At 40.0% G+C, this 144,179-nt stretch overlaps 3 protein-coding genes and 1 long non-coding RNA gene across 7 annotated transcripts; all 4 read left to right on the forward strand.

Moving 5' to 3' along the window:
* The first annotated feature begins 557 nt into the window (after positions 1-557).
* Positions 558-21,545, forward strand: LOC117465778 (coiled-coil domain-containing protein 106-like). 3 transcript variants are annotated; one of them, XM_034108793.1, is made up of 5 exons: positions 558-714; positions 17,832-18,049; positions 19,411-19,623; positions 19,706-19,912; positions 20,644-21,545. In XM_034108793.1, exons 2-5 carry the CDS (start codon positions 17,842-17,844, stop codon positions 21,021-21,023), a joined length of 1,008 nt encoding a protein of 335 aa, XP_033964684.1. In that variant the 5' UTR covers positions 558-714; positions 17,832-17,841; the 3' UTR covers positions 21,024-21,545. The 3 variants fall into 3 exon arrangements, with proteins under 3 accessions (XP_033964684.1, XP_033964685.1, XP_033964683.1); XM_034108794.2 differs by lacking the exon at positions 558-714 and adding an exon at positions 12,203-12,491; XM_034108792.2 differs by lacking the exon at positions 558-714 and adding an exon at positions 12,502-12,708.
* On the forward strand, positions 6,333-10,663 carry LOC139435902 (uncharacterized). The gene is made up of 3 exons (XR_011645113.1): positions 6,333-6,679; positions 10,286-10,346; positions 10,429-10,663. It is a non-coding gene; the product is annotated as an uncharacterized lncRNA (long non-coding RNA).
* A 23,097-nt stretch (positions 21,546-44,642) lies between the features above and the next one.
* myo3a (myosin IIIA) lies at positions 44,643-113,003 on the forward strand. Of its 2 annotated transcripts, XM_034108270.2 has the most exons (35): positions 44,643-44,728; positions 48,459-48,642; positions 52,652-52,786; positions 63,774-63,878; positions 64,023-64,122; positions 69,130-69,206; positions 72,128-72,273; positions 75,088-75,153; positions 75,274-75,429; positions 76,641-76,734; positions 77,649-77,765; positions 78,396-78,500; positions 78,794-78,877; positions 79,317-79,519; positions 82,638-82,736; positions 82,854-82,968; positions 83,766-83,892; positions 84,307-84,517; positions 85,112-85,259; positions 87,518-87,671; positions 89,053-89,141; positions 89,241-89,370; positions 89,904-89,986; positions 93,630-93,710; positions 93,857-94,062; positions 94,157-94,268; positions 96,454-96,616; positions 96,711-96,797; positions 96,883-97,006; positions 97,096-98,350; positions 98,429-98,573; positions 105,255-105,346; positions 106,799-106,839; positions 111,204-111,464; positions 112,401-113,003. In XM_034108270.2, exons 1-35 carry the CDS (start codon positions 44,718-44,720, stop codon positions 112,513-112,515), a joined length of 5,421 nt encoding a protein of 1,806 aa, XP_033964161.1. In that variant the 5' UTR covers positions 44,643-44,717; the 3' UTR covers positions 112,516-113,003. The 2 variants fall into 2 exon arrangements, with proteins under 2 accessions (XP_033964161.1, XP_033964162.1); XM_034108271.2 differs by lacking the exons at positions 44,643-44,728; positions 48,459-48,642; positions 52,652-52,786; ... (1 more) ...; positions 64,023-64,122; positions 69,130-69,206 and adding an exon at positions 71,949-72,026 and having other exon boundaries at positions 76,635-76,734.
* Positions 113,004-114,814: 1,811 nt separating this feature from the next.
* gad2 (glutamate decarboxylase 2) lies at positions 114,815-132,289 on the forward strand. Its single transcript, XM_034108837.1, has 16 exons — positions 114,815-115,576; positions 115,873-115,935; positions 116,073-116,216; positions 116,904-117,137; positions 118,311-118,401; positions 119,115-119,227; positions 119,651-119,766; positions 120,057-120,136; positions 120,642-120,696; positions 120,841-120,957; positions 122,166-122,230; positions 122,341-122,419; positions 122,512-122,661; positions 123,361-123,468; positions 124,991-125,080; positions 128,291-132,289. Exons 1-16 carry the CDS (start codon positions 115,501-115,503, stop codon positions 128,462-128,464), a joined length of 1,755 nt encoding a protein of 584 aa, XP_033964728.1. The 5' UTR covers positions 114,815-115,500; the 3' UTR covers positions 128,465-132,289.
* Positions 132,290-144,179: the final 11,890 nt, after the last annotated feature.

Consider the following 144,179-nt stretch of genomic DNA (forward strand, 5'->3'; position numbering starts at 1 on the left):
GTGAATGTGCCACTCAAATTACCCAGCTGGTAATCTCTCCCACCTCCATGTGTTATGAATTACAGTTCACACTAAATCACACAGGTTGCAATTTTTTTCCTTCTAAGTAGCTGTAAAATAGTCTAAACAGTCCTAATCTAAGAACTCTGTCTTTATAATTTCTTCAAATGTATACATTTGAGGGAATTATTATGATTCTCAATTAAGAACATCTGGTGTCAGTTCTAGACTAATTGGGGGCCGTGAGGGGGGGGCAATAATTTAATGAGGGGCACATGTAATGCATAAAGAAGGAGTTACTTTGTTACTTTGGCCAAAGATAAAGGACATTAAAAGAAGTTTGGGGTAACATTATTTATGCAGTAACTTCCTTATTAAATTACATTACTTAAACGTCCAGGACCGCCCATGCTGGTAACATTACATTCTTAATTTGCAGTATTGCAACCGGTTCTTTTTACGCCACTCACATACAGTAAAATGGTACAACTTTTTGTAGAGTCCCTGAGTGCAGCGTTGCATGCTATGGTTACGTCAGTGCTCTCTCTGGCCCCGCCCCTTTCTCAGAAATGCATGTTGTATTGTTGGCTGGATTTTTCTCGTCTGTTTATATTTTTGAAAAACGGTGCACTTAATACAAAGTGAGACGTCAGCGTACAGCAGCACAAACATAGACACACATCGAACACCGTTTTTAACCGCTGGACCTTGAAGGTACGTTCTCCTCTTCTCACCGGCTTTGTTGCTCCCTTTTACCCCTATTGCTTGTTATTACAGTCAAGCATCCATCTTGGTAAAAGCTCATTAAATCCCCCTACTAATCCTGCTGACTTTCCGCTGCATTATCGAATTGAATTAGTATTTGTGCCCCATGTGCAAAAATGTGAAAGTCCAATATATATGTGATCATTCCAAGAGTAATTTAATGCATTGTGTCAGGTGTTGAGACCAGATGAATCACTGCAGCGTGGTGTGTTCAGGTGCTGCAGCTTGCACATGTAGTCCATCATCATCTCCATGGAGACGTTAAGTACAAACAGTCATGTCCACTTCCTGCAACAAAAATAAGTACTGCTCTTCATTAATCTGTTCTACCATTGAATATATTGTATCGGTATCAAGCAACTGAATGCACCAACCCTTATATTTGTGGATATTGTGCATCCAGTGACTATATAAGGCAACAACTTATAATACGGTTACAAACATCAAATAATGTGATTTATGACATTATCAGGAATTCCTCTTGCTCACCATTAAGAAGTCACTATGCAATAATATGATAATTGGCACTTGAGATTCGAATAACTATGAAAAAGCCTTCCAATTGTTTTAGTTTTTTTAATAAATCAATCTTATTTATATAGCCCAATATCACAAATGTTACATTTGTCTCAGTGGTCTTCACAGTTTGTACAGAATATCAGTATGACAATACGACACCCTCTGTCCTTAGACCCTCACATCGTACAAGGAAAAACTTCCGAAGAAAACCCAGTTTAAAGGGGAAAATGGGAGAAACCTCAGGGAGAGCAACAGAGGAGGGATCCCTCTCCCAGGACAGACAGACGTGCAATAGATGCCGTGTGTAAATTGAAAAGATAATACATTTGCAACATAGGTAGTCCAAATGTTTGGAAATAAAACGTATTTCTGTATTACATGGCCTTCATATAATCATTTCAAACTTAAATAATCACTGCTATAGTACGTTTAACCCACAGCCTTGATTTCTTCTTTTTGATTGTAAAATCTTATAATTACAAGGTCCTTATTTCATAAAATATCTAATAATTACGAGATCCTTATCTTGATATAAGATTAAGATCTCATAATTGCAGGATTTGTATCTTGTTGCTATAGAAACAGCTTTAGTTCAAGTTGAATGTGTGCTAACTATTGACACAAACATTGCTCCTGCTCTAGCCTGTGTTAATGCTTCTCTCTGCAAGTGTGATGTGAGCTGTACTGCCAGGCAGGCAATGATTTCATACTTCATCATTAAAACATCGGGATTTTTATATATATAAAACTATATTCAAAAAACGTTCAAATGAAGGAAATATGCAATTAAAAATAGGACCATTATCCCCTCTGTGATGCCCCTGGGGTTCATCTTGAGAAGGTGTGGCTAGTGGCTGTGCTGCATCCAGCCGCCTTAACTCAGGGCCTCTGAGTTAAGGCGGCTGGATGCAGCACAGCCACTAGCCACACCTTCTCTGTCCTCCCTCTGCTTTGGCCGCAAGGTGAACCTCGAAAAGTCCTCGAGAAAAGAAATCCCGCTCTACAGAAGTGGAACTACACAATCTTTAGTTCATAAAAAAGAACGAGTCATGCTTATCCACCCAAAAAAATGCGTCGCTAAAATTCCTGCCAATTCTTCTAGGCACGTAATTATTGGCTGAACTAGTCCCTTCAAAGCGTAATAATATCTTGGTCCAAAGTAGTGCCACGGTTCGTCACGTGATCGTGCTCCACCAATTGGGTAGCTGCATATTGTCAACAGAAGTGAAAGATGGCCGCCTACATGGTTGCGCTAAACCAGACCAAATGGATTCTAAACAGTGTTTTATGTCATGTTTTGTCATATGTCTTAATACATCACTAAGTCCGAGGTATTTGCGTTATATACGCGGTATTTGTGAGAGGTTTTACTATCTGGGAACAGAGTTGACCATCGAATCAACATTGACTAGCAGCGTTTATCAGCCAACTCCAGCTACAAACAATTTCCCCACGGGAATTAATAAAGTATATCAAACTCAAATGTATCAAACTATCATTCCTGGACTACCATGTTCGCATCGCTAGATTCATTGGCTGAGCTCGTGGATTATTCCATTAGACTGAGGACTTTTTGTCTGTCTGTTGTTACCCTGTACACGTTAAATGCACTCTTAAAATGACTTGATTTCATACATAGCTGCGTCCAAGAAGAAGGTTAACTTGTTACGTTAAGTAATTTAGATCAATAAAATGCAGTACTTCCAGGCTGAAGACTTTTCTTTTTGTCGCTGCTTTTAATTGAACTATTCATATCTTAGACTGCACTGTATTTTTTCTTTTAATGTTTATTTTATTAGCTTTTCTTTTTAATGACTGATTTTAAATGCCATTTTCTTAATGTCTTTCATTTTTTGTAAAGCACTTTGAATTGCCTTGTGTTGAAAAGTGCTATATAAATAAACTTGCCTTGCCTTGCTTTTACCAATGTCCATTGATTCATTTATTTACTCATTCATCCCTCCACAAATGAAAACAACACTGATGAACCATAAAAACGAGATGTATTACAAATATAAAAAGGTATGACGTAGAAAACAGTAGAAAACAGAATAAGGACATGTAATGGAGTATAATTGATTGGTGTCAAGTGAACGTGATCCGCAGCCACGGCTGGGCGGAGCGGCTGAGTGGTGCTGTGATGGCCTCAGCTGGTTAAAAGAGTCCTGCTGATTATACTCTGTGTTCTGGTTTGGTTGTGAAGCCACACGGTGTTTTGACCGCTGCATTGCACTGCAGAGAAGAGACTATTTGTTTATTTAAAGGATGAACACTGTTTCAACCTCGTCTGGTAAGATACGATAACTTGGAAATAAATGTACCAAAAACAAACGTATCTCTGAGTGATGTGTGAGCGCGTCGGCCAGGCGCTAAAACCAAAAGAACAGAAAAGAGCTTAAGAAAGGTGGAAAGAAGGCTCTTTTATTCCTATTCCTCACTGTCAGTGTCAGGGCAGTCATCGTTCTCTTCCTGTTTCTTTTTTATTTGCACAATTTGAGCAACGACATAAGTCTGTGCAACAGAGTCCTGCAGAGAAGCATGAACACCTGCCTTTCTCACAGGCAGACTCTTTACAGCTGCAGTGTATCACATGCAACACACTGTCAGGGGCAGGATTTCTTGTCATCCAGGTGACGTGTAAGTTCCCATCCTCTATTTCCCAACCATATCCAGCAGGTGATGGAGCATTAATTTCTCTTTTGAGACCTCATTATTGCCCTTTTGCAGTGCTGATGGAGGGCATCAGGAGTAGGGGGAATGCTTAATTCTGGCAAGGCCGATGATGCCATACAGAAAGCCTTGTACCTAGCATCATTTACATCGTCGGCTGCTGGCTGATCATATAGGTGACATACATACCGGCAAAGAAGTGCAAATGTTGATTGCTCCAAGTCAAAGTTAGTACCTACATTTCTAAAAGCCTTAAGGTAGTCATCTTTCTCACATGCAATAGCAAATGACTTTCTTTTACCTTTGCCATAGAAAGCGCTTGTGGGGTCACACCCAGAGAACGTGTGAATTCCAATCAAGGCTGTGCAGCATGTTGGGCATGTAAAAACACCCGTGTGTCACATTCCTCATGATCACACTGCAGGTCTTCAACAACATCAACAGTGGTTGTTAAACTTGTGGTTTTCAGCCACCACGTTCCGAGAGTCTCCCTTCAAGCCGAGCCACCGTTGTAAGCTTGTCCTGTACGTATTCCATCTTGTATTGGCAAAATAATCAACCTGTTTGTGCTTCACAGACGTAATATGCCTGTAACAATGTTTGTGTGTGGATAATTTTTGACTTTTTGTGACTTTCTGGTGCGTCTGGAGCCTTCTTTCCAGCTTTCTTAAGCTCTTTTCTGTTCTTTTGGTTTTAGCGCCTGGCCGACGCGCTCACACATCACTCAGAGATACGTTTGTTTTTGGCACATTTATTTCCAATTATCGTATCTTACCAGACGAGGTTGAAACAGTGTTCGTCCTTTAAATAAACAAATAGTCTCTTCTCTGCAGTGCAATGCAGCGGTCAAAAAACCGTGTGGCTTCACAACCAAACTAGAACACAGAGTATAACCAGCTGAGGCCATCACAGCACCAATCAGCCGCTCCGCCCAGCCGTGGCTGCGGATCACGATCACCTGACACCAATCAATTATACTCCATTACATGTCCTTATTCTGTTTTGTACTGTTTTCTACGTCATACCTTTTTATATTTATAATAAATCTCGTTTTTATGGTTCATCAGTGTTGTTTTCATTTGTGGAGGGATGAATGAGTAAATAAATGAATCAATGGACATTGGTAAAAGCAAGGCAAGGCAAGTTTATTTATATAGCACTTTTCAACACAAGGCAATTCAAAGTGCTTTACAAAAAATGAAAGACATTAAGAAAATGGCATTTAAAATCAGTCATTAAAAAGAAAAGCTAATAAAATAAACATTAAAAGAAAAAATACATGGATAAAAGTTACAGTGCAGTCTAAGATATGAATAGTTCAATTAAAAGCAGCGACAAAAAGAAAAGTCTTCAGCCTGGAAGTACTGCATTTTATTGATCTAAATTACTTAACGTAACAAGTTAACCTTCTTCTTGGACGCAGCTATGTATGAAATCAAGTCATTTTAAGAGTGCATTTAACGTGTACAGGGTAACAACAGACAGACAAAAAGTCCTCAGTCTAATGGAATAATCCACGAGCTCAGCCAATGAACCTAGCGATGCGAACATGGTAGTCCAGGAATGATAGTTTGATAAATTTGAGTTTGATATACTTTATTAATTCCCGTGGGGAAATTGTTTGTAGCTGGAGTTGGCTGATAAACGCTGCTAGTCAATGTTGATTCGATGGTCAACTCTGTTCCCAGATAGTAAAACCTCTCAAAAATACCGCGTATATAACGCAAATACCTCGGTCTTAGTGATGTATTAAGACATATGACAAAACATGACATAAAACAAGCATACAGCACTGTTTAGAATCCATTTGGTCTGGTTTAGCGCAACCATGTAGGCGGCCATCTTTCACTTCTGTTGACAATATGCAGCTACCCAATTGGTGTAGCACGATCACGTGACGAACCGTGGCACTACTTTGGACCAAGATATTATTACGCTTTGAAGGGACTAGTTTAGCCAATAATTACGTGCCTAGAAGAATTGGCAGGAATTTTAGCGACGAACTTTTTTTTGGTGGATAAACATGACTCGTTCTTTTTTATGAATTGAAGATTATGTAGTTCCACTTCTGTGGAGCGGGTTGAAACGATAACAGGGTTCACTTTATGGCCTATACAGGCAACTGGTTTTGGTTGAGTATGTTATGAGTTTTCTCAGTTGCTTCACTTTGTGCACTTCATAGACCCTCCAGAAAAACGCAATTATGCGATCGCATAATTTACCGCATAATCAGCAAAACGGCGCAGATTTTTAAAATGGCGCATATTTATTAAAAGGGCGCATAATCCCTGCATTTTTTCACACAAAATTGAGGGGGGAAAAAGTTAACTCCTCTTGACGTGAAGTAGTGATGATGATGCGACGTCATCAGTTCGCGCATCACAGAAGGTAAACAACACCGTAGAGTGAACGTGTGGAAGTGGAACTCACACGAGAGAGAAAACACCAAAATGAAAAAATCTAATCCATCTCATTTACCGACGAACATTTCTGCTAAAGACCGGGCAAAGCAGTTCCCCGATGTCTTGCACGAAAGTGGGGGGAAACTATTCTGCACCCCGTGCAACTGTGTGTTGGAGCATTTGAGAAAATCGACGGTGATGACCCACTTTGATTCATTCAAACATTCGAAAATGCTTTCTGCTGCTGCGGACAAGAAAGCCGAACAACTCACGTTCACCGAGCCATCAACCTCCAAAACACTTTCGAGGGTACAAGAAACGAGGTGAGTAGCCTACAAGATTGAAGCTGGTCTGATAACGAACGAGTAAATGAAAACAGAATAAGGCGGATAAGTGTGTGTGTGTGAGAGTGTGATTAAAATAGCCCAATTGCTTTTACAATAAATAAACATTGAATGTGTTTAATTGAACAGTAAATGGGTTTAACGTTAGTGGCAGGTTGTGTGTGAGAGAGAATAAATAAGACAGCCCAATATTTAAAAAAAAAACTATTATTTACGCATATTTAGCATATTTCGCAACTTCCCGCAATTTCACCGCATACTATCACATACAAGCCCTGCATGTTTAATCGTATAATCAAGGATATTAGCCCGCATAATCAAGGATTTTTGCCCGCGTTTTTCTGGAGGGTCTACACATGTCCATGCAATCCTCACCCTGCATTTACATTTATACCACTGACATCCACACCTCATGCTTCATTTGTTTTGCACTTAATTCATTTGGCTAATTTGCTTTAATAAGTATCTTTTGTTTAACCGTTGATATGGTGTGTCTCCTCTTTGTTGTGGCCTTTTGAGCCAGGTCATAACACCTCTTAAAATTACAAAAAGTCTGATGAGTCCTCCTAATTTTGAGAAAACACCTCCATATGTTTTTGATTTTGTGAATAAAATGCCTTTTACAAATTATTTGGCTATAACATGGTTTTGCTTACTTTCTGAATTTCTTACAAAGTAAGATTAATTTTAGTTAGAGCTTTTTTAAATCTCCTGATAAATGTCTACCACAACAAAGTGTTGGCATAGGACAAACCTATATGTTACAGATACAAGATTCTTACATGCGAAGTAACCCAAAACATATTAATAATGTTGTAATCAGTCTGTCCATCATCCTCAGTTTATACAAGTTCTGTGTATGATGAGAATACTCAGAATATGCAGGGACCAAAGTTTTAAGCGTTGCCAATATGGCCATTAGGCGCGTTCACACCGCAGTACTTTTCCCACTTTAGTTCATCAGAACTTAGTTGATCAGAACTCTTTAGTTCTCATGAACTAAGTACAGATCGCGTAAGTACAGATCGCACCGGAATAAAACCCTGGGGGAGAATTAGGCAAATGAAGCCGCTGACGTCACTTCTTCTTCTTCTGCTTTGGGTTTACTGGCAGGCCACAAAGAACTTAACGGCGTATACTGCCGCCCAAAGTCCCCGGCCGGAAGCAGTGTTGGGACTGTAACGCCGTTATTTTTGGCAGTAGCTAGTACTCTAACGCATTATTTTTTTAACTCAGTTACCGTTACTACATTGTTTGTTACTCCGTTATTTTGTTTTATATAGTCTCAGGCCGTTTCTCAATCGCGAGTACACATGCTGCAGAGCAACTATTTCAAGTATACTACGTCATCGAGTGGCGCCGAATGACTGTTTAAATGCCCAGCATTCTGCGCCTCTCTATGACGTAGTATACTTGAAATAGTTGCTCTGCAGAATGTGTACTTGCGATTGAGAAACGGCCACGGCCTCGGCTCCCAGACGTTGGTGAGCGGCGCCAACAGCGAGGCGAACAGAGATGAGAACTGTACTTAAGTACAGTACTTAGATAGTAGGCTTGTTTGAGACGCGTTGCGGATCGCCTCGAAAGTAGACGAGAATAGCCGATCGCAGCCGGGGGAGGTCTCAAAAAGCTCGCCTGAAGTCGGACAGCTCGGATTCTTCTTCTTCTTCTTCTTCTTCTTCTTCTTCTTCTTCTTCTTCTTCTTCTTCTTCTTCTTCTTCTTCTTCTTCTTCTTCTTCTTCTTCTTCTTCTTCTTCTTCTTCTTCTTCTTCTTCTTCTTCTTCTTCTTCTTCTTCTCTCGGTTTTTTGGCGGATTGCAACTTTAAGGTGCATACCGCCACCTCCAGAGTCGGCTTGACTCGGTTTGCATTTATAAAGAATGCACAAATGTGTTTCATCGTTAATGTCAGATATGTACTAAGTAATACATTTGTTCCTGCTCAAGATTAGATTCAACTTTATTGTTATTGCACATATTACAGGTACTGAGACAACGAAATGCAGTTTAGCTTCTAACCAGGTGCAACAAGCAGTGAAGTGAAAAGTTGTACACAATAGACAGAATAAAATATAGAATGAATTGAATGATGAATAAACAGTGAGGGGTATGAATACACTAGATATACACAGCAACCTGTGAGCAGTATGAACAGTGTGTATGAATATGCTAAGATATATAAACTATGAAACGGTAAGCAGTGCAAGTATAGTATAAAATATATAGATATTAATTTCATGATGATAAACATTGTGGAACAATGATGAAAAATGGGAATGGATGTGGCGACGTAAAACTGACACAAAACAACAACAAACTTTTGTCGAGCCAATTGGAGAGTTTCATCAGCAGCTGCAGCACGGGGTAAAATCCACCAATGAGCACTCGGCTCGAGATACCAGCGAGACGTTTCCCATCAAGCATTTAGCTTCCGCAGCCCGTGGAGTATGGCGTTATATTTGTGCCTCTATCCTGAGCATGCAATGAAACATGTTGAGCATAGAAAATGCTATTGAGCGCGCACTTGAACATTTTTGAGCACAGAGAAATATATTTTCTCTCATAAAACTCCTGCTCCGTGCGCAAGCAGACCGCTGCACGCGCTCTCTCTCCCTCGCTCGCTCGACATCTCCAACCTGTGCGCGCTCAGCTTTGCCTGCGCTCGCTCAAGTTGTCACAGCGTTACAAATGTGCCACAAAACCAACCAATCGGAGAACTCGAGAAGGTCAATTCTGATTGGCTGGTCGTCTCCAATCATATCTTCTATCTGAGATGAGAGAGGGATTTTCGGTTGCCATCAGGCTGTTGACATTCTTATTACACATCCATCGTTGACATTTACAGGACATGACAGACTCGAATGAAGAGAATAGCACGCCACAGTGTCAGGTGAGTTATACATTTCTAGTTTTCTGATATCACGTTATTGTTTGCAATGCCTGAGTTTGCTAGCCGGCAACATAGCTATAGGGGTAGTTTAAGCAAACCGCTTACAAACCGTAGCCTACATGTACATGAACCCTTCTGAGGTATTGATTACTTGCTGTAAGCATTAGAGGTGGCAGAATGACAAAACATGTTTCTCTCTCTATCACAATTTTGGGTTGACCAGAACCTGGACCAACTTCTGTTTCCTCTTCTACAATGGGCATAGAACTTGCGTTAATTTTCAACCGGACAGATGAGGCTAGGATACCAGATAAAGTTAACAACACACGTTAACCATGAACAGCCTATTAATCCGTTCTCTTAATGTTATTTCTTCCAACGTGCTTTTATCCGAGGTGGAGGGAGTTACATATTAGTTAAATATAACATTGGGGCGTGTGATTGTAGTGGGTGGAGGTGGTGAAATGAGGATATCCATTTTGGAGTTCAAGCTAGTATAATATAGTTAACGAACGTTACACAATAATAAGGAAGAGAGCTATTTGTGTGATACATCGCTATTGATATGGATTTAGAGTGCATATTTGAGACTTCCAAACAGTAAACAAAAACGTAACTTATGGGTGAGTGTTTTTAGCAGAGTCATATAATGTCCTTGTGATTCTGTTGATTATTACCTGTCTGTATTATGTTGCAGCTGAGCTGATTTTGGATTGATGGCAAAGGGAGAGCGACTTAAGTGAGAGTGAAAACACAAGGTAAGTTTAAAATAGGTCAGCAATTTCCCATCCTATAGGTTGCTAGATGTATCTAACCCTTTCTCCTGTCTCCCTCTTTCAGCACAAGAACCCCAGGGGGATTCAACGGAGCCTGAAGACCTGCAATGAGACCCTCACCCTGCACCTGAGTCTCAACTCCCAGAGTTTAGCAAGCCTCTCCCTGTTCTTTATTTTTGATTAAACAGATGTTAAGCTTCGCAATGGTGTGGTCTTCGTTTTGTGAAAAATATGATTACCTCACATATTTAGTTGCTGTTTTTGTCTTTTGTGATGGTTAAATTGCTCCTGCTGACTTGAGCCAGACATTCTTTCCTCCTCTCTGTGTCAGTGGGGAAACTTTACATGTGTACTCCTTTCTCTGAGCGCTTGGAGCATCCCCCGGCAGCACAGCAAACCATGGGGGAGACTATATGCCAGGACAACACAGAGGAAAAGGCACAGACAAACGGCATGATATGCTATTCAATGTTTATTGAATTCCATTTATTTACAATGGATCTTCCTAAAACAACACATTTAACATCATCATCATGCTGCTGCTGCTAGTGCTTTGACTCATTGTGCTGTCAGTTGACAATCATTGATAGGCACCTGTGGGTCTCCTGTCCTTTCTGAAAGTCATAAAGATTACATTAGTACTTTAGATTACTTGTGTCCTCAATTACCATGGGATTACTGAAACCACCATGAATTAAAGAAATGGTAGAAATGTATCTAATCAGAATTTTGAAACCTTCCTTCCCTCCCGCTAAATATATCAATAAACATTAGGATGTGACGCTCCTGACTACCATACAGGTTTAAGAAGATAATATTTGTTTTAAAGAATTCAAAGCAATAAACAACAGCAACAGGCTCTAACCAAGGCAACGTTAGCCTAACATGTATATGTTAACAGGTAAAATAGCTGTTCACACTATGTATATTTTCTACTTTCTCTAACCCTATTTAAGATGTTTACATTTTCGATTGTTTAATTCTAGTCTTTTAACTGTCTAATGTACAATGCCTCCTTGTCTTTTGCTGCTGCAGCGTAAACATTTCCCCAATTGGTATAAATAAAGTACTTCTTATTTTATCTTAATCCTCAAATATTAACACATTTAACTTAAAAAACACATTGATGTAACTACATACACATATCGATATGTTGTATACATATTGCAAATCAAAACCTTTATTGACCACTAATTACCAACAATTTCATTTCTATCCTGTTATTAATGCATTCAAATTGTGATTCAAATGGCCCGCCACGAACTTCCGGGAACTTTCTGAACCACGTGATGATCAAGCATTTTGGACTTCCGCTGTCGCAACTCTTCTCCGCTCGACCAGCCAATCAGAATGGGCCTTATCGAGTTCTCCGATTGGTTGGTTTTCTGGCACATTTGTAACGCTGTGACAACTTGAGCGAGCGCAGGCAAAGCTGAACGCGCGCACAGGCTGGAGAGGTCGAGGGAGAGAGAGCGCGTGCAGCGGTCTGCTTGCGCACGGAGCAGGAGTTTTATGAGAGAAAATATATTTCTCTGTGCTCAAAAATGTTCAAGTGCGCGCTCAATCGCATTTTCTATGCTCAACATGTTTCATCGCGTGCTCAGGATAGAGGCACAAATATAACGCCATAGTGGAGAGGAACTGCGCCGCCTCGCCGCGCCTCGCTCTGTCTGCGGGCGTCTTTGTCCCGCGAGATTTCAACGTCTCATGTAGGCGAGCCTCCAGAGCAAGTCGGACAAAATGACTAACCATCATGCACCTGTGTCACATGCGGAGACGCGCTGTGGGCGTGTTTGTGATTACTAACAAGACTATCATGGCGGCGGCGGAGCTCAAATCGAGTTTCTCCGCCTGGAGATATTCTCACCATTTCACTTTTGTCGAGCACAAAAAAAAGAACGTTTTAGTTAAATGTAAGTTGTGTCTTGGCGGGACAAAGAGCCTATCTACTGCCCAAAACAGCAATTCAAATCTGTTGAAACATCTGCAGAAACAACATGCTGGGACGAAGCTAGTAGCTAAGACCACAGACCCAGACTCATCCGACGCCACTCCACCTAAGCAACAGCGGCTGGATTTTAACCGAGGGACTGCTAGCCAGGGAAAAGTTGATAAAGCCATTGCACGGTATGTTGTAGAATACATGCAGGATATTTCTGCAGTGGAGTCACCCGCTTTCAGGGAGCTAATACGCATGATATCATGTACGGGCGGCACACGGCATATGGAACGGATTGTGTTTGTATAGACCACATTGCTTAGCAGAGTTCAGTGATGCCTGATTAGTAATGTCCTCTTTGGAGAACTCGGGGGGTATGTTCCTGATGAACAGGGAGGTGGTGAGGTGCATGTCAAGTTGATCAACAGATTGTATTATTCTCCAATGCAATAACAGTACTGAAATGAAGGCTATAAGGGCATTAATGGTAGCCCTTTTTTTAAGTAACTAAAAAGTTACTGTTCACAGTAACGCATTACTTTTTGGTGTAAGTAATCAGTAAAGTAATGGAGTTACTTTTTAAATGAAGTAATTAGTAATGGTAACTAGTTACTAGTTTTCAGTAACTAGCACGGTACTGGACCGTGGTAAATGTGGTTTTATATTGGACATTGGATATTCGACACATTCGAAAAATCTATTTAACACTGGCTTCGATGGACGCATTTTTGTCAAACCAACTTCGATGTGTTAATACAATGCCTGCCTATATAACACAAAGCTTCTTTTGTCAAAAAACCCACCTTTTGATTTTATACAATTTTTTTAATGTTAAAAAATGCTATAAATCTATTATGCGGCTTGACCTTTTCACCTACCCATGTAAAAAAAATGCCTTACGCTCATCAATGGGCTTTGCTCGGAATGTACATTTGCGTAGTGGAGATGGCTTTTCATGTATCGGACACATTTTATCAATGTCCTCAGATCTTGTTGGGGGCTCACCGGTTTCAGTAACGACTCCGGGGAAGATCTCTGTTTTGTGGACAGAGACCTCCCGATATTTGTTTGGTTTCCAACCTGTCTTATCATTCTGTTTAGCTGTGTCTGTGTGGGAGGCGAAGTTGAAGCTTGGATCATTCCTCATGATTAGGGTTGGGTATCGTTTGAATTTCCACGATTCCGGTTCTTTGAGGGGCAGGGTAAAAAAAATGATACATGCTTCTTCAACCAAAGAAATTACATTTATTCGAGAAACTTTTACACAGGTTAGTTTACAGTAATATTCACATGAATCAGTCTGTTTATATTCACTGCTATGTAACTGTAACCTGAGAACCACTGAAGGTACAACAGTGCAACAGTCCAACTTTTAAAGAACAGTTCTTTTTGAGAAAGGCATACAGGGAAGAAAGGTTTGAACATTTTGAAGTAAAATGCTTCAATCTGGTGCACTTTAAGCAGAATTACTAGAGACTAGATCTAACGTATTTTATTTTTGTTGTTCATTCATATTTTATTTATGCATATTTTTTGTATCTCTCCAGTTTAAAACGATATGTCTGGTTTACTGTCCTATAGTATACATTGGAATGATTTCAAACCTGTTTTATCCCAATAATTATAAAGGAGAGCCTTGGAAATATGTGTTTACATCAATTGTGATCAAACCGTTTGAGACCCACTGAGATAACTTAGACTAAAGTGAACGATCTAAACACTCGGAGTCCTTTACCTCACTGAGCTGTAGCTATCAGCCTCAGTCTGACAGGAGAGGACTCTCCTCCACATCATTGGAGAAACATCTTCTTCTTCCGTTAGAGCAGCTAGCACCAGATGCTAATAACAACAGCGCCCTCCCTCGCTCACTCGCACGTTGGCTGTGAGCTGTGGGTGCCAGATAAGCCAACATCCCCCATTTTCATCACTTACAGCGCCCATCGTACAGGGCGAATGAAAATTATAACCGGGATGAAAAGGGTGTTGCATTTACTTAATTATGAATGTTGTTACATCAAGGCCAAAAATTAGGATGAGCACCAATGGTCAAAACAAATTGTTTTCCTCCCAGAGCTCCCAGCGCAGCGCCTCCACAGATCTGGCGCCCGAGGCGAACATCTATAACGCCAGTGCAACGGGCCGGCCCTGGTCTCAGGTTACACTGTAGGAAGTGTAGGTACAACGCTACATTTCCTGCCCCGCTGCAGTCATGCAGTAGGCTACGGAGAGCGGCGAGAAACATTTCCTCAGGCATCGAAAAGCGGAACCGAAATTCACATTTCTAAATGATGCCGTTGGAATCAAAATGTTGGAACCGGTTCCGAACCGGAACCGGTTCTCGGTACCCAACCCTACTCATGATAGCCTCCTGGCTGACAAAGTTCACGAAGAAGTCAAAGGGTGGATAGTGGACAAGATTTTGCCGCTTGTAGGATGCACCGACTGATGCCCTCTTTTCCTGCAGACCGAATAGAAGCTTCTGAACTATTGGGTTGACGCCTCTGGCTGTGTCGAGGAAGGAGAGACCAGGCAAGTCTCCTTCTGCTTTGGCAGATTGAAGTTCCATTAATACATCACTTAACTTTGTCAGTTTGGAATAATCTTGATTTGTTATTTTAGGAAAGGTGTCATGACCGTTTCCATGCTCTGTAATTCTGAGGTTTTTCATTGAATTGAAGCAAACCTGTAGCAACCAGCGCGTGCCGTGCAAAATATCTCACAAAGTCATTCAGGTTTGAGTCGTCATGACTGTAATTTGGAGACATGGGATGGGGTGATGAGGAAGGATTACCAGGTTTTGAGGCCTGTAATACTGTCCAGGAGTACAACGGTTGTTCTCAAACTTTACATTGCGTGAACCACGAGCACACTCGTCTCCGTTGATGCCAGGCTGCTGTGAGGTAATATGAGGTGATTGGGATCCAGGATTGGTTTGATGGAGAATGAAAGGTTTGGCTTCTGGTTTGAGCTGTGAATGTGAAATGCTGTCGCCAGGACTTGGCTATGTATTTGCTGGTACATAAAGATCACTTAGTTGAGGTTTAGCCTCCGTTATTTTGGCTTGGTCAGCAACATATTTCTGTGTGCGTAATGCTGCTTCCAATGATACAGAGCTTAACAATTTTTTACTCCTTTCTTTCTCAATGTCTAAATCCTCAGCAGCTTCAAATACTTCTGCTTCAGCTATAGCCGCAGCTGTTTCTTTCTGTATGTTGAGCATTTCCATAGATGCTTCCAACTTAGCTTTTCCCAGCCTTAGATTAATTTCCTCTTCGGCGTAGGAAAGACGTTCTTTAGCTGCTTCTGCTCTCGCTCGTGCCCTGACTGCAGCGGACCCAGTTGATGATGCTTTTGATCGTAGTCGGGAGCCTGAAACACGGGAGCGTGTGTTTAGCGAAGAAGCCTTTTCTGTCATGGCACCGTCTGATAGTGTACCTCTCTTTAGACACTGTTTTGACGGTCATCCAGTGGCTGTATGTGAAGATGCTGTCATTGTCTGCCAGCTTACACTGCGTTGTCCTGCCTGCTAAAATGCCGTATTTTCACTGTGCTGTCCCCGGTATATGTAGTGTATATATCTTAACAGCCAGATAAACTCCCTCCGTACACTAAGACTCTGTTAGCTGAGTTCATCAGATGTGTTTTGACATGGGTAGGTGAAAAGGTCAAGCCGCATAATAGATTTATAGCATTTTTTAACATTAAAAAAAATAGTATAAAATCAAAAGGTGGGTTTTTTGACAAAAGAAGCTTTGTGTTATATAGGTAGACCCTCCAGAAAAACGCGATTCTGCGATCGCAGAAATTACCGCAAAATGGCGCATATTTTTAAAAAGCCGCATATTTATCAAAAGGCCGCATAATCCCCGCATTTTTCCACACAAAGTTTTAAAAAAAAAAGTTAGCTCGTCTTGACGTGAAGTAGTGATGATGCGCGACGTCATCAGCTCGCGCATCACAGAAGGTAAACAACACCGTAGAGTGAACGTGTGGAGCTCACACGAGTTTCTCTTCACCAAGATGAACAAATCTAATCCATCTTATTTACCGACGAACATTTCTGCTGAAGACCGGGCAAAGCAGTACCCCGATGTCTGGGGGGAAACTATTCTGCACCCCGTGCAACTGTGTTGGAGCATAAGAGAACATCGACGGTGACGACCCACTTTGATTCATTCAAACATTCGAAAATGCTTTCTGCTGCTGCGGACAAGAAAGCCAGTCCCTAACTTCCGAGTAAACCGCCAGAACGCCGACACCTCCTCATCTCCACCGCTCCCATGTTTTATTTTGTGTTGCCATAAGTTAGTCTCTCTGCGTTTCTGCGCTGGGCTAATGCTAATGCGAGGATAATAAAATGGCGGCTTCACACAACTTTTTGGGAGTTTTACGTGGCGTGGTTTGTATTCCGCCCAGCCAATCAGACATAGGAACCCTTTTCTCCCACGAAAGTACCGTAGTACCCCTCAATGCAGTGTGCAATGCCTCATTGTGCTCAACGTTGGCGGGAGCTCAACCTTTGCACGTGACGTCCCGACTCCCATGTTGTGTACTTACGGTACTTACCTATGGTACTTACCCAGTCACAAAAGTAACATATTATATCTTATATTATTAATATATATATAATTCTGATGTCTGTGGTTATTTAAACATTCCATCACGTGTCATTTCACCTTCAATTCACGGTTTTCAAAATGTTAGCCACATGCTAATGCTAACCGGAAATTAAGCATTTTCAGAATAAAAGTGTTAAGTTAATAGTTAGTGTGAACTTCAGGTTTTTTCAGAATAAAACTGCTTTAAATTAAAACCCTGTATTTAATTTACATCATATCAACATTGATTTTAATTTCTTACAGTAGGAGAGGTTTTGGGAGGAGGAGGAAGATTAGGATTAGGTAAAAAGGTAGGGAGTGGTTAGGGTTAGGATGGGGGGAAGGGAAGGGTTAGATTTAAGGGAGGGAAGAGAACTGCTACCCGGGAAACAGGATGCAACGCGTCATCTGTGAAGCTCCGCCCACGTTGAGCTCCTGCCCACATCGAGCTCATTGAGGCACTGCGCCCTGCAGTGAGGGGCTTCTCAAGATAACTGCTACCCGGGAAACAGGATGCAACGCGTCATCTGTGAAGCTCCGCCCATGTTGAGCTCCTGCCCACATCGAGCTCATTGAGGCACTGCGCCCTGCAGTGAGGGGCTTCTCAAGATAACTGCTACCCGGGAAACAGGATGCAACGCGTCATCTGTGAAGCTCCGCTCACATCGAGCTCATTGAGGGTATCTCAAAGTACCTGCTCTCTAGCAGGGACGGAAAAGGGGGTAAAAAAGGTTCTGATGAACTCATTTTAGTTCCGACTCTATTTGGTGTGAATGCGACATTTCTGAACTATATCGGAACTAAAGTGGGAAAAGTACTGTGATTGTGAACGCGGCTAATAATGTTTTAAGATGTTGAACATTTTACCAAATTACGCCAAAAGGCGGTGCTAGATAACAGGATCCATTACTCCCTCTGGTGCTTCCCCAGGTCTGTAGAGATGTCGTCTGTGTGGCAGCAGGAGCCGTCGGGGTACTCCCCCTGCGTGGAGATCGACTCCAGCTCTGTGAGGGTCAAAAACACACACACCTCTCCGGCCTGGCTGAAGAAGGAACAAGACGACCTCTGCATCATCAAGTGGGAGAACTTCCAAACTGCTGCCTCAGCTGATTCTGTTCAGGACAACACACCCAGCAGCGCCATGTCAGGTAACTGCACTTCTCTGAAAATATGTCAATGTTGGTATATACGCTTTAAAGGTCACCTATTATGCAAAATCCACATTTTCATGTATTTTATACATAAACAGGTGTCCCCTCCGTGTAAAGAGACTCATAAAAAAAGATTTGCTCACTTTTTGTCCTGAACCATTTATATAAAAACCTGTCTAAAAATGAGCTGATCAGATTTTGGCCACTTTATGATGTCATAACGATTTTTTGGATTAGCCAATAACCAACCAAGGTAAGCCCCCCCCCTCATCACCTGAATCTCCTAGAGCACCATTGTGTTCTTTTTAACCAAATATCTCTCAGAGGGGCTTGGGGAGTGGCTCCTTATTTTCATCTAAAGCAGTGTTTCTCAAACTTTTTCATACCAAGGATCACACCAATAAAAAAACACATCGTTTTTTACAAATCGCCTGAAAATGTGTGATGAAGGTATTTATCTGGGCTATATCATGCAATCAAAAGTGAAACTTAAGCTTGCACCATTGCGGAGATATTCCCGCGAGAGTGCGGACAACTTTAATTAATTAATTAATTTCAAATGTGAAATTTTACCAATTTACTCACGGCCCACTAGGGGGCGCTCACGGACCACACTTTGAGAAGCACTGATCTAAAGTAACAGACCCAGAATCAGCACTTTTGAAACAGGGCTGAAACAGAGGGGTTTATGGGAAGCCACAATGCATGATCTGTTTGGTATTTCGAGCCAAACACTTCAGAGACATGTTTTGTATATATCTGAGACCTATAATATATTTATGAAAAACAGTATAATAGGGGACCTTTAATAACCTGGTGCAATCAAATGAGAACCACCAGTTGCAATTGTGAACTTGAACAAAGAAATCTGAAAAAAAACATTTGTATTTGAGTTGTATGATGTACCCTTTGAATCTGGCTTTGTTTGTGATTTTTTTTATTTACGTGTCAGATTATGAAGACTTATGATGTTTTAATTCTTTATACAGTTCATTTTTGTTACCCACGCTCAACAGGTTACAAAATAAGTGGTGTGAAAGCAACAATTCAAGGCTTTATTGTCATTTGCACATTAGCTGCAGTGTAGATATGGCAATGAAAAACTTAAGTCACAGGCTCCTCCAACAGTGCAACATGAATATATGTAGGAGATAGAACAAATAAAACAGATCAAATAGTGCAAGAGAATGTTTTCAGATGTGTAAGTATGCACAAATAACATAGAAATAGTGATACAACCACATGAACAGAAAAACACATTTTATGCCAGTGAAACAATGTTGGTAAAATAACAAAAATACTGTGGAATGGAACGCTGTGTTTTTTTTTCATGCTTCTTCTTTCTTGTCTCCCTCCAGCTGGCTCACAAGCAGAGAGCCTGCCCCCCCGGGTGCTGCTGACCATGACCAAGCTGCAGTGCATGCTGGAGAACAAACAGGAGCGTATCGCTGCACTGGAGAAACAGGTGGAGGACCTGATGCAGGACCGCAAGTTCCTCAGGAGCCAGATTGAAAACCTCACCAGTAACCGCTCCATGTCCACCTTTGCATCTCCCAGTCCACTCACTGAAGGTCAGTGTCCGTAGTGACCATATGTCTGATTTACACTGGTTGGATACTGTTGTAAATGTCGTTTTTTGTTGATCATACGCAGCTCCTAGACACAGCAAAGTGCAGCACTCGGAAAGCAAATCTCGGAAGAGAGAAAGAGTTTCCTCGTGTTCCCCTGACAGCAGCGACTGCGCCTCCGAAGCGTCGGGATCATCAGAATTTTCAGCGGCCTCAAGTGAACACAGAAGGAAAAAACACCACAAAGACAAGAAAAGATCGAAGAGAGGGAAGGACTACAGCAGGAAAAGGGGTAAGATAATGTCTTGTCTTTATAAAGATGGTTATATATAATATAGATAACATTTAAAATGTGTTTATTTGTTTATTGTGCTAGTGTGCTTCCCTGACCATTCAAGTCTATCATTAACAAATCCTACTGTTGTAAGGGCAAAGATAATAGTTATGTGATGTCAAATGGATGTAGATTTCCTCCCTTTTCACATCGGTAAGAAATACTGATAACTAGAATGAAAACCCACAGACCTCCAAAAGGGAAACAAATATTACATTCTTCCAACACCACACAAATGCAGCTCTAATTTTCTATCCTTCAGTGTTAATGAAAATCAAACAACATTTGTGTACCAACCATTTATTGTTATTATTATTATTATTATTATTTTGAATGGGGTTACTTGCTTGGGCCATGCTAGCCCTTTCTACCAAATCCTAAAAATATGTAGTTTTTCTGTTATTAGACAAACAATCTGACCAATAAAGTGAACCAAAATTTAATTTAAATTAGAGCATGTCAAATTAGAATTGATATGAAATAGAAATCTATAAAACAGACTATTTCAAATACAATTGCGAAGGAAAACTTAGTATTTTCTATTGTAGTGGGACTGACGGACAGTATTTTATTTTATGTTCAAAGTCACTTCTGCATGTGCTTATCAAGAGTCTGTGTCTGTAATGACTAAATATTCTTCATCACCTCTGTAGTAACAATGTAAAAACATGCCTTGTTCATTCCTCCAGCCACCGGAGTCCAGTACGTCATCCACCGCTACAAACAAGTCCTGTCATCCTTCATCAAGAAGAAAAGCATGAGTGAAGCCTTCCGTCACCTCGGAATCGACCGGAACACCATCGCCAACACAGCATGTATTGCCGAGCTCCACCTGGCCGGCAAAGACATGGTCCCCCTGGTGGGGGTGTTCCGCCAAGGAGAAGAGACCCTGGTCAGCTACGCCCAAAGGTGCACCTTGGTGATTGACAGTGACGCTGACCTGTCCCGGAGGATAGACATTATGAAAGCTAATGGAGAGCTTCTGCCCATCTCAGGGAAAAGGCCCAGAGGGTTGAATTCTCACCTGCAGCAGCTAGGGGGCACTGTAGAGAGCATTTTAATAGGTTGATGATTATTTCATTTGGATGGAGAAGTGAGACATTATGCCTTCAGAGATGAAATTCTTTTGATGATTTTCCACTTATCAGAAAGACTGGATTTAAATGTCTGATGTAGCATTTTTTTTGTGTATTCACATCTCAAAGAGAACAATAATGTACATTATTTTCAATATATTTAGAATCTCATTCACACATGTAATGTTTATTTTTTACATAAAATACATACAACTGATTTACAGCTGCTATCACCTATAGATTTTCCTTTTTTAAATGTAAGAAGTGTGTGTAGTGTTAGAAAAAGCCACAAGATGGCAGTGCTCACATATCAGAGAAATCATTCCTACTGTCATTTACTTCCAAAATGGTGGATAGTCAATTTCCATTTCCCAGCACTTTGTTTTTTTTTGGAGGTGCTCATAGACTTTGTTTTCCCTTTGATTCATATGCTGTCGTTGAACCAAATTATTTGAAAACGACATTTGTTACAAAGTGTGTCCATGTTCCTGAACTGCCAAGAAATGAAAAAACACTGTCCATATGAAAATGTTGTCTTTGTTTTTTATCCTAGGGTATATTTTCAGTGTCCTGTATCGAGACACTATCACATGATAATACTTTACATGTCATTTAGTAGAATACAGAACTGTTCAGAAGCCACCTGATCTCAAGGGATGGGGAAGGAGCCCTAACATCAATCACATGATCAAACCGTACTTCTGTCTTCTGCAAGCTGAAATGCGATTCACAACGAACGAAATGCAGAAAGAGTAGTTGTGGTGTTACATTTGCTGTCGGAGGCGTATTTGTTTTGAGTCTCTTGACCACAGCAGTTGTGTCAACAGATGGAAAAGCTTGGCGAGACATCCTTGGGCGATGGAGAGTGTCAGTGCAAAGTGCCTTGCCTGCTGTTTGCTTTTCACATGGAGTGACAAATAACTTGCGCAGAGCCATTAAGAGGCTGCACTCGGGCTGTTTATCGTTGCATGGGACTGTGTCACTGTCGCTCCCATTCACACGCCCGCTATCTGCTTATCTTTCACTCTCCCAATGTCCGTCCCCTAACCCCTGTTCCCCCTCTACTGTTTTGAACTCATTCAGTCATTTCTTATTACTTCTCATCGCTTCATCCTTTTTTTCCCATCTGTTTACCAAAAACAAAAGAGTTTTAAATGGTGTACAACAATTTCACCCCAGCAGAGGGCACCTTATGTTTCTGTTTCTCAGCCAGAGGGGACACATGCATTCTGGTCTGTTGAGGTAGAGATGGGTAGATGTCTCTGCCAACACATATCCTCCAACTTCCTGAGGCATGCAATCGTCACTTCTGCTCTCCTTGTCACCAGCAAGTCACAGCAAATCCTCAAATTAAAAAGGACGCCGAGTGAAGATGTTATTGAGGTATATGACCATTTCAGTGTTGCATTCCCCCCAAAAATGGTCAGCCTGTTCCAAAAGAAAGCAGCAAAATGCAGCTTCCACCTGCTCCATAATACTCCAGAGTGGCAGCTGTGATTTTGGTGTTAATGACTCGGGTGATGGAGCTCAGAGCTGGAGATGGAGATAGGATGTCGGCCTAATCGAGCCTGAAGCATGCTCTCCTCCTCCTCCTCTTCCCCCGGCAGTTTGACTCACACTGGTAGCTGGGACTCCATTTTGTGTCTTTCCTGGTTGCAGGTGCCATGTCATTGCGGAGTGCCTCCTCCCTATCCAGCTTTGATCCTGACCTTGACAGAATGAGCATCTGGACAATTCTCACGGAGAGAAGCGTGTAATGACCACCAATCATTTCACCAGTTCAAGCACGTAAAATGTGTTTGAACTGGTGAAATGGCCCGGGTTATGTTTTGTTGTCATACTGCCAGTGTGTGCCAGAATTGCTGCGTAATAAATGCCTTGTATACAAGGATTACAAGGCCTGGAATAGAGCAAAAGAGGTCAGACTTGAGCAATTGATTTTGTGCTCTGGGGAAAATAGTTCTTGGCTTAAAAAACACTAATACTGAGATCATTTTAAGATATTGAGTAGATTGTGTTGGCCTCTCCATGGGTTTATTGTTTCCTGCTGATTTGGTGGATGCCATTACATTTATCATTTCAATAGAAATAATTGCTTGGATTGTTGTGTTTTATGAAAACCTTTTTCACAAATTTAGCAGCATTTCAAAAAGCATCCTTTGTTTCCCTGTCGTATTGAAGGCTGTATGAAGTAGGGATTTTCGTATTTTACATATTTCGACGACCATATTTTTTTTGCATGGATCAAATTTGTTGAAATTGTTTTGGGGATGGAATACTGCTTCTCGCTTTTTCATATCCATATTGAATTCTAACTTTCAGCAAGAAAGCTAATAACTGTATTTGTTTTAAACTACTGAAATCTTTGGAAGAAATCTTTATTTTCTATTTGGACCAAATTATCTTTGAAATTGTCCTATTTTGACAGCAAATTAAATACAATCTGTTTGAAAGTTTGGTAGCTCTGCCTACAAAGTACAAGTTATTCTTGCATTTTAAATTGTTTCATATCTTTAGTATCTACAGGGTGAGTGGTGTTTTTTAACAGTAGTGACATGATCCGGCTTTCCACTCAATGATACATTCCCCGGAGCAAAGATGACAGCTTCATTACAAGAGGACTAAACAACATACCAGTAGTAATTAGAGTTACTCACATTTTCACCTTGCATTTGGAAAGGATTCCAAATGTGTGGTCAGGCTGAAGAGAAGCAGGAGAGGCATGCTCACACAGATTTGAATTCCTGAATGTGAACGGACAGTTGATGTGACGGTGTGTGAGAGCCTCTTCACCTTTCGTTCCCCCTTGTTCCTGCTGCTAATGAAATCTCAAAATAACCTACTGGCTGTGGAGAAAGTGGGTCAGAGCACCAAATGTGACACAGGCATGTTTTTATTCTCAGAGCTATTGTCTCATTCACTGCATGACAACCCACCGCCCCCCCCCCCAGTTGTCATGTTCTATTGTTTATGGCCAGACTCAGGATGGTGCACAATTTTCTTTCTGTAGCTGATCAGATTTGGTGTGTTGGGTAATGCAATTCCACTATATGTTGTACTGTTATCTTACTGCAATCTTTAAAGGGGACCTATCATGCAAAATGCACTTTTGTATGTCTTTTATACATAAATATGTGTCCCCAGTGTGTCAGGGAAGTCTCAAAGTGTCAGAAAACAAAACCCTCTCTCTTTTCCTCCGTACCCAAATCTCTAAAAACGGAGGTACAACGGAGCTGATCCAGATTTGCATCCGATATGGCGTAATATATTAAAAAAAGACCCACGGCCCTATCAGAAACGTTGCTATCAGAAACAATGCCCGACTGTTTTGGACTTAACCTGGTCTTTGTTTACATTAGCAAGCATCGCTAACCTGTAGGCCTACTGGAGAGAGTAGGCTATGTGTAAAAAAGCAAGAAATAATAAAAGGAACTCACCCTGTGGTAAACCCGCAAGAGAAAAAGCATTTGAGCTCCATACTGTTTCAGAAATAATCATTGATGTGGTTTGGAACATGATATATGGCGTTTAATCACGGCAGCATTTAGCTTTATCTCCGGAGAATTCTGAGCAGGCATTAGCTCCCCCTCCTCTTTTTTTTTTTCAAGCTAAGGACCCCAAATCAGCACTTCTCTAACAGGCCTGAAATGGAGGGATATAAGGGATGTCTAAAATCCATGATCTGTTTGGTATTTTGAGCAAAACACATCATAGACATGTTTTTAATATATTTTTATATATCTGAGACCAATAATATATGCCTAAAAATAGCATAATAGGAGACCTTTTTAAATATGGATATTGAGCCAAAGATAGGTAAATGTGCTTGGACGAACGTAATTGGACAAACTTCCCCCTTGCCATGTCAATTTATGAAATCCATACCACTGTCAAAACAGCCAAGAAATAATAATCATTAATGACTTGAATTAAAAAGAGCAAACAAAGCGAAGATGTTTATCTGGAGCTTTCTACAATGACAGCCTTTTCGCCTCGATCAACAAGTCTTGATGTATCGTTGGTGTGCTGTCCGTCTGGTTGTCACTGATAAGAACTTACTGGGGGGTGCTGGATAATGGTATCGCCAGCTTAAAAAAACGGAGGAGGGGGGCAGTAATGTATTCGTGGGGGAATTGTGCAAACAGGCGCCCATAACCCAAACCTCATCTCCGCCCTCTGAGCACATTTGGGCAAAGACAGCCCCTATGATAGAGCGAGTGAGGGGGGAGGCGGGCGGCGACATCATGCTGCCATAGTCATTAATTGCCTTGAGCGTGATTTTATTCCTGAAGAGACAAGATGGAGAAACTCAGCCACAATATGCGCTTCGTCCAATGAGAGCACAGAGATCAGCAGTTATACAGGTTATGTTTTGTTGAGATTCTACACTGTAGTGATCTATTTCTCTGTTTGTACAGCACCTGCATGGTTTTGCCTCTTTGCACTGAAGAAAATATGTAAAGCCGGTATGACCTCTATTTTCAGGGTCAGAGGCACTAACTATTGTCTGGTTTGTAACCCCCGGGTGTCCTCAGACTGACAGTGATGCCTCAAGGGAGAAATGGATGAAAAAAAAGGATAATTGGTTGCATGCTGTAAGCGTTGTTTCTAAAAAAATCAAATATGTATCGTGGTAGTTCGGTCATGTTATGGATATATTTTCAAAGCTACAAGTTAAAAAAAGATCTGATTTATTTTTCTCCTCCCCAGGCATGTGACAGCTACGTCCAGAGATATATCATTTGGACACGTTGGAGATGATGGTATGTGACGTAAAAGAATACGCAGGATGACAGCATAAAGGAACCCCCCGCCTCAAAACCCCACCATCAAATCCTGTTGGTTATTCGTCCAGTGACGCAGGACGAATCAGACATATTTGGCACAAAAAAGAAAAATAATTTGAAGGGGAGTGGAGGACACACAAGTCCGGATGCAAAAACCCCACAATATGTTTCAGAGTATCTGACTATACAGTACATAAGTGGCAGGGATAATTTGGATTTTGTCCATCATGTTTAGTGGGTCTCATCTCAGTGGGGGTGTCTAATCTTGATGTGTGTCGGCATGAGATGGTTGTTCGATTCTGATTATTAAATCATAGCAGTGTGGGTAGTCTCTTAGTTAATGACAGGAAGAAAGTGAAAATAAGTAAAAAAGGGAACGTGGAAGAGAGCAGATAAAGCCACTGGCCATTAACCCCCAATCAGAGCTGTCATATTATCTGGAAACACAGACAGATGGGGGGTTTGGCCTTGGGGCTTTTACTGTCTGCCTTAATAATATATTGCATTGCCATCGAGAAGTTGAAGCTTGATGAAAAGGATAGTGATTGCATGTCAGACACTTATTATTATCGAAGGTCTAGCCCGGTTGTATTTATTTTCATTTTGGGAAGAAGGGATTACGTCAGAATAAGGGAAGCTCGGCTTTTCTGTGTTTGCACTGCTACATGACCTCTATTATGATAACAGCTGTTAATTACACAGTGCTGGCTTTCCCAATGTAACGTCTGTTGTTTTCACACATTGCAGGTCCCCCCTGTGTGCCCCATCTCTTTCACAGACTCAAAGATGTATGCTCTTAGGATTTTGGGGGAAAATACATACACTTTTCGTGCATTCCGGTGTTATTTCAGATTTTGGTGAAAGCATGAGAGGTGGGTGTGTTTGCTCCCGCCTGTGAATCTCAGCTCAACCTGGCAGCACTGTGGTACATGGAAAATCATGTGTGAAGCCATATGGAGAAAAAGCTGATTCAGTTTTATCGTATTGTTCAATTTAATGTGTTCCATCAGGGAATTCAAGCACTACATAATAACCTGAGGAAAAGGAAGTGAAACTCAAAAGGATACACAAAAAGTCACAAATATAATAGTAGTGTTGATCCACATTCTTTTTGACTTGCATATCTAAAGTCCAACACCAAACTTCTAGGACTTCCAGGGATGAGAAAATTAAAACACAGAGACATATGTACTTATAAAAGAGAAATGAATGCTGAAGAGCAACATGGCGCATTTGTTATACAACTCCTCTTCACTGGGGAAGAGGACAAACTCCTGATGATGAGTCACTGTTGGGACTGCTCAGCATCCTGTCACGATCCCCGCTGATAGTACTTATGTGGGATGGCAGGGGAGTGGGAGGGAATAGGTCAACAGCAGTTTGTTGTTCACGCTGTAATTTAACTTAGCTACTGAAAAACCTAAAATAACTAGGATTTCGTTTACCAATAGTTGCATGGCTCTATTGTTATTAATGTTGCAATTGATTAATATCCAACATGAACAAAGACATACAACTTTACTACCAGCTGGATTTAATGTTTAGTGCTCAATAGCCTTTTTCTCTTATATGTATATTACACACTAAATGAAGATTGCAAACATTGTAAACAGAATGACAGCAAATGTTAGCGTTGTCATGATATAAGCATATTGATGTTAGCATTTAGCTCAGCACCACTGTCCCTATTAAGGCTAGTCTCTTAGTCCTGTTCATATATTATTTGAAAAAATAAAGAACATCAATTGTGTATTTAAAACAAATCCTTTAATATAAACACAGTATTTAGGGACTTTGATGGGGTCACACCAGCCGCAATGCTAAATTGGAGGCGTAAAAACCGGCCATACCTATTTTCAAACTGGACAATAATTTAGATCTCAACTGCTGTTGACTTGCAAGGTCGCAAGCTATCGCAAAAACAAAATCTATTCTCAGACATACATTTTTAGAACACAAATAGTTTATCACACATTGAATGTTACTGCCTACAGTATATGGAACAAGATAAATGATCATCTGTGAGCTGTAGGAGGTGCTATCAACAAATGTACCAAAGAAGCCCCGTTTTAAGATCTGCAATTATGGACTTCTAAATGAGAATTAATTTCCGTATATCAAAGGACAACCGGTAACATTCATTACCATCCGAGGCGTACCAAGGCTCATAAGCTATTCCTTCACTTCCACAGTTAGATTGGCTGTGTTCCTCACGGTTGTGTTACATTGACTTACTTTTTCTCCAATTTGACCACAAAGCATTTTTGTCTCCAAACACCTTAAAACAAGGTTAAATAATGCTTTAGCCTGCATTGTCCTCTGCACAAAATGTTCATATAAACATTGTAATGAGTAAGGTTGTCAGGTCAACTGAAAAAAAGGGTTGGAAATGGAGCTGCATGCATGTACATGGTTGTATTCTAATGATCCTTCTATCAACTGCACAATCCCAATACTCATTTAAGTGGCTCATGATGTGCTATATAACACAGCTGGGAAAGTCACAGCCCAGTGGGCTGCTACAATGGCAGCCAGTCATTGAGCACGGCCACATGTCTGTCAGGCATTCACACCACGTATACGGCCACAATAGCCTAATCAGTAGCCTTATTCAATCAGTCTTTACAGACGGGAGTCGACTCGGGTGATGCAGACCCAGCCAGCCGTCCACTGATCTGCATCACACAGGCATAAACAATCAGAGCGGCCCTCCTTAAATCTCCTTGAAGTGATCTCTGATTTCTTCTGATTGTGCCCGACACCATGCACTCTGCGCTCTGGAGTTTAACCATGTGATTAGCACAAGGGGAAGGTAGGGACAATCACATAGTGGTTTACTGTTTGTGTATGTATTGTTTTAGCAGCAGTTTACAAAAAAGGCGGAAAGAAAAGACGTTTGAGTCAATGGTTTTGAGTGGCAAATAGGCCTACATGGTAAATTAATGATATTTTAATGCATGTTTGCCTCTCTGTGAAATGGAAAAAGTGTGCTTGTTATAAGTTAAATGAAACAATTTCAACCTCAATAATCTAATTTAAGCTAGAATTAACTTAGTAATGCAAGCGCAGGACAGAGTAGGATCCCGTTGGTGCAGCGTTGACAATGTCAGAAGCGATTCCAGGCTGAGATCGATTCCCACGTGCACACACACACAAAGAGGGACTGTGTTAATCAATTCCCTTATCAATCAATCAATTAATCATCCATCCATCAACCTTCATAAACTGCTGCTTGTCCTTCAGCCCCAGTGTGTCACCACTGCAGCAAATCTGCTGTCAAAAGCATTTAGATTAACAAGTTCTGCGAATATTCATCTTTCCTTTTTTAAAGTGGCCTGACTCCGCCTGCAGGACTGCAGAAAGAGCTGCCCTGCTAATCCTTTTTTTATTTCAAGAACATTTATCTATCATTCTGTGCACTGTGTGAATGTGAAGTCAAAGTCAATTTCACCAAGACAATTGATTCTTGAGTTTGTCTTTGCAGCATTTTGTACAGGTATTAATCAAACTGCAAATGGCTCAGCACTGTTACACAATCATACAGTACAATTCAAGTTTAATAATGCTTTTATTTAGAATGATTATGACGTAAGGAAAATTGCTCAAGTTTTTGAGACAATGCAGATGCATTCATAATAACAATGCCGTCAGAGTGTGTGGGCTAGAAGAGACTGAATGACTTTCTGTACTGAATGTCATTCCAGTGCCATTTCATTTTCAACAACATAATTGTTTTTCACAAATGATTTGTCAACGGAGTAGGTCTGAAATAATGTCTGAAAAAAGCTACTTTCATTTCAGGTAAGACTAATTTCTCATGAAATCCTTCTTATGCTAAATGACAGTATATCTAAGTATCTGGCTTAGTTACTGTGTTTAACTCTTCAGAGTAGTTTTGGATGATCATCTGAGAAATTCTTGATAAAAAGCAATGCAGCTCCACTAGAGATGTTGACAAAAGGAAAGAAAATGTGTTTTTGTGTGTTTGAGAGACCAATTATCGGTTTGCCTGCTTGTTGAGGGTTTAAAAAATGTACATCATAATCATTGCAGAGTTTATTTTGTATTTCTATGGGCACAAATAGATAACATTTATTAGCCGCAGAGTTACGTGATCTTCATTTGTTTGATTTACATAAATGATTGTGCTTTTTTTTATATTGTCAATACATGTATGAAATGAGAAAACTAAATTAAGCACATCAAAGTAGAATGGCTTACAGTTCTGTACAGTATGTGAGGATTGTTTGATCATGCAGCCATGAAATATCTCACGGGTAGTGTCAGAGAGGATGATTCTTCATGGTGTTGAGACTAGCGGCTGATCAGTGGGTGAGAAGCTCGCACTGCAGCAGAGCAATATGTAGGTTACCTGTCAGGAAATTAAGCCTATTAACTGCTTATGTAACACATCACACATTAGGCACGTGGATTCTCTCCTAATGTTTTATTCTGTTTAAGGCAAAAAGAGACTTATGTAAAGACGGTGTACTCATTGGGATGTCTTGCTGCAAGCTGATATTAAACCTTTATTAGATTTTCCAGTGTTACTTTTGCATTCCATTTTAATTAGCCTATAATAAATATGCATTTTCCACTTCATGACACTTTACTTTTCTGTATACAGTGTTTATTTTTAGAAATAGGTGTAGAAGGCAATTTGTTTATTAGAAGCTGAATAGCTATGCTAGCAAAGAAGCTTCAAGCTAATTGTCAGTATTCTAACCTGATCATAATCTAACAAACTGATGTTTAGCAGTGCATATTTAAAGTGTATGTATCAGAGGCAGGTGATAACAATTCATCCTGTGGGCAACATACATTTCTGATATTCTGTTTAATTTTTTTAATAAATGAAGAAATAGTAAAGTAGTTTTAAAAGGCATAAAAAATGACACCTGATTAAACAATAGTTTGGAAAAGTGTCACTTAGTTTTACAGACATCTTCAATCTTGTGTGCTTTTCTACTCTCTGGTCAAATAGTGAGGTAGGGGGCAGGGAGGTGTGTCCAGTCTGCACACTGAACTGGACCTATGCCCACTTTAATCATACGGAATTATTATGGCCATCAGTACATCCCCATCCTTGGTCTTGGTCCAGCTTCCAGGAGCCATTTGAAAAGCAGCAGAGCAGGAAATGAGGTTGGTTTGCTGCTGTCACCCAAGCCTAGAGGACATGCTTGAGGGAACCACAATAAAGTCGGCACGAGTCCGCTGATCATGTGGAGTCCCAGACGGAAAGTGAGGGGTCATTGGTAGGAGGCTGAGGTGAAGACAGGACAGAGACATCACTAGCCCCTATATTTATCATTGGCTAATAATAGGGGCCCCAATGCTGACTGATTAATGAGGTTTTATGGCACGGTCAAAGAAATAGAACTATTGCAGGTTCACCTTTAAAACTGAAAAATGACTTCCCCTTTTAGCCATTTGAAAAAGGGGCTACTACTCCTTGTTCTTCTCTTTCTTCTTCTTTTTAGTACAAATAAACATTCAGTCTTTTATAACTATGACTCCTGTCTTTCTGACTTTTCTTGAAGTCTTTGCCATATGTGATCTTTTATGGTCTTGTTAGGATATCAGAAACAGCTTGGATTTGAGAGATTTTTCATATGGTCATACCATTGGCGGCGCTAGGGGGTGGCTACTTGGGCTCAAGCCCCGGATGTTTTCTGAAAAGCCCCGGATGTTTCAAAAATAAGATAAATAAATAAAAACATTTCTTTTTTTTGTAAACGTCTCGGGAGTAATGTGCAGTACCGGGATCTACCAGAGAGGCAGCCACTGTGGGACATTAGCCTGCATACTGCGTATCCTGCCCTGAAGAAGAAGTGATCCTTCCTAGTGCCTGACGAGTTTTAAGCTAATAGCCTATACAGTTATGGATATTAGAAAGTTATTGTCATCGAAGCAGGCGCCACAAGCTGCAGCAGCAGCAGTATCAGCAGCTGACAACAATGTCATCACCAGCAGTCAAGAAATGGATGATGTTTCAAGTTTGTTAATCTAATGGTGATATCTGCACTGAGTAAGAAGTGAAAAAGAGTGATGTAACGTTAATGTTATAGCTAGTAAACATGGAGTAACTACACTAAGTATACCCTTATATGTTAGTATGTATACAGAACATGACTACAAATTATCCTAAGCTGTAACGTTAACCCTTCATACCTCAAGCTACTTTTAAGACACTAAAATAATGTATTCCAATTTGTATTTTGTTTTCGCGTGTGGAATTATACCAGCTCTCGTTTCAGTACACATAACAACAGAACTGACAGGCAACCCTCTGAATCAGACTCCGATTGGCTGTGACTGCATCCACTCAGAGTGTCCGATTCAGAAACGTGACTCTTACACTCTTTACGTCACAAACAAAGATGGTGGATGAGAATAGATCTATAAAACGATAAGCAATGCGCCAGAATCAAGGTGAGACTATCCCCATCCTTTAAAACTCTACGCACATTCGTTTCACCTTAATAAGTAAACGACTATTTGAATGAGTCAAGGCATTAGTTTGCTTCATTAAAGGGTGTTAATGAGTGTTGTCCAATGCCTTTTGTCCGCTTTAAGGTGTTATTAAGGTAGGCTTAATGTTGCTCTCAAAGTGCACCAGATTGATGCTTTCAACTTCAATATTTAAAAAAAAATCTTCCCGGGGGATCATGCCCCCGGACCCCCCGAGAGGAGGCGACGACCCCCCTAAAGGATGTTTGGTCCACCCCCCACTTATAAAAAATAGCACTGTACCCCTGCACCCCCCCCCCCCCCAACCCAACAACTCCTGGGCTAAGCCCCGGATCTCCTACAATGTTCATAAATCTAATGAATTTGCTAAATAAATGGAGTTGAAAAATGAAAACTCACAAATAAACATATCTAGACAAAGGCCAAAAAAGCCCAACAGAAGCAACCATTTATTTGTTATTCAGAGCTATAGTGATTGGAGGCCTCAATAAGAGTTAAGCCATTGCATGCTTTCTTGCAAATTAGGGTAATGTTCCACTGTACAGTACACAGACCTGAAAGGTGACTTGAATAGACTGACCAACTGGACTGGAGAGGGATTGGTTTTCAGAGGAAGGCACTCGACTTTCTTGCTCCCTGCAATTTGGATGTTAAACTGGACCTGTAATGACAACCAGAACCTTAGAAAAAGAAAAAAATACTTTTGATTAGGCTTACTATTCTTAAGGATAACATCAAGTACCCTAAGCTTTTTTATTGATATGGCTAGTGACTATGTTTAATTCCAATTGTTGTTTGTGTTTGGTGCAATAACAATGAGTAGAACACACCAATTTGATAGCTTTTACTGCTTTGATAGATGACAATACATATTTCTCTCTCTGATGGAAACCTGTCTCTGAGTGTTTAGGAGAAAACAATCACTGTACCATCTGTCAGTATAACAAATGAACAGCTTCACTGCTTGAGCAATTCATTTCTGACAGTTTCAGCAGAATCAACTTTACAGGGGAAAGTTGATCTCAAAGTGTTGTTTGCGTTGACAAAAAAGTTAGCCTATTATGAATGCAACATTATTCCCACATGTTACAAATCTGATGAACACTTAAAATCTGACACAAAACATATATTTACTTTTATGATTTTTAACCAGGTAGGCCTAGCCCTATTGGGTACAGATCATCATGAACTGCCACTCTCTAGGTGCCACATGAAGTATAGACATGCAGCATAACGTATTTTCTGTAGGCTACATAGGGGAGAAGGGGGTAAATTGAGCCAGTGGGTAAATTGAACCACCCCTTGTAACCAGGCAACGCCTTATAGTTGTAATCAAGTGACCAGAAATTATGCAAGCTCCACCCATTTCGTATTGCCTGTGAAAGAAAGATACTCATTAGCCGCGTTCACACTGCGGTACTTTTCCCACAAAGGTTCATGCGAACTTAGTTCATGATCGCGTTCACACCAAAAAGAGCCGGTACTAAAAGTAGTTCATGCGAACCTTTTTACCCAATAGAGCAATAGAGTCTGTCTGCAGACCGCAGCAAGGAGGCGTTTCCTATAGGGGCGTTTCCTATAGGGGCGTTTCCTATAGTGAACGACGGGAGCCGGCTCTCGCCCGTGAACGAGACGTTTTTTGTTTTGTTTTTTGCGGAGGGATCTAGATCGGCATGAAGGCACATTATGCAATGTGCAATGTGGACATTATCCCGCTTATTACACATGGCCACATTCTCAACAAAGTAACGACATGACTCCCAATAATAATTGAAATGCTTTTATGGATTTAGAAAAAGATTTTATTGATTTAAAAAATAGTTTTTTGTATTGATTTAAATTGACATGCATCCGCTAAGAAAAGTAGTCCGTTGTTACTGTTTGAACTAACGTAACAACGGCAGGAACTGCTTCTATAGTGTTTTTGAGGAGCTTTTTGATTACAGATTTGAAAACATCGTTGCTTGCTTTAAAAGTAGCACAATTCATTATGTCAAACCTTGAAAGATATCCCTGCCCTAATGCCAAAAATAACTGGCAACTGAATATATGTCGCCGTAGCTATGATGTGTCTGGACCGCTGCGTAAAAAGGAGGGTTTCTGACCCATTACTTCTCTTCCTACTTTTTGTCCCCCTCTTCTCCCCGCTGCAGCCCAGCAGTTGATCTCAAAGCACGCTCCCCTCTCCTGCAGGGAGAAAAACTATATTTATATACTTTATATAGGTTGATACAGTAGCCCCTTTTTTTAAATAATTTTTATAGGTGTTGCCTATGTTTTGTGTAGCGTGGTTCTACAAGCAAGTCAATGCATTCATTGGGTGGTATCAGAGAGTTACACGGGTCTGTAAATGCAATGAAAACAATTTGCCACAGCAAATAATTTATATTAAACATGTAATTTTTACTTTTGAATACTTTAGTACAAAGGATGTCTTGAATAATTTAAGTGATATATGTGTACACATATAAATCATTAGTAAAAACAGCGCTACATTTGATTTAATTAAAAGGTATAATATGTGGTAAACTGAAGAGCCCTTTGGGAGCCGAAAGAGCCAGCTCTTCTTGGTGAGCCAAATGTATGGGCATAGATATGTCTCATAATTATTTGTGTGAACATAAAAATAATTTGTGTGTAAATATGTGATTTGTAAATGTAAAACAACATCCACAAATGCATTTAAAAGATTTGCAAACTCACAAATACATTTGCAAGTGTAAAACGGATCTGCAAATACGCTAAATATGTTCACAAATAAAAAAAAGATCTGTGAATATCTCTTTAACATTTACAACTTTCGATCAGGCATTTGTGAATCCATTTTGTATTTGTGGACCAAAAATGCGCTCGCGGATCTCAACTCTCTGTTCACGGATCTCAAATCTCTGTTCGCGGATCGTCTTTTTACACACACGGAATTTTGAGACATATTTTCCGCCGGTCTCGGCTAAAATCTACTCGTGTCACTCGGTTATTTTCGGAAACCACGTGATGGCCAGCTGATGACTACATTTCCGCATGATTTCAAAGTAAGAGCATGATGGTTTGTTTAATGCTCTGTTTTTGTATTATAATGAACAGCGGAACGTTAGATGCATTCTTCATCACCATCACCCTCATCATCATGTTATAGTGATACAGTTAGTTTGTGTTATTGGTTCAATACAGCATATCTCGAGCACTTTCGTTGATGTTGAAGTGCAGGCGATACGCCACTTCCGGGTCCCGGGGGAGCAGCTGGCAGCGAAGCAGCCCAGATAAAACTCTTTCTTCATTGTTTGTTGTGTATTCAGTCAAGCGGCGGGTCAAAGTTACAAAGCACTTCACATCTTATTAATCGGCCTAATTTTACTTGACCAGTGCAGTAATAAAGTAATCTGTAGAAAAGCACCGTATTTAGGTCAGCCTTCATAGTAAGGCTACATTACATGTTATAATATTCATCGTGTCCTTTCTACTGATATATTCCTGTCTATTGCTTTAATTTGTATTTAATGTTATTGTGTTTATACTTGTTTCCACACATTTCACAATTTGGGATGAATGAAGTATCTATCTATATATGATATCCATCTATCTATATCTGTCTGTCTATCTGTCTGCCTGTCTGTCTGTCTGCCTATACCTACCTACGTACCTACCTACCAACTAGTTGTTTTGTTTGGAAAGGTTTTGTCATTGTATTGCTCTTTACCAGCACCTGCAGAGTACAGGACTTTACATTGTAAATATTATATCAATCCATTGGTTTCTAGCATATATCATTTGCAAGTGTTTAAAACAAATGTGGGATACTGATTTCATAAAAAGAAAGACATTCATGATTGTCATATTTTATTATGTAGGATACAGGACTGGAATTATTCATACTTTTTACTCCACTTCATTTATGCAACAACTTTATTTAATTTTATGATTAGATTGTTTTGCTTGTATCATCCTTTGCAAATACATAGTCACAATGCTGGAAACAGGGCTGTTTCTCTGAGAGACGTAGATAATCACTTATGAGAATATAATGCATTTGTGTATATTAAACTAGCCAACAGTATACAAAGCACTACAAAAGTTTTGTCAATATTAACCATAAACATTTACATTAGTGAAATGACACATCAATCAATGTTTATTTTTATTTTATTTTTCACATACACAGCCTTCATAGTAAGGCTACATTAAATGTTATAATATTCATCGTGTCCTTTCCACTGATATATTCCTGTCTATTGCTTTCATTTGTATTTAATGTTATTGTGTTTATACTTGTTTCCATACATTTCACAATTTGGGATGAATGAAGTATCTATATAACCCCTTGCCCTTATTCCTCCGAGCTTAGCACTTTCTACTTTTGTTGTTATTTTGTTTTACTTGCTCGTAAGCGCTTTGAGCACCAGGAAAAGCGCTTTATAAATGTAATGTATCATTATTATTATTATTATTATTATTATTATTATTATTATTATTATTATTATTATTATTATTATTATATATGATATCCATCTATATATCCATATATCTATCTATCTATCTATCTATCCATATATCTATCTATCTATCGATCTATCTATCTGTACCTGCAGAGTACAGGACTTAAATATTGTACATATTATATCAATCCTATAATATTTGTTTCTAACATTTAAAGTGCTTAAAACAAATGTGGGATATTCATTTGATAAAAGTAATTGACAAAGAAATTAACGATTGTCATATTTTATTATGTAGGATACAGAACTGGACTGTAGTCAAGCAAACTTACTTAATAACACATTCCACATACTTGTTCTTTGCGTCAGTGTTTCAATGTTATATTTTATAACCATATAAATTATTAAAACAATTAAAATACATGCCCTACCGTTGATTGTGCACACTTTTGCCTGAAATTAATCTCCCACTGCCAGGCCCACGCACAGTCAATATAAGTAATTATATTAATGCATAGGAATGTAGTGATACTTCTTTATTCTTCTTTTGTATACAATTATAACGGTACATAACAGCGGAAGAAAAGTATACATATTTTTAAAAACGGTTTTGTTTTTTGTGACAGAGATTACAGATCCCTTACATTGACTGGGAGGCCAGTGGTCATCTGCGTGAGGAACACTCTGGAATAGTTGTTCCTGTCACCCGGAGTCCTCTGAGTGATCAACAGATGGAACACCTTAATGCAATATTGACCCAATGTTACCATCAGATTCATTTGGAAAGGACATCTACTTGAACACATTACAGTTGGTTCTCTTTACGACTGGAAATTAAGAGCAATGGATCCATGGACCAGTAGCAGACAAAGTATTCAGATACTTGACTGAAGTAAAAGTCTTGCCTTTATAGTCTTACTTAAGTAAAGGTATGTAAGTACTAGCCAAATGGACTTACATTTGAAGTACTCATTATGCTTTAAAAGGTTCTCTGTATGTGTTAAAACTTTTGATTATATAGCTGCATTAATGTGTATGTGATGTGAAAAATAAAATTACAATAAACATTGATTGATGTGTCATTTCACTAATGTAAATGTTTATGGTTAATATTGACAAACGTTTGTAGTGCTTTGTATACTGTTGGCTAGTTTAATATACACCAATGCATTATATTCTCATAAGTGATTATCTACGTTTCTCAGAGAAACAGCCCTGTTTCCAGCATTGTGACTATGTATTTGCAAAGGATGATACAAGCAAAACAATCTAATCATAAAATTAAATAAAGTTGTTGCATAAATGAAGTGGAGTAAAAAGTATGAATAATTCCAGTCCTGTATCCTACATAATAAAATATGACAATCATGAATGTCTTTCTTTTTATGAAATCAGTATCCCACATTTGTTTTAAACACTTGCAAATTATATATGCTAGAAACCAATGGATTGATATAATATTTACAATGTAAAGTCCTGTACTCTGCAGGTGCTGGTAAAGAGCAATACAATGACTAAACCTTTCCAACCAAAACAACTAGTTGGTAGGTAGGTACGTAGGTAGGTAGGCAGGCAGACAGATAGACAGACAGATATAGATAGATAGATGGATATCATATATAGATAGATACTTCATTCATCCCAAATTGTGAAATGTGTGGAAACAAGTATAAACACAATAACATTAAATACAAATGAAAGCAATAGACAGGAATATATCAGTAGAAAGGACACGATGAATATTATAACATGTAATGTAGCCTTACTATGAAGGCTGACCTAAATACGGTGCTTTTCTACAGATTACTTTATTACTGCACTGGTAAAGTAAAATTAGGGCGATTAATAAGATGTGAAGTGCTTTGTAACTTTGACCCGCTTGACTGAATACACAACAAACAATGAAGAAAGAGTTTTATCTGGGCTGCTTCGCTGCCAGCTGCTCCCCCCCGGGACCCGGAAGTGGCGTCTCGCCTGCACTTCAACATCAACGAAAGTGCTCGAGATATGCTATATTGAACCAATAACACAAACTAACTGTATCACTATAACATGATGATGAGGGTGATGGTGATGAAGAATGCATCTAACGTTCCGCTGTTCATTATAATACAAAAACAGAGCATTAAACAAACCATCATGCTCTTACTTTGAAATCATGCGGAAATGTAGTCATCAGCTGGCCATCACGTGGTTTCCGAAAATAACCGAGTGACACGAGTAGATTTTAGCCGAGACCGGCGGAAAATATGTCTCAAAATTCCGTGTGTGTAAAAAGACGATCCGCGAACAGAGATTTGAGATCCGTGAACAGAGAGTTGAGATCCGCGAGCGCATTTTTGGTCCACAAATACAAAATGGATTCACAAATGCCTGATCGAAAGTTGTAAATGTTAAAGAGATATTCACAGATCTTTTTTTTATTTGTGAACATATTTAGCGTATTTGCAGATCCGTTTTACACTTGCAAATGTATTTGTGAGTTTGCAAATCTTTTAAATGCATTTGTGGATGTTGTTTTACATTTACAAATCACATATTTACACACAAATTATTTTTATGTTCACACAAATAATTATGAGACATATCTATGCCCATACAAATGATCCAGCTCAGCAAGAAGAGCCGGAATTCCCATCACTAGAACAATGACTTCTTCTGGGAGGATTTATAAAAGCAGCTGGATAAAAAAAGTTAGGAAACGCCCCTATAGGAAACGCCCCTATAGGAAACGCCTCCTTGCTGCGGTCTGCAGACAGACCCGTCTCCTTTCGAGAGGCTCTTTTGTGAGAAAAGAGCTATATTCCTGATTGGCTGGGCGAATTGCAAACCACGCCCCGTAAAACTCCCAACAAGTTTTGTGAAGCCGCCATTTTATTATCCTCGCATTAGCATTATTAGCATTAGCATTAGCCCAGCGCAGAAATGCAGAGAGACTAACTTATGGCAACACAAAATAAAACATGGGAGCGGTGGAGATGAGGAGGTGTCGGCGTTCTGGCGATTTACTCGGAAGGCTTCAGTAGAAGCTGCTGGGACTCCCAGCAGCTTCTACTGAAGCCAGTCCCCAACTCCGGGGACTTCCGGCCGGGGACTTTGGGCGGCAGTATACGCCGTGAAGTGGGTTGCGGCCTGCCAGTAAACCCAAAGCAGAAGAAGAAGAAGTGACGTCAGCGGCTTCATTTGCCTAATCCACCCCCAGGGACTTTTTCTGGTGTGAACGCGATCTGTACTTAGTTCATGCGAACTAAAGAGTTCGCATGAACCTTTGTGGGAAAAGTACCGCAGTGTGAACTCGGCTATTGAGGTCTTTTTACAAAAAAACGTTTTTTGCTTGTCAAAGTACATTTTCTAGATGTCAGCTTCAGCTGTCATGTAAAAACAAAAGTATCCAGGTTTAAACACATATATTGTATATTGATGTGTTGGCAGCGTATTAAACCATGTGAATCATTAAGCTAAAGATGACTGAATTGTAATGCTAGGCTATTTTTTCTAAAATGGTGGCTATAGGGTAAAGTGAACCATGAGCCTTGGAGTAAGTTGAGCCAGTTTTTCAATGGAGAAATGAATGAAAGTAGGCCAAGTTGATAATAAGAGCTCATTGTAGGCTACATTTAAAGTTGAATTTACCCTGTGTTTCATTGGTAAGATGTATGAAATTGTATCACCATTTGTATGATTACTTTTTTTGTAGGCTATTTGGTTTGTTATTTATTGTTTAAAGTTACCTTTAAGATTTGTTGTAGGTATGCTCAGGTTTGAACAGGTAGGCTATGCCCAGGTTTGAACAGTGGTTCAATTTACCCCCTGACCTGGATCAACCTGGGGCAACACTGGGGCAAGTTGAGCCACAAGACTTTTTTTTAGAAGTAGGGAGAAGGGGGTAAATTGAGCCAGTGGGTAAGTTGAACCACCCCCTGTAACCAGGCAACGCCTTATAGTTGTAATCAAGTGACCAGAAATTATGCAAGCTCCTCCCATTTCTCATTGCCTGTGAAAGAGAGATACTCATTGTGTTCTGGTAAGTAAATATTTTTACAAAAAAACCTTTTTTGCTTGTCAAAGTACATTTTCTAGATGTCAGCTATATCGGCTGTCATGTCAAAAAAAAGTATCCTGGTTTAAACACATATATTGTATATGTTGATGTGTTGGCAGCGTATTCTTTCACACACACATATGGGTATTGGGCTGGGGGGGACACCGTACTTCCGGTATCCGCCGTTTTACGCGAGGTGCAAGCAGCCGTACACCGTCTAGGTGTTGCTAAGCTTCCTGGACTGAATATCATAGTCTATTGCCTTAATCAATATCTAGTCAACTCTAAAATACCACATATATGCAATGGCATGATAATATTATTGTGACAAGTGGGGTATTCACCTGGTGTTTCCAGAAATTAGACGTAGATGCAGCCAAAATCGACGAAGGCCACTGTCGTTTTTCCATACATCTGCAGGCAGTCTGTAAAGGCAATCCGACAACCCACACAGCTCTAGTTTACGCTGGTAACGACCTAAAGCACACCCCTCAAGTCCAGAGATGTAATCCGAAGACATGCAGCGATTTCTTCGGTCGTTAATAAAATAAAAAAACCTAGTGCGCTCTGCCTGGCTACGTTAGCTAGCTGTTTATATTTGCACTTCCAGGATATTTGCACCTCCAGGAAAATGGCGTATTTATATATATATATATATGTGGCGTGTTGCATTGTGGGTAGCTCGTGACATCACTGTGTCTGAAAGAATTACACCATGTGAATCATTAAGCTAAAGATGACTCTGAATTTTAATGCTAGGCTATTTTTTCTAAAATGGTGGCTGTGTGGTAAAGTGAACCATGGGCCTTGGGGTAAGTTGAACCAGTTTTTTCAATGGAGAAATTAATGAGAGTAGGCCAAGTTGATAATAAGAGCTCATTGTAGGCTACATTTAAAGTTGAATTTACCCTGTGTTTGATTGGTAAGATGTATGACATTGTATCACCATTTGTATGATTACTTTTCCTTTTAACATGTTAAAAAAAAATCAATCAATTCAATCGAAATTTATATTAAAAATATTTGAAAAACTAAGCTTGTATTTGGTTTGTTATTTATTGTTTATAGTTACCTTTAAGATGTGTTGTAGGTATGTCCAGGTTTGAACAGGTATGCCCAGGTTTGAACAGTGGCTACATTTACCCCCTGACCTGGATCAATTTACCCCTAACCCGGGGCAAGTTGAGCCACAAGACTTTTTTTTTTAAGAAGTAATATTTTCACTGCCCTTGATCAAATATTAATTATTATCATTGCCATTGATAGGAGACATCCTGAATTATAGGTGTGTGTTTTCATTTTTACTATGTGTCATTTCTCCTTGCTTAGAGGACAGCATAACTAAAAAATGGCTCAACTTACCCCACTCTCCCCAAATATTTTTCACTGCCCTTGATCAAATATTAATTATTATCATTGCCATTGATAGGAGACATCCTGAATTATAGGTGTGTGTTTTCATTTGTACTATGTGTCATTTATATGGTCATTTATCCTTGCTTAGAGGACAGCATAACTAAAAAATGGCTCAACTTACCCCACTCTCCCCTACACACCCATTCAATAGTTACAATGTTCTTCGCACTATTTGAATTGTTATTTTTTGTTTGCAGGACAGCAGAGAAAAAACATTTTTTCTTTATGATAATTGAAGGTAATGTAATTCTAATGTAATAAGCCTCCAAGTCTGCAACTTTACCTGTTAGTAGCTCATAAGGATAATGGATCTAACTTTCTGGGAGGCCAAATCAGCAAACGTGAGTAGGCTTTTTTAGAGATAGATAATTCTTTAATAAATATTTATAACAACACTCTATCACATAACTTATAGTAGGTTAAAAAAGCTAGCTACAAAGATGAACGGGTGTTAAAGCAGTTTAGTTGTGGAAATAATGCTAGTGGTTTAGCTAGTTTTAGCAAGCTAACAGCTCGTAGGTGGTCAAACAGGTGTGGAAACTGTATTGTATTAGTTGTAGCAACTACAGAGGTGGCTAAAAATAAAGTTAGTTGTTTATTGAGTCTGTTTATCAGTAAGCTAAACAAGTGTGGGAGTTAAGCTAGTAGTTTTAAGAAGTGTTGAGCCTGCTAACAGCTATTGTGACTAAGCTAAATCTGTATGTAAATCGCAGTTTAGCTTGTTTGTTAGCAAGATGACATATGTAGCACATAGGGGTGTAACGGTACACGTACCCGTACCGAAATTATTCGGTACGGGCCCTTCGGTTCGGTACACGTGTGTACCGAAGTGTACCGAAGTGTACCGAACGCATATAACGTTAAACGTAAAAAATTGAGAACGTGAACAACTTCTTGGAAGTAATCTCAGGTGCTGCGTCGCAGCATTCAGAGTAATTTGCACCCATTGTGATCCACGCGTCATAGAGCGAGCAAGTCATTTCATTAGACGAGCTGGTCAGAGGGATGCGTTCACATGTAGTCAGTAATTTGAGGAAATGGCGAACGCAGATAAAGTTGAGCTCGAAAATCCTCCAGCATCATTGAAGTCTCCGGTTTGGGAACATTTTGGTTTCGCAGTTACGTACAAGGATGACGGACAACGACAGGTGGACCAAACCAAAGCTGTTTGTCGGCATTGTTCAACTAAAATTGGTTACGCGGCTGGCAATACATCAAACTTGCACACTCATTTGAAAAGGCATCACCCGAACGTGAATATCACCGGTACCAAAAGACTGAAGTGCAAACCCAACTCCCGCTAGCATTTAAGCCTCCACCACTCGCAAAAACTTCAGACCGAGCCAAAGCTATTACAAACGGCAAATATCCTTATGTTGCCATGTTAGCAAAGCGCTACCTGGCTGTATCTGCTACCTCTGTCCCTAGCGAGGGTGTTCTCCACAGCAGGAGACATTGCTAGTGCCAGCAGATTTGCCCTTTCGGCAAGCAATGTGGACAAGTACATTTTTATTTAAAAAAACATGAAAATACAATGACAAGCACGTCATAATGTCAAACTGGCTGCTTAGGTACTAGTATAGTACAGTTCAAATACAGATTATTTCAGTTAATCGAAAAGCTGCACCTTAATGTTTATTTTATTATATTTTATATTTATTTGAGTGAATATTCATAGTTTAATAATAATTAAAAACCCAAAACTAATAGTTTATGTTTTGTGAGTACTAGTACAGTAAAGTTCAAATACAGATTATTTCAGTTCATCGAAATGCTGCACCTTAATGTTTATTTTATTATATTTTGTATTTATTTGAGTGAATACATTATTCACAGTTTAATAATAATTAAAAAAAAATATGTTATGTTTTGTGATAATTTTTTCTGCTGTACCGAAAACGTACCGAACCGAACCGTGACCTAAAGACCGAGGTACGTACCGAACCGAAATGTTTGTGAACCGTTACACCCCTCACATTGTATTTTCAGTTCTGTGTTGTGACCATGGATGTATAAGGTTGTGACCTGTGACGTAGGGAAGGACATTTCATCCAAAAATCAGATTAGCAGTTTCTTTACAAATAATTTATGATGCTCACAAACAGAATGTATTCGAGCCAAGCTTCAGATAGCATCAGACCCTGAACTGAACTCTCAGTCCAGCTCTGGCTCAGCCCCACAGCAGCTCTTTCCCCAGCAGCAGAGCCTGTAACGGGACACTGCTAACGATGCTGAGGGCACTCCATTGCAGTCATGGCCTGTTGCACCTGACTCGCTCCTCGCTGCACACGCTACACTTGCCTGTTGTTAGCTTGTCTTCCAGTCTAATTTATGACACTATCAGACTTATCGGCTGCTACTGCACGCCCTCATGCTAAAACTAAATACTTAAACTAATTACGTATTGAGCCTATATTACTTTGTAATATTGTGTTCCTTTATTGTTGATGTATAATACAGCAGAAGAGGTTGGGGCACACAGGAACACCTGCTGCTGCTTGCTAATGCTTCATCCTCAACTTATACTCAAGCATACAAATGAGCTCACAGTAAGTATGATGACTTTTTGGCTAGCATGAGAGTGTTTGGATGTGTTACTAGATCTTTAGACCCAAGCATGGCTCTTTCATTTGGATTCCTTATTTGCAAATGTTGGGAGTGGCTCAGCACATGTTTACTTGGCATGCAGTGTGTGTGTGTGTGTGTGTGTGTGTGTGTGTGTGTGTGTGTGTGTGTGTGTGTGTGTGTGTGTGTGTGTGTGTGTGTGTGTGTGTGTGTGTGTGTGTGTGTGTGTGTGTGTGTGTGTGTGTGTGTGTGTGTGTGTGTGTGTGTGTGTGTGTTTGTGTTTGTTTGCATGTTTGGTCTAAATCTATGCTTTACCCTTACCCTGCATGGGTTCTATTCTCACCATCATCCATCAAATGTAAGTTTATACGAATATTGAAATATTTATTATTCATTTGGTAGACGCGGTGTTGCTTATTTTTATTTTAAGCTATGTTACTATTTTTTACTGAGTAGTTATGAGACTCCTATTCAGGTTTTCCTATTAACATTTAACAGTTTATTAACAGTGTTTCTTACAGACCTTAGTCCTCAAAATATTGTTCTCTAATTGTGAATATAATTACTTTATTTACTTTAAAATTCAAGAACCAAACCATAGACATTATTTGTTCTGCTTTATGTAGCATTGTGATCCGAAACCCCATACTTGAATCTTAGCAGTATATCTTATATTTACTCAATTGCTGTACTTGAGTACAAATACGAGAACATTTTACTTTCCATTTCATGCTGCTTCATACTTCTACCCCACTACATCTCAGATGGAAATATTGTACTTTTTACTCCTATTTGTCTGAAAGCTGTGGTTACTTTACAGATAAGATTTTTCATTGCCTCTCTGTCCACTCTAAACCAATATCTCCAGATTTGGTGATATGTTTGTGATAAACTGAACAATATTATACATTTCAGAAATGTTACACCTTAAGCCTTAAGCCAAATATACAATTTGGATTCGCTGGCAAATGCATTGTCACAAAACTGAAGGGAAAGTGGAGTTTTTAGGGAAACATGGTTCTCCCTGAACAGCAATGCCACATTTATAATGGTATTGTACATTATGATGTATTTTATGTTGTTCTAACCAACAGTATTAGTTCATATAAGCACAACCTTAAACCACATATTATTGCAGCAGTAATAATAATCAACACCCATGATTGTGAAACACTGGAACATTTTTACTGCACAATATATTACTTTTGAGAACTTTAAGTACTTTTTTTTTAATAAAACCGACATACTTTTCCTTTCACTAAGTAATTGTGAAGTATTTTTACATTGTGGTATCAGTATTTAAAAAAAATAAATAAGAATCTGAATATTTCTTGAATCACTTTCACTACTGTCTCCAACCAGCTACATTATCTTTGACTTGTTCACTGGCAGTATTGTTGTGCCAAGGTTAAGCCGAAACTTTAACCCACTCATCAGCGTTGCGGATTAGTCCACGCCGGTACCAAATGCATCTTCAGTTTCTTTTAGGAGCTTCAAGTGACCAAAAGTCCACTTACACATCACTCAGATCAGAGAGTACATTTCCACTTAGGACTTTTAAGATGTAATTTGGTTTTCAATTAGATTTCGTTCAAATGTTATAACCTTCTTTCTTTCTATAAAAACACAGTAATACAGTAATGCTCAGTTAAACCTGTGCAGTCCATGATTTGTGCACTTCAAAGACTCTGGTTAATGCCAGTAAACATCTAACTAAAAGTGACAAGCAGCCAGTGTTTCAGGGCGAACAAGGTTGGATAACCTCCACGCACACACACACACACACACACACACACACACACACACACACACACACACACACACACACACACACACACACACACACACACACACACACACACACACACACACACACACACACACACACACACACACACACACACACACACACACACACACACACACACACACACACACACACACACACACACACACACACACACACACACACACACACACACACACACACACACACACACACACACACACACACACACACACACACACACAGTCTCCTGTAAGGGCTTATTTCCCTGCAGCTCCTATTGGAGGTGTCCAGTGTGAGTCCTAGAGTTTCACCCTCCTTTCTCATGTGTCAAAGCACGTTGTTACTTATAGAAGCACTTATGTTTTATTGAAGTTATCTGCAGGTTTGCACAGGAGTGCAATTACCTAAACATGCATTCACGTACAGGAATCTAATTGCTGTGCATAGGTGATGACTGATAATATCACTGCAAAATCATGACTTTGTACCAGTTTTACGTTTCCCTGGAGTGATTTATGATCATTTACTCATTTATTCATAATAATTATAATATTAGATTAGATAAAATTACTGTTGAGAGCTGAGTTAAGAGACCATTTCCCTTAACACAAATAAAGTGATCACTGATAATAATAGGAGTAGTTGCCCACTGCAGCACTGTTTGTGCTTAGGTCTTCTAACCAGCTTTGTGTATGAATGGGCGTCTATATGGGGAAAGGCTCACGCTGCTACAGTGGCTAATTCCTGCTAATCCCGCCGTATCTCATACCACTTAGAGATGGTTTCCAATGGCAGCCCTGGAGCGGGGGAATTGCTGGTGAGATTAGCTGGCGTTAGCTCACGTTAGCTCCTCCTCTGTGGTTTACACTCACCGCCAGGCCAGGCTGGCCCACCACCGCTCCAAGCTAACTTTTTGCACAGAAATGGATTAACTGTTTATTCAAAAATGTTTCAAGTCTTATTAAGAAAACAATGTAAGTTTGTTTGGATTTACTCTGCTGTCAGTATGTTTTTTAGTAGTAGTAGTTTAGTAGATTCAATGTTTAATGCACAATTGTGAGGGCAGCAAGAGGCACCCTTCTCTTGAAGGATTGTTAAGCAGTGTGTTTGTGGAGGATTTAGTGTTGCTTTATGAGTTTTTTGGCTCTGACTAACTTTCCTTTGGACATCTTCATGCAATCTACATTCTTGTTTTTTTTTCTCTCACTGCATTTAATAACCTTGATAATGTGTGTGTGTTTTTATCCTAGTTGGATATATGTTATTATAGTTTAAATGACACTTTCTAACTATGCAATACTGTAGTAATGATAGAGTAATATCAGTGGCTATCAGAAACTGAGGTCACTTACAAATCTTTAAAGTTGACATAATACTAAGCCACAAGGTCGCAAGGAGTAAAATGAAGTTGAATACATGTTTATTAAACTAATGCCCAGTTATGTCCAGATTTAACCTTGTTGCATCATGCAGCTAAATGGAAACCTCCAAGAATTAACCCTCAATCTGCCACTGGATTATCCTGTAGTGAAAAGGTCCTCCAGTTTAATTCCCAAACAAACCAGCATGACATCACTTTCAACAGTCAACAAAACACAAGTAAACAAGACACTTATCTGGTAACACTTTTGTACAAAATCATTTCACACAAAAAATGCATTGAGTATTCTATTTAATCTTAAGAAAGGTAATATGTCTGTTTTAAGAAAACACTCCTTACACTCCTCAGACAAATAACCGTTTCATGTGTGATAACCCAATATTTATCACACAACAACACACCAATGTGTGTTGTTCAAAATGTCTGTGGTACTCTATGTACTGACTATATGCATAATGGCCTTTAAATCTCCTTCAGTGGAACTCTTATAAAGAACAAAGCACATCTGCAGGTTTTATACAAGTTGTGTGTTTTTCTTTCATAGGAGAAATCTCCAGAAGATGTTTCCACAATCAGGGAAATCGATTGTGTTCGACAACTTTCCAGATCCTACTGATGCCTGGGACATCATCGAGACAATCGGGAAAGGGACTTATGGAAAAGTCTACAAGGTGCTCAACAAACTTGATGGAAGTAAAGCGGCTGTAAAGATACTGGATCCCATCCATGTAAGTTGACTTTGTTATCTGGTACAGGAGTGTATTTCAATTCAAATGGCATATGTTATACTTATTCTATTAGTGTTAACACTCCTTATACACTTGTATACCTGGAAAAACATTATATGCAGGGATAGATATTTTATTGTCACTGGCCCCACCAAAGAGCATTCGTCCAAAAGAATCGACTAATAATGAAGAAAATGTGTTGCAATAGTAATTTATGCACAAACTACATTACTACTTATACTACAACATTTGAATCATCAGTTCTTCCTCATTTCCCTCAATTGTTCATATTTGGTTTATTAAAGGTCCATGTCATGGCCATTTCTACTGATCATAATTCCATTGTTGAGGTCTACTAGAATAGATTTATATTGTGCAATTTTCCAAACTCACATTAGTTTCTCATACAGCATCTCTGTATAGTATGTGTATTCACTCTCTGTCCTAAACGGCTTATTGGAGCTCCTGCCCCCACACTCCCTGTGAGCCCACTGTGCTCTGATTGGTCAGCTCGCGTACTCTGTTCTGATGAGTCTACCACCGTTACAGCGGAACATCAGTGATTATGTGTTACAATAGCGTTAGCAACCAGAAAATGACACCAGTAAGGACAAACAGATGAGAATGCTGCGTGGGGTTACCGCTGGTATTAAAAAATGTTTGGCGAATGGTTAGATGGCGAGAAAGTAGACATTTGTTTTGCTCTGCAGCAAACAGCTGTTTGCTTTTCACCCAACATTAACAACCGCCTCACGAAACGCTATGTTGTAGCATTAATAAACGAAACAATTTAACAAAATTGCTTGTCAAAATACCAATACCACAGGACTATTTTTTTTTTAAAGCAATATTTTTAGTGGCCCGAGCGGGCAAGTGGAAAGTACATTATGCTGGCCCGGGGTGTCTAAATAGTGCTTCCGGGCCAGCGGGCCATGTCGAGCCCTGATATGTATTTGTATATACTGCACATTATATAAAGTATTTATGCTACACCATATACAAACATCACTCTTAAGGGATATGGATATGACAGTTCCAGAAGATATGATATGTTTTTTAAGTTTAATTTAATCTTTGTGAGTTCTCTTCCTTTTTTATTTCTTGGCTACAGTTCAAAACAAGACATGACAATAATATTTGCAAACCATTTCAAGAGTTACATTACATAGTAATTATATAATAGCAAAAGCAGTTAAGAACTGACCCATCCTTACAAAAATGATTTCAGAATGAGGAGTTTAATAGGAAGAATATGTGTATAAAGTTCTGGAAAGTATTTGGACAGATCTCTTGTAAATCTGACACAGTCACTGACTCATTAGCCCAATACTAGATTTAAGTCATGGTGCTCTGCTCTGTTCTCCGCAGAGGGCGTTAAGAAAAGGAGGTTTCTTCCATCTACAATCATTATCTCAGCAAATTGCCTCTGACTATTTCTTGGATTTATCATTGCAGGGCTCCTCTTGCTTGTGCAGAGTTTTTAGAACTGAGCCAAAACCCATTTGGCATCCATGCATAAGTGTGTGAAGCACATTTGGCCCAAAGCAAGAACATTTTGACACAGAGCAGATAAACACGATGTTGATTCTGACGTCCAAGAAGCAGAAAAGATTTACGAATTAGAACATTACTGCGCCAGAGGTACTACAATTAAGAAAGGTTACTATTTTTAGATAAACAAACATTAGTGTTGGCTTTCATACTTCATATTACTTGCTGTCATAGTGCGTAGCCATCATTTACCTCTGTTTATTTTGATGGTACAGTGAACTGTATGGCTGAAACTGCAGCTCTAATGAGCAGCCATTTTCTATTAATTCCTGCCTTCATGCTTATGAAAGTCCCATTAGTCTTTTGTACATGTGTTACTCTTTCTCATTATTGAGAAATGATTATCCTCAGACCACTAGACTGTGAGCACCATCATTACCATCGTTTTAATCACTACGTTGAGTATTAGACCTATTACTTGCATTACAAGTACAGTGGAAAGTCCCCTTATGTGCTACGGTATGCTGAGGTTCAGGTTATAGCATTTCAGGAGAATACTTGGGATTTGTTTCTTTTTGGTGCACAGAGGCACTATATAATCATTTTTGCTACAGCTACTCTGAGGAGTTAGGAGAGGGAATCAAAACCATATTTCTTTTACACAAAACCTTTTCTTGTATTCGTTTTTTCCTCTAACACTTTTTTCTCCTTGAAAAATACTGGATAGTTTTTATCTTTCTGGTGTCTTAAGAACAAACAATCTCTTTCATTTACCTTTGTATGACTCGCTGCTTTGTTTTGGGTGGATAGGAAAAACTGCAGTGGAGTATTAGTCATAAATAATATGTCATATATTTTGTATTTGATCCTGATTTCAACTTATATAAATCGCAAAAAACTGTATAATATTGTTATATTTTCACAATATACAATTATTGAATTATTACAACTGCACAGTCAAAGGTAACACCAAATGATTTGTGTTTATGGTTAACCTAGTTTTGAATACGTTTAATTAGAATTTCCACCAACAATATTTCCATGTACAATACCCCTGTCTCGTTAGAATTAATCACACTGACTGTATGGCTGCAAATTACAGTAAAAGAGTATCCCTTAATTTATATATTTATGAACTCCTGGATTTGCCCCTTTCACACACATTCAATTCAAGAGTCAGTGGTAGAGACTTCACAAGTTGTCCTAAAGAACAGCAATAGTTCTAAAGTGATTATTCACTTCTTTCCCCAGAGTTAGAAAACAAGATCAATAACTCTATCTAAGGTGATGAATAAAATACCTTCTCTTCTCTAAAAACGTTTTATGAAGCTAAATCCAGGTGACGCTTAGCTTAGCATCCAGACTGTAACCAGCGGAGAACCTTTAGTTTTTAAAACACAATATAACATAATGATTAGTGAGCTTTATAAGTGAAGTATCCTTTTACAATACCTTTGGTCAGTGCCATGTCTTCAGTCTTAATGATATGTAAAGTAGGGCTGCTCGATTATGGCAAAAATCATAATCTCAATTATTTGGGTCAATAATTGTAATTGCGATTATTCATTAACTTTGAAAACATCCATTTATTGTATTTTAAAACAAATAGAAATAATAATTTGAACTTTTTAACTGTTGAATTATACGTTCAGGGTAATCAACTGAAAAACCAATACAAAATAAAATAAATTATACATTCATATCTACATTTAAATAAATAATATCAAAAATAATAAATACCAATAAACAAGATCAACAGACATGTTGCAGTGCACTGTCACAACCTGACAACTCCTTAACATATAGCCAACATTTTGGTAAAACATATTCAACATATACTACTCAGTTAAACATTAAAGACTGGCCAGAAGCAACAGGAAATAAATGTTGAACTACAATTTAAGACCAAATAAAAATGTTTTGGCCACCATGGCAAATGCTGGTAGGGCTGCTCATGTCATCTCTTAAAGATTTTTTTCTAGAAACTAGGGCTGCTCGATTATGGCAAAAATCATAATTTCCGATTATTTGGGTCAATAATTTATATCACAATTATTAAAAACGATTATCCATTTACTTTGAAAACATCAATTTATTGGACATTTAAACAGTATGTTTTTAACAGTTGATTACCCTAAACTTTAAGTATAACTCAACTGAAAAACCAATAAAAAAACCAATAAAAAAATTAATAATAATAATAAAAAAATAATCGTTATATTTCGATTACGTTGTTTTCGTAATCGTTGCAAGCCATAATCGTAATTGCGATTAAAATACGATTAATTGAGCAGCCCTAATGTAAAGATAACCTTTCTCTTGGCTTAAGCTTAGTTTACAGTATAGGCATGGGAGTGGTTTCAATTTCTTTAATCTAGAATGCTAGTCACCATTACTAGATATTTTGCCATTTTTATCCTCATATCTATTTGAGTAAAAAGTGTTACAAAAAGGAAAAAGATGGTTGGTAAACATGAGAAATGTGTTATGTTAACTGATCTGTGACCCTGTTTTTCAGGATATTGATGAGGAAATCGAGGCAGAGTACAACATCCTCAAAGCTCTTTCTGACCACACCAATGTTGTCAAATTCTTCGGGATGTACTACAAGAAGGATGTGAAATGTGGAGACCAGTTGTGGCTAGTACTGGAGGTAGGAACACTTATTGGATTTAAATAGTAAAAACCACCATATGTTTGCAAACCATATTGACTGAATCCTTAGTGCTGGGGTGAGCAGTTTATTTTTGGTATTATAAAAACCATGATAACTATTGTTGCTTACTTTGCTGCCAACCCCCTTCAGCAGTGGCACAGGAGTTTGTCTTGAGTATTAAAGAGATATAGCAATTATTTACTGACAAATCAATTGTAAACTCACTACACTAAAACGGTCCCAGGTAAAACATTACCATACTCACTGCCCACTTAATATTGACACGTAATGCCAATAGCGCTGTTCCCTGACAGGGCGAGATGCTTCGTTTAAATGATTTCACCTAATGATATTGGATCCTTGCTGGCATCATATCATCTCTATCTTTTCTTTCTCGATGGGAGTTAAAAACTACAAAAATAATTGTGTAAATAAAAAATTGTTAAAATAAATAACTACTCGTACCAAAGGCAATGCTACGAAGCAGAGGCATCTTGTGGGTATTGATTTGATGTAAAGCACCTTCGAAAATTAGGAAAAGTGCTAAACATTACATTACATTGCATTTAGCTGACGCTTTTATCCAAAGCGACTTACAATAAGTGCGTTCGACCAACAAGATACAAACTTGAAGAAAACAGAATCATATAAGTACATCAGGTTTATACAAATCCCATGTATTATTATTATTATTATATTATTTTTAAATTTCACAATCAAATAAATAAATACAATCTATTATGAATCCATGATGAAGTTTAAATGATTCATATTTTTAATTATATAAGTACCAGTTTATATAGCTTATGCGTCTTAACCATAGCTCTTAACCCTGCATAACCGAATGCAACATCATATTTATGATATTCACGCCGTCAAGCTTGGCTTGCAATCGTCTGCTACACAAACAGAATCAGAGCAGCAGGAAAAACGTCCCGCTGACGACCAAGTTCAGTATTTGAGCCATGTTGAGAGGTCTTTGTGGATTTTTTTGTCCAATGACAGCAAAAATAACTCACTACCTACCTAGCCTCACGTGCTTTAAATACCATTCACCTGTATAATGTGGCTGCACCATGCAGACACAGTGCATACGTGAAGATTAAAGGTCTGGTTGTACATCTCAACCTACGTCTGGCCAGGTACATGTATATGCAGTGGTGACCAATCTGCCCAGGGATTATGTAACAGTATAAGCCACCCGGGTAGTCTAGGAGTTTATTTATAGGCCACCTCGGGGATTTGGATGTAGGCCAACAACATGGATATGTTGGGGGTGGAGGTGAGCTCCCTGCTGAGAGCAGCAGAGCAGGGATTTCTGTTTACAGGCGCTGTCACAGTGCATTACTCTATACACGCACTTCAGCAGATTGGAGCACAGGCCCATGTGTCCTGTGGCTGATTTCAGTTTTTAAGCATTTTAGGTAGAAAATGCGAAAATGGTAGAAAGTATTACACTTTTTTTTAAGTTGTTGGTGCCCTAACATGTAAACTGCCTTAGCTAAATTGGTAACTGTTGGGAAAATTCTGAATGTACTCTTCTAATATCAGAGTAGCACATGACATGATAACAAAGGCCCTACGTAGCTGTGCACGTAACAGGAAGTATGATTACCTATAGAACAGTGGTTCCCAACCTGTGGGGCGCCCCGCCCCCCCTTGGGGGGGCGCCAGGCCTCAGATTTTTTTTTACATATAATTGTAACGCAATACATGATTGTCACTAAAAGCCTTGTCTCTACATTACAATAAAATATAAAAAATAATTGATTAATTCATTTGAATACAAATTCAGTATCTATTAAAGGCATAAAAAGACAGAAATGTTTATTTTGCCCGTAAAGTGTCCAAACTAGTGTTGCACTGTGTACCGACACTTGAAAGGTACCGCGATACCCTGCCATTAAAAACTTTACGATTCCTCCGTTTCATTAGTATCGGTACTTTAAGAATGACGGGGGAAAGTACTCCGGTGAGAAAGCGTCGTTTTAATAAGAGCCGTGTGTATTCAGCGCTCTGCTTCCACTCCCTGCACAGCACTGCAGCCGTGCCTGCAGTCCCTCCCCTTTCAAGCACGCTCTAAAGCCCCTGTCACACTGTCCCGAAATTGACACCTGATGGACACACGATAAAGGAAATGTTCAAATTCGGCTGTGATCGTAGCAACATCGGGCCATTCGTGAGGGCATCTAAGCCATCGTATGACCGCCGGTGGAGTTTCTCAGGCTCCGGCAGCAACTTCGTGAGCGGCAACTTCGTAAGGCACTCGTGAGGGCATCTTGTCAAGTCGTGTCATCTTCGTGTTATCATCGGTGCATTCGCCCTCACTCTGATCGGGGCGAATGCCCGATGGCATCGATGATAACAAGATGCCCTAACGATGGCCTTACGAAGGGCAAAATTGACACACAAATTCAACACGAAAATTAACCTTCGCAAGGTCCTTCGGCTATTTTTTGGCATGCCAAAGATTTTGCCACCGCACGAAGTTGCTGCCGGAGCCTGAGAAACTCCACTGGCGGTCATACGAAGGCTTAAGATGCCCTCACGAATGGCCCGATGTTGCTACGATCAGAGCCGAATTTGAACATTTCCTTTATCGTGTGTCCATCTGGTTGTTTTATTGCACAACAAAATCATGTAAACATATTATGTAAATAACCCAATTTGTGTTCTGTGAAACTCAGAGCTCTAGAGATACTCTCTCTAGGGCTCTGGTGAAACTGAAAAGGATATAATATATTATTTTGAAGGCGAGTTGACAGGAAGTTGTTGTTGCTATGGAAACAACAACATGACGGAGAAAACGTAATATCTTCTACATATAAAGACGGAGAAAGTAAAGAACAAAGTCTGAAAATATCAGTACAGTATCATAGTACTTTAACATAATTGTTTGTGTTACTTTCGTTGCAGTTGTATGTCTTAAATGTAATGTAAATGTTGCCTTCGTGTGTGGTTCGGGGCCATCTTCGTGCGAAATTCACAATTCCATATTCGTGTGTCCATCGGGTGTCAACTTCGGGACAGTGTGACAGGGGCTTAAGTGCCTCCCCTCTCTCGTGCACGCGCTAGCTGCCAGAGCATGTGAGACAACGGGGAGCAAGTGGCTGCAAGTGGGAGTGCAACTGCCGCTGCGCCTCGGCTTGTTGACAAAAAAGACACCAGAAGTGAAATTTGGAAGTATTTTAGCTATATCTCTGACAGTGAGGGCAAGCCTACGGACACCACGAGGCCTGTCTGTAAGACATGTATTCATTTTATTTAATACGAATTCTTGTCATTTATTTTATTTATTGTTCTCATTGTTTAAAAGTTTGTGTTATGGTTATGGTTCTGGTGTGAAATAAAGCACAATAATTATAATTATATTTAAGACTGTTTCCCTTTTTCTAACTAAAGTATCGAAAAATAATCGGAATCGCAATTCTTGACTTGGTATCGGTATCGAAACCAAAATGTTGGTATCGTAACAACACTAGTCCAAACCAGGCTTTTCTGGATAAGCGCATTTTTAAAACATAGTCATTGTCCATGCCGGTTTCAGTTGGATTATTTGTCACAGTTGCTCCGATCAGATCGGTCTCCTCCATTTTGTAGATTATTTACGACTTTTGAATCCACATAAACACATCAGCAAAATCCGGTTTACTTTGAGCATGTGTTTTAAACAGTTTAATCCCTTTGTGAATTGTTTCCACTTGCGCCGTCCTTTAATTTCTTCATACAGCGAGAATCCAAATGAATGAATCCTGAGTCCAATAACCATCAAAGTCACTCCAATAGTGCTCCTTAATTACGCTTTCATCCTCCTTTAACAAAATACTTCACATTCATCCAGTTTGTGACAGTAGTTGTAGCATTTTGAGACTTTTAAACTTTAATTACCGCTGTTGCAGTGTGTGTGTGTGGGGGGGGGTGCGCAACTTCCAACAGGAGTCAGGCTCTTGGGAAAAAAGGTTGGGAACCCCTGACCTAGAAGAGCGCCAGGACACACTGTTTTAGACATATGATAGCTATGTGACAACGATTAACATGATGATTCAGCCTCTATGGAGATAGACATATGACTGTCATGTTTATTGCCTATTCAGGCCTTAGCTAATCTGAACTAAGCAAAGAATACTGCTTTGGACCCGTATTCTGCATCTTGTGACTGTGATACTCTTGTATTTAAGACATGTGAAGGACACTGTTCTGGGAACTATTTGTCCCATGCAACCTCTGTGTGTGATGACTACTTCCATTCTTGCAAGCATAATACATACATGTATCCTGATATTGAAGACCAAGCCGGTGACGAGTGATCTTTTTCTAACAGTAACTGATTACAGAAAAACCTGATTTTGAACAAAAACCTTACTGCATTTCTTGTACTTGCTGTTGTGCAGCAGTGGCTCGATGTAGGTATGCATTTGTGAAGGTTCAAGCGGACCTTCCTGATCTTTCTTTACATCTTAAAACCCCTGTAGCTCCCCAGTTCTGGGTCTTTCATATTTCATTGCCTGCTGTACAAACATGTAATGGAGGTCAACCTCAGAGAAGTGGTTGTGGGGTCTAACACTTTGGCGGATTCGGGTGTTTCGTTGAATTTCTGAGCATGTCATTTCTGTTCCTGCTTTGATAGAGAGCAGTACAAACCTTGATACATCTGATAAACATGTCAGCAAACTTGAGCGTTGATAATAATAACTAATGCTGCTGAAGTGTAGAAGTTAATGTATGTTGCGGTCTTTATAGTTGTGATTTTGAATGTGACATTGCATTTTTAGTAACGCTTTCTAATAAGTCCAATAGCCATGAGATATTTTACATATAATCATGATCCCCAGAGGATGAATCCCAATACCTTTTGTTACTTTTCTCTGCTATTTACAAGAATTATAATATGCGTCAAACTATGTTAAAATAATAAATACAACAAGTATTTGCAAACGTTTAAATGTTGCACATGGCATTATTGTGATGACAGCATTTAACTCAAAGCACAGCCATGCCTAAGTATTGAAGTTACATTTCCACCATTGCTTTGGATTTGGCTAACATTTAGTTGTTTTGAGAAGTAATAATAAAAAAGAAAAGAAAAATGTCTTTCCCAAACCTTATCCCTTTCTAGCAGAAACTCATTTGACAGAATACCAACACATGTAAAAAGCCCACAAAAGAGAGAAGTGATTTTTATTTTAGTCCATTTGCAGTTCCAGTATAACATTTAATTAAATGGCATTTAAGCTTTGGTGTATTGTTCGTTCAAGCAATCGTTTTCAACCAGGCACAGCTATGCTAGAACAGAGTGTTTATATTTCCAAGCGCAGTGGGCTTTGCATCTACAGTAGCAGTGCTCTGTAACCCAGTAGATAGTTTTCACCTCTGCAGCTTGTGTTTCTTCCCCCTTTCATCGCTGTCCTTCCTCATGACCTATGCAGAGGAGACTGCAATCACTTTGCTCGGATATCAAGTACAAGATGCTGAAGAATCAGACCACAAACTGCACGCAGAGTTCACTCGGCTTTGCTACTTTGTTTATTGTTTGTTCTTCCCGGTTTCCTCTTTGGTTTGCATGTCCATTTTCTACATTTCCCTTGCAAACATCTGCAGCCAGCACTCCAAATCTGTCTCATCCTGAGGTTTAGCAAGTGGCTGTGGGGCATGTGTGTGTGTGTGTGTGTGTGTGTGTGTGTGTGTGTGTGTGTGTGTGTGTGTGTGTGTGTGTGTGTGTGTGTGTGTGTGTGTGTGTGTGTGTGTGTGTGTGTGTGTGTGTGTGTGTGTGTGTGTGTGTGTGTGTGTGTGTGTGTGTGTGTGTGTGTGTGTGTGTGTGTGCTCTGAAGTAGATGCACATGGGGTTTTAGAAGTGGAAAGCAGGCAGTGAGGTGGACATTCACCATGGTTACTGTCATTTCCCATCCTTTAGCTCTGCTAAGAGGAGCCTTTCTCTGCCCCGCGCTGACAGGCAGGCCGCTCATTATGAACTGAATACATACAAATGGCGTCCTTCACTTTGTTAGCCGCTCATTGGGGTCTGCAAGCTTTTGGCTTCACCTGTGTTGTGCGCTCCTTTATGGCGGCGGATGTGGGCAGAGATGAGCGCGCTTTCATGTATGATGGCCTCATTTAGCTCCCAGAGAGCTCAGGCACACTTCAAAGATTGCGATGATGGAGCGACTTTTATTCTCTAATTGGAAATAAAAACCTGATTTAGATGTGCATGTCATTTGTGAGCACCCCTGTTTTACTGGAAGACCCTGTAATATAAAGTAAAAAAAAAAAAAAAAACTTTAAAAGCTTTCTTTAAGATGTACCAGGCAGAAATCGAATCACAATTTGAATTGAATCACAATTTGAATCACAATTCAAATGTAACTTTCAATTGTTGTAAAGAATGCTACTGTTTTACTAATGCTTTGTTGTCACTTACATTGGTTATAATGATATAAGTGGCAGTAGTTGGAGAGTAACTATTATATGGGAAAGCTAACTTTTACGTCTGGTTAAAAGCTGCTGATCTCTGATGTGAAACATTGCTTCTTTGATCTGAGCACACATCGGATCGTTTTCATTATGTTATCACACATCCAGCATCTTTTTCACCATTTTCATCAAATCCTGTGTATGTAAATCTCTGTTAAATATTTAAAAAAAAAACCTCGTTTACATGTTCATAAAGTCTCGGCGTAGCATAGACCCCTCATCTTTGCATCAAAGCTGTGGAGGGGGCACTTGGAGACCAACTTGGAACTGTGATGTGAACAGAAATGAAAGAGCTCCTATGCTAGCGAATTGAAATAAGCAGGCATGAAGGGCATTTATCAGAACCATTGGTCGAGTTCCTGCAGCCATGGAAAGTCTTGTCAAACATTAAACATGCCTTTATGGCCTGGTTGAAAGTGTGACAGCAAACCCACAGTTTATTAAATTACACTTAAAGAATAATGTAATAGTATAAGACGCATTGCGATCTTGGAGAATGACCAACATGGAGAAACGTGTGAAGAGGTTTCTTGGAAAGGAAACAAACATGCAAGCTTGTGTACAGATATAACTGTAGAGCGTGAGATGACCTGAAATGTGAAATTAAAGAAAAACTAAGTCGGCAAAGCAAAGAGTCAAACCAAAGACATCGAGAGTCATTTCCATGTGGTGCTCTTGAAAATTCAGAATAAAGTTACATTTTTACTGAATGTAAATCTTACCCCCCAAAAAAAGGAATATGGAGATCGGAATCATAGAAATATAATTGTATTTATCCTGTTGTTCGTCCTCTTATTGACTCCACATTGATATTCTGTCGGATCCCTTCTAAAAGTAATAATCCACTGGCCTGCATTTCCCCCATTAGTCTCTGTATTCACTCCAACCTCAGCCAAACCACCTCTGCACTCATGAATTGACAATGAGGTCTACAATGTTATTCCTTGCCTGGACTTTGCAATAAATGGTGGCAGAAAGTAGACACCAGCTTTTGTGTGTGTGTAAACGATAAGCCCACATCAGTAACAATAGAGGTGTTTTTCAGTGGAGAAGATCCAGCGTGTAACACTAACAGGAATTATTAAGTGCTGCAGGCATGACACAACTACAACAATCCAATCATTTACAGGAAATAGGAAATGCTAGTTATATTTGCTTGGATACGTACATCAAAGATAGTTGACCAAAAAGTCAGCAGCTGTGTGTTTTAGCGGCTGCTGTGGTTTTTTTCATTTCATTTCATCTTTATTTTTTGTTTCATCCATTTATTTAAAGGTCTTTGATCAACTCATTTAATTAACACGACTAAACACGCACCTGACCTTATTTGTAATGGAGAATATTCCACTCAGTGTTCAGTGTTTTAATTTGTCTTCTTTGATAATTGATGGTTCTTTGGAAACCCTCATGACTTAGTTTGCAGTCCTAGTGAAGTTGTAGGAAATAAATCAGATCTTAAATATGAATAGTTTTTATTCAGATTCTACGCAAATCTGTGTTGGACAAACCTCATTAAGAAAGTCTTAAGTAAGTAGCTCTTACACTTCTTTTTTTTTAGCAAAAACAACATATAAAATATTTCCCAATTGTTTGGAAATGGTAGTCAGTGGGATATGTGTTGACTTTAGTTTTAAAGTGTTATTTTCTTGATGTTTATGTCTTGTTGGCAGCTGTCGGTAATAATACATCTTGAGGGGAATCATTAGAAGTATGCTCTATAAAGAAGGTCCTAATTTTACATTTATGGCGGAATACAGTTACATTGTTAACCTGAAATGTATCAGATGTGTTTATAGCCACGTGAAATTACTAAAGCTATTTTCTATTCAGCTGTTTTCTTTATTCCTATCTATGTTTACAATCAATGAGCATCATAAATTAATGATGTTTTACAATTGAATGGGAATTTGTCTTTTGTTTCTTCATTGTTACATGAAGGAGTGAAACCCTCACTAGATGTGATTACATATCTGTACCCGAGGGTTAGGAAATCTGGTTTAATCTGTACAAGATTTACATCAAACCAGGTCTGAAGTTTCAAATATATCGTCTTCACCACATCTCAAATAATTAATGTTCATGCCCAGCATCACTTTCTGGAAGTGGGCTCAGGTGAGAGTACTAACGTTTAGCTCGGCTAAATCTAGGACACAAGACCTCTCATTAATATGGATCTCTCTGTCTGCCCGGTGTAATTTAATGATGACAGGTGATATGGCAGCAGTGATGTGGACTGACGTCAGGCGCGGCTCATTGTCAGAGAGCTGTGCTGTCTGTGAAATCCTCAGTGGTGTTCTCTGCTTAACTGCAGTCTGCACGTCTGATAGCAGAGAGAGGAAGTGATTAAGCTCCCCATGTGGCAGCTGAGATGCATGCCATCCATCCTGCAACAGCTCTCTGGACTCCTGATGGATAGGTAGATTGATAGGCAAACAGAAAACAGACACACGGCACAGCGTCGAAAACGTATGCCGTTGCTCAGTCAAGGTCAAAGACCTGCGTCACTCTCAGCATCTAGTGCATGGAAGGATTAGTGTCTACCAGCCCCAGGTGCTAATGGTGCCCCTGAGTCTCTGTCTGAAGTGACTGCTTACATTTATCGTTGGAAAGCCAATTAAATGAGTGAAAAAAGACACAATGAGAGGCAAAAACTACGACAAATAGGAACAGCATTACTACAAGACACTCCAAACAACAACAAAGAGAGGTTAAATGACCACAAAGACGGACGGAACGCCTGACGAGAGAAACAAAATGGCTACTAAGAGACGAAAGACAAAGAAAGAAAGACAAAGAAACATAAAATGACAGAATAATGACACGCTGTTTTTCAGGGTGTATTGCTGCTGTAGGAGGGGTGGGTGGGTTTTCACATGATCATGGCCTATTGTGGTGCTATGATCTATTGTTATACATGTTCTGATGTTCCAACATCCAAAGGACAATTCTTTCACTATTGATATCATTTTTTAAATCTTTTTTAACAAATAAAACCAAACTCATATTTGCGAAACAGTTTTTCCCAGGATGTAAGAATGTGCTGCTTTTATACCATTGTAAATGACATTCTTCATGTTTCACTGTTTGATAAAGAAAAGATCAATTCATAGGAAAATGAATCACTAGAATAAACAGTAATGACATTCATTTGTACTTGCATCACTCAAAGTAATGTAATGCAATGTTTTGTTCTCTTTAAAAATGGTTCACTGTTAGTTGTTGGTGGTAAAAGCATTTGATGGCTTCCTGCGGTTAGCTCAATTAACAACACTTGTGTGTGGATTGTGTGCAAAGGCAATCATGCATTGTGGGTAAAAGTATAATGAAATAACAAATATGAGCCTTTAGGAGATTCTAGCACACCCTGCATATATAATCTCTGTATTATGACCAATCAGCATTTTCATACTTAAGATTGCAGGGGACTATATTCATTGGATAATAATACATCATTTTCTATCTAGTGTCATTATGCAACATTCAATTTCAATGTCAATTTTAAAGAAATAACTATAACAATATATGCTCCACGCTGAGCACAAGGCACAACAACCATTGTTTTTAATGTAATGTATAAGTTCTTTATGAGTAACCTTTGCTGACATGTGCTGTACAATGTCTTTATCACTATCGCTGCAGGGGGCTGATTCAAATCCTAAATAATCACACTCCACTTCGTGCCTGATTAAGCCTTTAGTTTACTAAGTGTGGGAAATGAGTGTAATTATACAGGACAAATGCTCCATACATAGAAAGATATGATAGAAATGTCCCATCTGACAAAATGTTTTCATATGCAGTTAAGTATAAAGCTGGGGATATGTGTTTACAAATAGGATTCATATGCAGCATCTACAATTTCTTTTCACTAGCAACCCCCAACACTTTGATTGGCATCTTAGAGCTTTCTATGTACCCCCTGCATATCTCGAAGAAAAGTCCAAATTAAGGGTTATTATTGTTGCCAAGGCAACGTGCTGGGTACTTTTCTGTAATTTTCCAAGAACGATTGCCAGTGACGGTGGAGTCCATATCTAAACGCAGTACACTATAAAAAACACAGGAAATCAAACTAAAAAATCAATCTTCCATGTGGATTTTTATTCTTGTTACATTCTGTTTCCACACTAAATTGCTCTCCTAAAATATCCTTTATTCCTATTTTTAAATGTTTGAAAACACAAGAGGATGTACTTCAATTGTGCATGTTTAATATGTACCCTGCTTAGTCATCACAGCATGCTGTAGATTAAGCCCTGCACACATAATGTACATTCTCCTTGTGGGCACGATTTGCACCCCTCACTAAGCTGCCTCAGAAAGATAAGCTGCTAAAGATCTCTTTTCTCACTATGAAATCTTAGGATCAGAATTTTGTTCCTCCTCTGCTGTTTCTCTGTGTGAACATCTCAGGTGCCCCAGATTTCAGCATATTGAATAAGCTCATCTATAAGTGCTGACTCATGTTGAGTTGTAGCTCATTATTCCCCTCTCTTTGTGTGTTTTTCTGTTGCAGCTGTGCAATGGCGGCTCTGTGACAGATCTGGCTAAAGGCATGCTGAAGAGAGGAGACCGAATGGATGAAGCTATTATTGCATACATCTTGCATGAGGCCCTTATGGTAAGTCTGGCCTTTTCCACGTGCAAGAGGGGAGACAATAACAATTGAATACATTGCTTCGGGGAAAAAGCTTGAACAGGATCATTTGAAAGCAGGTGCTTGTCAGAAAAAACGGTTAATCTTCTTTTTTTATTTTTGTCACAGGGCCTCCAGCACCTGCACGTCCACAAAACGATTCACCGTGACGTCAAAGGCAACAACATCCTGTTGACGACGCATGGAGGTGTCAAACTCGTGGATTTTGGTACGCAAAGAAAACATGTCTTTTTCTGTTCTATCCTCCTCTAATCAGTTTCAATCAAGTTATGGCTCTACTTAACAGAAGAGGGTCAAATCCATTACCCTCAGATGCTTGCCAAATACAATTGTGCAGCTAATTAGTTCCCTTGAGAGGTTGAAATGTGTTTACAGAACCTGACAAGGTGGCAGACGATACACTTTTCCATTACAACCTATCTTTCACATTTTCAAGCAGACAGCAGCGGACATTGTTGCTGTTCACTCTGTGTTTGCACGGATTTGCTTTTGAGTTTTCTTAACCAAATGAGGCGCTCAGAGCAGCACGATCATATTTTTTCAATTGAAGGCTTACAATACGCAAAGTGAATCAGACTATTTCCAGGGGATGACTCACCGCTGTTTTCTCCAGCTGCCTGTTTTCATTACACATACAATCCCCTTTCAACATGGGTGTAGGTTTGCATTTAGTCTGCTAATTGTGGGGCTTCTCTTAAAAGCCTTTTTCTAACCACAAAGTGCACAGCTCTTAGAAAAGGAGGAGGGGGGTGCACTTTAATAAGAAGTAGCAAAGCAGGGCTTCTCGTTTAGCCTTAAGAGCAGCTCCTCCTCACAGATTCTCAACACCTGGTTTTTGCACCAGTTTTAAAGAAAGGAACTCTGAAGCCTTGAGGTTTTCAGCAATTGAAATGTAGTCATAAAAGGTCTCTTAATATCTATATCTGATGGGAAGCACTCTGTCTGGCTTTTTTACATTTTCCAATATTTGTTGTGTACTCATCACAGCAAACACCTACATTCTTTTAAATGGGCCTACTTTCGTCTGCACAATTGACATGTCTATATATAAGCCTTTTTTATTGCATTCTAGGTTTCACATATTTGCTTAAATTGGTTATATAAAATACAGCAATTCAAGGCCAACAGTAAACACTGTAAATATAATTGTGTGTCCCTGATTATTCAGCTGAGATTGATTTGCCATTCTTTCCCAAACATTGGGTTGTTCCTCTTTCTTTTTTGTGTGCCATGACCCTACGGCTAAATACTAAATTGGGCAATGAATATTATGAATTGATACAACCTTAGCGCTTATGACTGTATTATGACTAGAACTGATGCAACATACATGTCAAAGTAGAACATCTCATGGTCAATTCAAATGATTTGTATAACTACAGTAAAGAAAACAGGAATAAAAGATAAAGTAGCAACATATTAACGGAAACAAATTCCTAAATTGGGATCAATAAAGTATATCCTATCCTATCTTATCTTATGTATAGTTCAACTGTACAGTGACTTAAAGTTCACCTTGTAACAGTTTAACACTAGTTACAAAAATGTTTGATGTAAAATGTAATTTAAAAGTATTAGCTGGTTAGTTTTCGACTTTCACTACATTTTTACAATGGCATATCTACGCTGTAAAAAAAAAAAGCTTATATAACAAGAGCTTATAATAGATATAGATACTGGCCTTTTACAACAGAAAGCTGAGGGCATCATATGTTGTTACCTTTATATATACAGTCTATGGTTGTTACGTACGAGCTGTTAGTGGTTGTGTAAAACTGCCACATCACAGGATTGATATTCACAACAGCCCAGTGTGTCCATCTACAGCCACTTGAGCTGTCAAAAGTGTCCTTGAGACAGACTGGTAATGCATTAAGTCCCTCTTGACAAGAGTGGCAGTTACATATTTGCTGGTAAATGTCAACAGCCAAGTCTATCATCAGCCTTTATTAGTGTCAGATAATGTAGGTAAAGGGAAGCTATTGTCCCACATATTTAGCAAAATATATTTCATTTTTATTTGTTCCGTTCATGGTATGCACAACTTAATGTATAACAATTATTTACAAAACATGATGTCTCTATAAACACACCATACCCGAAAAGGAGCAGGGAGAAAATAATCTTATATTACCTGACCCTTTCTCAAAATAAATAAATAATAAAATAAATAATAATAAATAAAGTTGGAGCATTATGACCAATAAATCATTACGGCAATAACTTGACATTCTCTAATTGCTCTAAAGTACTATCACACGTTAAGTTCCATGTAAACATATTCACTGTTATCTGCTCTTATCCTTCTGCTGGCTATTCAAAACAAATGCATGTTGGCATACAGAAAGTACGAAATGTTATCTTTGTGAAACATTGGGGTTTGTAATGAAACATGATATAAGCTGTGGACAAAGCAAAGCACCATTACAGATAAGAAAGCAGAAGAATAGAGGTAAGAATTGGAGGTGATAATTTGGTGGGCAAAGCAGCAAGAGCATCATGTGACTGTAATATGATATTAAAAAAGATCCAGTTATGATATTCATGATCCCATAAGGATACTGGCTTAGCTATCTCCTTAACTCTCTTATTGTCACCACAAAGAGGTTTATAGTTTTTGGGGAGATTTTCTGACAATTACAATTTTATCCCAGCAACAAAACAAGTGTAGCCTACTACCTGGTGAACATCAGCTTTAAGCATCGTTATTGGGATACTGTTAGCATGCTATCATTAGCATTTAGTACATGCTCGAGGTAGAGCAATGCTGTAGACGTTTAGTCTTGATCAATTCTGATGTGATTTTGGCTAGGAAATTGAAACGTCAGGCATGCAACATATACATATGGGACTTCTGGAAGGATCTATCTGAGTGAGTACATGTCATGTGTTTCACTTACAATGGTGGCAGCGAAATCAGCCGATAAGACTCGGCCTCCTGTCCTGCTAACTCAATTTAAAGTCTAAAGTTGAATCTTTTCCAGCCAGAGCAGGCATAAAAAGCTATTTCACATCTTTTGTTTTAGCTTGTTTGCAAGTCTTTAACAATGCTGACAGTTCAAATTTTAAATCAGATATTGAAAATGACGACATCAGAGAAGAAAAAAAAGGAAGCAACCGTTTAGAGAAACCCTTTGTGTATAAAAACTTGCGCAGTGACGAAAACAGTTGAAAAAAAGAAGCCGACTCGTGCTCGCTTCGATGCTACTGCGTCACGCTGCGATTAACGGTTTTTCATGTGGAGGGGTGTACGCTACAATAAGCAGATGAAGAGATAAAGCCCCCACAGTGACTCATCAACAGCAGAGACACATAATGGCAAAGAGATGTACCCAAAAAGAAGAAAAAAGGGAAGAATTAGAGGCACTTTTCGTTCATGGGTCTCTCATGAATATTCTAATTGACAGCGTTATCTATGTGATGATTATTAAGTGTGGCCCACTAGGCTCCTCTCCGGGCTAATGTAGTGGAAAGAGGGGTTGTGAGAGCTTTAATAGGGGTTCTTTAGTTCTGAATCCTCACACACCTTTCCTTATGTATATTTAGTGTGTGTGTGTGTGTGTGTGTGTGTGTGTGTGTGTGTGTGTGTGTGTGTGTGTGTGTGTGTGTGTGTGTGTTTTTTTTTATTGGACATTCGGTTTCTTCTCACTAATGCCGGTTGAAGTGTTACTGTGTAGTGGTTTGCTATTTTGGTGACAGCATTAAGTGTTTCTGTGCGTGTGCGTTACGCATATATCCCCTCCTACACACGTTTCTAATCCCCTTTCGACGTTTGCCACATAATCGGTTTCCTCTGCTTTGCTCGACTCCGCTGCAGTCTATTTCTGTACCGTATAGCGAATGTAATGAAGTCGTCAAAAACAGAAACGTACATATTGAGCTTTTACAGGAAACAATCGCTCAGAAATACATTTATGTTCAATATCATGTCATGACACATTCCCACATCTGGGTACTATGTTGGTACATTTTTAGATAAAACCCCTTTGGATCCCTATGGCTTTGATTAAGCTGTAACAAGTTGTGCAGCAACATTGAGTCAGTTTTACACGTCACATGCATATACTATATTTTAAGAATGATAAACTACTTGGTTAGGATTAGGCAGCACGTTTGGTAAGGAGAAGATTACAGTTGGTCTGAGGGATAAGTCTGTTTTTTATGTGGAAATATATCACAGCAAAATGTTAGTTAAGTAAGTAGCATGTAATGCAAGTGTCCCCTGGGGGAACATCCTGTGCTTTTTAAATGTTAGGGTACTTTGCACTCCCTTACATCACCTCACTGCTACCTTTGTTCCCTGCATTATAACACAAACATATTTCATAATAGCTTAAAGCGTAGGGTCCCTGACCAATCTGCCATATTTGACATATTGTGAGTGACAATGGGCTGGACATGCTGTACAAGACAAAAACATTTTTCTGCAACAGCATGTCGTGCATCAGCCGATCACCTTTTGTTTGTTTGTAGCTGCTTTGGTCTCGAGGCTCTGCTTTTGTCCTAGTTGCTGCTTGAGCTGAGCCAGCCCTGGGATACATTACAGTGGCATGACACTGATTTGTCTGGACTGGAAGGAAGTCACGATTGTGGGTCAGCATGTTCCTTGTCAAGCATCGTACCGCACATCACCACACACATAAGGACACACAAGCATTCTCTACGATCCCTCTTTTGCTGAATTTAAACATATTGTCCTATTATTTACATTTAGATAAACCCGAAGCTTCTAAATAACTTGAATCCATAACATGTTGTTCTGAGAGACAGTGAAACGTTGTCTCCTGACAAAACCTGTTTACAGCTGAATTGTATTCAAATGTTGTTCTTGAAATGCCCCTCAAAATCACCTGCAGTCACATAGGAATGTGTAATGCAAAGCAATCTATCATTTGTAGGGGATACACATTGCAGTTTGTTGGCACTGTGTGTATATGAGTGTGTGTGTTTTGTTTCCCCTCCTTGTCACTATAGTGACGGCTCAATCAGTGGTACACGTGAAAGCTCTGAGATCCATTCAGCCACGTATCAGTTGAGCAGCACCCCACTGTGTACTGTTTCCCTCTTCACAGATCATCACTTTTACCAGACTGATGTTTGTGGGGAAAAAAACAAATGTCAAAGACGCTCCTGAGATAGTGGAATTGGTCTCCACTGAGTGCACGTTCTGAGAGCGAGGCTAAAGTGTCTACGGTGTGCGTTCTCTTCCCTGCAGGTGTTTCTGCCCAGCTGACAAATACCCGACTGAGGAGGAACACCTCTGTGGGAACTCCCTTCTGGATGGCTCCCGAGGTACAGTAAAACTCCCTTTCCACTACATTAGCCTGGAGCAGATCCCACTGGGCCACACTTAATAATCATCAAAGAGATAACACTGTCAAATACAATGTGCATGAAAAAAAGGGATTGCCGTCATTCATTTCCTGTCCAAGCATAGCTCAGTGCACCAGCAGGTTTCATACCCTCTTTGTAGAAATACTTCAAGAACTAGTTTTATGGTAGCTTATTTTCTCCTGTGTTGTGAAAGGGACAACAAAAAGCGAGGCGGTCTCTCAGCTGTAGGATCTTGTTATTGATTCATCTGCCTGGAGTTTACTTTGTAGCACTGGTTGATTCTGTTTGGTAATTTGTATCTTTCTCCCCTCCCAGCTGTTTCTGTGTTTTGTTTCATACCTTTGATGTTTTAAGTTGATGAGCACATCCACGTATCTCAAGGAAGTACACAGCTTAATATTCTGACAGACAGATTGACATATAATAACACGGTTTATTGCCAGAGCAGGAAGCAGTGTGCCCTCCAATCTTAATAGGCAAGTTCGAAAGTAAGATCGTTTGAGATGTTTTCTTCTCATGTTATACCAGAGATTAAAAGGGGAGTCAACCGAATAATACACATACATGTTTATTCATTCCTATGGGGAAACGACAGCATATTTGAAAACAGTTGCATTAAGTCTGAGAAATTGGGGGTTTGTAGAAAGCTGACCAGGCTTCTGGAGAAGAGCTTCCTTTATCTGGTAGTTGCCATTTCTTTTGACATGTTGAAAGCCTTTGAATCAGAATGTAATCTTTCTACTATTAAAACAAGGTATCTTAAGCTTACTCTGGTGATTATTTCTGCCTGTAACTAGCTGTCAAAGTGGCTAGTTGTCACTCTAGCCTTATTAATGATTTAATTTGAAGAAGGTTCAGTAACACCTGGTAACTTGGTATTTTACCGCATGCTAAGTGCTATCTTGAATGTTAGGACAGAGTGTTCGGCAAGACTAGAGCCATGCTTGGGGTTATCACACTGACGGCTTTCATTCATATTTAATTAACTGAACCCACGACACTTCAGGAAAACCTCAACACGTAATGGCATCCCATAACCAGCCGTCTGCACACCTGGACCTCAAGGCGATTCTCTGGAGGGATACCATGTGTAGTTTAAAGGAGTGGGGATGCTGCCCTCTTGATTTGCCCTTCATTAAGGCAACTTGCATGTTCAATTGTAAAATCGAAATGGACATTTTTACATGAGCTTTGCATGCCTTGCAAATTGTGCATCACAGTATACGTGACGTGTTTGGTGAAGATTTGAATGTGATTTGGGTAAAGTGTTAAGCAAAGTTGCTCAGATGCTCTCTCTCAACTTGAAAGTCTTCGATTGAAAGCTTTATTCATGACAGTAGGGAGATTTGTATCAAGGATGCTTGTATTACAAATACAACTATTTGTTTTGACTTTTTTTTAATTAAAGATATTATATAATATAGTATTGCATTTATAGGGACACATTCTTACCTACTTTCTCAAGAAGATCTTGTTTTTTGCAACTTTGATTTGTACGGGTAAGTTGCGTTTTTCTCCTTATTTTCTTTTTATCATTTTAAATGCCAAAATTGTCTTTATGAGAACTGCTTTAACTTTGATATTCTGTGTCTTCATTTTGTTTCTTATGAATAGAAATGGACAGGGACTTTATTTGTGTGTGTCCACATTTGTGTTTCAGGATGTTTTATTAGTGAGCTAATTATGATTTGTCCGCTTCTCTTGAGTTTGTACATAAAACAAACCGTTTTTATTGATTTTAAACATACTTGCAGTAAAGGTGAATGTGTGTTTTTACTGAGAAATGCATCATATTGTTGATGGGGTACCATGTTGCCCTAAGGACACTGAAGATTGTTGTTGTTGTGTTTGTTTGTGTGTGGGCACTCTAATGCCCACAGCAGATTATGATGAGACTGCAGCTTTGGCTGAGCTCTGTTACACTCTATAACAGGTTCCTTTGATACATTTTGCTCTTTTTAATGTTTGTTTCATGAATGTGCTTACTAAGGAAGTAGGGCCAAACGTGACCTCTTTACTCCAGAAGTATGTGCCGTTTAGCAGAATATTCAACCTGTTGGATGAGACTTTATTCTCCAAAACAAAAGTGTAATGTTATTTTGACATAATAAATGGTGAAGCTATGAAAGTCAAAGGCAATACAATGTTATACCTCTGTGAGGCTGACCGTTGAGCGGCCCAGACCAAGCAAGGAGGCAGAACGTCCACAAATATAACCCGACGTGGGCATTTATTAAAATCATGGGCACAGCTTCAATCCTGCTGTACTCCTTGCACACATCCTGCAGCCACAAGGATCTCACTCACTCACACACACACACACACACACTCTCACACACTCTCACACACTCACACACACACACACACACACACACACACACACACACACACACACACACACACACACACACACACACACACACACACACACACACACACACACACACACACACACACACACACACACACACACACACACACACACACACACACACACACACACACACACACCCATCCCTCTCAACAGACAGGGAAACAGAGCCCAAATACACACACTCCAATCAGCACAACAAGACACAGGTGAGGGGGGAGGAGACAACACAGGACACCAGGTGCACACAATCATCAGCCACAGACAACATACTCTGTGCAATCACGCTAATAAAGTGCCACACTATCCGGCCTGATGCCGTCAGTCCATAGTGACGAAGCCACCTTCGTCACAACCTCCCACGATAACTGTCTAAGATATCAATTGATGGCTGGCTGTTTGACAAAGTAATATATATAATGTACAGGGCTGTTTTTTATTTCTGTTTCAATATTTTATCCTTATATTTTTGTGTTTTTTTCTTTTCTTTGTCCTTCGTCTGCTGTAGGTAATAGCGTGTGAGCAGCAGTTGGACTCAACCTACGATGCTCGCTGTGATGTGTGGTCACTCGGCATCACCGCCATAGAGCTGGGAGATGGAGACCCTCCCCTCTCTGAACTCCACCCAATGAGAGCCCTCTTCAAAATACCCAGGTGAGCTTCCATGTCACAAATATTGAATTACATTTTATTTTTATTTGATAAGCACGATGCAATCTAACATAATTTAAAGCTTTTGCTACACAATACAATTTAGAGGTATTCTACTGTTATGAACAATACTCTCTAAACAAGGTGCTGATGAAGTTACAGTATAGCTTAAGGTGACAGTGCTAACCAGTTAGCCACAGCACCGTGCTAAATGTGTTTTTCTGGATTAAAAACCTCATATTCAGATTTGATAGGAACTAAAAGTTGTAGTTATTATGGTAGGATTGGATAAGGTCATACACAAATGTATTACTTTGACTTGACTAATGATTTACTGAATGAATCCTTATTCATTCAGCAAAGCACAATTTGCTCAAACATAGTGAATTTCATGGAGACAAAACTGCCCTATTTGTATTTATAACTTGCAACATGCATTTTCCTATCTTCCTTTTTTAATACAAAATATTAATGACAGTGTCAAAGTGAAGAAACAACAGTGTCTTTATCCCGTTGGCATGTTTTTCACTTCATGTGGTGACTTCCTAATTACAACCTGTGAACTGAGAAATCCGTGCTACATTATTGTAGTGTTATTAAACCGTCATCTGGCTGCCATCTACCATAGAAGACCAATCAATCACAAGTATTAATACATATAATTCAGTTGAATGTTTTGCATGCAGTGAGTTTATTAGTTACACATGATATGGAATTATAAAACAATACCCACAATTTGAATATGACAAGACCATGAAATTGTCTTTATTCTACACAATTCACAATATGTTGAATTTTATTTCGTCAACATAATGTATGGCATTTTCACTTGGTAAAAATAAAGATGCATTTGCTTTATTGTTGTTGATTGATTGTCTGAATTTTTTTTTATTTCAGCTGATACTGTTTTATGGAGATCTAAGACCTTTTCTTAATTAACAGTGAGTTAAAGAACCAATAACAATATCTTTTTTTTTTTATTAAATAGGTACAATACAATCATCAAAATATACTTAAAGGGCCAACAGTAAAAGTACTTATTGTGCCTAATGGCACATTTCTGTAAACATTAAATTGCTTAATAATATTGTTTAATTAAGGCAATCTTGGTTACTTCTCATCTTGCTCAGTAGCTTAATCAGAATACACAGGTTAGGTGTAGCTGCAATAGTGCAATCCAGGAAAGCTCCTGCTCCCAAGCACAATGATTTGCCTCTCTTTGCAGACTGTCAGCTGACAAAGCGCAGTCTTTTTATTTCAAATTGCTTTTTTCCGCTCGCAGGGTTTTTTCCATAAACCCCTCCCTTCCTGGCACTGATCCCATTCATCCTGTGGGTGGAGGCCAAGAGCACAGCCACCCGTTTCTCATCTGTATGTTTTGGGGGGCTGAAGGTGAAAAATAATTGTTTATCGTCTCCTGATTCCAGTGTGAGAGCAGCATAAGCACTTACAGTCACTGTCATACTGAAGGCACAGCACTTTGTCCATCACTGCACACACACACACGCACGCACGCACGCACACACGCACATGCGCACGCGCGCGCTCTGGGGGTCGTGCTCCACAGGAGACATCACACAGCTTCCTCAGAATCTATGTGACTGCTGCAGCCAGAGCTCCAGGCGCTCTGTTCACACTCCTCTCCTCTCACCACTCTGGGTTCATCGTCAAGCCATGCTGAGGGCATCCATTTCACAACACTCGGTCTTATTTCATTCAGGGTAGCTTAAACATTTTGATTGTTTTTTTTCTTCAGATAATCTTTCTTTTGATCAATGCAAACATCTTTATGTTGTTTTGTCCTCTATCTTGTCCACTCACTTTCATACAGCAGAATTTAATTATGATATTGTGCAATCCAAAATTACAACTTGCGTGACACAGTATAAACAAAACAAACTTTACAAGCAGAGTTAAAAGCAATAGCTTTATTGTGTGCACATGTTTTGGTTGACTACAGTAGACACAGTGTTTGAAATATAGTATTGGGTTTTGTTGTTACTTTTAAACAACAGGATTGCAGGGAAATCACATCAAAATATGAAGGAGAGGACAGTAGAAGACAGTAGTCATTCCAAAAGTTGAGAAACAATTTAGAAAATGAGCTAGCGAGCTGAGATTTAGAGAGTTAGCATTTAAGTTAGCTACGTAGGATTTGGTCAGACAAGTCATATAAGCCAACTTTTGGTTTGTGGCCTGAAAGAAATTGAGGCAAATTACATAGACTCGAATATCCAGTATGTCTCAAGCATTTGCGGTCTTATTTTGGGTGTGTTGTGGGATAAACAGGAGATGCTTGTCCCCTGATTCAACGTATTTATCGCTGTTAGAGCCAACATGAGAAAAGGCCCTGATACATTGGCAGGCAGCATTGATCTCTCCTACACTTGCAAGGAAACCTCTTGTAAAAAAGTACTTAAAGCAGAACAAGGAATTCAAGCAAATTAGCTTAGCTGTTTGCCGGCTGTTAGGGCTTGATATGCTTGAACCCATGTACGACCTGTGTCTGTTTGAATGAGATTTTTACATGGGGAAACCTTAAGCTTTTAAGATCTGGCTATATATTTGATAGCCAGTGGTCCTAACTATTGCTTTATGTCAACAAAATATAGCTGTATCAATTCTACCTAGCTGCTAAGGGGCTGGGACGCGTCTGTGCCACTGCAGAAAATCCCCTGGAACTCAGCGATGCTGAGTTGTTAAGATTTTCCTCCCTCGTTACAATCTGTGCCTCTGCCTTTTGTTCTCCGGCCCACCTGTGTAAATCCCATCTCATCTTATCTTTCCATTTATCTTTTCAATTCCCTCCTTTAACAGAAATCCTCCGCCTACTCTCCACCAGCCGGAGCTGTGGTCAGACAACTTTAATGACTTCATCGGCAAGTGAGTGTGGATGCTTGTGTGTCTGTAACGCCTGTAGGTGCTTTACCAGGCGCACGGTGAATACAAATCCAATAAATGCATTGCACTCCTCTTCCCACCTTTTGTTCTTCTTCCCCTCAGATGTCTGATTAAGGACTTTGAGCTGAGACCAAATGTGCTAGACCTCCTCCAGCATGTGTACATCAAACAGACTGTTGGCAAAGTGAAAATACTGCAGAAGCAACTGATCGAACTCATTGACCTCAACCAACAAATAGGAGTGATTGATAAAACAAGGTATTGTCTTAACTGTGGTTGTGTGTATAAGTTGTTTCCTTCTAAAAACACTCACATTTCTACATGCATACTCCTCTCCTCTTCGAGTGTTTGATATATGTGGTTATAAAACCCTAAAAAAAACTTGAAGTCTGCAAGCCTTCCTGTCAGCAGGGTTTATATAGTCGGCTGCAGCTTAGCTTTTGCAGTCAGTATAATCCAAATGACCCTCCCTGCTGGACTGAAGCCCCATCACTCTCATAAACAAGCGCTCCATCCTGCTCCAGCTTCATTCGAGGTGCAGGCTCGCGTCACATGAGTCAAAATACTGGCCCAGAAAGTATGTACTGCCCGTACGGATCATGACATGTTAATCCTATTTCTGTCGTTCAAGCCATCATGGAAAGACAAACAGAAGCAGAGAAAGTGATGACAGGTAACAGAAGCCTATTATGACCTTTATGCCACAGTAGGAGTACAGTAGATCCTAATTGGCGTTGTAGTTGTGATCACACATGTATTTGCAAAACTACATGGCTGATCTTAGACTGTGTATGTGCTCCCCCCCTGCCATCAAATACATTGTTGTCTTGTTTCCTGAGTCATGTTGTCTCATTGTTTTTTAACCGATTTTACTTACCGTGTAACTAAGGTCGTGACCGTCACTTACCATTAACGTTTCAATAAATGGTCTTCTAGCAGAGAATACAAAGTATTACCACCATAACAAACTAAGTAATATCTGGTAATAAGAAATAACTCACAAACTTATCACATATTATGACCAAACAGTAGTGTGTAATGGAGTAGGCTTAGAAACCACAGGCCTCCTGGAAGTTTATTAAATAAAATATACATCAATGAATGATCTTGTTTTGTTTATTTATCGCATAGGGCAAAGAAATATATTGTTATTATTTTAAAATGGTACAAAAGTGTTTTCCTGGAGGCAGATGTAGCCGTTCTTAAGATGTGGTTTAAGTTGAATTCTGGCAACCTGTATTCTGTCTCAGGAAATAAATAAATTGCGTACTGACCTTTGCTTATGTTGACCTTTGTTTAAGGTGTGTTTAAATGTACACAATGCACCATACTATTGGCAGCGCTGTGCACTGCTTCAGTATTATATGTGCTTATAAGGCATGGAATTTAAATTGACATTACTTATATTGTCATCTATACAATACATACATTACTCACTGAGAGTCGCTTGTGGGTTCTCTGAGTTCTAGGCATGAACGCATCCACACTAAAAGAGGAGGCCATATGAAGACTCAGACTGACGACGAGGTGGACGACCTCGCCACCCTAGAAGTTCTGGATGAGGTAAGAAAGTTCACAATCTATACACAAAACAAAACACTTATACGCGACTAAAGCCAAAAGGAAATAGCCCCTTAGAGTACACTAATTAAAGCCAAACGGGGTAAATGGTAAACAGTTGTCAGATATAGTACAACTATAACAAATACTATCACATGTATTTCTCTATTTTAAGGCTGCCCTTTTTAATCTCACCTCAAGTCCATTTTGTGACTTCTCTGGAGCTTTCACATGTTTCACATAAAAGTCATCAGCATAATAAGTTTCAAAGCAGAGGTGCAAAGTGTACTCTTGTGCCGTGGATACTGCAGGCAGATCAATATCAATCCATCAGAAGAACAGCTTTGAACATTTTAAATCAAACATCTATATTTTGATGACGACTAACTAAGCAATCTCTATTTGCTGAGAAGACGCTGAGAACAGATGCTAAATAGAAAGTGAGAGTTGGATTTGCAACAATTATTTTCCTTCATTTTACAAATATCGAAAAAGATAAAGCATTTTTGTGCTGGTCGTATTGATATGTTTCCCTCTGTTAACTAGAACACGCAGCATCACTTCCCCCTGCTCACCTGTGCTGCTGTCAGTGAGAAATACACTGCAGTATCTTTAGCACACATAACATTTAGAGCTACTTATCACTTCTGAGCGCTGCATTGACGTCTTGAATGATACAATCAGTCTCGGATATTTCCACCCATCCTTCAAGATGGTCTGCTAGTTTGAGGGAGAGGGTGCTTCCCTGCTGTTGTTTATCTACCTGTCCTGGCAGTGTGACGACAGGAGAAACGAAGACAATGCATTAACAGGCGGCCCAGGCCTCGACTTGAGTCTGCACGTAAACTAGTTATTTATCATCATGTGGTTGGATTATTGAGGAAACATGTTATACCTGTTGTGTGAATCTCTTTCAGAACACGGTCACAGAGCAGCTCCAGAGTCGCTATGGACGAGATCAAATGTACACATACGTGGGAGACATCCTCATCGCAGTCAATCCTTTCCATAAGATGGAGATATACACTCCTCAGGTTAGTGGGTCCACATCCGGTCTCTGTGTGTTCCTTTGTGGTCAATAACGCAGTGAATGAAGCCGAGCATATCTCATTAGTTCCTCCACAGCTCTTCACCTGGCTGCATCACAGTTCGCCTCACCTGCGCGCGCACACACACACACACACACACACACACACACACACACACACACACACACACACACACACACACACACACACACACACACACACACACACACACACACACACACACACACACACACACACACACACACACACACACACACACACACACACTACCCCCATCTGTCGGCCTCCGTCATACCTCACTGACTCTTTCTCCTCTCAGTCTTTAATAATAATAATACATTTATTTTGGGGACCCAAGGACACCTTACAGGGTTACAGATTTACAATTTACATTTACAATTTTACCTTACAAATTAAAACAGTGACTTTATGTTCTTCTTTGCTATAAGTTTGTTGCTATGTTCAAACCTTTAACAGCAATATAATGCGTTACATCGATTTGCTTTTAATACCAAATTGCAAACCTACCCCACTATTATCTGAATTTTCCTCGTGAAATCTTCATTATGTTATCCATTACATTCATATTCATGTTTTAAACCGCTTTCTTCACAGTTCACTAAAGTGTACATCGGGGCTAAGCGCACAGCTAACCCCCCACACATCTTTGCTGTGGCCGACGTCGCCTACCAGTCCATGGTGTCATACAACACAGACCAGGTAATGTGGCAATACTCAATGACTATTTAATAATAATAATAATCCTGAGTGCTGGAAGATTCTTTAAGGTCAAATTGTTTTCAGGCTATTCAAGTGCTAAACAGCTTTATGATACATACAAAATATATCATTTTTAATAGTGATAAAGTAACAGCGGTAGTATTAGTATGAATAGTTAAAGTCTGATGAATATGAGTATCAACTTTTGGGTTATATTTATTATAAAATCCTTCACTTTGAATGTCAGTTAGAGCTTAGACATATTTGAACAGTTGTTGTGACTCTGCACACAGTGTGTTGTGATCAGTGGGGAAAGTGGAGCTGGGAAAACAGAGGGCGCGCATCTGTTGGTACAGCAGCTGACAGTTCTTGGAAAGGTGAGTACTAAATACTGTCAATAACATTACGGCATTCCCAATAGGGATTATTCATGAAATGAAATCAATTAGAAACCGTCTAAAGGATAGGTCGTTTGAATGAGTTTCTGAGCAGCAAAGTAATTCAACCATTTTTATTTCAACTTTGGTACTCAAAGAAGAACCTCCACCTGCTCTAACACACTGTTAATATGAGTGTAAGGCTTGAAGCTATTTAAACTAAGAAGTTCTAAGGGATGCCATTCATGATTTTCTACCAAATTAAAAAGAGAGTTCCCTTTCAATTCACCCTTTTCAAAGTAGAGAAATGAAATAAGCAATGGCAGTTCCATTTCCGAGGGAAATAACATGAATATAAAGGTACATTGTTTGAAAATAGCATTATATATTCCACCGTATTGACTTCCCAGTTACTTATGAGGAGTCCTGTTTTATTCAGGCCAATAATCGGACACTTCAGGAGAAGATCCTGCTGGTCAACAGCCTGGTGGAAGCTTTTGGAAACGCCTGCACCGTCATCAATGACAACTCCAGCCGCTTTGGGAAGTACCTGGAGATGAAGTTCACCTGCGGAGGAACAGTGGTCGGGGCGCAGATATCCGAGTACCTGCTGGAGAAATCCAGAGTCATCCACCAGGCAGTGTAAATATCACTTATTTTCAATGTCTTTGTGTCATGTAAGCAATCTTTTCTGACATTTATATAAATGTTATTGTGTCTCTGGATGTTTTCTGAAAGGACATGGCAAAGAAGGTTCTTTGTATGCTTGCTGATCAGGTATCAGTGTGTAATAGCTTGTCCTTTCTACTTCTACGTCTCCCTTTGAAACCAGTGGCATTTACCTTCCACCTGCACTCCAGTCAATCCATCTTTTCTTCTTATCGTGTGCCTGGGGAGTGGAACAGGTCAAGTGGAGGGGCGAGCTTATTTCCTGCTTTATCAAAGAATGTGGTCTTGCAAGTGTCCGCAGCGGAGCTTCAAAGGCAAAAAAGCTGAATTCATGTTGGAAAAAACAAATTAGTGCAAAGTGGCTGCCATAAGTCCCTCCGGCCAAGTACACAGGTTCAATTTCGAACTGCAGAAGGTTTAGGCAATAGCATGCATTGTCCCTTCAACACGGTATCTCTGGATTAAAGGCAATCGCTCCTAAAAATATATATTTAAAAAAATGTTTTCACTGGCTGCTTACTGAGAAATCCCTTGACTTAAGGTTATTTAACAAAAGCTGAAAAATATAACTATAAATGTGCCCATACATAATTGTTCACTAATCGGTTAATTTAGAAATGTGATCTTATTGGGCTTAAAGAGCCTGTGACACGAGTTTCCCCCATCATCCAAACCCATTAATTTGAGTAAATATTGTCCCCTTGAAAACCGTTACTGAAATGATTTTGGATATTTGTACTTTGATAACCATTAATCTGCCTTCAATGTTGACCATTTCCTGGATCTTCTCGGGGATTCTTCAAGTCCCGTCAAATGATGCGTGACGTCATTGCGGGCACAGCGCTCCAGCTGCACCGTTCAGGATCCCAGCTTCTGCATGTAAACGCACGATGGCGCACACAGCAGCAAGCGATGACAGCGATGACAGTTTACTTTTGAACGTGTCTGAGAGCTCATGAGGCTGAAGGATCGGTTTATGTTGTATCTGTTAGAAGTTTAGGAATGAGGGTGCGTCAATATGGGCGATCATATGGTCATGTAGCCAGTGGTGGAATGGGACTAAAAATCATCCCGGGACTCTCGACCGGCCCACTTCGGTACCGCTAGTAAATTGTCAACGGGGGGAGTGGGGATGTCAGGGGCGGCGGGTGCTGTAGATAGTAAATATGTAAATATTTGTGTCACTGCATCCTGGTAAAATACAAATATAATGTATAATGTCTGTGTCCTTGAAATTAGCGCTGCTAGCCACCTGTGCCCTGTACTACGAAGCCAGTTCAGCATACCCTGGATATGTTTGAGTAACAAACAAACTAACAACAACAAACTAACCAACAAGATCTCGCTAAGCGGTCCGACGACGCTGGTTATCAACTCGGTAAATCAAGCCAGGGTTTCTCTCTCCAGCTGAGAGCGCGTTCACGTCTAAGACACGAGTGGATCTGACTTTAATTACATTTGTCTCGAGTGTTTCGTCAACATAATGTGTTGCTTAAAATAATACTTCTGCATACAGTATGTGACACTGTAAGTGTTGCACGGCCAGATACGGCTCAGCTGACTCAGATCAGGAGATATATGATATATGATCGATGATCTGATTGATGATGTAATATGAATGATAAGTGCGACACGTCTTCTCTGCATACGGCAGTTTAAACTGTATTTCCTTTATCCTGTAATATGACTGTAATATGAGTTGATCTCTTTTCTATAGACGCCGGAGGCGGGCAGCGTCAGGTAAAAAGAGTTATTTAGCCTTCCCAAACCTGAGCCTCACGCGCCGCCTATGGGGGATGTGCTAGTGACTTATCCGACCGGCCCATCGGGATTCGTCCCGATGGCCAGTCCGCCACTGCACCCAGCCCACGTAAACTGTCAACGGGGGGAGCCTCGCTGCGGGGATACGGTGGACCTAGTGTCCCGATCGGAGTGGGAATAATAATAATAATCCGTGCATTTTATCCATTAATTTCCCCAACATTGTGGTAAAAAAAACACACGTTTAATCCATGTTGGTGTACTACAACTACAAAAAGCATCGGTTTGTTTTCTCATCAGGAAATGCAGACCGGCACAAACAAACGATTTGTAATCATCATCCTCACGATAATTTAATCTATCATATGTTCGCCGAATTGACATGAAAGCACTAATAAATGTAATTTCATCCACTTGAGTTTACAACTACATAAATAATCGATTTGTTTTTATATCACATCCTACGGGAGGAAATTCAGCAGCTCTCACTACCGATTTGTAATCCTAATGTAATCATCATCTTCACCACGATCATTTATGTTTATGTTCGCCGAATTGACATGAAAGCACTGACAAATATGAATATACTGTAGTCAACTTCATTAAAACGTTATTAACGTGCCTAAACTCAGTAATTCACAATTTCTACGCATGACAACACACTTTGTGTGTTTGGCTCTCTCGCCGCACAGAGAAGCGTTCCCGCATTGACGTCACTTCCGGGTTCCCCCAAAACTTCAAAATGAGTCGAAGGAATTTCCCCGCGATGTTCGAAATTATTGATATTTAACGGAACGATATCGCTTTTTCTTTTTTAAACTGACGTTTCGAGATTACTAGTAGCCCAATATTTCATTGCACAACAGTTGTCGGGATACTGTCACAGGCTCTTTAAGCTAAAATGGCTAAAAACATGGTCGTACACTAGCTAGTGTATGCAATGTTAATCATTCATATCATGTATTAAATACTGCTCTCAGGATCACTGTAAAAACTCTTTCAATGCATTTGAGCCTGCAAGCTAACTCATTCATGTATTGTTATATTTCTGATTTGTCTTGTAACCGTTTACTACATTTCTAGTAATAAACTTCTAAACTGATCATTATGCGTAACATCTGTGAAATGCCTCTTTAAAAACAAATCTGAAAAGGTTTCAGCCTTATCAGAGGTGCGACTTGTCTACGTGTTTAATTTTGTTTGCCTTTTTTGTATTTGCTTTTCATTGTCTTTTTTGCTAAACAGGAGTAATATTCGTCAATAGAGTAAAGGCTAAATAATGCTTTCAGGACCTTCATTTCAAAGCTTCGTCTTTTTGTGTTTTCCACAGAGGGGAGAGGAACTTCCACATCTTCTACTACATTTATGCCGGCCTGGCTGACAGGAAGAAACTAGCCCATTACAGGCTCTCCGACAGCAAAACACCTAAGTGGGTTTGACATCCCTCAGCCCTACTCTTAAACACTGTTATGTTCTACTCTCACTGCAAACCTCCTGCTTACTAAGGCCGCAATCTTGATCTTGGTGTTTCTTTTTTTATCTGCAGGTATCTGTGTAACGAGCATATTAAATTAGGGCCTGACATAGTGAGCAGCACCTTCTACAAGGAGCAGTTTGATGCCGTGGAGCAGTGTTTCAAAGTCATTGGATTCAGCCTGGAGGTAAAAAAACGACTGCATCAATTACTGGCCAAAAAGCTGAAAGGGTTTTTTTGACAGCATGACCTTGATTCCAACACTCATACAGAAGCACTCTCACACTCCTGTGTATATGGAAGACAACATGGAAGCATGTATACTATACAGAGAGTGCTTAAAAAAATACAACTGGCCTATTAGTAGTTCCTAAGGTCTATATGGCATGTGACGGAGCATGCAGCCACAAGCACATTGTTGTGCATTGTGAAGGCTAATGAGGCCCAAAGAGCTGATTGCCTCTGGGAACTGCACGTCAATAGTACTTATCCTGTAATCACTAGGCCGTACTCGAGTAACAACCTTCTCTCCTATAGTACATCTCGTCTTGCCTAAAATCACAGAGTGCACTTGATCATTGATGCAAGGTTATTTATTTTGAAACATTATTTTGAGGAGTTCGATTATTAGAAAAGTTTTCCTTGCTAAGAGCTGCAGGGTACACAAAGGAATGGAGGCTTATTTAAATAGCAATATGCATTAGTATTCTCTGAGACCTGTCCATTAAAAAAATACAAGCTAGCTGAATTTAAGAAATGGGTCTTGCCTGACACCTACAAACAACTCTATTCATGCTTCAGAAAATGCTAACGTGCTATAACTTTGTGAATGTGACATGCCTAATTCAAGTACTGCTGTGTTGGAAAGGTTGATAATAGAGTAAAACATAGACATTATAGACTCATTTCCATCCTGATATGTCAGGGGGAGGTTGTAATAGGTACCTAACACTAGATAACTCTGGGGTTGTATCACTTCTGCAGGAGCTGGGCAGTGTTTACAGCACTCTGGCCGCCATCCTCAACTCTGGCGATATCGAGTTTTCTCCGGTTGCGACGGAGCATCAAACCGACAAGAGCAACATATCCAATTATTCTGTCCTGGAGAACGGTGAGAAGATAGAGAGGCATGGTGCAGGAAGATGTCAAACCAAACTTTAGTCTGAGTTTCCTCTGCTGCACCCCCCACTCCGCTCCCTCATCCTCCGCCTCTCTCATTAAACCTTTGTTTGGAACTAAGTCATCTATCATTTCAAACAGGCAATTGTAGTCATACAGAAGCATCATTACCAAACATATAGGACATTGTTTCCCTCCTGTAATGTATTTTCTAAATGTAGACATCTGTTCCGACTGATAATTTACAAAGCTGTCTAGATTTTTTATTTTTATTTAATGTGATCGATGAGCGAGAAAAAAAAGGTTACTTGTGCAAGGTTGGTATTTGCACACCCTGCATGTATTGCTTGTAGTGATTCTACTTTACACATGTGCACTTCATTTCCTTTTATAATGCGTCTTTTAGTGGCATCCCTGCTGTGTATCCGCTCTGATGAGCTCCAGGAAGCCCTGACCTCCCACTGTGTTGTGGCCCGGGGAGAGACCATCGTCAGGCCCAACACGGTGGAAAAGGCGGCGGAGGTGAGAGACGCCATGGGCAAGGCTCTGTACGGCCGCCTCTTCAGCTGGATAGTCAACCGCATCAACGCACTGCTGCGACCCGACAGCCAGCTCGGGTGAGATCACAAGCAGGAGATGTGATGTGGTGTGTTTGCCTGAAATGAGAGCAGAAAGAGGTCCTCTTAATAATGTTTTTATCGAGGAAATAGTGTGCACAAATGTGAATCCTCTCTGGATAACTTGTGATTTGATAATGACTTTTTATAAGCAACATATTAATGCACTCATAGTGCAACAATAGTGTCACCACATAGCAGCTATGCATTATCATGTTAGCATTGTCCTTCTAAATCACAATAGCAAGCTAAGATTAGTATTCAGCTCATATTAAAATACTTTTTAGACTGTATGAATGAAATGTATTTTACACATGCAGCCTTTGAAAAGAAGACATAACTAAAGTATGCTTTATTTTCAAGCTTTAGGTTGAAAGAAGGCAGAATACTCTTCTGGTGTTGACAAGTTATGAGGGAACTGATTTGAGGGGTGATTAGTGGCATTGTTTCTGACCACTGATGATGGTTACCGATATATTGTTTTGGGCTCTGTCAACCTGCAGTTGTAATTCGACACAAAATACATTAAACACATTAATGTTTAAGTAAAAAAAGTATTACATTTAATTCACTTTTCATTTATCTCACCTCCAGAGAGGATGAAAAGGGCTTGAACATCGGCATACTGGACATCTTCGGCTTTGAGAACTTTAAGAAGAACTCTTTCGAGCAGCTCTGCATCAACATCGCCAACGAGCAGATCCAGTTTTACTTCAACCAGCACATATTTGCTTGGGAGCAGGTAAAGGCTTGGCCCAGCATCCATCCTGTCACTGAATTCAACAAATGCTCTCTGAGGCTTGAGTCCTTCCTGGAAAGCACTTTCTATGCATGTTTCACCTTGGTACTACCTCATTTCCATATTAATAGTGATAACATGTCACCATTTGTCTCTCTGCGCTTTACGAGAGATGGCGAGGGGTAAAATATGCTGCTGTCTTTTATTACGGGAGAATGAGGATCGCGATTCTCCCTTTGTGCCGGCTCGTGGCTGTGTTTTGCCTTGGGGGGGGGCAGAGAATGGTTTGCTAATGTTAAATGATTTGGTCTCACCCATGGAGAGGAGCTATAAATCATCTACAACGAGGGTCAATTAGGAGTTGAAGACAGTTAGCGTTTGACTTAATCTCACTCCTGGGTATTGTTGGCACCAGGCCCAGAAATACATTTGTCCTATACTTCTACCATATAGTCAAAGCATAGGGGGAATTCTTGGGCTATGGCATTAAAAGCATTACGCAACTTCTCTCATTTACAATGGAGCAGATTTCAATGTTTACATACAGTATCCACATGTGTGCGTGACAGATTTTCTCATGTGGATCGTTTTCTTCCCAGTTGGTAGGTCAGGCAAGAATAAGCTTGCTGATTGGATGTCATTTTTCACATTTTGTCCTTTTCTTCTCTGACTAGAAGTCTCCAGTTATGTTGATGAGTCATAGGAGCTCTGAGTCAGTCAACCTGAGGTGATCTGGTTATCTTAATATACACTGCAGCCCTAAGCCCAGTTTGCCCTCATGGCCAGATTGATCTGAAGGGGGGAAGGGAATTGTGTCACCAAGTACAATATACCGCAACTAAGCGACAACTCTGTTCTGTTATTATTTGCTTGGTAATGACTTCAGATGTGTACATTATAGGCTTTGTGAACAATCAGCATGACATAAAGAAAATACAAAGTAAAAGATCAGAAAATGGCTGTTAAGAATAAAAAATGTATTGAAAAAACACAACTTTGCAAACAAACAAATGAAACCACAGAACAGGACCAACAGCATCTGACTGTGAAATGCTGGTCTGTCAATATACTGTAACTGTGCAGGACATACATAATCAATGCTACCTATCTGTGCTTTTCCTTTATTACTCCTGCCACAAAGCACTCAAATTCAGGCTCAATTATTTTATGAATAGCAGTGATGCAGGTTACAAATAATAGATAGATGTTCGTTTATTTTTTGTGTTGGGGTGTTGAGGTTCTTTATTTCCTTGTCCAAGGAGGTTATGTTTTCTTCGTTTGGTTTGTTTGTATGTTTGTCAGCAGGAAACAATGCTGGCCTTCACATGAAGCATGGACAAGTGGATTTGAATCAGTTGGGGGGCCTACACAACTTATTTGTTTACTTTTGTTAACAATGCATGATAGGAAATTCTGCCGAGTTAGAAAAGTGATGCCAGTTTAATTTTGGCAGATGCTATTTGCACCCGGGTGTCCGTCACTAACAATGCTCTTTACACCCGGGTGTCCGTAGCTAACAATGCTATTTACACCCGGGTGTCCGTAGCTAACAATGCTCTTTACACCCGGGTGTCCGTAGCTAACAATGCTATTTACACCCGGGTGTCCGTAGCTAACAATGCTCTTTACACCCGGGTGTCCGTAGCTAACAATGCTCTTTACACCCGGGTGTCTCTTCTTGCCCTTTCTACGATGGCTTGGTAAGGTTACCTGAACATCAGGGGCAAAAAACACCTATGTTATATTGTGAACATGGCTGTAAGGTAATAAATGTCCCATAGACCCCCCTGATGACAGGGGGTTAATTAATCTGCCACAACAGTCAGAAAGAAGTTATGAGACGTGATGATTTTTAGTATATTTATTTACAAAATACCACAACAGTAAACAGTGACTAACAAATGGTGCCAATGAGTCTTATGTACCCCCTGAGGCTCTTCATGTGGTCCTGCTGGACGCTGGCAGGATCCGCGTCTTTTAGCAGGGCTTCAGCATTCTGAAAAGACACAATTACACATTTATTTACAATATACAGTAGAAATTCATTTTACAAATGATTTCATGTCCCAACCTTGTGTGACTTTAAGTTGAACCCACAAACAAACAAAAAGACTCAATAAAAAGGCACTTTTAAAATATGTGCTTTTAAAAACAGTAATTTCCATCATTTTTGTATCTGAAACACAACATTGCACCATACTTATGTTATGATTGTCTTGCAGAAAGAAAGGACTTTAACCAGATATGCCATGTCTTTCCAGGATGAGTACCTGAATGAGGAGGTGGACGCTCGGATGATCGAGTATGAGGACAACAGGCCCCTCCTGGACCTGTTCCTGCAGAAGCCCATGGGGATGCTTTCCCTTCTGGATGAGGAGAGTCGCTTCCCACAGGCCACTGACCAGACCCTCGTAGGTCAGTGTCTCCAGATCATGATTCTTGGCCATCTGTTTTGGGAAGGATTCACTGTATACAACCTTTATTTGCACAGAACATGTGGACTTCGCAGTAACACTTTTTGTCATTTGATCTCTCATGTCTTAGTAATGTTCAGTGCTTAACAGCCATCATTTGGGGATTTTGGGAAAATATAATTTAGGAAACAGAAGTTTTTAGTTGAGCACATTGTCAAAGACAACAGGCTGTATTTCATACTGAAGGTTATAAAACCACTTTTAGATAAGTAAATATAATAGTAAAGCATAGTACACTTGTGAAATCATGCTGACATCATATTGGTAGTGGTTGTGGGCAGTGGCATTCCTGTACAAAAGTTGTGGGGCACAAAACACTTAGATGTCTATAAGCTTCTGCAGTGAGGTTCATGACTCTTCAGATTTACAAATATTATATTTTGACCTAAATCAAAATATAATATTATTTTCAAAAGCCTCTTTAGTCTGATGCTTCAATTAATTTTAAACAGACAGTTCAACAGAAGGATACCCAAAAAATGTAATTTTATCATTTAAATATTGAATTGTTCTCTCTTAGTAAGATCCCATTTTTGATTTGCCTATCCTTCTGGACAAAAATCTCTAATACTTTTTGTAAAAGTCCTCCTTATCTTCTTGTACTTTCAAAAGTCTATCATAAATCTAAATGATGGATTTATGATTCGAAAATTATAAAAGTAGGGTAGACATGTGGATATTATCCACATAACAAAACGTGCATTTATCAAACAGGTACGTTTCCCACAGATCTTATTTTGAGCTATTTTCTAAAATCCTATGGAGAAATCTCATTGCTTTTTTGTGGAGGGAAGCCATGCGCAGCTTACTTCCTGGTTTTAGGACGCGTCTCTCTCCTCCTCTTCACCTGCTCTTCACACACCACACTTTTCGCAGCACACGTACTTACAGCCAATCAGCTCTGAATGATGTGAGATGACGTATGGTGGGGATGGCAGCTCTATGCCCCTATGGTCATTATTTTTTGCCACACACATTAAATACTCTGAGCATGCGCAGTGTAGTTTTTACAGTCACCGTTCACTTGGACAGGGAGAGGGAGGGGCAGGATCGGGTTTTGTCCCACATGGCTCTAAACAGCTCAATAGGCACACACTGTAGACACTAATTAGAAGAACACAGACTAAAACAGCAATGTACAGACGAATCAGATGATTAAACATGATCTTAAAATATATTTTTATTTATTTTTTGCATTTTGTTGTAATCATTATTTTAATACTTTCTGCTGACACTAGGTGGGGCACAGCCCCACCTGCCCCTAATGACCAGTCGCCACTGGTTGTGAGGTTAACTATGTTATATTTAATTTCACATTTTAGAGAAATTTGAAGATAACCTGAAGACCAAAAGCTTCTGGAGACCAAAGAGGGTGGACCTTGGCTTTGGTATTCACCACTACGCTGGAAAGGTACTTGATATTTGATTTAATAATATGTGTGCACAGAAGCTTCATTTCATGTAACGCTGATTAATATGAGTTTTTACATCATTATTCTCCCTCTCTAAGGTGATTTACAACGCTGCAGGCTTCTTGGCCAAGAACAGAGACATGTTACCAGCCGACATCATCCTGCTGCTGAGGTCGTCAGAAAATGAGCTCACTCGCAAACTTGTCACCCATCCGCTCACCAAAACAGGTAAAGAGGAAAGGAAATAGGGAAAGAAAAAAGGAGGCGGTTTGTTTGCAAACAGTTTAAAAGCAGCACTTAATACATACAGGATATTGTTACCTATTGTAGCAAGGCTTTCCTCTCTTATCCGCCAGACTTTGTTTCATAAACTGTTCTTGGCAGTGAGAGTGCGTTTCTTTTGGCAGAGCAGGCTGCCAGCTCTGTCCGAATCGAGTCACATAATCACTCTTTTAGTGTAGTCTTAAAGCTGTTGTTTGGAGCGTTTCACTCTTAATCAACAGTAACGCACTTAAACGGAAATACTACTGACCCCTTTGCTATCTGCTCCATTTATCTCAGTTTTGAATCACCATAAGTTGAATCTTTTTTATGATGTTCAGTATCACAGGACATGTTTCACCTCACTAATTGATCTGGACAGATAAGAATATGCCGTCCTCTTACTGTGAATGATCCTTCAATGTATATCCATCCCTTGCCTGGTGGTTAAGAGCAGTTTTTGTCAACTGACTCTCATGCTCAATGTGTTTATTCCACAGGCAACCTTGCCCACACCAAGGGTAAAGGCATAAACACAATGCGCAGCCCGCGGACCCCGTCACGGACCATCACCTTCGCCAAGGTACTAACAGCAATATCCGCATTATTACTGTACTATCTTCCTCATGAAGACCTTATCAAGTTATTCAATCTATTTTTCTCTTCTTACTGCCAGAACTCAAAACTACTTTTGAATTACAATCAAGCCCCTTTTGTCTTTTGAATGTGTTTAACTTATTTTTACTTTGATTATAGCTTCTCCTTTTCTAACCTTCTGTGTCTTCTTTTCTCTGTCTCTGCATTTCTGTTGCAAAAGATGGGAGTGCTTTCTTTATACAATTCCTTTTCTTTCAGTGAGGTAATCAACATATTTAGGTAGTTTGTTTTTGTGTGTGTCCAGACACCTTTAATAACTTTAGATCTCCTAAACTATAGAAAGATACCCAACTGTAGTGGTTTGTATTTTGAATTGCTCACCCATAAATCCTGTTGCGTGTGTGCCACCTGTAGACACTTCCCCATTTTCATGTAGTCCTCAGAATATAGAAGCATATGCCATTAAACCTGTTAAAGCCTTCCTTTATATTCATTTCCACATTGTTTGTTTGTAGCTCCAAGCCATATTGTTGGGGTTTAACGCTTCACTTTGGGTGTCAAAGCACTCATGCTGAGTATTTAAGTCAAATGAATGGCATAGTGAATCCACGTTTAATCAAGTATTGCAACTTTAAATATCGCATTTAAATCATTCAATAAGCAGCCACAGTTTATAGCCAATGGGAAAATCAAGACACACACACACACACACACACACACACACACACACACACACACACACACACACACACACACACACACACACACACACACACACACACACACACACACACACACACACACACACACACACACACACACACACACACACACACACACACACACACACACACACACACACACACACACACACACAGATGCTGTACACGACTGCAGTTTTTGCCAACTGTAAGGCCTGAGGCAATTTGTTCGCCCAAAAGCACTTGATAGTAGCTACATTCAAATGAAGTGTGTCTGATTAGTTCTTGAATCTATTTCCATTCATCTGCATCTGTTAGACAAAAAGCTCATCAAAGTGGGACAATCTTAAGAGGCACAATGAGACCTCAAAATGCTGCAAACAGTATTAGGCTGATGGCTTACTATAAAGTAGTTTCCCCCTGGGTAACAGTACTGATAATTAGGTGGTGCTTGTTAAAATGTTACAAAATACTGTGCCGGTTAATTTTTTTTTTTATATAGATGTAGCATCCTGTGTCGTCTTCCCAAGAGCAAATGCTGTAGTATTTTTGTAACTAATTAGAAGCACACTTGATTTGGCGTTTGTTTTTATTTTATTTATCCATCTTATGCATCTCTTTTTGCAGCCTTCTCGGAAATTAAAGCTCGACCCTGAAAAAACGGTGATTGGTGAATTTTTAAAGGAAGATAAAAACAATTTGATATCAACAATTCTATTGAAAATTTGACCCAATGTTTAATTGTTAAAGACCCCCTATTATACTGTTTTTCATCAATATATTATAGCTCTCAGATATATACAAAACATGTCTCTGAAGTGTTTTGCTCGAAATACCCAACAGATCATGCATTGTAGCATCCCATAAACCCCTCTGTTTCAGCCCTGTTCCAAAAGTTTGGATTCTTTTGGCGCTTTTCCACTGCAGAGCCTAGCACGGCTTAGTACGGTATGGTTAGGCCTTGGCAGGCCAGGCTCACTTTATGCTGCGTTTCCATTACAGTGTAGTAACAGGGGTAGTAACTATAGTAACGCAGTGTAGGCGGGGCGATCGGCTGTTCGGCAGGCAGAGCGACGCTGCGTAAAACTGCAGTGACGTCATCTTCAATGCGAACCACAAAACCAAAACATCTGTTAGCTGTTAGCACTCAGACTGTCTGTGTCATGGCGAATACAGTCGCTGGTTTTTTTATGTCTGTAGGCCGTTGTTGTGAGTGTGGACGGAGCATATGCAACGTTAGCCTGATCGATCCAATCTCCATTCAGAAAACACATTTTAAAAGGTGCGTCGTGTCGCCTGCCGTCTGTCTACAGACTTGTCAAAGCAATAATTCATGTTTTTTTACTAACCGGTATCAGTATGTTATTACTTCGGCATCATTTTGAAACGTGTATTACAATTAAATCACGGTAAAATATGTTAATTTTGTTGTAGTTGTAGCCCCCTAGCCAGCGATTCTCTCTGACCATTCAGAAGTCGAGTGTTCAAGTCACTAGTTTAGCATATTCAGCCTGGTTGTTGGCCCGGTAAGAACCTCGATTTTGGAGGGCCAGAAAAAAGGTGAAAAAATAGCCCTGAGCCGGAACTACCCCTAGTGGAAAAGCAAAAAAAAGCCGTGCTGCAGTGGAAAAGTGCCATAGTACTTTAGATGAAAATAAGGAGCCACTCCCCACACCCCTCTGAGAGATATATATCTCTGAGAGATATTTGGTTAAAAAGAACACAATGGTGCTCTAGGAGGAGATTCAGGTGATAATGTGGGGGGTGGTTGTTACCTTGGTTGGTGGCCAAAATCTGATCAGCTCATTTTCAGACAGGTTTTTATCTAAATGGATCAGGACAAAAAATGGGCCAATTTTTTTTCCTGAAACTTTCAGAATCTCTTTACACAGAGGGGACACATGTTTATGTATAAAATACATGAACAAGTGCATTTTGCATAATAGATCCCCTTTTAAATATGTGACATGTTCACACTTAAGCCCTACATTAATATTAGGCCATTTTCCTTATTCAGTCCTTTAATGCTTAACTTAAAGGAGACATGTCATACTTTTCCGGTTATTACCCGTCCCCTTGTGTGTTATGAATGTTTTTATGCATGTAAACGGTCTGCAGAGTCAAACACCCTCAAAGTACACCCTGTAGCGAGTAAAACTCTAACACAGAAATTACCTCCCCAAAACGCCTTGTTGGAGATTTCTCATTTTCCATTGTTTACTTCCTGGGTATCGCTACGTAGGGATACCCAGTAGCCACGCCCAGAGCTATGACCAGGCTGATTGGTCCAAATTAACCAATCCACGGACTTCCTCACACACACACTCAGTGCAAGCAGCTCTGCTGATTTCTCCTCCCTGGCTGCAGGCTGATAACAGACAGTTGGGATCGTGGAGAAATTCTCTCTGCAGACCCATTCTCACAGCGTGTATCAACCTATAAACCTTTTTCTTACTCAATATCAAGCCACACTTATTGTTTTTACTTCGGCTGTGAGTTTGTGTGTGCTCAGGATGAGTTTGGCTGTGTTTCGGGAGGCTGTGTATCGCTAAACAAGGAAACAACACCTCCACGGAGCTCAGCGCGATTCACAACGTCCCGACCAATCAGAGCACACTGTGCTCACAGGGAGGGTGGGGGCTGGAGCTATTGGAGCTCCAACGAGCCGTTAAAGTGTGAAGTTCAGTGAATACACATAGTGTACAGAGATGCTGTATAAGAAACCAATGTGAGTTTGGAAAATTGCACAATATAAATATATTCTAGTAGACCTCAACAATGGAATTATGATCAGTGGAAATGGCCATGACATGTCTCCTTTAATAATAAAATCTCCCCTTCTCTCATGAGGTTATAAAAGTCTGTAAAGACAAACGCAGCATGCCATAAATTATTGTGATATTTGAGCTTTGTGTCCGTTTTCTTTAGCAGGGAGAATCAGTGGACACGCCTTACCACCCGAGAGAAACCACCAACATGAGAACACAGACAGTGGCCTCCTACTTCAGGGTAAGATTTATGTCTTTATTCTCTGATTACTTTGTTCAAATTTGGTTTAAAATGTCTAAAACGTTCTCAGTGTTTCTCTTGTTACCAACTTTGTTGCATAAACCCAAGCTGCTTAAAAAGATGAATTCTTCGTGTACTTTTTCTAGTACTCTCTGATGGACCTGCTGTCCAAGATGGTGGCAGGGCAGCCTCACTTTGTGCGCTGTATAAAGCCAAACAACGATCGCCAAGCCAATAAGTTTGACCGGGAGAAGGTTCTGGTTCAGCTGCGATACACTGGAGTTCTGGAGACAGCCAAGATCAGACGGCAAGGCTACTCTCACCGCATCGTGTTTGCTAACTTCATGAAGAGGTCAGCACTTAACAGAAGGATGTCGAGTAATAAATTAATGTTGCATCAAAAGGCATTTATTTTCGTGCTCATCTGATCTCTCTGACTGTTACAGGTACTACATATTGGCTTTCCATGCTGATGAGGAGCCGGCTGTGACTCAGGAATCATGCGCTGCAATACTGGAGAAGGCCAAGCTGGAAAACTGGGCAATGGGGAAGACTAAGGTTTGTAACTGTATTGTTTGAAGGGAGCATCAACACAAGCTTAAATTCAAGCTTTCAGTCAAGTTAGTTTCAAATGACCTTATTTTAACCGAAAAGACAATTAGAGTCCGCTCAAAATGAGCAGCTGTACAATGATTTTTGCTAATATGCTTGTCATTGATGCACCGGATTAATTTGCATCTATTGAGGAGCACCATGGGCTAATCACAGTTACAATTCCCTGTTGCAACCTATGGTTTTGTTGTAATATGTTGTAATACAGGCTGGTAAAAGTGAGTGGGAGCATGCTTCCAGATCTGGATTCAAGCCCCGATAGTCTCAATTTAAATGTCACTGAGCAAGACATTGAGGCCAACATTTACCAAAGATTACTTAAAAGGCCAAAGCAGAACCTAGTTCACTCACTCTGTGCATTGGCTTCAGCCCCTGTCACACTGTCCCGAAATTGACACCCGATGGACACACGATAAAGTAAATGTTCAAATTCGGCTCTGATCGTAGCAACATCGGACCATTCGTGAGGGCATCTTAAGCCATCGTATGACCGCCGGTGGAGTCTCTCAGGCTCCGGCAGCAACTTCGTGAGCGGCAACTTCGTAAGGCACTCGTGACGTGAGAGGATCTTGTCAAATTGTGTCATCTTCGTGTTATCATCGGTGCATTCGCCCTCACTCTGATCGGGGCGAATGCCCGATGGCACCGATGATAACAAGATGCCCTCACGAAGGGCAAAATTGACACACGAATTCAACACGAAAATGAACCTTCGCAAGGTCCTTCGGCAATTTTTTGGCATGCCAAAGATTTTTGCCACCGCTCACGAAGTTGCTGCCGGAGCCTGAGAAACTCCACCAGCGATCAGACGATGGCTTAAGATGCCCTCACGAATGGCCCGATGTTGCTACGATCACAGCCGAATTTGAACATTTCCTTTATCGTGTGTCCATCTGGTTGTTTTATTGCACAACAAAATCATGTAAACATATTATGTAAATAACCCAATTTGTGTTCTGTGAAACTAAAAAGGATATAATATATTATTTTGAAGGCGAGTTGACAGGAAGTTGTTGTTGCTATGGAAACAACATGACGGAGAAAACTTAATATCTTCTACATATAAAGACGGAGAAAGTAAAGAACAAAGTCGGAAATATCAGTACTGTATCATAGTACTTTAACATTGTTTGTGTTACTTTCGTTGCAGTTGTATGTCTTAAATGTAATGTAAATGTTGCCTTCGTGTGTGGTTCGGGGCCATCTTCGTGCGAAATTCACAATTCAATATTCGTGTGTCCATCGGGTGTACATTTCGGGACAGTGTGACAGGGGCTTTCCCAACAACACTCACATCAAAATAAAGCCTGTGTGGAGTTGTAGTGATTACTCTGTGTTATTATTATGACCCTAAATAATAACCATGAAAGCCTTCGCAAATCAAGAAAGGCCACATTTCTTGTACTACATTGTACTAAACTCCAATGTATTGACTACTTTCTCTTTTCAAGTGCTTTCTTCCACACCATCTCGACTCACATTGTGTATTATTACATTACATGTCACTTGTTACAAGTCGCTTTTATCCAAAGCGACTTACATACTCAATACCAATACTCCATACCAGGGACACAACGACATGCTGACTGCAGTGGGACTCCAACTTGCTTGTTTAGTTGAAAGTAAAACACAATTCAGGGTTCTTACGGTCATTAAAAACCTGGAAAAGTCATGGAAATTCAAAATGCTAATTCCAGGCCCTGGAAGAGTTATGGAAAAAAATATTTTTCCCAAAGTTTTGGAAAAGTCATGGAAATGTAACTAAAGTTGCATCAAATATAATTTATATTTTATCTAATCACCAAAATAGTAATACTAAAATGATAATAAATACTGTATCGTATAGTAATGAAACGTAAAATGGCATTTAACTGTCGAGGTATTTTGCTGGTGAGAGATTTTAGTGGCTTTAGCGTGTAGAAGCTAGTAAGCCTATTTGATTAGTTTTAGATAGGCACAACGTGTTTCATATGCAGACCTTATTTTCCTGTTCCATGTTAAAATAAACCATTGTCAGTGGTACCGCTGAGAAAGAGTAATTTTTTTGGTCATGGAGAATTAGGTAAAGGTCATGGAGAAGTCATGAAAAAGTGTATGAACCCTGATAATTACTATGTGTCTGTACTCTCAGGTGTTCCTCAAGTACTACCACGTGGAGCATCTGAACCTGATGGTGCAGCAGGCCACTCAGCGGATCATCCTGCTCCAGGCTTACGTCCGAGGCTGGCTGGGAGCCAAGCAATACCGGCGGACATTAAAGGAGCGAGAACAGAGTGCTCTGGTGCTGCAGTCAGGTTAGTACACACTCTGTCCACTAGTAGAACATGCAGCAGTTGTTATACCTTTCCATGGCAGCTCATGTTTTAATGTTTGTTTCCCACTCTCCAGCTTACAGAGGTCATAAGGTTCGGAAGAAGACGGCCGATGACAAAAGCAAAGCCAAGTTTGAGGCCTTCATCGTCCAGTTTCAGGCTGGTAAGAACAGGATCTAATCTATCCGATGCAATCCAAGCTCAGTGTGTGCTGCATTGGCTTACGTTCCCCTTTTCGCCTTCTTCAGTGTGCAGGGGCTATCTTGCAAAAAAGAAACACAAGGAGTTGGTAGATGAGAAGAACAAAGCGGCAACCAAGATTCAGGCTCGCTACCGAGGGCACAAGGAAAGGAAAAGCTTCAAAAGAAAACAGTATGAGATATATTATATTAACATAACATAGCTTGGAAAGAAAATATGTTTATTGTTTTGTGATACAAACGTACCCATTTTGTTTTAAGGGAAGAGAAAGCAGAGAAAGCCCTTCAAGAAAAAGAGGAAGAAGAAGCAGCTAAGACCCCCAGCGGAGAAGACTCCACTGCTGCCGTCAACGAGGAAGATGAAACTAAAGCTGCGGTGGTTCTCCAGAGCAACTTCAGGGGCTACAAAGAGAGGAAAAAGTTTAAGGAGAGAAAAAAGACGATGGCCGGGGCTGAATTAGAGTCGCCACTTGACGCAGTGGCGGAAGAAGAAGTTGGGCAAGAGTCTGCCAGCAAAGAAGAGCAAGAGGGAAAGACAGCTGAGGAGAATGACGACGAGGAAGAGAGCACGTATGAAGCAGAGGAGAATGATGACAGTGATCACACACAGGTGCCGGAAGATGATGACAATTCCGAAATTGCAGATATAGCAATGATTGAAGTGGCCCTGTCAGCAGATGCTGGAAAAGAAGGGCAGGAGGAGGAAGAAGAAAACGCTGCGGGAGAAGAAGCTGTCAATGTGGAAGAAGAGACCAAGGCTGCCACTGTCCTCCAGAGTAACTTCAGAGGTCACAAAGAGAGGAAGAGGTTGCAGGACGAAGGCAAGATCCCAGCTAGGAAACAGAAAGCAACAAGTCCTGCTGGTGAAGAAGAACAGCCCACGGTGAGCACAGGAGAGGAAGAGGTGCAAACTCCAGCAGACAAAGAAGAATCCAACGAAGCTCAAGGTGCTGCAGACGTCACGTCAGGTGACCAAGATGAGGCCAAAGCAGCAGTGGTGCTCCAGAGCAACTTCCGCGGCCACAAGGAGCGCAAACGACTCGAGGAGGAAGGCAAGATCCCGAAGAGGAAGAAGAAGGAAGTAGAAGAGCCTCCGAAGGAAGAACAACAGGTAACGCCAGAAGAATCAGTGCCAGAATCCCAGCAGGATGCTTCCCCGGAGAACTCGGGGGGACTGGATGAGGAAAAAGCTGCTACAGTCCTCCAGAGTAACTTCAGAGGACATCGGGACCGAAAGAAGCTGAAAGTAGAGAGAGAGAATAAAACAACGGAAGAGTCAGCGCATGATGCTGAGGAGGAAGCTAAAGAGGGGGCAGAGGAAGAAGCCCTGGATGTTGGGGACGTGACGATTGAAAGGAAAGACGAGACAGATGCTGAGAGAGAGAGGCAGGAGGAAGAGCAGGCCGCGGTGAAGATCCAGAGCAACTTCAGAGGGTACAAAGACCGGAAGAACCTGAGGGCCAACAAGCAGACAGCACAGACAGAAGCTGCACAACTAGAGAGCTTCTCCAAAGAGGTATAATTATTAAACATTACTATTATGCTGTACCCACCAATCATCCTGTTATCCACTTACATATTCCCTTTTTAACAGATCGCAAAGACTTCTCAGGACTTCATGTCGCTGCAGCTTAAGTTAAATGAGATCATCCAGGCCCATCAATCAAACCCAGAGAACAATGGCATGTTTGTGAGAGGAAAAGCGATGAATGGCTATCCTCCTCAGAATCAACAATCAGGTAAGATAATTCAGAGATTAGCTCAGGAAAAATAAATAGTCATAAAGCAATAAATATAATTCAAAAATGATGGCGCGGATTGACCCGAGGTTAATGTTCATTTTTGGTTGTGTTAAAGCGCTGAATCGTCAGATAATTGAAGAAGACAAGGGGCCTGTCTCGGGTGGACATGTATCTATTATTTTTTGTCTATTCATTCTTCAGTGTTTTTCCAAGGGTTATCCGTCAAAGGCTAAATGACGTTGATACACATCCACCCAGATAACCCAGAGGGCAACGGTGTCTACACTGAAAAGAAAAGAAAGGATCGTCTAAAGCCCTGTTTTTAAATATCCAGGATTTGAGGCAGGATGAATTACTGCTTTTTCCGGGTTTTATAATGTCCCACACTGTACTTGTTTTCTTTATGCAACAAGAGAAAAAAGGGAGCAGAGATTTTAATAACGTCTTGTAACAGACTTTGATGTTATTGACGTCCGCCACTCCCTTTTCTCTCGTGTGGCTTGATTAGATCAGGAAACCTGTGAAAGTCAAGTGCCAACACAGGACGCGCTTCTCAACCAAATGTGTCATCAAAAATAAAAGTTGATTTGCACAGGCGATAGGTGTAATTGCTTTCGGGGTGGTGAGCGAGGGGAGACGGCAAATTAAAAGTTCACCGTCCTAGCAAAACGGAACTGGCAGCTGTAATGTCGCCAGCATCATGGTTTCAGATTATGAGAAAATAATGTCATAATTATGTAATACTGATGATTGCCTTTTCTTAGCTGGCATCATGATTATTCTCCAGTTAATTCGATTTTCAGTTGCTCAAGTGGTATGTGTGCTGAATTGCATCTGTCTGATTCTCAGTAATTCTTTGTAATGAAAACTCATAGTAAAAGTTGCAATCCCAACTTCATGTGGAGTTCACTTCCTGTCAAAGACAATTTTGAGTAACCACAGTCTTTCCCTAACCTTAGCCAATGGGTTTAGGTAAACCTAACTATACCTGTTACCAAGTTCCCAACCTTCTGAAGTCATCATTGTGAGTAGAGAGGAGCCAAATAATGTTAGTTACACATCTTGTAGCTAAAACGGCGCTTTTGAGAGATTTTAAATCTCAGATCTGCTCACGTGAACCTGTTACACAGGTCTCAGTAGGCATTCAAGCCTGCATTAAAATAGGCAGGGCCTCTCAGCTGTCGCCCATCAGCAGTAGAGAGTAAACTAATTAGAGGGGCGTCCTGCGGGAGTAAGACTGACAAAGACATTGGAGTCCTGTGGGAGTCACGAGGGTGGCAAAGAGGAGGCAAATCCTACTCTGATTGAGCCAAGTATCGCTGGTGTCTTGTTTTCTTTTCTTTAGCTTTCTAGCCCCTCATGCTATAATCATGTGTATTTTCTCCATTCCTGTTCATGCGTCTTCTCGCAATTATCACTGGCCCTGTGTATCTCGTAATCGATATAACCGGCCTGCTCTCATCTATCCCACATGCTCCACTGACATCCAACATCTAGTTTCAGGTGGCCTGTGGAACTGCCAGTCAGCTGTTCCTAAGGCCGACTTCATCTCTGGCTACGCCTCCCTGCAGACCCTGGATTTCCTTGCTCTCACTGAGACCTGGATTACTCCATCCAACACATCCACCCCAGCAGCTCTCTCCACAGCATATTCCTTCTCCCATACACCCAGACCCACTGGCAGAGGAGGTGGCACTGGTCTCCTGCTCTCTCCCACTGGAGCTTTTCCCTCTTCAAGCTACCTAACTTCACTCCTTCCACCTTTGAATTCCATGCCGTCACAGTAACCCATCCTATACAATTAACCATTGTTGTTCTCTACCGTCCACCAGGCGCCTTGGGGGACTTCTTGGAGGAATTAGATAATCTCCTCTCACACATCCCTGAATCTGGCCCTCCCGCTGTACTTCTCGGAGACTTCAACCTCCAGACGGGGAAGATAGACGAACTAACATCTCTGTTAACCGCCTTTGCTTTCTCACTGTCTCCGTCCCCACCAACTCATAAAGCTGGCAATGTCCTTGATCTCATATTCTCAAGGAACTGCGCTACTTCTAACCTCTCTGTAAACCCGCTCCACACATCCGATCACTTCTTCATTTCATTCTCTCTACCCCTTTCCAAACATAACAAACTAATCTCCTCTCATCCTGCACCTGTCCGCCGTAACCTCCGTTCCCTCTCCCCCTCTACCTTTGCCTCATCGTTGCTCTCAGCCCTCCCTTCCTCTGACTCGTTCCAACTCCTGCCTCCAAACTCTGCTGCAGAAACTCTCCTCTCTACTCTCTCATCCTCTCTGGACTCTCTCTGTCCTCTCAAATCTCGGCAGGCTCGTCAGTCTCATCCTGCTCCCTGGCTAAATGATGCACTGCGTGCTAATAGAACTGTCCTTAGGGCAGCAGAGCGGAAACGGTGGAAATCCAAACACCGTGACGACCTCCTAACCTATCAGGCTCTCCTCTCCTCTTTCTCTGCTTCGATCTCTCAGGCAAAAAGCACTTTCTTTCAAGATAAGATCCAATCTTCCTATTCCAATCCTAAAAAACTATTTTCCATCTTCTCCACCCTCTTGGACCCTCCCAAAGCCCCTCCCCCCTCCTCACTTCTGTCAAGCGACTTTGTTAACGACTTTGAAAAAAAGATTGATGATATTCGCTCTTCTTTTTCTGACTCACCTTTACTCACCGATGGGTCACCAGACCCTCCTTCCACCCGCACACTAACCTCCTTTTCCCCTCTCTCGCCAAGTGAGGTTCTTACCCTCATTACCTCTGCCCGCCCTACCACCTGTCCTCTGGACCCTATCCCTTCAAACCTCCTTCAGACTATCGCTCCTGATATTCTACCGTTTCTCACCCATTTCATCAACACTTCTCTAACTTCTGGTCACTTTCCAAACCAAAGGAGGAAAGAGTAAACCCTCTCCTAAAGAAACCCACTCTCAACCCGTCTGATGTTATAAACTACAGGCCTGTCACAGAACGCGCTGTCTTTAAACAACTCTCCTGTTATCTCCATCAGAACAACCTTCTGGATCTGCACCAGTCTGGTTTCAAGGCAGGTCACTCCACAGAAACTGCTCTCATTGCTGTTACTGAGGAACTGCACACTGCCAAAGCAGCATCCCTCTCCTCTGTCATCATCCTTTTGGACCTGTCTGCTGCATTCGACACAGTGAACCATCAGATCCTCCTTTGCACTCTCCAAGAACTTGGAGTTTCAGGCTCTGCACTTTCCCTCCTCACCTCATACCTCAAAGACCGTACCTACAGGGTAACTTGGAGAGGGTCCGAGTCCGACCCTTGTCAATTAACTACAGGGGTCCCTCAGGGCTCTGTTCTTGGTCCCCTCCTCTTCTCCTTGTACACAAACTCGCTCGGATCTGTCATTAGCCCGCATGGTTTTTCATACCACTGCTACGCTGACGACACCCAATTAATTCTGTCCTTTCCCCGCTCAGAGACCCAGGTCGTCGCACGCATCTCTGCTTGTTTAGCTGACATCTCTCAGTGGATGTCCGCTCATCACCTCAAGCTCAACTTTGACAAGACTGAACTGCTTTTCCTTCCGGGAAAAGATTGTCCCACTCTTGACCTGACTATCAACATAGGCACCTCTGTTGTTTCCCCGACCCAGACTGCAAGGAATCTGGGTGTGATCCTAGATAACAACCTGTCCTTCACTGCAAACATCGCTGCTCCAACCCGTTGCTGCAGATACACGCTTTACAACATCAGGAAGATACGTCCCCAGCTGACCCAGAAAGCGACGCTGCTTCTGGTCCTGGCTTTCGTCACCTCACGCCTAGACTACTGCAACTCCCTCCTGGCTGGTCTACCTGCATGTGCCATCCGACCTCTGCAGCTCATCCAGAATGCAGCGGCTCGTCTGGTCTTCAACCTTCCTAAATTTTCCCACACCACTCCGCTCCTCCGCTCCCTTCACTGGCTTCCGGTAACTGCTAGAATTCACTTCAAGACACTGGTACTTGCGTACCATGCTGCGAATGGATCTGGCCCTTCCTACATCCAGGACATGGCTAAACTGTACACCCCAGCGCGTGCACTCGCTGCGAGGGGGACCCAAGTTCCCATCAGCAAAAACATGTGGGTTTGCTATCCTGGCTCCAAAATGGTGGAATTAGCTCCCCATTGACATCAGGACAGCAGAAAGCTTACACACCTTCCAGCGCAGACTGAAAACTCATCTCTTTCGACTCCACCTCAAGCGATATAATTACTAACAAAGAACTGCTAACAGAGCACTTATATACTAATAAAGGACTGGCTTATCTATAGCCAGTTGAGTAGCACTTGAAATGCTTGGCTCTATGAAACCTGATGTACTTATATGATTCTGTTTTCTTCAAGGTTGTGTCTTCCTGGTCGAATGTACTTATTGAAGTCGCTTTGGATAAAAGTGTCAGCTAAATGTAATGTAATGTAATCTTAATCTTTTTATAATGTTTTATTACATTACAATTGTACAATACCGCGGGTAGACAGGCTTAGTTAAAAGGGCCCTATTAAGATTTTTGGGGTTAAAATCCCAAAGTAACATGTGAATGTAACATTCACACTTCTATTGGCCAAAACGTCAACACATTATACGTGATAGGCTAAGGGGCAGGACATCTCTTAGCAGTTGACCAATCACAAACAGAGACGGGAAGCTAACCAATCAGGGCATCTGGTTTCAGACAGAGGGTGAACAGGGGAGCTGCAGCACAGGCAGTATGAGACAAATAAAGACCTTTTTGAACATCAAAGTAAGGAAAAATACAAATATGAGTCTGAACATTTGCATAACAAGCTAAATGCAGTTGCAGTTGTGCGTTTGGATGTACTTCTGCCTGATTTAATTGGGATTGCCAAAATAGAGCTTTGTCTAAAACATTGTACACACATTACTTCACAGAGAGTTTCCAGTAGAGTACAGATGTTACTTCAATCCGGGCATGTTTGCCATTTACATGCTTTTCTTGCACAGCACACCGCCTGAGGTAAAGCAGAATAAATTATCTTTGTTATTTCCGAGGGCTAGTGCGATTTCCTCATCAATGATGCTTCTCAGCCCCTCTTTGTCATTTCTCCATCGACAGTCCTAAGCTGTACATTTCATTGCACCAATAAACCTCATCAGAATCATTTGTGTCACTTACAATGAAAGCAGAAGAAGGTCAGTCACATTGTTCTCAATGGGGAAAGGTCGTCAAATGTTAATCACGTTATGTGGGCAAGCGTTTTTCAAACAATTATTGCAGGAATTAAAAAGAGGGTGTGGGAAATTGGCTTTGGTTGTTTGAGCAATACAGAATGACCTTTTTAGATGCAGTTGTTCAATAATATTCCAAACCTTTACACCTCCTACCTGAGAGATTCTGAACATGACGGATGGCCGCGTGTTTTCCTCTTGCACGAACAGTGATTAATAATAAGCGACAAGCAAAGGTCATTGTAATATGTTGATAATGGCAAAAACAATCACATGCCCAAAGAGGAACATGGTAACAGTGTCAGCCATGACATGTATGATGGATTGCAACACATTCACTGTATGGAGGTGATGTGCATGAGAAGTGGCCCAGCGGGACACAAACACATCTCTCTCTTTGTGTTCAATTCAACACGGGTCACAAAGTTATTGAATGCTGTTTGTTGTTGTCAAAGGTTGACACGTAATCTCTGTTGGAAAATTCAAACTGGACAAAAGCCTTAGGGTTAAACTGCAGTGTGTATCTCCATACACACTGCAGTTTAAGTTCAATAGGAACAACAAAGTCATAGGTCACTGTGGTGTAAGATCACACTCAATAGTCTCTTTCCAGCCAGCCGTGTATGTAATGATCCCACTGGCTGTTTGATCATAATGTGCTGCAAAAGGGAACACGATGACCAAAGATGATATGTTCAAATTACTGACAAACCCCTAACACTAACATGACCGTTTATTTTTATGTAGTTTTCACATCCTCCTTTATAATCCATTCATAGTGAAATAAAAAGGCAACTTTACATCATGTTGTAGGGGTCAAAGATTTCTGCAGATATTAGAACCTCATTGAACTAAATACACTAAAACTTGTAATTTTGTAAAACGTAATCCACATTTTGAAGAAAGATCTCTTTGAATACCCTGGAAGTCTACAGTTTTAAGGTGGTATGTATGTATCTTAACATCGTGTTTAGGTCCAGTCACTGACCTTTGTGACATGAAATGCCCAAAATAAAATAAATTATAAGAAACAAAAGCAAAATCCTTTCCAAATGTATATTACACTGAAAAATAACAATTATTGTACTTGTATCTTCATTACACATTTGGATAAGTGTAAACATAAAAGCAGATGTTAATTTCGTTGTGTGTAGAAATCAGAACTCATTACCAGGCCCTTGCGTACCATAACGCAATGCAAATGCATGCCAAAGACATTTCAAATCTTATTAAAAGGCAATGAAGTAAATGAGCAGGTTGAAGGTACACCAAAAAGTAAGTAAAAACACTTCATTAAAGTCTGCTATAAACAGAATCGTTATGATGTGTAAAAGTGATGTCAAGGTTCAGTTTCCCTTCAGTGTCCATGTATTTGTACTCTTCTGAATCCTCACCCAGCTACTTTACCGACACTCAACATATTGGCACGGTCTGATGTCGTTAACAGACTATGTTCATTTTCAGCCGAGAAGAGACAGTCGAGGACCCCCCGCAGGACCCAGCAGCCAAAGACCCTCAACACCCCGGAAGACTCCACCTACTACAACCTAATTCATGTGAGTCAGAAAGAGATGCAGAACGATTTCAGATATCTGCTACAACAAGGCTCTGCTGGCAGCTGCCCCAATGCACTATTGATCTACAATTATTTTCTTTTTGTAATACTCCTACTCCTAATCGCAAAGTCGTCCCAGAGTTTCTTTAGTACATTCGATGCTGCACAGTTTTGCAGCATTTAAGGTTTGTTTACAGTGCCGTCAGTTTGTTTGTTTGTTTGTTATTCAGTTTTATACTGAGTAATGCATCTAATCAATAATCTAATCAATTAATAAGAAGTATGTGGAGGAAACTTCTGTGTAGCAATGCAGTGGGAGTCACCGACTCATGAAGGAGACACGGGACGAGCAGGAGTTCTGATGTCAAACACTGAGATTTAATACAAGTATCGGCCGGAGAAATTCACATCACAAGTCACACAGTCAAAGGTTCTGACTGCACGGGTGGGTTGCCATGTCAAATCTGCTCAGCCTCGCATCTTGGTAGACCCTTTAACTAGTTTACAGAGAGTCATATCCACATATTGGGGATGGGCGTAAACATCTGCAGACACAGGAGATGTCTCTCACATCTGTGGAGCTTAGAAAGCCAGCGTTCTCAGTCGTAAAACCCCCCCTGTGCCCAGCAGGTCACAGCATTAGCACATTCCCTACGGGAGATTAGAAGCAGGGTTGATCGTAAATGTCAACACACAGAATAAGGTTAAATGTCTAGGAGTAAAGACAAAATGAATCCCTAACAAAGTATTATACATTTATACAACAATACTTTAATAACACAAGTAGACAGACGATAACTTGATTACTTCTTAACACATTTGATCCAAAGCGAATAAGATGTAAATCAGTGGTTCCCAACATTGGGGTAACAACCTATCAAAGAGGCACATGAAAAAGCAAATGGATCATAAGACAATCAAAATGCTGATGTACAATGTTTACCATGTGAGCAGCTTGCTTAAGCATCATAGCCTTCTTAAAAGCACAGACACAGTACAGCTGCAACTGATGGAAATGCCATTCATTTTAGAAGTTTTGAGCATAAAGTCTTGGAAGTATTGTAAAGACTTTTTTTTAAATTAACTAATGGTGGCGCAAACTAGAGGAAAGCCAGTTACCAAAAGTAAGCATTACCTTGTTAGATTGACTCCAGAGGAAGACATGAATGCCTCAACCACAGGATGAAGGAAAAGTCTAGGGATCAGTGAAACCCTGGAATGTCTGTAAAAAGAATTGTCTGCAATCCACTACTTTTGAATCATTAATCCAAAATAGTTTTTAACTTCATCTAATCAACCTGAATGCAACCTGTAATGGGCCTGTTCAGGGGTTACAAGCCATACGTTTGGGAATGATTACTCCAAAAGCACTTTCTTTTGTTTTACCTAAACACAGCGATAAGGAGTTCTTGATTGACATGTAGTTATCTGTCTTCTGTTTGTCTCTACACAGCGGTCTGTCCAGGATGATAAACGCAAGCCCAGGAAAGACGAGTGAGTAGCAAGTTCTTATTTCAACCCTCTATTTAACAACTTCAGTCTTTAAGAGGTTGGCTTGCTGCCTGCCTCCTTGGTACACCGAGTCAGGAGTAATGACTGAGCTCAGCACCATAAGGACGGCGTCTCTGGCTCCAGACTTAATGATCTGCTGAATAACACACATCCTCTGTGAAATTAATTACTATCACCTTTCACCTTCGTTACACGTGCTAAATACACTGACATGTATTGTTAGGCATCAGAAATGCTTGGTTCAGCCGTATGTAAGGTACCTTATATGTACAATTGCTATTAAAAAGTACTAGAAAGCCTGTGTGGATGTGTGTGAGTGTACCTCCCAGAGTGAAGGGGTGCAGATAGACTGATATGGCTTTCCTGAACAAGAAGAGGCGTCGCGTACTTAATCACAGCAGTCTGAAAGGACACACACACACCTTGATGTGCGCACACACACACACACACACCGTGCGACACAGTGCTAAACATCAAGGGTAATAATTTGTTTGCAGATAAATAAAGCCAGCGATGGACAGGAGCAGTTTACATGCATCATTAGGGAAGAGAAGGTCAGCAGGAAAGATAGCATCTGTGGCTAAAGCTGACAGCAGGGGGTGATGGGAAGGCGCGGGTGGTACCAGGAGAGGAAAGGAGACAAAGGTGATGATTTAAATAAATTAAAGTGGTGTTTCAGTGGCTCTCTGAGGCTTATCTAGAAACAACATTACTTTTAGCTAAATGCTAGCATGCTATAAATGTTAACAATAGCAGTGCTATAAGTGTCATAGTTGTCAGGTAAGTTTGAGATGTTTTAGTTTAGAATTACCCCCTAAACGCACCAGGAGCGGCCGCGCTGTGTTACGGCCGCGCCGCGGCCGCGCCGCGGCGTTCGCAAAGATCGCGGCCACTCTAGTCAATGGGTGCTATTCCACCAGACGCGCCGCGCAGCGGCTCGAAGCGTCCCAGAAGCTCCTCGCCGCAAGGAATTTCTAAAATATAGGATGAATCCTATTTTTGACGCAGCGCGGCGCAGGCAGGCAGTGATGAAAATCACCTTGTCTGCTTTGCTGGTTGAGGGGCTACACCCAAAACCGGCTCCTTCTCCTCCCCCCCACCACCGTCTTTCAAGTAGGAGAATACATGCCAGCGTTCTCCTCTGGTTTACAGGCACTGTAAATTATATATATACAATAATTATGATGATGAATGCATATTTTTTTACCACTAAAATACAGCAACATGTCTTTGATTCATGTCGTTTATAACTGGAATATTACAATTATTATTAACTGTGTCTGTAGTCTACAACACAACAACATAGGAAATAACAACAATAAACACGATTTAAACAGACACAAACATAAACCATTTAACTACGTAGCCTACTTACTTGTAGAAGTACAAATGTCCAGGAAATATTCCAAAATCAACAACAACTGCGAGGCTGCACACACGACGCTCCGCTTCCGCAACGTTTTGAAACGCGCCTGGTGTGTGAGGTCGCAGGAGGAGGTCGCAGCGTGGCGCAGCCACAGCACAGCGCGGCGCAGACACTCCTGGTGCGTTTAGGGGGTTAGCGTGATAATATGTGTTAATTAGCCTTAAAGCAGGGCTCTCCAACACGTCTCGATTATCGATTATAGCGTAGTAAGGTTGCTTCTTGATTTTTCGGCCGCGGCTGGACAATAACGTTTTTTTATTTTAGAATTTGTTCTGTCACACGAATATCAAATTGGTCGGTGACGCAGAGATCAAGGAACAGACGTGACAGCGGCACAGCGACACCACACACGGAGCAGTCTGCTTTCTCCACCAACACCAGTCCAGAACCAACAGCAGAATGAACCGCTCTGAATCAGGCCTGTGTCGCTGCGGCTCAGAGACACAGGGAGGGATTTGTTTTTTTCAAAAACACCCGTTATCGTCATGTCAGGTTTTTGTTGGATTTAATCAAGTCTTGGATTGCAGAGTATGAATGTCCTCTTGCTATTTTCAGTTGATAAATACTTGTGTGAGAAGTTTGTGAAGGCAGGAGGAAAACTTCCGCGATCACCGTCTCCTCTCCGTTCCTCCAAACCCCGCCCCCTCCCTGAAGATAATGAGTGACAGGCTGATAGTGACCTGAAGTATTAGTTTTTTGTTTTTGAGGATGGACCAATTTCACACACAGATATAGGGAGGCATATACAATTGATTTATTATGGTTTATAATTTAATGTCAAGACGAAGAAGAAGAAGAAAAAGATGGCCGAACGGTTCAGTGTCAATCCTGTGGAGATGGAGGTTATAAATCTCCAAAATCATGTTCAGCTTAAGTCTCAGCAAAACTCACAACATTTCTGGAGCCTTGTAGACCCAGAAAACTATAAGAACATCACCAAGCAGCACTGAACACGTCTGCTTTATTTGGCTCTACATGCCTTTGTGAAGCAGCTTTTTCTGACATGAATGAAATCTAAATACAGAACAAGACTGAGTGATGAACATTTAAATGACTATTAGAGTGACCCTAAGTGGGTACACTCCAGCATACACCTCCATGCAGTGCCAGTCGTCTCACTGACTGTAAAGTGAATGCACTTATCTTACACATGTGCCATAAGATGCTTGCAAGGTGGTGATTCAGGACATTTATGGGAATCCTCAGTGATGTACTCACTATGTGGGCCATAATAATGTCTGAGACATGTTCGTTTTCTTGGACCTTGATGTGAAGTTAAGATTCGTGATAAGCTTTAGGTATTGCAATTTCACACGTGTACAAAAGTAGCTTAATTCAACTGATGAGGGCTATGGGAATAAATGGAAGCGATGTGATGCAAGTAGCTCTTGGCCACTTTCATTTTTTCAAAGTAGCTCTCAGATGAAGAGAGGTTGGAGACCCCTGCCTTAAAGTATAGCTGAGGATGATGTGAATGTCATTGCTTTTGCAGGAATGTGGTCATTAAAGGGAAAATATGCCACCTTTTAATTAGTTTGTCTGCTCAGTGATGATACCAAGTAAGTCAATGACACAATAAATTCCTCAGTTGTGAATTTAGTCTTTTATCAAATCTTAGCCAAAATATGTGCCGACGCCAGTGCACCTTTTTATTTTAAGTTATCCTCCAACTGGTTCATCCTGGAGGTGGGCATGGAAGCCTGAAACTCATTTTATGGCAGTCAATACAAAATGTGTTTATTTCACTCAATATCACAAACAACAGCGCTGTGAAAAGATTGTCTTCTCATCACAATGCAAATTTTGGCGCACCTCGCCCTACAATCTTTTCTTCGATAGTGTTTTGTTTTTCAGTATGGACTGATAAATGTTGAAACTTCTGATATTGCAGCACTACAGTCACGGAGACACTGATTCCCAATAGCCATTGTCACGTATTGCAATAGTGTGAGACTTATTGATCTCCACATGGAAACTGTTTTTCTCACTTGTGTCCATATAGAGGTCAGCGTGTAGGTTCTGCGTCATGACAGCATCCCTGAAGCTGAGGAGCCTCTGTGGTACTGATGGACAAATTCAATATGCTTGCAAATACTGTCAGCTTGATAATTATTATCCTTTTTCTCCACTTTATCTGTCATGGTCAGTTAAATGCAAGTCAATTTAAGTGTCTCAAAACATCAGGACATCGACTGGAGCAACAACACATACTGTATTGTTTATTTTTGTCAGTTTATTTCCTTTTTTTTTTTGTTGCCTTTCTTATTATTTTCAAAAATGAACACCAAAACACATTTTTGTAAAACTCAGCTGGCAAATAATTTACTTAAAGAGTTTTTTTTTCCCCTTCGCAAAAAACAAATGAGTGTAAACAAAGTATTAGAGAACATTTGGGTCGCAAAAAGCATATTTTTATGTTGGAGATAACAAGAAATCAATAAAAACAAGAAGACTAATGTTACTTTGTATATAGATCCAATTCAAACCAAAGCTGCAATCCTTTTATGTTGAAGAAAATGATGAATGCGTGGTCAGATGGAAAAGTAACAAGAAATACAATGTGTGCTATTGACATATTTGCAGTAAAAAGAAGAAAGATGGCATTTAACTACTCAGGGGGGGAACAAATTGTATGAAGACAACATACACACTAGACACAAAGTATACTTTGGGGTTCTGAGAGAAAATAGATCCAGTTTTAGGCACTTTCATGAATGTGTTGTGCGTGTGTAAAAAGGCTTTCTTTGATCATGAATCTTGAATTTCTTTATTTTTAAAAGTTGAAACAACAATATTGAAAAGAAAGCAAATCAGAAGAGAAGACTTGTTTGTTAAAAATCGAAAAATAATGTTGCCTGAATGTCTGATTGACCTCTGAGTCTCTCCTCTCTAACATCCATCCCCTCTGTGTGTGCTTCAGTCCAGGGAAGCTGCTGGATGTAGAGGACCAGTACTACAGGGAGCTGTCCACCAGCAGCTCTGAACCCAGCATCTCCTCCAAGGACACGTCCCCCTGCAGCAGGCCGGAGAGGAGGACGTCCATGGAGAGGAGGAGGTCCATAGAGAGGAGGAGGTCCATGGAGAGGAGGCCGTCTGCAAAACAGACAGCAGCTGGCAGCAGACCGACCCGAGCGAGGGCCGTCACCGAACCAGAGCCTGCCAAACCTGTCGGGGACAACAGGTACGTCCCTGTGCTGGATCTGAAAAATAAACGTTGGGATCCGTAAGAGAAATGGCTTCATATCTGACGGGTCATATATTTGACCTCCCTGTCTGGAAACAGCTATAAATGCAATGATCCAGAACAGAAAGAAAACAATTCAGAGCTCTATTTTTCTAAAGCGAAACAGCAGTGACAAACCTGGCCTCCAATATCAATGTGTTCGATCTAAAATCTTTTTAAAGAAGCAGATTGAACTGCCTGTTTAAGCAGACACACGTATTTTCAGTATCATAGTTACCATTACCATTTTTTTTTTTTAATGTTATGACTGGCCCTTTTTAGCAAAGTGCCCTCCTTCAGGTATCTCCAATTATTGCTGATTTAATGTCTGTATACTCTGACGCCATGATGCAATATACTTGATGCATTTGTAGGCAAACTATGCTGCAGTTTTGTTTATTAACTTATTTAGAAGACACTAATATTTATGTATTTTGTATTAACAGTGTTAAAAGCAAGCATTTGAATGCATTTAGATGTATTGATATCCCCATGATAATCCAGTTTAGTTCATAGAAAATGGTTTACACAAATGAGCTGCGACATGATGGATACAGAGAGATCCTGAGGCATTCTGCAAATTGTTTTGGTTCCTATCAGGATCATGTCTTTTCCCACAGAAAATGCTCCCACACTTGCATTCTGATTCCAGTTGACAAAGTGACAAATCCATGTAGCAATTTCATCTGTTTTCCACTCGTTCCTGAGCGCTGCCTGTGACGGCTCACACACGCATGATAAATGGTTGCCGGAGACGATAAACAATATGAATTCTGTCTCCTGATCTTGAGTCTTTTCATCTCCTTACTCATCCCTTTTCTCTTGTTCTGTTTTTCCTTTGCTTTGTACTCTGCGCTCTATCTTTGTGTTTACTCTCCTGTGTTGTGTTGGCAGGCGCTCTTTTCCCAGAATGTCCTCCACAGAGAGTCGGACAGAGGACAACCCGTACGACTTCAGACACCTACTGAGGAAGACCTCCCAGAGACGAAAGCTCATCAAACAGTACTGAACACATGACTCCATTTTTGGCAAATAATCTGTCAAAATCTGGCGCATGAAACACAATATGTGGCAATTAATACTCATGATAAATGAGTATTTGATTCTGTTTAGTTGTGGAAATGAAAAGCATGGACGGCATTGACGAGGGTCACCTGCACATAACATAGACAGGATGAAGGTTCATGTAAAGCTTTACCCATGACACTGTAAATGAAGGTTTTATTGACGTAATTTGTAAACTAGACATTGTTGCTTTCGCTCATGTTGCTGTTTTAATGTCCTCTCTGGTTGGTCCAATAATGTAACGTTGTCCATATCCATTTAAAAACCAAATACAACTGTATACCAAAAAGAGATCATGTAAATACAAATGCCATGCTCTTCAACTTGAACAAATGTCATTTGTTTTTAAGAATGTATCTTTTCAAAAGGCTGCTGAGTGTTGTAACAATGTAAGAAATGTACATTCTCTTTTCTTGTTTTAATGTATTATATATTAAATGCCATGTGATGTTTATTTTTTCTTATCTTTATCATTGCTGCCTTGATACAACACAAGTTCATTTTGTGGTAACAATATGCTGCATACTTTTTCATGTTGTGTTGCACCTCACATTATTGCCCTCATTGTTACTTTTCACAGTTATTTCATTTCCATTGACACTTACAGATAACAAAGGTTCTATCGGCTATCTTCACGTAGTCTGTTGACTTGAGCATTCCTCAAGATTCAAACCCCTGAGCTTTACGTGACATTTGAAAGGAGAACCCCCCACAGGAAGTGGTAGTGACATGCTGACTAAATACAATGTCTCAAAAAACATGTACAGCCAAAACTCCAGAGAAAAACTCATGCAGCAAATCAGATTTATGGATGGTCATAGAAGGAAAAAAACACATTGCTGGTAGAAATGAAATTGATAGATTAAAAACAGAACTTTTAAGCTTTAAATGTATTAATATCATTTAAAATAAAACAGAAAATGACTAAGGGTTCTATGGATATACAGCCTTACAGTATTTCAATACACATGCGTCACAGTATTAGCATGGCTTTGCCAAAGGGCCCTCTTTATTTTAATAGATCCCTTGTGTCATTAAATGGTTGTTTGCTATTGCAATCATAAATCATATCAGATGTGGGTCCGGGGGTTTTTTTTTTTTTTTTTTTTTTTTTTTAGGCGGACACAAATGTGGATATTATCAAATATATGATTTTCAGGGTGAAGAAAGTCCTGATAATCATGAGGTTTGTATTATGCAAAAAGGCTTTGGTAATTATTCTTAATTCAGTAAATGGGTCAGAATTGGAGGACAATTTACACACAAACATTTTTGAAAAAGTAACCTTTTATTTTATTAATTTTTTTTATGTATTTAGGAAAAACAGATAATAAACCATCAAAAAAGGTGATTTGCCCAGCTAAGGCTTCAAATGTATATTTTCCAATGAAGAATTACTCCTGTTACTCTAATTATAGTAACAGGGTTGAAAGTAACAGGGTTGAAAATCAATGCTAATTTGAGTTTTAACCTCAGACAACCTCATGCTAGATGTAGCATGTAATGCTACATTCAAGGCAAGGACAAACTTGGATATCTAATGCAAGAAAGGTAACTTTGAAATTAATATGCTTTATTCTGATAATATGAGTAACAGGGTTAGAGTGCCACACTCTTTTAAGACTGAAAAGATTGTAAAGACTTAGTTTTGGTCTACCCATGGCACTAGCACATGGCTTGCTGATGTCACTTCCACTGACATTTGACTTACAGTTTTTTCACTTCCTGTGCCAATCTAAAAAGGTTTGGGTAACAGGGTTGAACGCATGTTAAGGGACACTATACTGTTACTGTTATTTAAAGTGTGTTTATGATTTAACAAATTGATTTTACCATTACAAGAGACATATATCGATAGAATAATACCAAACAAGTAAATAAAATCCCTATTTTAAATGTTATATTTTACATGCAAGTTGGTCACCAAGAAGACAAGAGAAAAATGCCATTTTAGGGGGTGTTCGAGAGCTATTTGATCATAATATTTTGAAACCACTTTTTCTACAACTTTATATACATTTAGTCTCAAGACAAGTATGTTTAACACAACAAGTGCATGTTTTAGCTTTTTGGGCATGGATTATTAGATTTTGTATAAGGGGGACATGAAATGTCCTCCAATTCTGGAATGACCCAAACACAGAAGTATTGAGTAATAATACTTTTGGTGTAACGAGCCCAGGAGAGGGGAGGGATCCATGCGCACTTTTCCTCAATTTGAAGCCCTTCTCCTCCCCGCTGCTTCTTCCCCCGGAGGCGCGCAAATAGAGCAGCCGGTCTGCAAGAAATAGGTCCGCACCTGCCTGGCAAATGAATTAGTTTGCATTCACTGTCTTCTGTAAATTCAGTTGTGCACGCGGGGGGGAAAGTGTCGGGGATGTATGGAGTCACGACGCACGACGCAGCGCACTTCGTCATGACCTGAAGTGAATCACGATGGGATTTCTTCATGACGTTATATTTAGGTTGGGAGCAATTAGGCATGGCTCGTGCGTGCTGCATATTTAACAGCAGCTGTCGCCCATAGCTGCACACTGACACCACTTTTGGCTGCAACTCATTTTATTTTTAGTATCATTTTTCATCCAAAGCTTTGATCCTGCATATTTCCACGGAGTGAGGAGTGCGTGGTGCGCTGACTGAGTGCGCCTGTGAAGTCAAGTGTGTGCGGATTTATAGGGGAGGACGCTCCTTTCTTATTAGTGCACCTGTGGAAGCCTGCAAGAAGAACACCGTGGACGTCTTTTGTTTTTGTTTTGCCTTTTACCACACGCGTTTTAGTTGTAGGGGCTCTGCTGCAGCGTAAAGCGTCTCCCGGATGAGCGTCTGGATTTCAGCACCACATCAGCGTTGAACAGCCCCGGGTGGACGCGTGTGGATGGGCTCTGTCTGTCTCCGTGTCTCGAGTAGCTCCTAAGTATCGGCAACAATGGCACAACAGGGCTTCTGGTCTCTTGGTGGAGATAATGCGGGGGCCAACACCGGGAATCAGAGCCCCAGCACGCGTGAGTGTTTTTTGTAATCTCCAAATCACCTCTGATGGACCGGCTCTAATCCCGGTGTATTGTCTCAAACCTGTGCGCTGCATTTGGTTAGAGTCAACGAATGAAAATCCAAACAGGCCTGCTTTATGTAGAGTCTTTTTTTACACATATTTTGTCATGTTTTCCCCTTCAGGGTGCAATAATTGATCCTAAATCACGCTTTCATTGTACCTCGCATGTCGCTTTTCGGCGTCTAAGTTTAAAGTTGGAACCTGAATCTTATTCATTCTTTTTGACTGATCCTTTCTCTTTTCCAGCCAGGGCTTGGTGCCAAGCGGCGGCCTCGAAATTATCCGGAGGACTTGGATCTAAATTATGTGGTATGTTGGTTCACAGTGGGTGGGTGGGGTAAACTATTTGAGCGACGTGCGCGGTTTTCTTTCCATCTTTTTTTTTTAACTCCCAGCCTCGTCTACAAGGTTGTAAAAAATATCTTAATGCTGTTGTTTGTCTAAAGCTCTTCTCAATGTCGGAGAATTGGAGAAAGGCGCCGAGCCGGCCGCCAAGCAGCCGCCGGAGACAGAGCCTGCTGCCTGCGGCTGCAACAAATCCTGCAACTGCACCAAAGCTTCTGTGGTCTTCTCCGACCTCTATTCAACAGGTACAGAAGCATGCTGTAACACCGATATTAAACCCGGCATGCCGTCTCCTGATCTGTCTCATTGCGTCACAGCTTGGCCTTGCCGTGATTTATTCTGCGTAAAAAGACATTGTTATATGCTGATGTATAGTCATTTTTAAAATGAATGAAAAACATGCAGCGTTGTACAAAAATATATTGTTATGTGATACCTGTCATTTATAGTTTACATAAATTGTCACAGAGACGATCTGCGTTATTCTTTGTTCCGTCATTAAAATAGGACTTCATAGGCTATGAAATAACACTAGGAATAAATGACATAACATGTGCTTAAAATATGATAATGCACAGTATTTATATTTAGACTTAATATCCATAATATTCAGTGAGTTATGGTGAACATTTTTTGCACGTTGTCGGAGAGGTCACCTTCAGCAGAATGTCATGTTTTTATGTTTTCACGTCGTAGAAACTTTAACACTTTAAAACGTTTCCATACATTTTAGACCTTATTGTTGACCTAATTGTTAAGAAATATATGCTTTTCCCCCTCCTTTTGTATATAAATGTGACATTCTTGTGATCGTGGGTAAAAGGCCAACATGATAATCATACATAAAACCTGTTTTAATGGCTGCTCTCAACACACACAAATCTAATGTAGGCCTACTGCTTGTTTTATTTGACATATTGTATTCTTTACAGACCTGTTACCTGCCATGGACAGTGACGCCAAAACAATGATCTTCCTGCAGGAAGTTGTGGATATTTTAATGGCCTACATCGTGGAGTCTTTCGACCGGGACACGAAGGTTATTGATTTCCATTACCCGAACGAGTTGCTCCAGAAGAATAACTGGGAGCTTCAGAGCGAGCCGGCCTCCCTGGATGAGATCTTAATCAGCTGTCGCGCCACTCTCAAATACGCCATCAAAACAGGTCAGGCCCCGGGCTGCATACCGGATAAATAAACCTGCTTCACATCTGACTGTAATCTGTAAAAAATGTGGCATCTTAGAAAATATGTTCCACTTCATAGCTGCACCTTTTCCATGTATGTAGGCCTGCTGCCTATCTTTAAATATGTCAATAAGAAATCATATATAGGGGAAATAACTATCACACTGCTGATGACACATAGGAACGTGCGCATCAGAGGATGACATCTAGACAATCTCTAATTGGCCGAATGTGGTCTACTATCTCTATTTTGTTATAAGGAATATCCCCCAACTGAATAAAACAAAGAAAGCAATCTGTGTGTAAAATAAATACATGGTGAAAACCTGGAGGTTGTCCTCCCTCTCCTCCTCCCGACCAGCAGACCGGTAAATGTAGTGACGCAGTAAATCTGGTTCACCAAGTATAATAGCTAATAACCACGTAGGGGCCAAATCCATTATTCTCTCCTCTCTGACACACGCAGGGGAACATTTTCTGCACACATTTCATTCCCAAAAACATACAGATTTATTTGATAGATTTTATTTAAACCCCTGTTAAATACGTGATACACATTTAATAAATATATAGCATACTGGTGTAGTGATAAGATATACATATATTTGTATGTTTATTTTTTAATGCATTCCTTTTTAGCAGTATTAGCTCCTTTTATCAAGACATACTCTATTTTAATTTCAATCAATATAACACCATATGACAAACGTTTCTGCTTATAACACACTCTAATGTTGTAATATTGCTAATACATGCTTTATTGAGGGGGTTAAATATCACCATGCATGTTTATATTTAAAACAAGAAATAATAATTAGACATCATTCCTTTTTTGTATTTACACATTTTCTTTCTCATTTTCAAAGCCCCTCTTTATGATGTGAAACAATGGTGTGTTGATACCCTCCATACAATTCCTACATTACCCATGAAACACTAAATGCTTTCATAATTTCTCAAGATGATTTAAATCGTCACTGCAGCTGCATTTTCTAACCTGCAATTAGAGGGTTTAGAAGATTACAACCTCTGTGCCTTTTGCACAAACTCAGCATAAACATATGAAGCTTATTTCAATTTAGCTAGATAAAACATTCAAATTGCTTGCACCCTTCCTCTCCCATCTTTTTTTCTTTACTCCTTTTCCTCCAGCCCATCCCAGGTACTTCAATCAGCTCTCTACAGGATTAGACATGGTTGGACTGGCAGCCGATTGGCTAACATCCACTGCCAACACCAATATGTAAGTATGTGGCCTGTGCTCCATCATGATTTTAAACGGCGATAATGATAATGACAATGAATTCCATTTCCTGCCCAGCCCAGCCGTGTGCCGTCTGCTTGTGCTGATAGCGGCTTCTCTTTTATTCACTCAATCATAGCAAATGAAACATCTCAAATGAAAGGCTTACACCCCCTAAACTCCCACTCCCACTGAACCCCTCCCACCTCTGCCTTTTATCCTTCCCCCTCACCCACAATCTCCATGGGGATTCAAGGGGAGAAAATTAGCCCTGAAATTAAATTCTGACTAATCTGGAGTTCATTTTGGTGTGTGTTTTTGGAGTGATAAACTCAGCCTTGGCAACTGTGAGGCACTGCAAAATAAGGGGAGGGGGTTAGATTTACAGCAAATGCACCAATTTTCTGTCGGAAATATATTAGCAGGCATGCATTGGAATATTATTTTGAAGTGATGCAAGGATGAAGGAACAGTGAGACTTCTGTACAACAACGTGCACGTTAGGGTCTAAGAAATGTGGCCTGCGATGTTGAAATATAAATAATTCTGGTACATTTTGTTCAAAAACATCAGCAATGGAGAAGCCTATTTGACATACATTTTACAATATTACTAAAACATGTTTTATCCCTCACTAATTTCAATAACTAGGGCTTTATCGACAGCTAAAAAGCTATTGATTTAAAATCAAATCATTTCCCCGTGTAACGCAGGTTCACCTATGAGGTGGCTCCTGTCTTTGTGCTGCTGGAATACGTCACTCTGAAGAAGATGAGGGAAATCATTGGCTGGAAGGATGGGCAAGGAGATGGCATTTTCTCTCCTGGTATGTAAGGCAACGCCAATCCCAACACCCCTCTGTTCCACTGGAAATGGAACTGCCTATGTGTGTGCTGCAATGTGTCGATTTGCATTTTGATGATTTAAATGGAACTTCTTTGAAAGCCAATTAGCATAAAAATAATTTGCCAAATTCCAGCCCCCACCTCCCCACCCTCCAATCTTTAATGTCCCTCATGCATTTCTGTTTGAGGTGAGCAATCATTGGAGGATTTGAAGAACAAGGACTGTGATTGGCTCTGACATTGCCGACAGTTAGAGGCTGTGTCATATCTTGAAACACTGGGAAATTATTTGATGTTCTTGTTGCTTCATTGTTTGTAAAATGCAGTATTTTACAATTCTGTTCGGAAGCCCTGCATCATGCCCATGACAATTGTCACTTACTTATGTGATTTGTGTCCTCTAGGTGGGGCTATTTCTAACATGTATGCCATGCTGCTCGCTCGCTTCAAGATGTTCCCTGAAGTGAAGGAGAAAGGAATGTCATGCGTTCCCAGACTGGCGGCCTTTACATCCGAACATGTAGGCATTTATGTTTCATTTCAGCTGATACACAATGTCCATATGTGTCTTTTTGATTCAAATAACTTTGCACAATTTTCTGAAATGAAGGTCAAAGATATTCCTTCACCTTTAAAGGACATTTCAAAGATGCTGTGAGCTATAAAGCCATCAAATCCCACACATACCTTTCAGCATCAAAGCTGCTGGACAAATGTTTAAAACAAAATACATATATTTCAGATGTTCTCCCCCTGGTGTAAAGACAGTTAATCACCTTCTCTCTTTCATGTTTTATCTTCAATCTCCAGAGTCATTTTTCAATCAAAAAAGGTGCAGCGGCTCTTGGCATCGGGACGGAGAGCGTGATCTGCATTAAAGTAGATGAAAGGTAACGTCTTCCTCTCTTTTCAGCTGCTCGAGTTCAGCACCACTCTCTGCTATCTTGTACTTTTACTTTAATACAATTCAGAGTGAAATAATGAAATGTCACCTCACATGTATATTTATATGACCGGACCGCTGTAGTTATTAGTTACTTCCAAAATAAAAGACTTTGCCGAAAACATGTGATAAGCTTATAAATAATGTAATTAAACAAGGCTTTTTCAACCTTTTTGGCTTTTATGCATACATGAGTGTATAGTTGGGGCCCCTTGTCAACCTTTAAATGTTTTTGAGAGCTATTTCCCCTTTAAACGTTTCAGATGATATCCTATTTGATAATATTGAAATAGTACAAATGTTTCCATTTCTTATGCACAAGGAGTTGCTTATACTACACATTTGTACTAGTATTGTAGGACCTTTACATTGCTGTATCGGTATCTTCACATAAGCTAATGATCTGAATAACTCTCCCATCACATATGAACTGCTCTTTTTTTCTTTTACAGCGGTCAAATGATCCCAGCTGACCTTGAGAGGAGAATACTGGAAGCCAAACAGACGGTAATATTATAACACACATATAAATACATATCATACAGACTTAATTCTTTTGTATTCAATCAGCTGAATCAGCAGTAGTGATTCAACATATTGGCACTGTTATAACTGCTCCTTGATGTACATTCATTTCCTGTGTCTTTGCAGGGATTGGTCCCTTTCTTTGTCAGTGCAACAGCTGGGACCACAGTGTACGGAGCCTTCGACCCTCTCATTGCCATTTCTGACATCTGCAAAAAGTACAGCGTGTGGATGCATGTGGATGTAAGCAAAACGCATACGCACCTTCATTAACATCTCTGGTTTCTTTCTTTAAAACAGTGTTATTACCTGTAATGTAGGTGATGCACAGTGGGGATTTTAGTGAAGCTCACCAGCGGGTTTGACGAATCTATTATGTCTGTCTCGCGTATAACTGCTTGCGGTTGACCCAGATAGGAGCCAGCCACCCCCTATCTAACACTGGGGATTAGAAAAACTGGAACAGAGGCTGTAAATCATCTCCTCCCCTGACTTTGCCATCATGGGCCCTCTCACTGAAGGAGCTCTATCTATTAATGAAGGTGATTTAGTGCTGACAGGGGGACACCTCTATTAGAGCTATAAATGGCCTTATCTATCACTCCTCAACTGGCTGAGATGGGGAAGAAAACATCCTGCTTCCGAGTGTGCTGGCCCCTGCTGCTTTTGTTCGTCTGAAATGGGATTGTGTGGATGCAGTTTCCCATGAAATGAATGTCTGGAGGTCTTTTAAAATGAGTTGTAAACATTATGAGTTCTGCAAGTCCAGATATACTTTTGAAAAGCGCCCGCAAGCTTCCGACGTTTATATTACACCTTTTTAAAGCTGTCGGTGCTAATATTTAGCGTAAAGGCTAACATGTAAAACAATTTCTCATAGTGGCACCTTTTTTTTTCAATATTGATTAATCTTCCAAATAGTTTTTAATGCAAAGACCAAATTAAAGGTATAGATTAATATAATAATATGACTTTTAGTTTCTCTGATACATTTACTCTTTAGTAAATATCATTTTTGAAATGAATACGAATATTCATATTTGCTTTACAGAATCAAGAATCGGTCAGTGAAGGCAGCAGAGGCTATTATTTATATCTTAGCATATTCATTCTTCAAACTGGTTTTTCATATCTTAACCCAGAACTGTTTGCTCTCCTGGTTCGATGCTTACAGTAAATGGATTGTTGTTGTCCCAGTTCCTGTACTCAATGATTGCAATGTAAAGCTAGATCTAATTTTAAACACAACAAAAGCTTGATGCAGCTTCATATTATGTTAGTCCTTCTACATCTGGAAAATGGTTGCATCACTTGTCAAGGATCAACAGACGCCTTTACACAACTGTTTTTCAGGCTAGTACTGAATTAGCATATCTAATGTCGTTTAAATAAATGATTAACCTTGAAGTTGTGTATACAGTGCCACTAATATCATCTGTGTTTCCAAACAGGGAGCGTGGGGAGGAAGTCTCCTCATGTCCAGGAGACACAGGTGGAAGCTGGATGGAGTTGAAAGGCAAGTCAAAAAATACATGTTGTGTAAACTCAATCTGCGCAGAAGCTAATGAGCATTTGAAGTAATATGTGGAATGCATGGTGGGTGTTTTTTTGTTATGTTACCTTCAGGGCCAACTCAGTGACATGGAACCCTCACAAGATGATGTCTGTCCCTCTGCAGTGCTCCGCCCTGCTGGTCCGAGAGGAGGTGGGCTTTATGGTCATGTACATACAGAACACATGAATATTGGTTTGGGATATTTTGTTGCTATTAAACATTTTCTGGATATGATCTCACAGGGCCTGATGCAGAGCTGCAACAATATGCACGCCGTCTACCTGTTCCAGCAGGACAAACACTACGACCTCTCCTACGACACCGGGGACAAAGCGCTGCAGTGCGGACGCCACGTGGACATCTTCAAGCTGTGGCTCATGTGGAGAGCTAAGGTAACAGGGAATGTGATCATATTTCCATGAAGTTCTTTAATATACATTAAACATTTGATGTCTGCAAAAAATAATTAGTTCAGCGATTTAAGGGTGTTTTATCATAAACCTAACTTGAATTCTTATTTTAACAAACAGCCATTCTCAGAAAACTTGATGTGACTGAATATATTTGCCATAGTGGTCAACAAATGTTAAATACATCACTTTAGTCATTGGGTGCAAACCCTGAACCAAATTCTAAGTTTGTCTTCAAATGTCAAATTATTTGTCTAAACTTTAAAAGATTTTCTTAAACTGTAATTTGTTTAAATGTCACTGTTTAATTTATTTTTCTAATATGATATATGCATGACAGATTAAAAGTGATTTACACTTTTTTTTGGTGTATCTTGTATGCCGACCTTGAGAGCCTTGAAAGGTGCCTTTTATAAATACAATGTATTTATTTATTTGGGATTGTAGTCTTTGCAGACCATTTACATGCACCAAAACTTATATAACACACAGGAAAGGGAAACCCAAAAAGCATAAAAGGGGCTCTTTAAAGCACCTTTAGATTCAGGAGTCTTACCCAATTCACCAGCAGAAATATATTATGTTTGCTGCACAGTTAGATACCTTCAGTTTTACAATAATCACACAATATGTCTAACTAAAGGTTTCAAAGCTAACAGATGTATCTATTTTCTTTCTCAGGGCACCATTGGGTTTGAGGCTCAGATTGATAAGTGTTTGGAGTTGTCTGATTACCTCTACAACAAGATCAAAGACAGAGAAGGGTACGAGATGGTCTTCAATGGAACGGTAAGTCCACATTTACCCTTCCACTCTCCATGAGGATTACTCATCCTCACCATCAGACGAAAGTAGCCAACATTAACGTCGCTACTCTGACCTCCGTGTATTCAGACTCATCTCGGGTGACTTGATTGGCACGCAGTGTGCTCTTGCTTTGTGTTGGATGAGAGCCACTTTTACCTCTCGCTGCCATTATAATGTGCTGCCATTATGTTTAATGAATAGCATAACGGCCAGTAATTGCTCATATGCATATGAAAAGCAAAGTGCCTGAAATATCCTATACAGGGCAAAACTACAACAGCCTAAACATTATGTGGATGATGGGGTTATTAAGCTAAAAACTGTTTTATAAAAGCAGTGTTTGGACGGCCAGAGTCATTTATAGTAAAAGCTCTTCTTCTTTATTGTATACCTGCTGAACGCATCAAAACCCTGAGGGGGAACAGGGCAAGTCCTCTGGGCATCGGTCCAGGTGTTCACTTGTCTGTACATCCCATAAAGCCATTACGTCAATCTGAGGTTGAATATATACAGCGGAACCAGCCCGAGTTTATAAATGAGGCTGCTGTGCATGGCTGGTCAGATGTTGGTAATGACTGCTTTCACAGCTGGGCTGCTCCAGCAGGGCTTTAGGTGCCAAACAAAATATCAGCATTCACACGAGAGTGTCTGAAGAGGAGGCAGTCTACCTGTCTGATGCTGGGAACACCTCATGGATGTTTTCTCACAGAATCTGCTGTAGTTTGGCGAAAGGGACCGGCTACAGTTACTCTAAGCACTTCCTACTTTGTGCTATCTGTAGGATTTTAAGCAAGGATGATTGTGAATATTCATTAATATTATCTCAATATAGTAAATGTATGAACATTTGTTAATCAACACGTTTTTACAACTTATATTTGTACAATTTAAGAGACTATAATAGTTTATATTATCGCCTTATATAGTTATATGACTAATGTGTTAGCAATCGACTGCTTATTTCCACATCCAGCAGACTTGCAGTAAGGCTGAAAACAAAAAAGCGTGTTTACTGCGTGTACTTGCTAGTTGCTAGCGTGGGCAGAATCCCTGTTAACAGCTGAATGCTAAGTTACGCTAAGTAATAGGCCATAGTACCAAAACAATGAACTGTGGCGTTCAGGGGAACACAAGGGTTGTTTAAAAATTCTCTGTGGGGTTGTCACTTTGAGCGATTCCTTTCGCCTTACAAATACAAATTATATAAATAATTTAAAAAATGTATAAGAGCAATTTTAAACATTCAAGGGATTTTAGTTTTTAATTGCAACATGATTGAATTTATTTGTAATGTTATTATTGTTCCGGTATTTTTAATTGATTTAAATCATAAATTACCACTTAGGGGGTGTCATAAACAAGGAATTGACAATCCAAACATGGCTTTAATTTTTAATCAAATCATCATGATAAAGTAAAAAAAACATCTCTTATATTGGATCATTCCCCAGCCCTGCTGTATGTTTTACTCCTCATCTCTTATGGTCTGTGTGTGCTCCCCCAGCCTCAGCACACCAACGTCTGCTTCTGGTACCTCCCTCCTGGGATCCGCTACATGGAGGACAAAGAGGAGAGGAAGAAACACTTGCACAAGGTGGGTGAGCGGAGATAAGAAGCCTGACTATAATATCTCCCAAAAACAGCTTTCACTGAACCTCTCTTTGACCTACTAGCCTTCATTCATATCCAGCCTGACCATCACTTGTCTTCTTCATTAGGGACCACTAGGATGGTCACTTATGCCCGTATATAAAAAAAACATGTGCTATAAGCAAATAGTGACAGTCTTAAAATAGGATGTCACAGAGGAGGGGTATCACGGGCCTGACTTAGAGGGAGGGGTGCTAACCAGTTAGCCAAAGTGGCGGTCATTTAGAGGCTCCCACAGCAGCAGGGGCCTAATAATAGTCAATTAGGACAAACAGATGGTGTACGTGCCAGACATACAAAGAGCTCTCTCTCTGTGAAAACTATCAACCATGAATCATTTGTCATAGCACACACATGGAGTGAGTTCCTCTCAAACTATGCCTCACTGAGAGTGTGCTTTGTTTGGATAGCTCGCTTTTTTTAATTGAAAGAGCTTCCCTTAATTTCCACTTCCCTCATTCTAAAGGATAACTGGAAAATGGTCAAAAGACTGATTTTAAGTAAATCTGCAGCTGCTGACTGATTATTTTACCATAACTGCAGCGGGACAACTGCAAGAAATTTAGAAGGAATGACTGTGTCTTATGTCTAAGGAATGATTATGAGCTACAGTTTTCAACACAGCCCAGTGGAGGAAGAAGTTGTCAGATCCTCCACTAAAGTTAGAGTGACAGCCCCACATTTAAAAATACTTCAACATTTCATAAGTTAAAGTCCAGCATTTATGTAAAAGCACATATCTATAAACAAGCATCAAAATATGCAACTATTGACTATACTGTAGGTCACAATATGTCTCCAAATATGGCCTTTTTCTCAGAAATACTGTCACATAACATCCATATATTTCAGTGCTAGGTTGATGCTTAGCTAAGCTAACTATGAAACACTTTAACTGACAGGACTCAGGATCAACTGTGTACTGTAAGGTAGCTTATAGCTTCATGTCGAACACTGACAGTTAGCGTCAATATTTCCCAGAGAGCTTTCTTTGAAATCACCAGGTAACGCTAAAAAACATTACATTTAGATTGTATGACAAAGTGTTTATTTAATCTGGCTAGCTATAGCTACTTGCTAACGATTTAGCTTACCCCCGCGATTCAAAGTAATGTCAACGTAGCTGTAATTTATGCTTTGCTTAAATGTTCGCATAACTTGGAAGTTTACTGACATTTACATACCTTGTTTGCCTGGCTCAAGTGGTGGCTCTGGGGTTGTTGTGTGAGCCACCACTTGAACATTTTCGTCTTTTTTAAGACATTTTTTTTCTTATGTCCATCTTCAAAAACTCTGAGTCCGACTGACAGTTTATTTTAAACATTGTCACAGCTCACAGGATAGGTAACTGTCAGCCAATAAGACAGATGTTTATTTCCATTCAACTCTTTGGTTGGTCTGGTGTCCGTGCCTACACGGGAAATTACAATCCTACCGTCCTCTGTAGTGTCATGATGAGGTTCAGGTTAATACGAAATGATACGATATTACTTTATTTGTCAGATCAAGTCTGAAATTTGACTTGCGTCACAGCAGTTCCATGTCCAACAACAACAGACAAACATCCAGACACAAATTCATGAAACACAAACAACAAATATTTAACATAACAGCACAATCAGTGAGAGAAAAGCTGCTCAAAGAGCCTTCAGCGTGCATTTGATCTGGGATTTAGCTCTTGACTGATGCACAAAGGAATGCTTCAGTCTGACCTTATTGAATCGTGGGATCCTGTATCTCCGATTAGATGGTAGCAGTTCATAATGTATTATATTATTGACTCAATAATATAATACATGACTTTGAGAGTAGGCAATCTAGGCATATTAACACAATTCATTAAACATACTGCGACTGTGTACTGAGATTTTTTTTTTTGCTAGGGCTGCGGGGCCCTAAGCGGCCGCTTATGTCGCTTAATGGGTCGGGCCGGCTCTGCATGGACACATATATTGAAATTATTTTCCTCAGTAATATGTCAGAACTGTAGCTTAATCTGCCACAGCTTGTCACAACACAGACTGCACAAAACCATCAAGACTTTTCTGAGCACAAGATAAATGACCTGCACACTTGACTGCAACCTCTCAGCCTGGCAGCAGCACACAGTTAATTTCAAACCTTTATTTATCCAGGTGTATCCCATTGAGATCATTGATCTCTTTTTCAAGGCAGACCTGACCTACAGTTGTAGCTGTCAGAGTCTTTGGGCCAGGTTTCGAGTAATCTAAACGGAACATGTGACTTGTCTAGTTTCTGAAAAGAAAAGGAAAAGTGTTAATTAAGGAAAACAAATTAAAAGGGCATCTAAGAAGTCAGAATAAATTGATATGTGTTGTCTATTCCCACGCAATCATTCACTTTGACCCACACATATGTGTGATCATGTGATCACACCTCCTGTTCATTTATATGGTTACGTGCAAAAAAGAAGAAGTCTGCTGCTTGTAATCTGCCTGCTTGTTATGTCAACTGGAATTACACCCATCACTCTTTGCAGTTTGTATGTGTAAACCGAGTTCTAACGGGGTGTTTTAGTGTGTAAACTGCTAATTCAAGCGCAATCTAGAATAGGGACACATTGGAGGAATACTCAGACATTTTCAGAATGTTAAGATTTGTTTTCCTTCTGGGAGTGAGATGAGAAGATCAATACCACTCTCATGTTTTTATGGTAATATTAAGCTGTCTTTTTCTGCTTTAAGTGCACAGGTAAAGATTTCAAAAGATAGGTGTCTAGTGCCCAATCCCAAGATATGTTCGCACCCAGCACACTTTATTTGCAACTTAATTGTGTGTGTGTGTGTGTGTGTGTGTGTGTGTGTGTGTGTGTGTGTGTGTGTGTGTGTGTGTGTGTGTGTGTGTGTGTGTGTGTGTGTGTGTGTGTGTGTGTGTGTGTGTGTGTGTGTGTGTGTGTGTGTGTGTGTGTGTGTGTGTGTGTGTGTGTGTGTGTGTGTGTGTGTGTGTGTGTGTGTGTGTGTGTGTGTGTGTGTGTGTGTGTGTGTGTGTGTGTGTGTGTGTGTGTGTGTGTGTGTGTGTGTGTGTGTGTGTGTGTGCTTGGTAGTAGCTTGTTATACTCACCTCCCAAATTAAGTGTTGTTCTGATATTTCTCTGAATAATATTAACTCATACTTTTTTTACTGGACCTATCAGGTGGCTCCAGTGATAAAGGCCAGGATGATGGAGTACGGAACAACCATGGTCAGCTACCAACCACAAGGAGACAAGGTCAACTTTTTCCGCATGGTGATCTCAAATCCCGCCGCTACCCTCGAGGACATCGACTTTCTTATTGAGGAGATTGAGCGACTGGGCCAGGATCTATAAAACTCATCTCCCCCTGCTGTACGTTTCCCCTTGACGGATGAATTCTTTGTCGTGAATGTACTGGTAAACTTCTTCTTTTCTTCTTTCCTCCAAAGTTAAATATTTAAGAGTATATTTGAGGAAAAAGATCTACAGATATATCCATAAATTATGTATTGTAGCTTCGCCGTGGACTAACTTGGTCCAAAGCTATGTAAAAGTGCTTCTGTCTGCCTTCCTAAAGTGTAATAGATCCAAGAGTAGTGTAAGTGATGTAACTTTATATGTACCGTACTTTTTGTGATATGAAATGAGGAAAAGTTTTATTTTTGAATCATTTCTCATTTGCCAAGTATGTTGTTAAGTGCCAAACGTGGTTGTGTTCTATTGTAACTTTACATTTTAAACTTCTTGTTTAAAACGAAAAAAAGCACTTCACCTTACCTCAGCTTAATCAACTGCCTTTACATCCGCACATAGTACTCCAAAGTAGTAATTTTGGAAAATGTACTCATGACTGGTGGTGTATATCAGAACTCATGTTAATAAATGCAGTAAATAATCCAGCCAACAAGTTATAATAAGGGATTTTTAATCAGGTACAAAAGAAGGTATTTCCCTTCAAATCAAACAACTGTAAAGTCAATTCAAAGCATTTATGAAGATGTGACGTTCTATCATGCATCACATCGGCCTCTTTTGCTGCTTATGACACTTTTAATCTTCTTTCACGTGCTTCTTTCTGGTGTATTTGAGGTGGTAACGGCTTGTTAAACCCATTTTGTTTGATGTCACTTTCATATCAAAATGGGAATAATTTTCAACGTGGCTGTATATTTAACTGTGCTGGATGTGCTTTACATGTCGTTATGATGATCTCAAATTATAATAATCAACATTCAAGAGAATGAAGATATAATCCTTAAGTGTATTTTTTGTTTCAAAGCCCCTTTTCCTCATATTCAATGGCCAACATTGATCTAGCCAGCCAAAGAATCTGGACTTTTTAATTAACTTAAAATTGATCTAAAAAATATTGGGGGAATGTGTATCTAAGACACCAAACCACTCAGGTTTTTGATCAAATTGCAATTATACAAATTATATTGCCAATTTGTTTATGGCACAAACAAAACTAAGTCATGGTGTTTTTTGTTTGGTACTGACATGGTGGGGAAAGTCATGCTGGATTACCAACTGGGAAAAGTGGACCACTTCCAAAGGTGGAACCAAAGCCCTGAGTTCACTGCATGTCTAATGCTTTTGGTCATTTAATTATAAAAAAAACGTAAATGTGTCCACTTAGCTACACTTAGCTTTAGCATTATAAGCGTTAGCAGATAACTATCCCTAGAAAATTATCCCTAATATTGTGACCAAATGATGCATTTTCCTGATAAAGTATTTCATTATATTGACACCATCTGGTATAAGTTTGGTATATATCAACAAGTCAAAGTCAAAAGTCAGTCAAAGTCAACTTTATAGTCAAAGTACTGGCTGCACTGGACTTTATTGGAATTATGATCACATGACCTGCAGTACCAACGTTGGCCACTATCCCCTTTTCCATGCTCTTGCTGTTTTAACAGTGGCATTTTAAGGATTGTACATTTTAAGATGTGAAACCTTTCATCTACAGTCACAAAATGAAAGCAACTATTTGTCAGTTGTGTTTTTGGATGAACACTTAAAGAAAGATTGAGGATCTTGAGAAAACTTGTAACGGGCAATAATGGTGTTTTGTTTAATTTAGAAACTTCACCATGTCTAAAGCAAACCTGACATCACTTGCACTTGCACTAAATCATTGGGGAAGGAGGAGCATCCCTTAGTATTGCAACTGAGATGTCTTCTTTATTGATTCACAAGCAATATGCGATGTTGGGTCCAAACTACATGCCCTGCACCAAATCAGAAGAAACAGTGCATTCAAGTCACCATAGTTAAAGATAATCAAATTTGCTATTATTTAGCAAAAACGTAAACATGCTTATTACTGAAGGCAGCTTAGTTAATGGAGTGTGAATCCTGATCAACCAAGCAGAGGTTCTTTCGCATTTTCATTAGAACAAGGTAGAAAAGCACAATTTGCTCAATACGGTCACTCAGTGTACAATCATTTTATGATCATAGATTGTAAATAGTATTTCAAGATGTCCCAAGTACATATCTTTGTGTATACATAAGTGTATATAAGACGTATAACCAGAGACTATTTGTGAGGTAAAGTTATTCATATTTTCTCTATCTCCAATATAGATAACCTGTATTTCCATCTCATTTGTCCAAAAGGCTTTTTTCCTGTGTGTATGTATGTACTGTATGTTTGTCCGATACTTGACTTGGTTTGTAACTCTTCTAGCTATTTCAAAGAAAACGTGTTTCAGGGACAGGCTTTAAAGAAATTGACTGTATTCACCTCAAAATACTTCCGAGTCTTTCTCAGAGACTCTAGTGTTTGTATTTTAAATGAATATGCAAAGCCATTTTGACTCTGAAGCTCTGTGTTTTTTGTGCACAAGTGAATACTTGACGGTAAGTGTGTTTGTAACTGTGTTGCCTTAGTATACATTTGCCAGTATTGTCTGTTTTCCTCCAAAAGGGGAGGTTGTGCACTTTAGAGTATACCCATGACCTACTAACGTGCAATGTCCATTGGTTGTTCATAAGTTGATGTTTAAAGAAAGTATTCAAAAATGTAACTTAAGCTCTTTTGTCTGAATGTGACAGGAATCAGGGGTCTGTTATGAAAGCATTTCATTTTTTGCAGTTTATAGATATTATAAAAGCGCTTTGTTTGATCGTTTCACATCCTAGCAGAGATTAGCCTAAAGTTTAAGATGTGATAATCTTTATTTTGTTCCCGATCAAATTGGCGTAAACACCATGACACAGACAACATCAGATATATTACAACGGCGTTTCGGAAAGCCAGACATTTTCTTCTCTTGCTGCTGAAAGACTTGCTTCCTTTGCACGTGCATGCGATGCCTTGCCTGTCCAGCTTGTTCGATATCTCCTATATATCAATTTCTATATACATATATATACATATATACAGTATGTGTTGCTCCTGTAATTAGCTTTAGTGTCCAATGTATAGCTTTAGCCTGTAGAATAGTTCACTGTCGCTTTAGCCTTTACATGTGATCTGTGTCTTGAGCTTCCTGTAAAGTTTCTCTGTGCCGCAAGCATGCTAACCTCGCCTAGCATTGTATTCCTCTTCGCGCTTGAAAACTATCTCTATGCTCTGTCTTTCTTCTTCTGCTTGAATACCGTCGCAGCTCAGTACCTAGCGTATTATATATCTATGTGTGTAGTCCCTCAGCATGTCTCTGAAAGCTTTTCTCTGCTCTGCACCTGTGCATACTTTTCTCTCTTCTCTTTCGCTTCGCCCTCTAGTGGCGGTAACAATGTATCCTCTCGCTTTCTTCCAATGTCGCTCGGCTGCCCGCTGTCATTCTGTGAGAGCGTGTCGTGTCATGGTGTCATCAGGCCACTGTTTTCTGATTTTGTTTTAAATAGACCCTTGACTATGAGATGTATGAGAATCAATAGGATTGAGACTTGATTGTCCAAAAAACTTTTCCAAAACAAGTGTTATTAGCCTTCAACACAGATATATAGAAAAAAAACCTGGTTTCTTGTTTATAGGAAATATTGTTTGTTAATGAGAACAATTACAATCCCCTAGTACTCAGAGTGCAGTCCACTTTCACCAAATATGGTACGATTTTGAATCATATATTCTGCCAACTGCTCTGCTAGCTTCTCTCAAACATTTTGTCCTGAACTGTATGTTACTATTGGGAAAATATAAATAAATATTGTCAAAACAAACCATTACTGAAATCTTTCTTCCTTTATTCTTGATTCAGTTTTTTTGCTTGGGCAAATCATTTACTAAGTGGTTTTTAACACGGGTAGCTTATATACCTTGAACAGCAAAGACATGAAAAGTTGAACTTTAACAGCACGATAAGGTACAAATGTATCAACGGTGCCAGTACAGATTGGTCGTATTTATCAATCTTTTTGTGACCTTTAAAATTATGAATGGATGCCAGTCAAAAAGCAGCACAGAAAGGGGATTTAATCATTGCCTATAGCACATTTTCTGTTCTCCAAATTGACTTTCTTCCTTTCAAAGCTAGTATGTTGTTGCTGTTGTTTTCTAAATAAAATATCCAAATGTGAAACATATTAAGCAAGCAAAATATATTTTTTGCACCTTTAATTTGAAGGGAGATCTCATTACATTAAATTAAACAAAACACTCACTCCATTGAAAAGTGTGCTTTTTTTGCGCAGCATCACTGGTATGTTACTAACATCTCTCTAGATGGCACTGCTGCCCCATAATTGCTCATGAGGGAGCAAGAGGGGGTGTATTTCTACATTTCCTCAAAAGAGGCATGTTGCAAGTGTTCCTAGAACGTTTGGCTTTTTTCCATTATTGTCTCAAGCTGTTATTTTTACATTTTCCTCTCAATCACTTTTGATTGCAACATCCTTTCATGTCCAAACAAAGGCGGAAAGGCTTCCAAAATGATGTGAAAGTCTCCCAGATGTTTTACCTCATCTTTCCCTCTCATACACAGACCCACATACAGTAGATAAAGAGGTGAGGACTACCAGGAATAATTGTTGTCTCAGTTTCTCACAGCCACACAGGGAATGTGTTTGTTAAAGTGACACTAAGGCCCGGATACAAAGATGAGATACACAAATGCTTTAAACAAAACATCTGGGATGCACATGATCAGCTCTGAATGAAGTGGTTGGTTTTACCGATGCAAATATGACATCTATTAGCTTGTTAAATGTTTCCACACAGCAATGTGAGAGGGTTTCGCGTTATAATGTCTAAGATAGCTCAAAGCAGACATTAACCGGTTCCCAACACCTTGGAGCTTTAGACTTAACCTTCTGTAAACTTTTGCAGCATATAATCTTTATCAACTTTATATAATGTTCTTCCTGAAGCTACTGTTGACTACGATGTAACAATGTGATAGTGTTTGCGTCAACCACAGCTAAATGTTTTTAAATTAACTGACTAATTTCAAGCCTTCTAGCAGAAAGAAGTCACAGGCAAACTTGAATTGCACTTGGCAAAGCCAATGCTGCATTCACTTCATGGTTCCAAGTTGGTTAGTGGTTGTTCCAACTTCATAGATTCTACAGACACATGTGTTGTAGGCTACTGCTAATTATTTCCATAATTTCATTGATACTGAAAACAAAGGAAATGGAACAGATGAGCCATGAAATGTGTACAAACATTTCTTGCCAGCTTCCAGAGTTGTTGCGTTTTGACGTGAAATGAACCTGACATACAGTAAATGCAGCTCATATGCCTTATCCTGCAATGTTAACAAAAGTGGTTGACATATTAACTGTTGACAAAAAGATAAAACCCAGCCAAAAACATAACCTCCCCTGCGAAAGTAATAAATAGCCTGTCGTTTTAATCGTATGTTTTTCTTAACATTAACTGAAGCCAATGAACACAGTTTTGGCAGGAAAACTAAGCTAACAATTAAGATAAGATAAATATGAATGATCTTGGACGATCGCCAAGGAAATTATGGTGGTATTTTTAGGTACTGTATATGTAGAAATAAACCATACTCTAAATTAATGGACCAAGCCTTATGCAGACACACTAATGATTTCACTACTTGAGCTATCTATTTATACACATGAGGAGTGTACAATTCTACTCTTCTTTCTGGTGAGCCACATCACCAGAAAGAAGAGTAGAACTTCTTCACAATGAACATAATGGCGCATTTCCACTGCAGCACGTAGCACGGTTTAAGCGTGCCGTGCCAAACCCGGCCCGTTTTTGTCGCGTTTCCACTAGGGGTAGTTCCGGCTAACGGGTACCTTTTCACAGTTGTTCTGGCCCTTCAAAATCGTAATTCTTTCCGGGCCAACAACCGTGCTGAATATGCTAAACTAGTGACGTGAGTGGCTATAACTACAACACAATGAACATATTTTACGGTGATTTAATTGTAATACACGTTTCAAACTGATGCCGAAGTAACAACATAGTGATACCGGTTAGTAAAAACCACGAATTAATGCTTTGACAAGTCTGCAGTCAAGACGGCAGGCGAAAATCCTTTTAAAATGCGTGTTTTCTGAATAGAGATCGGCTAAACTAATGTTGTATATGCTCCGACCGTCCACACTTACAACAACGGCCTACAGACATAAATAAACCAGCGACTGTATTCGCCATGACACAGACAGTCTGTGGTTTGTACTTGTTTAACTTTTGTCTAGTTTCTGAACAGATATGAGGAGCTGTGAGCTTGAGTGCTAACAGCTAACGGCTGATGTTTGGTTTTGTGGTTCGCATTGAAGATTACGCCACGGCTCCGCCTACACTGCGTTACTATAGTTACTGCCCCAGCTACTAAACTGTAATGGAAACGCAGCATAAAGTGAGCTTGACCTACCAAGGCCTAACTATACCGTACTAATCCGTGCAAGGCCCTGCAGTGGAAATGCGCCATAAGTGACCTGTCAGCTAATCCTCCATTAATTATCATCATGGAATTACCGACGTGTACTCTTGACATCACTTTATGGATTCTGTTGGTGTCATAAGACCAAATGTATTTCAATCAACCTTATCTCTGGAGACTCTTTTGCTGTTATTTTCCTGACAGGCAACTCAGTCTCCCACGGTGTAAATGTTTTCATCACTGCCTTAACTGATAATAAAGTATCTCAAGGATTAAGAAGAACAATGTCTTAATGACCAGGTCTGACATTTCTCTGAGATTCATGCTGGAAGCTTCCTTCCTCTCAGCAATCAGTGATGTTCCCACATGAGCAGTTTATCACCAGCGTCACCTGGATAATCTGTGAGAGTTTGCAGCATGTGGAGCACATCACAGGACTTGTAAACTCCCGATTCTCTGATCTTACATGTTATTACCAAAGGAAGGGAAGAGTGGTTCTATCCAAACACACCGGGTGCAGATGGGAGAAATGTAGCAAACATGTCAAAAACTTTAAAGTCAGGGAAGTCACTCTTTTCTCAAACTTTGAAGTGATTTATAACCAAACCAACAGATGGCAAAACCAGGGTGGCTGGCTTGAGATAATCTTACCAAAACATTTTGACGCTTCTATAAACGACTACAGCCTGTAAACAGTCAGTGTGATATGTCTGTGAGGAGGCTAAACCGAGCCAGATGTTGGTGTCGGTTGGAATTGGTGGCGTTCACCTCACAAGTTTTCTGAACTGTACGTTGCCTGAACTTTGCTTCTGCCTCAATGTCAGCCCGGAAGCTGGTAGGTCATCCATTAGTGTTTGGTTTCACTCTAACACTGCTCAGCTATCACATGAAAGCCTGCTCTCGTAAGGGGAGAGGCCACATGCTTGGTTGACAGCAGAGGTTAAAAAGACCAATTTTTTCCCCTCCTGACATGATGTGTTTTCTATCAGCTGTCCAGGCAGGAGTTTGACAGTAAAGGTGGATTTGTTGGTTAGGAGATCAAAAGGTAAAAAGTCTGCTAGCACATTATTTTGGTGTTACTTTATAGATTTACTCTCACCGCTCTCATCGCATAATTTCCAGACACAGACAGCTGTTTTTTATGAAAAATCCCGTATAAATTCACTACAGTTCCTAGCTTCTAATGGCCTTTAAACAAAGTTAGCAACTAGCCTTTGAACCTAAAGGGGATTTAGCTGATTAAGAGTAAGGTATTTTTCTTTAGTAGTTGACAAGCAGAGGTAAGACAAGAGACATGGTTATTGCACATTATGGTGGTGAAAATGTGTGTTGTAGACATCAACATTGGCGACTGGTCATTAGGGGCAGGTGCCACAGCCCCACCTAGTGTCAGCAGAAAGTAATTCAAATAATAATTTGCAGCAGGGGAAGCAAACCCAGACAACACACGGTGTAGCTTTACGGAGCAAAAACAGCAAATATAGGCGCTTTCATACCGGAGTACTTTTCCCAGGAATAGTTCCGATAGTTCCTGGGATTTTGCGTTCACACCAAAAAGATCTGGAACTACAACTTTTGCGAACCTTTCCAATTTCTGATTGGCTGGGCGAATTGCAAACCACGCCCCGTATAACTCTGAAAGGTTTTATCTGCTCGCATTAGCATTATTAGCATTAGCCCAGAGAACGGAGAGAGACTAACTTATGGCAACACAAAAGAAACAACAAGTCCTCCAACTCATACGACCAAATGGGTCGATTGTTTAAGAACCTTATTACGACCAAATATGTCGTTTGTTCAAGCGCTTAATACGACCTATAATTACGTTTTAAAATTGTCGGCCTCTAGTGCTCCCGTTCAATGCAAACGTTACAGAGGGTTGTTTATTCACAAATAACCCTCTCTGTAAAATCCTAAATTGTAGGATAGTTTGGCCATTAAAACGCTTTATGATTAGATTTCTAGCGAGAAGTATATATTGTACTTTTAGAATCCACGTCCAGTCAATATGTAGGATCTATAGTTTGATAGATATTACGAAGATGATTTGAGATTTCGTCAGGAGAACGTGTATATGCGGCAAGCTTCCATGTAAAGTTACGGGTTGAAAACAGTATTTCCGGTCTGGCCGTTTTCATAATAAAACCAATGATCAAATGATTTAACAGTGATATCTGCACTACACATCCACTAAAAAAACATCAGTTTATCCTAGTTAATTATACGACATTAATTGGTTTAAATTCTGTTCAATGCTTTTGTGTTTTTCCCATAGGTTTTTCTCTTTCGAATCTGAGAGACACCTTTCTGTTTTCAGAGGTTTTGATAGGCTAAAATCACGCCGCAATGCACGTCGGGATATGGTGTTTATGTGGTATGAAATCGGAAAACATTCAAAAAATAATAATAAAACTTTATTCCGAGTGCTCTTGCTTTTCCCTTTGAAAGTCATCACATAACGGCATTGCAATACACGGTTCGGCTGCATTACATATTACAGATCTGCCGTAGATATGTATTTATAGAGCCCTGATCAGAAGACCTTTTGACAAACTGGAAGAGATGCCGCCAAAACTGAATACGTGACGTGGACCATAAATATATCAACAATTAAACAACATCTTCCATTTCTTTTCACACAATACGTCTCCTTGCAGTATCAACACTAATTCGGCTGACTTTTATATTTGATCCAATTAGTAGATAGGCTGTGTTTACACCATAAAGGTGCACAGCTGATATAAAGGGACTTTTTTGTAGTTTTTAAAGATATTACTGATTTTCTGAACTACCTTTCCAACTCCTCATGCAGTTGACTGTTACAAGTCTATACAAGTTCATGGTACAATGCATAAGCTTCACATCGAGAGACTGAAACTGTATTTTCCTTTAACGTTCTGTTTTAATTTCCCAATAAAGTTTATAGTCATATTATGTACGATATTATTATGTTGTATTAACTAGACCACTGGTCTAAACCGCACCTCCTAGTGGTTAAAGCACGTTATTGAATTTAGTTGTAGAATAAGTTATATTTGATGAAAACATTTAAATATTAAGAGTAGCCTACATACAAAATAGGGGTCAATGATAGAAATATAGAATGGAAAATATCAAGAAGATACTGTAGTGATCTCTACAATAAAACAATTTAGTGCAGGACGTCCAAAGATATTAACAGGAGGATGTGCAAAACAGACAAACTGATAAGGCTGAATTTTACTCAGGTGTAACTAAAGTCTGATTTAAGGGTAGTTTATATTTCACATCATTAATCAAAATCTGCAAAGTAACAAAAATAAATGTAGTAGAGTAAAAATACCAGGTTAACCTCTGAATTGTAGTGGAGTAGAACAAAGTAGTACATGCTGCTGTAACAAAAACATTTCCCAACTTGGGATCAATAAAGTATATCTTATCTTATCTTAAGATGATCGATGGCTACTGCCATATTTGCAAAATTTGCCTCTGAACCTTGACAAGTGCATGTTTCCGACTTATCAATGAACAACAGGAGGGGTAGACATAAAACCATCTGTTAAATAAAGCTCTTCTGACCTTAGGTGTCATGTGGGTATATTATTTCACCATTTATTAATTATATGTTTTACAATTGATAACACCACTGTGTTTCGTATCCCCTAAACCTCCAGGGTGTACACGTTTAATACTGCCAACTTCTAATTGTGGGAAATATGAAAACGTCTTATAAAGAGACGTGCCATATATTGCGAAACACACAATAGCCAGCATGTGTAGTTCTGGGGGGGGGGGGGGGGGGAGGGAAGCTGGAGCCGGGGGCTGGACCCGTCCAATTCCAGTTTTGGAAAGTCTGCCGTGGTTCCATTCCATTTCAAAGAGCTGTTTGACAGCGTAACCTTGTCGCACTGCCACTCCAACATCCAATCACAGGGCTTGATGACTAATCACGGGGTTTGTAAAGCAAGGCGGATGTTGTAGTCCCAAACGATAGCTGGGGATTCTGGGTAGTGTAGTGTCTTCGGAAACTGTAGTGTCTAAACTCCTAAAAAACTATTTGTTTCTCTGACTCGAAGGTTAAAAACACAAAAGCATTGTACACCATTTAAACCAATCAATATTGTGTAATTAACAAGGATAAACTGATGTTTTTTAGTGGATGAGTAATGCAGATATCACTGTGTAATCATTTGACAGTGAGGGGAATATATCCGGTTTTATTATGAAAACTTCGAGACCGGAAATACTGTTTTCACCCACGCTAACTTTACATGGAAGCTGCCGCATATACACGTTCTCCTGGCGAGACCTCAAATCATCTTCGTAATATCTATCAAACTATAGATCCTACACTTCCACTGGACGTGGATTCTAAAAGTATAATATACACTTCTCGCTAGAAATCTAATCAAAAAGCATTTTAATGGCCAAACTGTTCTACAATTTAGGATTTTCCAGAGAGGGTTATTTGTAAATAAACGGGAGCATGTTGTTTCTTACACGACCACTAGAGGTGCTACACTTTAAAACGTGGCTATGGGTCGTAATCTAAGGTGCTTAAACAATCGACCTATTTGGTCGTTTTTTGTAGGAGGACAGGCTGAAAAGAAAACATGGGAGCGGTGGAGTGATGAGGAGGTGTCGGCGTTTCTGGCGATTTACTCAGAAGGCTTCAGTAGAAGCTGCTGGGAAGACTCCCAGCAGCTTCTACTGAAGCCAACTCCTGGGACTTCCAGCCGGGGACCTCGGGTGGCAGTAGGTATACGCCGTGAAGTTGTTTGCGGCCTGCCAGTAAACCCAAAGCAGAAGAAGAAGTGACGTCAGTGGCTCCCTCAGGGACTTATTCCGGTGTGAACGCGATTTACTAGATAGTTCCAGGAAATAAAAGTTCCGGGGAAAGGTTCCGGGAACTATTCCTGGGAAAAGTACTTGGTGTGAAAGCGCCTAATGTCTTACTTTTTGCTGTTTCTGATCAAAAGTTGTGTTCAATGGCATTAAAACGAGAACAACACTGCTGAAGGTTAATCCAATGTGTCTGTGTCACTTTTAAATGATTACTGATAATCCATCATTCAATTTTTGTCAAATACGGAGATTTCATATTAGCTGCTGGGTTGCTGCTATTAGAGCTACAACCCAGCTTCCGGTTTTAGGCAAACTGCGTGCAAATCACTCTCATTCCTCAATGGAAATGTTTAGATGGATTTAGGAACTTCCCCTCGATTCCACCCAAATGACCCCAGAAGTAGTTTCTTTTTTGCTAAACCTCTCTAAAAAGGTCAAATGTCACTTGTTTTGCATCAATCTTGATACAGTAGGCTACTTATTATATGTTATAGTTTGGATTCCTAAAGCTTTTAGTCTACTATCCCATCATTCAAGGGTGGTTTTCACTATAAGTAATGTTTATTTTTTGGATGGACACTATAATTTACATTTTTTTACTATGTTCAATCTGAATTTACTTTAAAAATCTATATTGATTCTGACTTTTCTACATCCAACTCACAAGGTTTATAATTGCTTTGAGAAAAAAGATGATTAATTTACTCCTTTTAGAAGTGAAGTTATAGACATTTGTTCTGAATGTCATTTTCGAGCCTGAGACCTGGAAACAGGCTTGGGCTAAACAGGATAATTGGCGTAACATCCTTTGTCACTTTTTGCCTATACCCAACAACTAAAATTGCATAGTTCCTTCTGTCATGACACTGGATGTTGACATTGGATGTAAATCATGAGGTGTTAACGGCCTGAAATTGACGTGATTCTTCAGAATACTGTATTCATTGTTTTCCCCACATGACTGAGCCATATAAGCAGGGCCGCCCCTCCCTACAGGCCAATCACGCAGGCTGCATGGGGCCCCGCCTTTCGCAGGGGGCCCCGCCCAGAGGGCCTCAGCTGCTGTGCGCAGTTCTCCGCGCAGTTCTCCGCTCAGTTCTCCGCGCACCCCCCGCGAGAGTGAGGCCCATTCCCAAATCGCCCCCTACACCCTACCCCTCCGTTTGCACGTTCACGCGGGGGTCCGCCATATTAAGGGCTGTTCCAAACCAACGAGTGTGGAGTGGTGTGGAGGGGGAGTGGGCTATCAAGCCCTCAAACAGCGAGTCTGCAGCGGTGCTGACTTGAGACCGGTCTCTACCTGACCGGAGTCATGCTGTGTGTGTCCGTCAGGAAACACGCTGTTTACAAGTAGTTCCAGCAAACATCCACTGATAAACTGCGATGTTAACAACCTCATGATAACCTCATATACGTTTTAACTTAGGATCATACCTGTGTTTAGAAAAAGGTAAATGTGTGCATTTTATTATAAAGCTGTGTATATTTACAGACTGTTGCAAAAACTAAGAAGCTTATAAACATCAGGTTTAAAACTAAAAGAGCTTTACAAAAAAGTAACACAATGAAATATGTTTGGAGTTTTATTTGAGTTATTAATTTACATTTTTTATAAGAGATGCTGATTTGAAACCGTTGTTACATACAGTTACAGCATTTCCTGTTTCTGCCGAGAGAGGGGAGGCCGTCCCAAAGCTTGCCGCTGTATTTACTCCCTCCATCTGACAGGAGGGAGCCTCGTTGAGCTGCGAGTGTGGCTACAGACGGAGTTCACTCCGTCACGGAGGGGTAGGGTCGATGGAGTGGTTTGGGATTGGGCCTGAGAGTGAGAGGTTATAAGGGGAACAGTGTCTGTAACCCGACACCGTTGCAATGAATCGACATCTGACCAATCACGGCTTTGTTACGGCCACTAGTGCAGGTGAAGAGATGTCGGTGAAAAGACAGTTTCAGTCCGGCGCAAGCAAGAGGGAAAAAAAAAAAAACATGAAGAAACTAGAGCATCACTCGAAGGTGGGTTATTGTATGAGTCAAATGTACAACTTGCTAATGTTGTATAAGTCAAATTGCCAATTGCCATATTAAAACATCAGCTGCAATTCACGACATGAAGGAGGCAGTCTCTGCATAGCATAGGCTAATGGAGATGCAGTTATTTCCAGCATTCTTTATTTACCATTCATTCATGTATGTTATGCCTTGTATCTGCTAATGTACAGGAGGAAGAGTGATAAACTGTCTGTCTAAAAAACATGGAGCATTTTTTCCCTTTTATTCATTTTTATGTCAATTTGAACATTTCATGGTGATGCTCAGCCTCTCCCCTTAACTCCTAACAGTCATCATCATGTCAACCACAACACAGAGAAATACTGATAGAAATGTGTGTGTAGTTGTTGATACATTGCTGACAGAGGGAACTACATTTGAATACAGATTTAAGAAATATCAGTTTTTGAGCATGTCATAAGCATGTTTTGTCTTGACTATATTACAACTATATTATAATAAAATATAGTATTTATATTATTGAATTGATTATGATTATTATTATTAGTAGAAGTAGTTTATTTGCATTCATTATATTTTAATCTTTTTGAGGCTAGTATTTGGCAGGAAATGCAGACGTATTCACATGTAAATGCATACTGAACGACATATGCACCATTTACCTCACTGTATAAAAAGGTAACTGTGTTGATAATAATAATAATAAACAGGAATTATATTTGCAAAGTAGCCTACTTTGTTTCCAAAAAATGTGTTTTACTCCTGTCGGTTGTCGGCTGCCTCATCACACAATGTCGCTTGGGGCCCCAAGTTGGCCAGGGGCGGCCCTGCATAAGACCCCATTTACACGGGAACGTTTGCGTCTACGCACCGTATGCATTTTCAAAAAAGTCTTCTGTCCACACGCATTCGGCTCAATTAACGTGTCCGTTCACACGAGACCGCTCGACCCTCTGGAAACGCTGTAGTAGGCTACATATGCCGGCCCTGTAAGTGGCATTGCTGCTTTCACAAAATACCACAACATTAGAAAAGTGCCGGTCAGAGGTCTTCTTTGTTATTTATTGATCTTTAAAACAAGTTGATAACGACTCTATATAATAATATAAGAATAATAAACGGAGCCTCTCTTTTCCTCCCCCTCTTCGGACAGCCCAGCAGCTGATCTCTGAGCAGGAGGGGAGAGGTAGACTGGGGAGAAGGAGGCGGGGCTATTTCATCGTTATCAGAAAATGATCGTATAGAGGCGTACAGATGGATCCGTTTGACCCCCCAGAGCGTTTCGTTAGCAAATCTATCTACCTTGGGACCCGTTATCGTTTGCGGGGTCCGTTTCTATCGTTTTATTACGGCCTCGTGTAAACGAAAGGGCTATACGCAAGAGAAACTATGCGGATACAACCCGTTTCGTCCTCGTGTAAACAGGGTCTAAATGTCCTCATGTTACCAGATCAAAACTACCATAAAAAGAACAACAGTGTTCTTGGAATTGTCAAGACAATATATCTGCAAATCACCAAATCTCAGTTGCTAGGTTGCATATAAATACTTGCCAATTAGATTGTTGTTGAAAACTACTTAATCCATTAATACTCTGTTTAGCCCACTTCGTAAATCAATGTCAGATGTAGGCCTACTAATTAGCCTGTATGACCTCATTTTGCACTTAAACAGCATAAGCATAAGCATACACTATGTTTTTTTTTGCAGCACACTGCACACACTGCACACATACAGCACTCCATCTCTCAACTTATGTGGTATATGCAGAGTCATTTGTATGGATGCATTCACTGAGATAGTTAATCTGTAAGCGCCTGCCGGAGAAAGCAATTAACCTCACGGACCACCGGGGAGTTGATATGAGTGCAAGAGCATCTCTTCACCATTTAAACACACACCAGGGGGACTCACTCGGTCACATTCAGCCAACCTATTATTCATCATCAGCACTTTAAATGGCCTCTTCATGGAGACAGCAACTTCCTCTGCATATACTGTACATGTGTGTATTGTACACTCACACACACACATATTTATTTCCTTACCCAGACGGACGGATCCCCATGGCTCTGGAGTTTCAGATTGCACTTGACGCAGAATGATTAAGGTCAGCTAAAGAACAAGAAAATTAAATGCTGCATTCCTTGCAGGGGCGGTTCTAGGGGGGGGGGGGGGGGGGGGCAGTGCCCCCTAACACTGACCTCTGACCCCCTTGTGGCCCCCCTAAAAATGAAAAGTGAAAAAAATGAAAAATGTATGATTTATTACACGATTTATTGAATGACGGAATAGGCTAAACTAACGTTATTCGTCATTCTAGTCGGAACCATTAGAGTGGTGCACTCAGGACCCATTAGAGCGGTGCACTCACTTTCACTGTCCGGCTGAAGCGCGTGAAAAACAAACACTTTTCA

This window comes from Pseudochaenichthys georgianus, chromosome 20, assembly GCF_902827115.2.
Source record: "Pseudochaenichthys georgianus chromosome 20, fPseGeo1.2, whole genome shotgun sequence".
Taxonomy (NCBI): Eukaryota; Metazoa; Chordata; class Actinopteri; order Perciformes; family Channichthyidae; genus Pseudochaenichthys; species Pseudochaenichthys georgianus.

Coding starts and splice junctions, on each gene's coding strand:
- LOC117465778 (XM_034108792.2), top strand. CDS start 12,653: ATGTCCTCTTTGGAGAACTCGGGGGGTATGTTCCTGATGAACAGGGAG. Junction 12,709..17,831: donor ATGAACAGGGAGGTGGTGAG/GTGCATGTCAAG, acceptor GTGCTTCCCCAG/GTCTGTAGAGATGTCGTCTG. Junction 19,624..19,705: donor TCCCAGTCCACTCACTGAAG/GTCAGTGTCCGT, acceptor GATCATACGCAG/CTCCTAGACACAGCAAAGTG.
- myo3a (XM_034108270.2), top strand. Junction 82,737..82,853: donor TCCGACAGCAAAACACCTAA/GTGGGTTTGACA, acceptor TTTTATCTGCAG/GTATCTGTGTAACGAGCATA. Junction 85,260..87,517: donor ACATATTTGCTTGGGAGCAG/GTAAAGGCTTGG, acceptor ATGTCTTTCCAG/GATGAGTACCTGAATGAGGA.
- gad2 (XM_034108837.1), top strand. CDS start 115,501: ATGGCACAACAGGGCTTCTGGTCTCTTGGTGGAGATAATGCGGGGGCC. Junction 119,228..119,650: donor AGATGGCATTTTCTCTCCTG/GTATGTAAGGCA, acceptor TGTGTCCTCTAG/GTGGGGCTATTTCTAACATG. Junction 119,767..120,056: donor CGGCCTTTACATCCGAACAT/GTAGGCATTTAT, acceptor TTCAATCTCCAG/AGTCATTTTTCAATCAAAAA.